The sequence below is a fragment of the Tyto alba genome, unplaced genomic scaffold (genome assembly GCF_018691265.1).
Source record: "Tyto alba isolate M040663 unplaced genomic scaffold, T.alba_DEE_v4.0 Super-Scaffold_2, whole genome shotgun sequence".
In the NCBI taxonomy this organism is placed as follows: domain Eukaryota; kingdom Metazoa; phylum Chordata; class Aves; order Strigiformes; family Tytonidae; genus Tyto; species Tyto alba.
Genome location: NW_024881282.1, coordinates 34,740,270 through 34,874,009, shown reverse-complemented (window position 1 = coordinate 34,874,009; position 133,740 = coordinate 34,740,270). Strand labels below are relative to the sequence as shown.

At 48.6% G+C, this 133,740-nt stretch overlaps 4 protein-coding genes across 16 annotated transcripts in view; 2 read left to right on the top strand and 2 right to left on the bottom strand.

Moving 5' to 3' along the window:
• The window catches only part of TOB2 (transducer of ERBB2, 2), a 9,105-nt gene extending 3,117 nt beyond the window's left edge, over positions 1–5,988 (top strand). For both annotated transcript variants that reach the window (XM_032996845.2, XM_042792904.1), the window contains exon 2: positions 1,534–5,988. In XM_032996845.2, coding sequence (XP_032852736.1) covers positions 1,620–2,642 — 1,023 coding nt within the window. In that variant the 5' untranslated portion in view covers positions 1,534–1,619 and the 3' untranslated portion in view covers positions 2,643–5,988. The remainder of the gene's footprint in view (positions 1–1,533) is intronic.
• Positions 5,989–30,185: 24,197 nt separating this feature from the next.
• On the bottom strand, positions 30,186–48,030 carry TEF (TEF transcription factor, PAR bZIP family member). 3 transcript variants are annotated; one of them, XM_032996846.2, is made up of 5 exons: positions 47,701–48,030; positions 36,600–36,926; positions 34,885–35,105; positions 34,000–34,211; positions 30,186–32,078 (listed from the first exon to the last, which is right to left on the bottom strand). In XM_032996846.2, the coding sequence occupies exons 1-5, from the start codon at positions 47,801–47,803 to the stop codon at positions 32,057–32,059; spliced, it is 885 nt and encodes a 294-aa protein (XP_032852737.1). In that variant the 5' UTR covers positions 47,804–48,030; the 3' UTR covers positions 30,186–32,056. The 3 variants fall into 3 exon arrangements, with proteins under 3 accessions (XP_032852737.1, XP_032852739.2, XP_042648066.1); XM_032996848.2 differs by lacking the exon at positions 47,701–48,030 and adding an exon at positions 42,703–43,071; XM_042792132.1 differs by lacking the exons at positions 30,186–32,078; positions 47,701–48,030 and adding an exon at positions 42,703–43,073 and having other exon boundaries at positions 32,098–34,211.
• Positions 48,031–56,546: 8,516 nt separating this feature from the next.
• ZC3H7B (zinc finger CCCH-type containing 7B) lies at positions 56,547–106,939 on the bottom strand. 8 transcript variants are annotated; one of them, XM_032996761.2, is made up of 23 exons: positions 106,603–106,939; positions 100,127–100,187; positions 98,179–98,212; positions 97,600–97,797; positions 96,567–96,725; positions 93,086–93,166; positions 91,496–91,555; positions 90,045–90,087; positions 85,720–85,979; positions 84,470–84,818; positions 83,396–83,508; positions 82,351–82,513; positions 82,103–82,264; positions 81,040–81,245; positions 76,997–77,097; positions 76,305–76,486; positions 72,468–72,553; positions 66,951–67,084; positions 65,580–65,685; positions 64,050–64,158; positions 62,195–62,328; positions 61,230–61,393; positions 56,547–60,445 (listed from the first exon to the last, which is right to left on the bottom strand). In XM_032996761.2, exons 2-23 carry the CDS (start codon positions 100,177–100,179, stop codon positions 60,253–60,255), a joined length of 3,090 nt encoding a protein of 1,029 aa, XP_032852652.2. In that variant the 5' UTR covers positions 100,180–100,187; positions 106,603–106,939; the 3' UTR covers positions 56,547–60,252. The 8 variants fall into 8 exon arrangements, with proteins under 8 accessions (XP_032852652.2, XP_032852653.2, XP_032852654.2 ...); XM_032996762.2 differs by having other exon boundaries at positions 91,496–91,552; XM_032996763.2 differs by lacking the exon at positions 106,603–106,939 and having other exon boundaries at positions 83,399–83,508.
• Positions 106,940–110,630: 3,691 nt separating this feature from the next.
• RANGAP1 (Ran GTPase activating protein 1) lies at positions 110,631–133,487 on the top strand. 3 transcript variants are annotated; one of them, XM_032996874.2, is made up of 17 exons: positions 110,631–110,789; positions 111,600–111,637; positions 113,230–113,367; positions 114,628–114,755; positions 115,623–115,682; positions 116,345–116,524; positions 117,796–117,930; positions 119,102–119,260; positions 119,450–119,563; positions 121,062–121,161; positions 121,880–121,964; positions 122,359–122,509; positions 123,006–123,119; positions 123,449–123,551; positions 125,316–125,404; positions 127,300–127,421; positions 132,553–133,487. In XM_032996874.2, the coding sequence occupies exons 3-17, from the start codon at positions 113,256–113,258 to the stop codon at positions 132,620–132,622; spliced, it is 1,722 nt and encodes a 573-aa protein (XP_032852765.1). In that variant the 5' UTR covers positions 110,631–110,789; positions 111,600–111,637; positions 113,230–113,255; the 3' UTR covers positions 132,623–133,487. The 3 variants fall into 3 exon arrangements, with proteins under 3 accessions (XP_032852765.1, XP_042649064.1, XP_032852767.1); XM_042793130.1 differs by having other exon boundaries at positions 110,631–110,794; XM_032996876.2 differs by lacking the exon at positions 111,600–111,637.
• Positions 133,488–133,740: the final 253 nt, after the last annotated feature.

Below are 133,740 nucleotides of genomic sequence, written 5' to 3'. Positions count from 1 at the left end.
CTGCTTCTGGTTACCATCATCCTGAAGCCAAGACTATCTGAACTCAGTCTAGTACAGAAAAAGCATAGAATCCTCACCCCCCTTTTTTTGTAATAAACCCTCAAAATACTCGAGGGTTTCTTTAAAAATTATTTAATCCTTCTTGTCCATGAAACTAGACCAAACAAACCAGTCTGGTAAGTTTTTACTTCCTCCTGACCTAGGCCAGTGTGGATACCTGGTTGTGCTGCTGGGATTCCCGGTTTTTCAGGGGAATGCTGACACTGTATGCTTGTGCTCCATCCCCACCCCCAAATAATTGGCACAAGTCATAAACATTGGCTTGAGTGCTGCGTGAGAGCATCCCTGAAGCCCATTTTAGGAAGACAGTTGAACACGGTGTGTCTGTTTGAGCAAGGTGTTGAGGGCAGCTGAAGACAGAGCGGCCTCTGACTAAGCTGGCAATTAAAAACTGGATATTCTGCTTCCCCCTGGAGAGGCGTGTAGGCTACTGGAAGTGTGCTTCCTCCTAAAATATCTGTGGGATTTGTTTTCTTTGGATGGGTGACAGAGCACGGTGCTGGGGGTTTTTTGTACCCAGACGAACATTGTTCGCAAATCTGTATATAATGGGAGAGCTGAGTGTTGTGGTTTTGCATTGTGCTTTTCTGGGTTCTCTCCGTTTCAGAAACTTTTCTCACGAGGAAGGGAAGGAGGATTACTTCAGTCTTTGGCAAGCAATCCCAGTTTTTTTGTTAAATAGGTACCTGATCCTGGAAGAGCTCATCTTCCCTCTGCGCAGGGATAAGCGATGTGAGCTGCGTTGGACAGGCTCTTGGCCACGCGTGTGTGTCCTGGCCCCCCCCCCCCCCCCCCCCGACAACTGCATTAAATTGGGATTTTAGGCTTGTAGCTAGGCAGAGCCCTCCTCTATGTACGATAGGCGCCTGCCACTCAAGGGTAAGCACAGGCTGGCAGCCGGCGCCTCGGCGCCCGCCCTCGCTCCCTCTCGGCCCTTCCGCGCTTGTGCCAGCAGGACGCAGCGCCCGGCCCGACCCCCCGGCCTCCCGGAGGAGCGGCTGGCCCTGCCGCCCTGAGCACCAGCGGGTCCCTGCACGAGCTGCTGAGCGAGTCACGAGGCTGTTGGTGCTCCGGGGAGGCTGGTGCAGGTGAGCCGTGCTGGAAGCAGCTGAGTGCCGGGGCAGGGAGAGGCGTGTTAGATGTGCTGATACAGCTCTGCCAGAGCGGACGGCTGGCCTGCGGGGTTTCAGCAGCGGTACTTGGCAACGCGGGGAGTACGACGTGCGTCCCTGGGTGCAGGTAGTAGCTACACCCTCGTTTCTTCTGTAGGGGAGCAGGGAGACTCCTCCCTGCCGGCATCTCCCTGATTTGAGGGCCAGTAGGTTGGGGGTGATGCTCCCAGAGAGCATCGCCGCTTGGTGAGCGTTTGCGCCAACTGCTTCTGTTCATGAAAAAGAGCGGCTGTTTTATCTCAACAGCTGGAGAGTTGTTGTGTTCTCTCGTCTTCATCCGTCCTTTTCTCTCTTTCCCTAGGTCTGTCTGGAGCCAAATCTTGTCTATGTGCGTGTCATTTTGTCTCTTTTAATACACTGCCCTGACTTGCTTGCTGCGAAGGGAGTATGCATCTGGAGATCAAAGTTGCTCTTAACTTCATCATCTCATACCTGTACAACAAGCTTCCTCGGAGGCGGGCAGACCTGTTCGGTGAGGAGCTAGAGCGCCTGCTGAAGAAGAAATATGAGGGTCACTGGTACCCGGAGAAGCCTCTGAAGGGATCTGGCTATCGCTGTGTTCATATAGGGGAGACGGTGGATCCGGTGGTGGAGCTGGCGGCCAAGCGGAGCGGGCTGGCCGTGGAGGATGTGCGCGCCAATGTGCCGGAAGAGCTGAGTGTCTGGATCGATCCTTTTGAGGTTTCCTACCAGATCGGCGAGAAGGGCTCGGTTAAGGTCCTCTACCTGGATGACAGCGAGGGCTGCAGCGCCGTGGAGCTGGACAAAGAAATCAAGAGCAGCTTCAACCCCGACGCCCAGGTATTTGTCCCCATTGGCAGCCAGGACAACTCGCTGTCCAACTCTCCGTCCCCCTCCTTCGGCCAGTCACCCAGCCCCACCTTCATCCCTCGCTCTGCCCAGCCTATCACTTTCACCACTGCCACCTTTGCTGCCACAAAGTTCGGCTCTACCAAGATGAAGAAGGGCGGAGGGGGCGGAGGAGGGGGCGGCGGAGCAGGGGCTGGGCAGCAGCCCAGGATGGTCAGGTCCCCCACCACCAACCTGCTGAAGCACAAGGGCCTCTCCCTGTCTATGCACTCTCTGAACTTCGTCGGGAGCGCTGGGAGCCAAGCCCCGCAGTCGCAGCTCTCCCCCAACGCCAAGGAGTTCGTTTACAGCGGCGGCTCGCCAGGAGCCAGCAGTCTCTTCTTCGACGGTGTTGCCACCGAGAGCCAGGCCAGCAGCATCCCGCCGACGTCGCAGTTCAACACCGGCACGGGCGGTACCTTCGATATGGCTCAGGTCTTTGGTGGCAGCACCAACAGCCTCTTCTTGGAGAAGTCTCCCTTCGTGGAAGGACTCAGCTACAACCTGAATGCCATGCAGTATCCCAGCCAGTCGTTCCAGCCTGTCGTCCTGGCCAACTGAACCCGAGGAAGGAGAGTATTTTGGGGCAGGGAGGGAGGGGGTGGGGGAAACAAGAACAAAAACAAAAAAGAGGGAGAGAAAAGAAAAATAGAAATATACAGAAAATATTCAAATCTTATAAATATAGCTTCTTGGGAAAAGAGAGAGCCCAGTGTTGTTGCGCTGTGCTGGCAACGCTCCTGAAGCACTGACTTGTTTTTTAACTCAGTCCCTGTGCTTTTTTCCTACTCACTTTTTTACTCCTTAAATGAGTCTTGGGATTTTGTCAGTTTGTGTTTTTCCCCCTTCCCCCCCCAGCCCAGGACTGGTGCAACCATAGGTCACGATGCTCCCGATTCCCTGCACCCACCCACCTGCCCCCCGCCCGCCCAGCGTTGGACACGGGGTCCTTCCACCTGGGTGTAGGGACGTCGTCTTCGTACCACCTGGCTGGAGGCTGGAGGAGGGCCGGGGAGAGGATGAGTCAGTGTCGGTGGAGATACACACACTGGTGTTGCGTCCTAGCCAGAAATGGGTGGGTGAGCTTTGCTTTTTTTTTCCTGTTACGGCTCTGCGTGTAGACGGAGAGCATCTACTGTGCCCACGGGCGTAGACCGTTGTACTGTTGTTGCTCCAGCCCGCGCTGGCGTCAGCTGTTCTGTCTGTGTGCTGAAAAGCACCAACGCTCTTCTCCTTGAGCGCTCAGGGAGGGCAGAGCGTTACTGTGAAATGGCTTCGTCCTGCTCCCAGCCGCGACTGCAGGAGGGACAGCGCTTTGGACTGAGTGACTCTGGTTATTGCCCCCCCCCCCCCCCCTCCCGCGCGCGAGCGAGTGAGGGGGCCTTTCCGCGCCCCCTCGGGCCGGGCGACGGCCCTGGGGTGTAGAAACGCCACCCGCCCGTCCCTGCTCTCAGGTCGGAGTTTTCATTCCCTGCTGTGAATTCATCTTCTCGTCTCTGAGAGGGAATTCCTTCCTTTTCAGTTGGCGAGGCAGCACTACTTTTCAGGAAGAGAAAGGGCTATGTTGTTGAAGCTGCTCTCTTGAGTGGTAGCATAAGGATTTGTGCTTTCAGCCAGGTACCCACCTGACTCAATCCCCTCCCCTGCCCTCCTGGAGGAGCAGGAGGAGGTGGCTCATCTGGTGCGGAAGGGAAGCGCCTCGCGTGAGCTCGTCGTTCCAGCCGGATCACGTCAGCAGGGACGGCGGGAGGCTCGGGGCGGAGCGGGGACGGGCGCTCAGGAGCCGGGCAGCTGTCCCGGCGTGTGTCTGTACGGTGCCTCCCCCCCCCCCCCCCCCCCAACAGGGCTGGGATCAGGGAATGCGCCCGCAGCTTTCCCCAGGACGACGTGCTGCAGTCGGGCTTCTCAGCTAGGTTGCTTTTATGTCAGGGACTCCAAAACCCACCTTCAGGGGAAGCTGAAGGAAGACTGCTTCTTGCCCAGGCGGGGTGGAGGGCTCTGTAGGTGGGAAGGAGGCCTCCTCGGAGGCTGCTGTGGAAGTACAGAAACGTGCAAAGAGGAGAGAGATGGAGATGATGAGACTCCAGTCTTTGAAGTTCTCAGTTTAAAAGAAAAATAAGCTTTCTGCTGCCTTCCAAACTTGAGGTTTGGTTTTCTTTTAATGATGTCTCTGGAGCACCCTCGGAAAACCCACTTCTCCTGTACCTGTTGAACCAACGCTCTTCCAAGACATCCCTGTTTCAGGGGAGATGGGCTCGAGCCCGTGCTTTTCCCTCTCCCTTCCCTCGAGCCGAGAGGAAGGCGCTCTGGCCCTCTTGTAGTTGTGTTGCCAATGAGCCTTTGCAGAGGTGACGGGCTGTCCCGAGGGGGCTGCCGCAGCCCGGAGCTCTTTAAGGAGAGTTTCCAGCGCGCCTTCCCCCTCGCTGGGTGCCTGGGGGAGGCACGGTCCCGACCTCGCGCCGGGGCCCGAGCGGGCTGCTCGCCGTCAGGCTGTGACCCACGAGGAGCGCGGAGCCCAGCTAGCTTCCCCCAAACCAGTGCCCGCAGCCTCGACCCTGCAGGTTTCCAGGCTGGGACGAATCGATGAGGAATGGCCGAGCTGTTGGGTTTCCTTTTTTTTTTTTTTTTAAAAAAAAAAAAAAAAAAATTTTTCCAAACCCTCCACTTCACGGACGTTACCACTGCCGCCACCCCGTCCTTCTCCCCGGGAGCGTGCTGCTGAGTGCTGGACCGAGGGGTGCTGAGCCCCTGATGGTGGGACCCGGTCCAGCTGTGTGTGTGTGTGTGTGTGTGTGTCCCCACCACATCTGGCCAAGCCACCCGCCGCTGCCGTGGGACAGCGTGCTCCCCTCCGGCACGGGGAGCGGGGGGAGAGGTGGCGATGCCCCCCCCCGGCCACCCGCTTATGTGTGTGAAGCTTTGATGCCGCTTTGCCCTGCCACACGTATTATACCTGCTTTAAAAACAGTGGTATGAGTGGAAGGAGGAAAAGAGGAGGGACCAACCTCTGTATCTTAAAAGGAAAAAAGCGTGCTTCAGAAACGTTCCTCCAGCGTCAGGCAGCAATGGAAACTAACGGCCTTTTCGGGTCTTTTCTAGTCTTGGATGTAGGCGTTCAGCTTCAATTTTATTTTTTAAAAACCTGCACTAATTTACCTGGTTTCTTAGGAAGAGAAGAGAGAAATTTTTTTTTTTAACTTTTATTTTTTATGGGTTTGTGTTCTTTTTGTTGATGTCTGTTTGTATTGAATAATTTGCTACATTTGTAAAATGTAAGAGGTATATATAATATATGTATATTTCTAACGTAAAAAAAAAAAAAAAAACAAACTAATTTTTTTCTTTTCGAGATTTTTTCTTAAAAAGAGGAGAGAAAAAAAAATATTTTTTCAGGAAAAAAACTTTAAAAAAAAAAAGAAGCGGTGAAGATTCCTTTCTCCCCACTCAGCCTCCCTCCTTTCCCTCCCGCCCCTCTCCGAGGAGTGAATCGACAGTTGCCTTGTGGGAGAGAATGAGTGGAAGAGGACAGAAGCCTGCATGTCTCCCAGCGGCGGGTTTCCGTGTGTGCTCTGCTTGGGTTTCTTTCCGAGAAGGGGGCTGCTGAGAGGGGGAACCAGGGGGTTGCTGTTTTGTTTTGTTTTGTTTTTCTTTTTGTTTGTTTTTTTTTTTTTTTTCCTTTTTTTTTTTTTTTTTTTCTTTAGCGAAGGAGGAATACAATCAGAGTTTTGTATTCAGAATGTTGTGCAATATTTTGGAACGGGACATTGGTGTGTCTAGAGATTTAGTTAAAAACAAACAAACAAACAAACAAAAAAAAAAAGAAAAAAAAAAAAAAGGTTGATCAAATCTGTACAGTTTCTATTGTTCCAGATTTTTTTAAGTTTGTATTAAAAGCATGATATAATAACCGGGTGTGGTGTGGTGCGCGCTCGGCGGGGGCAGCACGCCTCCGCTGTGCCCGTCCTGGAGCGTTGGCGGGAGGAATATCTGCCCCGGGCTCGGGCCGTCTCCCTGGCCCCTCGCGCTGCCCGCAATAGCGGCGGCGGGGGGCTCGGCCTCCCCTGGTCCTGCCGTGAGTCAGCTCCCCGGAGAGCGGGGGCGCGGAGCTGGCTCCCCTCCCGGGGGGACGGGGTGGGGAGGGGGGAGCGAGACGCTTCGGCGCGGGGCCCTTCAGTCACTCAGCACGGTTCCTAAAATACCTGGTTTCAGCGGCAGCTCGCCAGGGCCATCGTTTCACCCCCCCGGCCGGGCTGGGATCTGTCTGGTGTCATTGCGCTTCCCAGGCTCTGGTTTCTGCAGTTCAGGGGTCGGTTTCTCTCACCCGCCGTGCCAACCCCTTGGGGTTTATCCTGGGGGTCCTTGCCAAGCCCAGGAAGCCCTGAGGTGCGTGTGCAGGCTGCGCCCTCCCTCCTGCGACCGTTCATCCGAGGCGACTTCTACCGGGGCGAGCTTGAGGCTGGATGTGAGAACAAGCACTGATGCTGGGGGTCTTGACGTCGTTTCCCTTCCTAACCTCTCGCTGCTCAGCTCTAATCAGGATTTCTCTCGGAGGGAGCTGCTCCTTTTTGCCAAGACTGGCCCCTCGGTGCTGAGGAAGATGCTGAAACGTCTGTTCCCCCCCCACCCCACGTGCCGGGCGGCTGCGTGCCCCAGCTCCCCCAGCCCCACCGCCTTAAGAAGCTGTTGGAGGGAGCCGCTCTGAACATCCTCGAGGAAACCCAAGGTGGAGCTGGTGCTGGCTACCAGCTGCCGCTAGCATCCTCAGCCCCTCTAGCCCAAATTTGTTCCTGGAAGAGCTCGGGTCTGCTCTGCCCTTGGCTTTGCAAGCCCCGGGAGCTGGGCCGCTGCTCGCGCCTGCTGCATGCCGCGTGACTGTCACTGTGCTAAGCAACAAAACTATTTTTTCCCCTTTGTGTCTCAAACCCCTTGTAATCATTTATCTAAAGCACGCGCAAACTCTTGCCCTTAGACACGTTTCTGGAAATGGAAAACGGAGGGCGAGCATGTGCCTCCCTGATCCTTGCCCTGCATTTGCTCGGCTGTGACGCGGGGAGGCGGGGAGCCTTTCCCTTTTTGGGCACAGGTACGCCGAGCCGTGGGGCCTGGGGTTAGTTTACAGCCGAAAGCTGCGTGGCCTGGGCAGGGATTAGGGAGCAGGCTTAGCATAGCCTCGTTCCTCCTGAGGTATTTTCCCCTGTGCTGTCTCAGGGAGCCCGAAGGGTGTGGGGAGGTGAAACACCCGCCTGAAAGCCGCGGGCAGGGACAGGGGCCTGCCCTCCCTCGGCCTTCAGAGAGGCCGGCGCGGGGTGGTGCCCGGGCGTGGGAGTATTTGCCAGGCGTTTGGGCAGTGACCGAGTCAGTCCCCAGCAAGGGTGCTGCCCCAAGGCACGGCAACAGGATGGGACCTGCCTCCCGAAGCTCCGAGGGGCGTGGGGGGGGGGTGTTGTTTAGACACTGGTCACAGGGGACTCCGTTATTAAGAAGGAAACTTGCAACTGGAGTCACGGAGCAGGCGGGCTCCCACCTGAGAAAGGAGGAGACAGTTTGGGTAGAAAATGCCACGCTTCAGCCTTGGGCTTTTCAGTCTGCGACAGCAGCAGTTTCTGACACGCGTCGGGCTGTTCCGCTGGAGGGAGGGGGCTGGCAGCCGGAGGAAAGCCTTACGCAAGCAGGAGAAGCCGCCTGTAAGGCAGCCGTGCCCTGGACTCTGTTTTAAATACAGGCCCAGCAAAACAGCCCGAGTTCGCTCCGGCAAGAGAGCGTCTCCCTCTGCCCCAGAGCCTCCCGGAGATTTGGGATTCTTGGGCTTGAACAAGACGCGGTGCAGGCGGGTGCCTCCCCGTGCCTCGGCGCTTGCCGACGTGCCGGGACCGGGAGGTGGAAAAACACCCGCTGGTGGGGGGGGGGGGGGGGGGGGGGGGGGCCGGGACCCGCCGAGTCCTTGGCGTCCCCGAGGAACGCTCCTGCCAACGCCACCTGCTCCCCGCTCACGTGGCCCGGCGGGCGCGAGGGGCCAGGCTGACGCCACGGTGGGTCGGGGACGGCCAGGTCTTTCCACCCCACGTGCGTCCTCCACCGGAGCGCGGGCACGGGCCGAGAGGCAGGCTGCGCCCAAGGTTAGCCACCTCCCAAACCTTGTGGTTTTTCCTTCGGTTTCCGTGGCCGGGCTCCAATTCAAACACGGCCGGGAACACGCTCGCCCCAGCCCTCGCAGAGCTGTTCCACCGTCCCCCCCTGCCGCTGCCTGCGTTGTCACCTCCAGAAACCTGGCCTGCTTTTTTTTATAAAGCTGCTGAAGAGCGAAGCTTTCAGCCCCCCCCCCCCCCCCATCCCAGGGTGACCCTGGTGAAGGCCAAGCCCCGGCGGGCACACACGGTGCTTTTGAGTTGTACCGGTCAGTGAAGGGTCAGTTTGCTTAATGGCCAATTTGTGTGTGGCCATTGCCAGTGGCAAAAGTGACTCCAGCAGGGTAAGTGCGTGTGCCGGGGGGGAAGGACACGTGATTTTTTTTTTTTTTCCCCCCCCCCAAGAAGCCCTCAGAGGCGCAGCAGCGGGTTGGGAAAACGAGATTTCTGTGAAGAAGGTTCAGGGTCAAATTTTGCCGCTTTACCTTGAGGAGGGGCAGGGAATGGTGCAGGTGGAGGCGTGGGGGAACTCGCTCCTTCTTCACCAAGCACCGAGGAGGCGAGTGTGGTCCCCGTGTTATTCTGCAGTTGCTGAGACCTAGCTGAGATGGTTTTTTTTTGCTTATTTTTCTTGGCCTCGTGCAGCCTGCCATGCTGCCGGCACAGCCTGACTGCTGAAGGAAGCAGATCCCCGGGAGGGAGCGTGTCCCTCCCACTCGGCCAGGGTGTTTCCACCAAGGACAAAGTTTTCCTTCCAGTGAATCAGCCAGAAACTGCTCGCAGAAGGTGCAGCCGGGGCTTTCATCAGGGAAGAAAAAAAAAAAAAAAAAGCCAAACCCAAAATGACCCACACAAGGTGATGCGTGGGGAGGGCAATGGGCGAGGTTGCTGCAGCAGGAAACGCTTCTTTCGTGGGCTTCAGTTGCAGAACTCGGCAAATTCACGCAAGGGCCAAGCCCAGCTCCCCTTGCAACAGGCGCTTTTGCATTTTCTGCTCTTCCCGCAGTCAGGTTCGGCGTCCCCACGTGCTGCTCCAGGCTCCCGCAGAGGCCCAAGTGATGGTGCAGCGGGCCCTGGGTGCCTTTCCGAATTCTACCGCGGTCGCCCTTCCGCCGCAGCCGGGAGGACGCACCGGCGTCCCCCCGCGGAGCCTGTTGATGCACATGGGCACGCAGAAAAACCAAAGGGGGTTGGGGGGGGGGAACCGAAGAGACCTCATCTGCCGGGGGAGCGCCGGGGCGTGCATCCTTGGCGGGGCACAGACCGGCAGCACGGCGGCGAGCACGAGGGAAAAGAGCAGCAGAAGCGTCTGGAAGACCACGAATGTGAGCCAGGGAAGGACCGAGGAGCAGAGGGAAGGAGGACAGCACCCCGGGGACATCCGAGGTGTTTACACACAGGTGCCAACGTCACAGGGAGGCTGGAACTCCCCTCGTGCCCTTCACCCCCCCTCCCCGGTGAAACCGTGCGTGATCCTGGTGACCCGGTGTGGGTGGCAGCTGCGTGGGCCTCCTCCCCATCCCCGCCCGGCTCCCTGCTTGTCGCGCTCTCACTGCAGGATCATCCTCCGACTCTCCCTCCGGGCCGGTCCTGACTGCGGTGTTTGCCCCTCTGGGGACACAGCAAAGTTCTTGAAGGGCACCGGGGAGTCACAGCTCCACAGACGTGGAGGCGCCGAGGCTTGGGGAGGGGCTGTGCCTTCCCCACGCCCGTGGGGAGCACGAGCGCCGGGGCCGGCCCCCCACCGCTCTCTCCTGCTGCCCCACACTGATCCTGCCGCTGGGAAAGGTGATGATGGAGAAGGATGGGATGGAGACATGCTGGGGGACGACAGCTTATCCCTCGTAGCCACACCGTTGCCAGCCGTCCACCGAGGAAGGGAAGGGGCTTGGCGAACCCAGACGAAAACCGGATCCGACAAAATAAACCCAGAAAGGGCGCAGGTGGGCTGTGATGCGCCGAGGCAGAGGTGCCGAGGAGAGCAGCCTCGCTGCCTAAGCAGTTGCTGTTGAGCAGGGCACTGAACGGTACAACCGACAGCCTAAGTGCTAACACGTCAGCGCTGGCAACCACAAGCTGCTGATTTTTTGGAAACATAAGCAAAGAAACTTTCTTATATTCCAGACTGTAAATCACAGCACAGATCAAGTCTATAAAACCACACAAGAGGGACTTCACTTGTTCCTTCAAACTAGAAACTGGGCCGTTGAGACTAACTGGTCGATACAAAGCCAGCTAAGAAAGATTATTTTATTCTGGTAAGACTTTATTTTTAATCTTGGTGTTATTCTCTTCTCCAAAGGCACCGTGATCCTTGAGAAATATTATTTTCTTCCACGGAGATACTTGTTTTGGGAGTTTTTTGACCAGCCAGCACACATAAGTAGAAACCTTCCCAAAGTTAATGGTTACAGAGGTGATAGCGGGGACTACAGTAGCTCCATAGCAAGCAGAGAATAACACAGCATCTAACCAGCATGTTCGCCATCAAGGTCATATTAGATCAGCATTTATTGCAGGAGAAAGCCACTGACCACATCTCTCTGTCATACAGATATTCAGCACACAGACCACATCACAGCTGAGGAGATTTCCCGACTTTATATTTTTAAGGAAAAACTCCAGGCTTTTAAGGCGTGCACCTTAAAACACTACAAAAAGACCTGAGTCCATCCAACCCTGGCCCCAGTGTTTTATATCGTGGGGTGACCAAAGCACCGACTCCTCTGAGCGCACAGAATAACAGCGAAGAGCTGCTGTGGGCACTCGTGGGGCTTCCAGCCGCACCCGATTGATCTCTGCCCCCCACCACTGAGCTTCCATGGAAAGCGGGATGAACCGGTTGAACGAGATCACCTGAGGACCACAGCAGTAATCTGCAAAGCAACGACTAGGAAGCGGAGGCCCGTGTTGGTAACTGTGTGCTGACCCTCCCCTTGCCTGGCCAGTAGAGCTTCATAGTCCAGAACCGGTTGGGGCTGGACATCTGACTTCAACATACCCGGTGCCCTGCAAAGTTGCACAAGTGTCTTCCCCAAAGAACCCCACTGGAGAAGCCCGTGTCGCCTCAGTGGTGTGGCAAAGCTTCCTGCAAATGGCTGAAGATGCCTTTTGGCTCCCACAGCCTGGGAGGTAAAAGGGGGGAGGCCGGGGCTTTGTCGCTCTGTTTGCCTGGTGGAAAAAAACCCCCTGGTTTCATCCAGTGAGGCTTGTTGACCTTGACGGAATTGGGTACAGGGAGCTGGCTGTGATCTCACAAAAAACCCCACCACCTCCCCAGGTACAACTCAGTTGAAGAAGATAGGATTAGCAAGAGCACCCCCATTTGCTTCACTGTCTTTAGTTTTGTTCCCTTCTCCCTGTGAGGTCTGCAGACATAAAAGGGTTCTTCATCGCGGGCTGTGCTGCTGCCCTGCCAGCTGAATGCACAGAGAGCTCTTCCTCTCCTCCCGTGCCTGGTGAGGTTGTAGGTCTCCCTCTCCTTCACCTGAAGATATGGGGGAATTAGTAACTGCTGCTGCTGGGGAGAGTCACGTTTCCTCCTGGAGGTACTTGTCCCTTGGCAGGATCTTACTCATCTTGTGGTAGCAGTGGCTGGCTTTCCAGGCTCTGCCACCGGCAAAGCAGGCTGCAGGGTCACGGCTCTCCACCTCGCAGCCACCCAAAAGCCTCCTGCCCAGGGGCACAGCCAGGCTCGCCCCTGCCTGGAGCCCCCCCTGCCAAAGCATCGCCTTGTGCTGGGTGAATTCCGGCCTCTTCACACCTTGCCAAGCAAAGCTGGTTGGACCTCGGGGAGCTAAATGCTCGGGCTGGCCCGCAGCTGAATTTGTCTGCTCCTCCTTGCGGATGCTCTTTGCCAAATAGACTAGAAAAGAAGGTGAACAAATGCAACTGCATCTCTATAATGTTTTTCGTTACACGCACCTGCTGCCAGAGGCTATAGGAAGACCCCAAGAGTGCGGAAGGGTTTCCCAACACTCCGGCTATGATGCCAGCTAATGCCACCATGGGTGCCGCTATTCCCTAGGTGGGAGCTCATCCACCTGGAGAGCTTGGGCAGCTGGAGCCTTCTCCTCTCCCCCGCCTCCCTGTCTTCCTTGCTCCAGGGGATTTTTCTCCCTAAATGCCGATCCTGGGAGCAAACAGCAGCAGGGTGCAAGGGAGAGCTCTGCCACCAGTGAGCAGCCGTGTCTCTCCCCACAGTACCTTTGCCTCCGGCTGGGCCCATCCCACCCCGTGCCATTCGCCTGTGATCGGCTGAATCCCTTGTCTCCCCCTCCACAACTCCTCCTGGTCTTCTCCACTTCTCCCACACTCTCTGCCTGTCTGGCGAGGGCTGCCCTCCATGCGGCGAAACAGCGTTTGCAAAAATATCCGCGTGGCACGCAGCGGCGGGAGCTCATGGCTGCATCGTAGCGCGGGATGGGGGGGGCTTCAAGCACAGCGAGAGCGCTGGCTGCACACTTGGGGTGTCTTGGAGCAGTTGGCTTGGCTGGCAGAGGAGTCCTAGCTCTGTTAGCGCTGCTGCAATAGCCCAATTAATAGTTCAGGTGTTGCCACAGTCTTTGGCTACAGCCCAGGAGCTAATGACAGAGCAGGTGGCAGATGCGAGGGTTGCAGAAGCGTGGCTGGAGATGAGGGGAGCTCATTCCAAAGAGCCTGTCGAGGCCAGTCTCTGCTGACCAGCTGGGATGGTGGGTTTTGCAAGGTGGATTCTTGCTTTGTAGACATCTCCAAAACACCCTTCGGCCTTTGAAGGATGCTGCAGCTGCGTTTGGCTCTGCCACTCCTCCCAGGATGTCCAAAATTATCTTGGGATTACTGGAGTGATCATACCCATGGCCGCTGGTTTACAGCAGGAGGAAAACTCGTTAAACCCCAGAGGTGTTTAATCAGAAGCAAAGTGGCAACGGGGCATTGACACACCATGCGTGTTGATGCAATATGATGATAGAGGGGCATAAATGTCATTGTCTGATGAAAGATGGGTTTGTCTTACCAAATTCTTGTGCTGCATGTCTACCGCAAATGGCCTGAGGCACCTGGGGACTACTGATCCCAAAGGAAAGCTATGGAGGGAGGCTGGGATGGCAGAGAAGGAAGGCTGAAGGGTGGCAGTGGCAACTAGAAGTGTATGGGCAGCGCCGCAAAGAACGTGCGCCTTGACACGCACCAAGAGCTTGAGGAGATTTTTCCTAGCAGGTTGAAGAACTGGTTAAAAAGAGGCTTAGAGCTATGACCAAAGAAGCTGTTGATGCAGTTTGACTCCCGCTGTGCTTACAGAAGCAGGAGTTTGTATATTCTTTGTAGGCAAACAGGATTATGTCAAGCTACCTAATGCCATCGTTCACTTCGCTTACTAATGGAAACACTGAGTACAGGCTAATTGCTCAAGCCAAAAGGGAGGCAGGTTTTTGTGATCACCACGCTGTGTTATCTAGGAGCACAAACTGCTCCTGCAGTGCTCCGTATAAAGCAGGAGTACGGCTGCAGCTCCGCTTGCTTCCACCCACCGAGGACTCAGGATAAAGGGACCCTCTGAACCTTTCCTGTCGCAAGCCCTTGTCATTGCCGTCCTTCCCCAGGGCCTGCTTCTGCTCTTTGTGCTCAGTCTCAGAGGTGACTTCAGTCAAAGCACTGCAGCCCTTGGGTGTCAGCTCCTACGCGGGCTGTGAAGAAAAGGGTCCAAAAGGTCTGCTCTTGGGTCTGTGTCCACTGTGTTGATGCTTTTTTCCCCCAACGGCTCCAAAAACGCCTTCAAGACCGCCTACTGTTGCTGAAATGCAGCCCCATCGTGAAAGAAGCTGTGTGACAGTGGGTGTCGGGGCAGCCATTTTGTACTAATAACAATAATTTTGTACTAATACCGTGTCACAGTAGAGAAGACAGAAATGACTAATTAAAATGTTGGGGAGATAGTCAAGTCATGAGAGCATTACTCAAGTGCAATTTAGCTGGGAAGCTGCAATTCACAGCTCTGCTATTTAAAAAATACCGTAAGACTTAATTCACCAGACATCGTCGTCAAGGTATCAGGTTATCATCCCACCCGAAAGCAGCTCCAGGCTACCCACCACCAGCCCGGACAGCGGTTCAGAGCCATCCGCAGGGCATGGCCCTGGCTCTCAAAGTGCTCAGTGACATTTCCAGCAACCGTAATTTTTCTGGCCTAATACCAAGCAGGTCCAAGATGTCTCAGCTTGCAAGCAGGCTCCTAGCTCAGTGTGGCCTTGCTCAACATCAGGGTAACACTATCATCAATAGGAAGCAGGATCCCAAAACGCTACCGTTCCTCACGTAAACACTTCTGCATGTCCTTTGGCAACGGTTGCTCTCTGTCCTGAGCCCCCTCTTGATCCTCTAATGTAGAAGACGACGAAGAAACTACTTCATAGAGAAGGGACAGACCTGAGGGAACAGCTTGGTACGTGTTAGCTGGGGGTCAGGCCAGGCTCAAAGTGGACTCGACGTAGTTGCTGTGTCCCATCACTGCAGCGAAGGTCCCACAAGGTGTGCAGGGGACCGTGGCACATGGACTTCAGGCAGCGGAGAGATGACAGGCAATAAACATCAGCCTCTACGGGCCTGATGTAGGTTAGCGGGAGAGCTGATGCACGAAGCACGTGTTTTAGCAGCTACGATCCCTCCCCTGCTGTGTCAGGCCCTGCTTTTACAGCTGTAGCAACAAGTAGCGGAGGTCTAGTGTAGTGGGGCTGTGTAGGAGGAGGGCTTAGCTGAGAGAAGTTTGAGCTGCAGATGGGCTTGGAGCCCACGGTCTCTGGTAGAAATGGTGTTTGGGGCTGTAATATGGTTTGTAGGAGTTAGAGGGCTCTTTTATTGACAGCTCCGGCACTGCTTTGGCTGGTGGCCACCACTGGCTGGTGAACGAAGCGGGAGAGAGATGAGGCGGTGGGGGGAGAGGGAAAAGGACAAAGAAAGGGGACAGAGCAAAAGAAATGTGAAGATCAAGTTCTAACCAAGACAAAAATTAAGCGTAGAAAGCAAGGGAGATGGAAGGAAGGGAAATCAAGGAGTATCACAGGGGGTGAGATGGAAGAGAGACAGCAGCCCTCCGACAGGCCAGAAAAGGGAGGCAGGAAGGAGCTGGCTGTGGAGGGGACAACAGCTCCCATACCTGGCACATTCCTCTCCTGCTGTTGCCATCTTGGAAAAGATGAGCCCGGCTTTCTCTGGAAATGCTTAATGAGCAATTAGCACAAATACCTTCCCCTGATACCTTCTGTGATGTGTTGAAGCTCAATGACGCGTGTTACAGGAGAGAAAAGTGATCTCGTTTGGGCTGAAGGAGGCATCGCACCCCTATGGAAAGACCCTCCCTGAGAGGAGAACGTGGGGCCAGGCCTGTGCGAGGGGCAGCAGAAGTGGCCAGGCTGTGGGGAAGGGCTGTTTCGGTCCCAGGGGGCCCGGTCCAAAGGAAGGGAACGTTGTGGACACATCCTGGCAGCTCGGTGCCCTGCAACCAGTGAGAGAGGCCCTGCGCTTTCGCTGCCCCAGCTCGGGAGATCGCAGGCGCTTCCTCTGCTCTGAGCCAGAGAAAATCGCTTTTGCAAGGAAACACAGCTGAGATCTTCCATCTAGCTGGCCTGCACATGGTCCCCCCTGCAAAACTCCGCTCTGCTCTGTCAGCTCCTCACGCTGACTGCCAATGCAGACGTCACTCACCGGTGATAACTCCTTTTCCGTATGCTAGAAATGCCCGGTCTTGCCTCAGCTTGGCCAACAGCAACTCCTCAAACCTCCTGCCAGGGCACGAGGCGAAGGGCTGGCGGTTGTTACTAGCTCTCCTCAGCGGGGCAGGGCTGGGGAGGCCGTGGCGAGGCTCAGCCTAAGCACGGTGTGAGACCAGGACCCCAGTCGGTGCCAGCGGGACACAGGGGGAGAAACGAGCTTCCCTGAGCCTGGAAGCAGGTCTGGCTAAGTGATGTGGAGCCAGGAAGGACATACACTGGCACTTACTCATTGCTCTGGGGTGTCAGTCCTAATGGAAAACAGCAGGGAGTAGTTGGAATACGCCGTCAATATTTACTAGCTAAGACGTCCATTTCCCCAACAGTTGTTAAAAGTCTGTAGCCGCCTGAAGCTTCAGGGTTGGACTCCGGCTCATGCTCCAGCACCAGGAGAACCCAAGCACCATCCCAGCACCGCCCCAGCGGCTCCAGGTCGTGCCTCCTGTGCAGCGGGGTGGCTGCACGGCTGCCAAAACCGGTCCCAGGCTGCCAAACCCCCAGGCGACAACACAGTCACCTCCCGTGGAGCACAGTTGGTTTGCGGTTATCGAAATAGCTCCGCCTTGTTTGAGACTGGGATGAGCTGCACTGTCCTCCCCACCAAGGCCGGGGGGGGGGGGGGGGGGGGGGACGACTGTTGAGAAATGCCAGGGTTTCCCTTTGCTCCGGGAGAAGCTGACCAGGTATCAGCTTTTCTTTCAGCGGCCGGCTCGCCGCCGCGTGTGAACTCCGGGGTCCGACTGCGCTTTCCTTCTCAGCCTGCGCAGCACAGGCACGTGGCTAGCGCTCCGAAGACACACTTTAAATAACCGCACCACAATGACTCATGCCTTACCCAAGGCAGTCTGGCTGCTGGCGTCTAAAGCATGAAAGCCGGTGATCTTTGGAAGGAGAGAGGATCCTACAGCGAGCAGACATATGGCTCAGTTCCTGGCCAGAAGGTGGGAGGGGTGGAAGCGTTTCTAGAGGGGGGAGGCTGAGGCTCGCAGATGCGGAGCAGAGGCCTCCCTGCCACTGCCCAGCTCTCTCCTCCCGACCTGCTGCCACATGCGCTTGAAACTTCCCCCAGTCAGCAGTTTTTGGCACTCGGGGCGGCTCAGGGAGGTAGGGAAAAGTCATGTGGGAGCAGCGCCGGAGCCCAGCGCGGCTGACACGGGGACGTGGAGCGCTCTTTTGCCCTTTGCAGCGTTTGGCCTGTAGCACCGAGGAGGCAGACAAGGATAGGCAGTCCTGACGGCTCCGATGGACCTTCACCTTTCCGTCAGGCACTTGAATCGTCCTCCATTTCCCCAGCCCTCATGGGTCCCAGCACTGCCCTGCTCCTTCTCAATCTTCCCCCATTCACTCAGCCCCCTTCTCACGCCAGTTCCTCTCAGCCCTGTCCCTCCCTGCACCGCCTGTCCCTCCCCTCCTTCCCCAGACCCACACTCCCACACCTCCTGCTCTCCCCTTCCCAGTTTCTAATCCTCCCTGGGGAACTGCTCTGCAACCCCCTGTCCTCCATTTCCCAGTGTCACCTCCGCACTCCTCCTCCTCTACCACCTGCAGCCACATCTTCCCCTCTGGCAAAGTCACCCCTCGGGACCTTTTACTGTGGCCTTTTCCCCAGCCCTGCCCACAGCCCCCGACCTCTTCCCACAGCCGTTTGCCCCAGAGGCACCGCAGTGACTCGGCAGCTCCTGCCTGCTTTGTGCCAGCAGCCCATACCGAGATGCCAGCCTTCACCTTCGGGCTGCACCCCACTCTTCCTCACCTCCTCCCCAGCCCATGGCTGCGGCTGGGTTGCCCCTGCCAGCCACACGAGCTGTTTTCCCCAGCCTGGAGGCTGTTTCCAGGGCCCGGGTTCCCAGGAGCTGCTCATCAGCGTTGGCAGAGCAGCATAAATGTCATGTCTCTGCCTGCTCCCAGCCCGAAGCGATGCCTGCGTGTCTCCCATTATGTAAGAGAGTGTGTACGGGAGCTGGGAGTCCTCGGGCTCACTTACGTACTGTGAATGACAGCTGCAAAAATTAGATGGGGACTATTTTTAAACCTCCCCCCCCCCTCCCTCCTTCCCTCCTGCCCTCCCTCCCTCCCTTCCCTCCTTCTCCAGCTCTTCCCCGCAGCCCCAGCCAGTCTGTGTGGATGCCCAGACCCTACCCCACGGGGGCAACTGGTACTGCTGCGCTGTGCCAAACTGGTCCTGAGCAAGGCTTTGTACTGCCACAGAGGCACACGCAGCACCGGGCTGGTGATACCTGATGGACATGTCCTCTTCCAGCCCTCCTTGCCCATCAACAGTCCCCTGACATCCTCTCCTTCACCTCTCATGGCCCTGCTTGCCAGCAGGACCTGCCATGCCCCTTTCTTCCCCCCAGTCTCTCCCTGTAACTTTAGAAAGGTCATTCCCTCCTCCTTGAGCTGCAGGGTTATCGCAATTCCTCGGAGCAGAGCGGAAGGGATCCCAAGGGGGGAAAAAAACCCCTACCTTCTCCTGCAGAAACCTGATACCCCAGCACCACCCTGTTCCTCAGAGCAAGGGCAAGGGACAGATGGTCCGGAGCGGGGGACTGTGTAACGTCTCATCTCCCACTGAAAGCTGCTGGCACGGGGACTGGCAGGGGAGAGGCAAGGTGGGTGAGGAGCCGGCTAAGAGAGAGAGGGAGACAGTGTCGGTCACAGGGAAAGGAGAGTTGTCAAAACCAGTAGTGTTTGCCCCAGAATGCTGTAAGACAGCCGCCCCTCAAGCTGGAGTGATGGAAGAAGACAGGCAGTGGGTGGGTGCTGCCTGTGTGCTGCCACTGTGGCTCTGAATAAAGACATTCAGCTCAAGGATATGCCCATCAAAGAATTGTCTGGAGAGACCAACAAATATGAGGTACCATTTTATTTGGCATTGTAGATGCTGCTCTAAACATCCCACCTCAGGAAGGATGGAGCTGACCTGCAGCAGGTACAGAGCAGGATTTTGAACAGCCATTGTGAGTATGCAGCTTGTTTAATCTGAAACAGGAGAGGCTGAGCGGGCACAGAATCCATGCATCATAAAAACATGCTATGGCAAAAGTCTAAATCGTTCTCCTAGAAGCTCATCTAGATCACAAATATATTTAGACTTAAAATTAGAAAGAGGTTCCTAGCCAGCCATGGCATAAACTGCGACAGCCTGTCAGGCTGGAAGGTGGGCAGGAGAAGCCTAATTTGGTAAGAGATCCAGCCAGCTGGTAGTCACTGCAAGGCAGGAGAGGAGGGAGCCTGGTAAGAGCCATACACGTCTGAAATAAAGCTTGCAGTCACGTCCCTAAGGTGGTCCCCAGAGGGACTGGTGCAGTGCTGAAACCTCAGTGCGTTGCATCCTCTTTAGGTTACATGTTATTAACCTGCTTCGGGGTCCTCGTGGATCTTTCAAGAGGCAAGGAAGAGGTCACCTCTTTTCCTTCTGAGTTTTGAGGAAATTCTTTGACTTCCTTCATCTCTGTAACCTCTCTGTCCAGGGCTAGCCACAGGGGTGGGGTGAGGCAGGGAGGAGGAATGGGGCCGCTCCTGCTGCTTTGGGTGTGCTGCTTTGCCTTGCTCACAGACTCAAGACAAAGCCAGCTCTAAGGCCAGAAGGGCATTTCCCTCAGGCTTGGTGCGCGGGGGCAACCTGGGGAGCTTGAGCTGGTGCTCACTGCAGGAAGCAGTGCCCTTCTGGGACTCCTTGGCTGCATTTTCCCTGTTGCAAGAGCCGGGGGGATGCTAGAGACATCCTTGCTCTCCCCCACTTGCTCCCTCTGCTGTCTTCTTATCTTTAGCCTTGTGTGGAGCTTCACCACGGGGAGTGTGAGGGTGTCTTCAGGCTGAGGTGGTCAGGATGTTCCCTGGGTGGTCCCTATGTGTCCCGACTCAGGCTCTACGCTACGGCGTGTGCAGGTCGGAAGGCCAGGAGTCAGAAGTCCCAGGTGTGGGCACGGAGCCCGCGTTATCACATTACCACGACAAGATCTTCAGCCTTGTGACCCAACGCGCCAGCTATTTTTGCCTGCTCCGAGTCCCCCTCAGTTGCCGGGGGGCGGCTGAGCAGAGCCCCGGGCAGGAGCTGAAGTGGGAGCCCTGGTTCAGGCTGCGGTGGGCTCAGCTCGGGAGGCTGAGCGCGGCCGCCAGCGGGCCCCTCAGCACCGGCGGGTCTGGGCCTCCCGCTCCCGCCGCGGCCCTCAGAGGCCCGGGGCCGGCGCGCGCGGCCGCAGCGCCACCTGGCGGCGGCCGCCGGAAGGGCGCGGCCCAACCGCCATTTGCGGCGTGGCGGGGGGCTGAGGGGGGAAGCGGGGCTCCCTCGGTGGCGGCTGGCCGGGGGGCTGAGGGGGAAAGCGGGGCTCCCTCGGTGGCGGCTGGCCGGGGGGCTGAGGGGGGCAGCGGGGCTCCCTCGGTGGCGGCTGGCCGGGGGGCTGAGGGGGGCAGCGGGGCTCCCTCGGTGGCGGCTGGCCGGGGGGCTGAGGGGGGCAGCGGGGCTCCCTCGGTGGCGGCTGGCCGGGGGGCTGAGGGGGGCAGCGGGGCTCCCTCGGTGGCGGCTGGCCGGGGGGCTGAGGGGGGCAGCGGGGCTCCCTCGGTGGCGGCTGGCCGGGGGGCTGAGGGGGGAAGCGGGGCTCCCTCGGTGGCGGCTGGCCGGGGGGCTGAGGGGGGAAGCGGGGCTCCCTCGGTGGCGGCTGGCCGGGGGAAGGGAGCGGGGTGCGCTCCGTGGCGGCTGGCCGAGCTGCACGGTCGGCGCGGTGGTGCCTGCGCCAGCTTCCCGCCGGCGTTTCCTCAGGGCTGGGCAAAGGGGAAGGGTCTGAAACGCCTCCCTTGCCCCACGAGCAGCCCTGGCTGCAGCACGGACGTACCTTGAAGCCTCAGGGTGCCTCAAGGTACCTCAAGGTGCCTCAGGGTGCCTCAGGGTGCCAGTGGCGCCGGGCAAAGGGGAGCGACCGACGTGCCCCTCTGTGAGCTGAGTGCAGCGAGCGAACACACAACCGTGCGGTGGCTGCGTGGGCAGGAGAGGTGGCTCCCAGCTGTTGCAGCCACCGCTTTGCACCGAGCCCAGGGGTGCATCGATCCCCCGGGGACTCAAAGGCAGCGTAAATGCAAAACACTTTTTCCTTCGAAAACATCAAGGACTGCAGACGGCCAAACGAGCACCCCCGTGTCATGGGCACCCGGCCAGGCATCTGCTCCCCAGACACTGGAGCGGTCAAGCTCTGTGCCTTGGCCGCCCTCCCGGGCACTGCAGAAATCCCTCCTCTCACAGGCAGCAGCACCCAGGGGCTCTCCCTAGGCCTAGGCTCTGATGGAGACCTGCTTTCTGCCCATGTGTGAAGCTGCTTCCCCCCCTCAAATGGTAGCACACCACAACATGATATTCATCCCTTCTCAGGGCTGAGAAGGCTCATCAGGCCTCAGTATTTTAAAGAGTAGTGAGATCTCCTTGTGGTGAAGCTACTTGTAGATCACACATGCTCGGCTCTGGAAACGTCCCTGATCTCACAGATTCTGACGGGGCTTGTCGTGCACAAGACACTGAGCATACGTGACAGCTCCTAGCTGCCGAGAAGGGATGTGCAGCAAGTCCCCAAACCTCATGTCCCGCAGTAGGCCTGCAGTCTTGTAGCTTGGTGAAGCCGGGCTTCAGGATGAGGATTTGTAAATGGCACCTTTTCCTGGATTGCAGCAGTGTCCCAAGCAGGAGCAGACCACTGGAGCACCCATTGCTTGCTGGACTGAGGAAGTACGTGAATCTAGGAGACTGTGAGGAGGATACTTCTCAGATTATGTATTTTACATTTATACAGAGCATATAAAGCCTTAGGAGCAAACAAGCAGCCAGCAGGATGAAATTAATGCTTTGGCTGACTGATGACGAAACCTGAAGCTGGCTGAAGCAGCTGCTGTTTGGGAGCCACAGGCAACCTTCTCAAGCACAAGTGGGTTGAGAAGCACTGCGGTATGGGATGCACCTGCAGCACAACGTCTGGAGCAGGGCAGTGCAGGTGCACGGCCTATTGCCACCACAAAACACGCACAAGGATCTGGCTCAAAGGCATGCTGCGCCAGGGCTCAACCAGGGCTGCGGTGGTAAGCCTGCTCTTGCAAGCTGGAAGCAAATTTCAGGATTAAAGCAAGCATTCAAGAGCCAGTTTTGACCATGAACTTGTGATCAAGCACAAAAGGGAAAATGTAGTTGAACTCACCTCTCGCCGTGTCTGGAATACTGCTGGAACCTTCCCTCTTTACTCTACTCTGCCTAGCTACCTCCCAACCCAGCCTCTTCTGCCTCCTCCCCTTTCCAGAGGGGAGGAAGATGTGTCCCATGTCTTCCTTTTGCCTTAATTACCTTAAACTGCCAACTTCTGGCTTGACTCCCTCAGGGTCCAGTTTGCTTCTGGGTTCTTTCCACTGCCCTCTCACTCCTCAGAAGCCTTTTCAGATCTCACACGGAGCACTGATCTCCCTTCCCACCTTCCCTCCCAGCATGAGAGGATGGACATCTGGGGCAGGTCAGAAGACAGCCTCTTATTCCAAGACCTCTACACAACTGCATCTCTAGCCCCGCTGTGTCACCACGCTCCCAAGGCAGGAGAGGGGCTCCAGTGTCATACTGCAGGCAGAGGCTATGCTGGCTGGTGGGTCTGGTATATACACAGGGTCTCCAGCAATGTTTCGCCCACATTCATGAGCTGGGACTCCCACCCTGTTGCAGGTCGTGCTACTTCCCCAGGCACACAGTAGGCTGCCTCCCAGCTTTGCACATCAGCAGAGAAAGTGTTAGCCTGCTCTTCAGTCACCTCCATTCCTTCTTGCTTCAACAGTCACACAGGGCTATGATGGTATGGGATGCCTGAAGGGGAACTCAGGGGCAAGTGGAAGTTGAAACCACTTTTGCAACCTGGTCACCCCACAGATTTAGCCTCTCAGAGCCCAACAGTCTCCCCAGCTCTAAGAGAATTGTATCTAAGACACACAAAATATTTTCTCAATGGCCACATCTAGCCAACAACCACAACCACCAGCAAGCAAAAACCCAGAAGAGCTTGCTGGATGCAGCTTTCACATCTCCCAGCTAAGGCATTCCAGTTCCCACTAAAGCGTACTACAAACCAAACAGGAGCCAGATCTTTTCCCCACTCCTTTGTGGATCTGGTGTATCCAGGAGGAGAAAAAATGAGTACAAATGCATCTGAAGTCCCCAGACCAGCAGATTCCCCCCAACAAAGGAGATGAACTTCTGCGCTGCTACCAGTGCCATCAACAACAGGGAAAAGATACCAAGTATCCTCCCCTGACTCTATGTTAAGGCCAGGTAACACCAGAAGGATACATCCAACACATCCTTGTACCCACTCAGTTTTTACTGCAATTCCTCGTTTTGGCCATGTCAAGTCCTACGCCTTCAGTACATGGTACAGGTCAGGCCCCTCCCTCTAAATAAGTTGTTTTTTAGCTTTTATACACAAATTGCCTGGGTCACTAATCATGCCATGGCTCTGGAAAGATAGCCAGAGAAAAAACAACTATTTGACACAATTTATTCCTTTTGCAAAACCATATGAATTTATTTCCTAATCCGCTATGGTAGGTGGCAGGTAGTCATCTTCATACATATGTTTCAAAATTATACTGCTGAATGACCACATGAGTTCCCATCACAGTCTTCACAGACTTCTAATGCCTAAACTAGATATCTCTTCCTCAAATGTCAGGAAATGGCCATCGAGTGTCTGTGTAGATGAAAGCCTACCTGCAGAGTTGGATCAGAAATCCCATCTTCCCCCCTTTCTCCTGTTTAGAATTTCATTTCCTTCGTACTACCCCCCCATCACTAACCATACAAAATACCTTTTACAAAAGCAGAGAACCAAACTCTACCTTACTGCAGTCTCCAGAGAAACTAAAGTACCAGTGATCTTATTTTCCTTGAGAGCATGATTCTCAGGTAGAAATATCAGGGACTGTAAGAGGCCAAGGGAAGTGAACACATTGTTTTCTGGAAGCTGTCCTTTCCAGTCAGAATCAGAGAATGTATCGAAGACATACACTTCTTACCAGGGTGATCTTCACCTAACAGCCCTTGAAAAAAACAACAAAAAAATCCCAAATCAGACAACCAAGATTTAAGTCAAAAAATGGAAAGGAATGGAGAAAGCTGTCCTTAGGGTCAAAACTTATTTACTCTAGACTCTGCTTCTTCCCATGAAAGAAAGAAAACGAAATTCTGATTATTTTTTCTGGTTGTTGTCAGCCCCAAAGCAATAGACGAAGCGAGGTCCGAGTGTCTGCAGCTGACTACTAGTTTTCAGGATTTGTCCCCCTACCTGAAAGGGCTCAATCTAGAGTCACTACAGGAGAAATGTAAAATCTTGCAAAATTTTTGAAATCAATTAATCCAGAAAATAGAAGTGGGGAATTGTATACCTGTTACCAGCACACCTAACAGTTAACACATGAGAAATGAACAGCAAGAACCTAAACTTAAAAGGTGATCAGCTGCTTTAGCATCTACAAACTTCAGTGAAAATCACAGGTGTAATGATAGCAGTTGAGGTGTACAGCACACAGTATGCTATCTAGAGAACAAAATTACTGGATCTCAGCATAGTGGAATATACATTTTATTTATTAAAAAGGAAGGGTACTAACAGAATTTAATACAGTCAAAATTTTACATTTTAAACAAAAGCTTCTTTTTTCTTAAAAACCAGTTACGAGCAGAGAGGTGAGAGGATTTAAACTACTCACAAATCCAAGCTGAAGACTTTGAGAATTCAAATCTGTGGTTTATACATTTAAAAAAGTGTAATAAATGGAAATATAAAATACCAACTCTGCAACAGTGAAATGCCCTTTCCTCATTAGATTGCTGTTTAAGCACCCTTATTTTCACCCATCAGCTGCCAGGAGTGTGTAGGTTTATGTACAAAATAAGCAATTTGGGACAAAAGATTAATATATAAATTAAAACCATTTATGGCAATACAGTTTTACCCAGCCACTTTACAATCTTTAGCATCTCTTTCATTTCTATAGAATCTTTCAGTCAGGATGATCTCAAATGCACTTGGTGGACTGCTTCAAAAAGCAGCCAAATTTACAGGAATTATATAGACAACCTCAAGGAGTAGACATCCAAGAGATTAAACAATACACAGTTAAAACTAAGATCAGATTTATATCTTATATAAATACTGTGCAGATTTATCATCTATCCCACTGAATGAACGGGACAGATCAGTGTCACATCTGAAGCCCAAAAAATACTTTTATCCAAGAGGCAACAGAATTTCAGGCCAAATATAGCAGATAGGAGTTCCCTCAAACTATTTAGTTAAAAACTGTATCTCTTGAAAAAGCTTAACAGGAACATAGTTTCCTGAATAACTTGCACATATGCTTAGTTGTTTCATAGCTATTTTACAGCCTAGAGACACTGAGAGGGGAGGAAAAAAGAAGAGAGGAGAAAAAAAAAAAAAAAAAAAGAGATGCTTCCATCTCTACCCACTACAAAAGACATTGTGGCTTTGTCATTTATGGAACACTGCAGACGCAGCTGTTACCAGGGAAGAGACTGCTCCAGTACAGCATTAAAGACAAAGAAGTTATGTTATGGCTGGAGAAAGTGTCATCACAGGCTAATCTCTTTAGATGAAGTCTGATGGATCAACCTCACCTCCTCCTCAAAACCCAAGTGTTCGTATTTCCTAGCAGACTGCTCATGATTCTCACTCCACTGTTTTGTTTTCTTTCTTTTAACACAAGATAGAAAAGGTCATGAAAGCTGATGAAAGTTCCAGCTGTGCAGCATCCAGTGAACACATACTCAGCAAAACCTCAAGTCATTAATCACTTTCTCTCTCTCCACACCACAACAGGATACCTGCGTCATCTATGTACAGAATAGAACTAATAAAGATGTAGGCTGTCTAGGTTACAAACGAGCATCAGTAACAGTCACTCACTGTTTCATTGCAACTTGCTGCAGTGGCTGAAGGGTGGAGACAGATCTGTTTGAGCCAAGAGTGAATAGTTTAAAAACCAAAACAAACAAAACACCCCAACAAACAAACAAAAAAAAACACTTTAGTTTTCCTCAATCACTAAGCTTTACAAATAATTTAATATTGCCAGTTTCGAAATGCTACTCACAAGCAACAAATCAACTGTCCAGCTAATGGGATGGGAAGAGCACAATTATGAATGTTATCTGTAACTACTGTTAAAGAAAGACTGGAAGAGAATAAATTCCCTCAAATTCTCAGTTTCTCTGCTTAAGTAGCTCATTATTTTTAAAACATTTTTTGTTGATAGAAAGCATCACAACTAGACTAGAATTCCACAACATCAATCTTTGTTTTGATTTCTGTAGTTCTCTAGGAAAAAAATAATCCCAAATCAAGCTACATGAAGCATTAACAATATTCAGATATTACAATGGAAGCACTTATTTATTACCTCATAGAACAGATTAGTTTTAAAAGTGTATTTACATGTTCTAAGTAATACAAAATACAGTATTCCAATAATCATGTTAATCACCATATTTCAGACAACTTCACATAAAAGTGCAGAGGATGCATCCATCCATGATCCTGGCCAGTAGCAAGCAGTCACCTGCAGCGTGACAGATGAGAGCTGCTATTGTGCCCCCTCGGGAAAACAAATCCACCATACCTTCTCACTGAGACATAGCTGCAGTTCTAAGAAAACATTCAGGCAGGTACACAAGCAAAGTTTGTTGAGACCCACAGACCAAAATCACATGCCTTAATTTACTAGACATATGTGAAGTACATTTTATTGTTTTATTTTTTTTTGTTTTGTTTTTTTGTGTTTTTTTTTGTTTTGTTTTTTGTTTTTTACAGATGTTGTACAGCAAAGGGCTTCTGCTCATGCCTTAGTTGGGAAAATGAAGTAACAAGGATATTGGCTATGTAACAGGCACCCAAATTACACTTAATATCAACAGCCTTATAACTACAACTGATCATGTGTTAAGGACACAATTCTGCATCTGACTGCCTGGGCAGAGCTTCACGTTCAAGAACAGATCCTGTGAAGTCCACATGGTTCTCTACAGATACACGGCTCATCCCATACAGAAATGACAGCAGAATTGTGGCCTTAAAATATTGGGGCCTCAGATAGTAATTTCCTTATGACACAGCACTATCAGTTCACATCAGCAGGTCAAGTCCCAGTGCGACAGCACACTTAAAGCAACAGCTATTTTTTCATGCTTTTCTGCAGTAACTCTCCTCCCTATCTGTATATTCCTTTCACTTTCTTCTGGACTGTGGAAATGATATCAAGAAAAGGAGATTCCCAAAATCTAAACAAGTACATATCTTTTGTATGATGCTAAACTGAGGGGATCCAAATTGTCCTAAAATTGTAAACAGTGAAGCTTCAGTTTTAGCAATCTGGCTGAGGTTAGACTCTTGCATTACTCTTCCCTGCTGCTCTTTATTCTCCTTGCCAAGTATCTGTATGTTTATCTCTACATGCATCTTCCTCACAGGATTCTTGTTCTCCTGTAGCTGCTTGAACTTTAAGAAGTTTGCATTCCAAAAGTGACTCACTAGGGGATACCACACTATCAAACTAACAAATCACATTCTATATGATAAATTTGCATTATGAATTAAATCATTGTAATTTCTCAATTAGTGTTATGTTAGCATCTCCACAGAAGTTTAGTTAACCCTATTGTTTCTACCTTTCTCCCAGTCTTTCATTGTGAGTTCATCTATCTTCACCATGTTACAGTGGCAGATATACAGATCAGAGTAATTATCTGAAAATCTAGAAAGCCAGCCAGTGACTTGTAGTGCTGCAAAAGCAAAACACTAGCATTAACAAATGATTTTGCTGTCTATGGTTGCCAAAAATATGGTATTTATGCATCAAGACAAATTTGCATTTCTCATCTTGTGCTTAGCAGCTAAAACTGTATGAGTGAACAAAAGCCTATCTGGATTTTATAAAGGTCTGAAATACCTCCACTCTCACTAAATATAAAGGCATCTGCTCACAAGGAACAAAGCCCTGTTACGCTGAGGAGGCTTACAAGGCTGAAACAGCAATATTCTCTTCTGTACAAGTCCATTACTTCTGCTCTCTACACAAAAATATTTTTCCACACAAGTGGTTTTACTACAGTATTCCCAAAGCTGCTGGCCTTCCACTGCACCTCCCAACTTGAAATTAATTTGGTACAAGCAGTAGCAGTCTTGCAGATAACACTGAAAGTGATTTCTACAGCTAGAACACCTTGGGCTTTCAACTAGCACAGAAGGGAAATGGAGAATTGTCAGAAAAGACATAATGTTACTAGAACTGCAAAAAGCCACGTACTTTTTAAAAAACATCTCTTCTCCCAGTGCAAATTTATAGTACACTACTTTTTCACCTGTCCATGCAGGGCACAAAAAAAAAAAAAAAGGCAGAATTCAGACTGAGTATCAGAACTATCACTAACTGTGTAAATGAACAAGTGATAGGACCAGTTTACCAATATGACATCTGCAATCTGAGATACATCCACCTGATTCCCACACAGAATGTTGCAGAGTAAAGGAAAGACACCCATGACCAGTGCCTGCTAAAACTTTACAATCTCCATGTGAGAGTAAAGACTTTTTCCTGTGGGAGTTAATGAGATCTTTGTTACTGACTTCAATGGGAGCAGATCTTGGCAACAGGTGAAAGATTAAGCTTCTAGGGAATTTTTAAATACAAAACAGCAATATTTTAAAGAGATATAACTATGTGTAGAATAGCAGACCATGTATGAAAGCAATACTGCATTAAATGTAGCACATCATTTATTCATAGTCTGTTTGTTCTGTAGAATAAGACAACACTCATCGGCCACAGATCTCATCAACAGTTTATATATTTTTATAGTCTGTACTGTGAAACGGCCACTTGGAGTCAATCCACTTCCTAATGAATGTACAGCCACGTCAAACTGCTCCCTTTACTGGCAATCCCTGCAGTGATGCTGAAAGGTGCACTCCCTTTATTCTCCCCCCTTGGAGATGGTCCCTTTAGGGCTGGAATGGGGTACATTGGCATCAGGCACACTTATGGCCTCTACAGAGCATGTTCCAAGGCTAGAGAACTTCAGACTCTGACAGTGTCAATTCAGCATCTTTTAATGTTCAGATTGAGCTAAAAGAATATTGGTCTTCTTATGACCACTATGAAAATGTACCCAAGTTATCACTTACAGAGAGGATTGTCATCCTAGTCAAAGAAACAAGAATATATAGTTAATAGATCTGACAGGAGCAGAGCTCTGAAGCAGTAAGCTTAACTTCCTGAGACTGCAAAAACTGAGAAAGGAATTCAGCATTGCACATAATTTTTTGTCTGGCAATACCTACACTCCTTTAAATAGTTACTACCTTCTCATGTAAAGATGTTGCTTCTTAACAAAAAAAAATCCTCCAGCTACAAAAGTTAAGCTGCACTCACCCTAAAGTGCAACTTTCCAGTTTTGCAACCCGTAGACACATGAATCACAGAATCTGCAAATTTGCACTGTCCTACAAGGAAGCACAAGAGTTTGCTAACAGTCTTCTCTAAAAGAAAGATCTAACGAACATTCACTGTTAGTTTCCATTGTGTAAGCTTTTAATACAACAGAAAAAGCTAATAGAATTGCACATACTAATCTCACCGAGTATTTTGCTGTTAAAATAGCATGACATAATGCAAAACCAAATCCTGTATACAATACGTAAGTATTTTAAAAATTTTCCTAAAGCAGTAAGACAGCAAGACCCAAATGAAAGACTAGCAACTCCTTACCCAGTCACAATACTATTTATCTTTGTGATTTAAACAGGAAGCATGACTTCCAAGAACAGCCGTTCAAAGGCTACTGAAAATTTAGAAATGCTAAATGCAAAAGGAGTTCACAGAATCACAGAATGGTTTGGGTTGGAAGGGACCTTAAAGATCATCTAGTCCCACCCCCCCTGCCACGAGCAGGGCCCCCTTCCCCCAGCCCAGGGGGCTCCCAGCCCCATCCAGCCTGGCCTTGAACCCTTCCAGGGAGGGGGCAGCCACAGCTGCTCTGGGCACCCTGGGCCAGCGCCTCACCACCCTCACAGTGAAGAATGGAGTTGCTACATTTATGTGCTGTCAGGATTGTTTGTTTTGTCTTGAGGTGTTGTTTTTTTTTTTGTTTTGTTTTTTTTTTTTTTTTCTTGGCTTTTTTTTTTTTTTTTCTTTTAAATTAATTGTTTGGCCTTTATCACCAAAATAAAAAACAAAAAACAGTACATACCAAAAAATATCAGTCCAAATCAGCAACACTTGATACAGATATATGCTGACATTTCAGCAACATGGAGCTAAACTATTAATCTGTTTGAAGAGAGTACCCCAAGATTATCTCAGAGCTTTAGAATCCTAAATTATAATAGTACACTTCTATGTATAAGTTTTTTCTGGTTACAAAAGTAAAAGCACTTGCTCGACTTCAGAACATGGTCCATTAAAAATAATAGGTCAATAACTGCATTTAAAGTATATGCTCTTAACAAAGGTTATGCCTTCAAAAAACTGGTTATGAATTCTGGGGTTTGAGATTTTTATTATTTTTTTAAAATTAAGTTACAACATTAACTGCTTCTTTAGACCTTTTTCTCTTTGCCTTTCTGCTCTGAAATTAGGGGTGGAATTTCTTCAGTAAATGCAAAGTCAAAATACTTGTTCAACATTATAGTGTTGAGCTTTGCTGGTAACTAGTTGTGCCTCAATTTCAGCACTTGTGCTTCTGAAAGCTTTCAAGATTATTTTTCTTGAGGTGTATGCTGTTTATCAATCTCCAGGCACTCCTCCACACACTCCTGTCTTCGAAATTCCATTTTGGCTACAAGCACAGTCCTGTACTACCTTCCCAGAAATTAAGTACTCTTCTTCCCACACAAATTTAGCTCGTAAGCTTCCTTAATGTAAGAGCAGATTCTTGTTATGCTGATGAAACTCTTACAAAAGGAACTTCCACCTACTTCCTCCATCTTCTACACACAATAACATCCCCGCAATCTGTCCAAGCTTTCATCTACTCTCCCACACCAGCACAAGGGTCTTGATGCTTAAGCTGCCTGTTTTAACTGTAGGAAATCATTGGCTGCTTCTGTTAATCTGTTTTATAAAACTAAGTACTCTTTTACCACCACAGTTCTAATGCAGTCAAAAGACAGAAAATTGTAATATGGCAGCGAATAGCCATTGTTTTGCTGAAGCAAATACTCATTTGGTAGTTTCAGACTGCCAAAAGACATGGGGATCAGCAGCTCAGACTAGCACCTTTTCCATGATTGCTAAATCATTAACAGAAGAATAGATCTTGTTTCAGCAAGACACCATAAAAGAAAGTGAGCCTCATAAAAGAAACAAAAGAGAAGGCAGGTTATAGCAGTGGTTGCTTTCCTGTTCCACAGCTACAAAGTGTTTTACTATTACGTGGGTCATTTGATAGAGGTTTATTACTACTCTTTGTATGGCACACTGTGGTGCTTTCTGGATTGTTAAAATACATCTGCTGTACTTTTCTGCACTGGAAATCTCACACATCACAGACTGCTGTTTTTCTAGTGTCTTTAATTCTGCACTCACAGTACTCCACAAGATGCCACACTGTACCAGAAGTGAGCTGCAGTATTAAATAAAATTAATTCTACTGCAGGGAAAAGAGCCTTAAAATATAGCAGTTCTTAATATATACATTTTCATTTAAAACTCCCTATCTTCTTCCGCTCAAGTGCCAAAACAAAGAGTCACTATTCACACAGGCTGTCAACAGACTTTGAGACATGAACTTTGAGTGTCTTGACAAAACCCCAATAAGTAAGCTTATTGTAGTTCATAGTTACAGTGAGAAAGACAGATAAGAAAGCCATATACAGAATTAAGGAGACTTTGCACTTTTCATCATGCCCAGCCCTGGGTAGTTCAGATGGGGTACTTGCAGGCAAGCAGGCAGGCAGGGTCATCGTCAGTTGTTTGTGTTGGGACACCTCACAGATTTCACTGCTCACTCTGAAGACTGGCGATTCATGTGTGCTTTTTAGTTTCTTTGTTTTTAAAAGTCTTTAAAGTTGCATCACTCGGAATCAGATAAGTCACTTTAAACAAAGCAAAGTGTTAAGTGTGACAATTTATTTATAACATACTTCCCACCATCACCACCACACACCACCCTGTGAAAAAAAACCCCTGCTGAAAGGTTGACAATTTTTTAGTATGTTTGAAAGAAATTAGACCAACACTGCATCAAGAGCCACTCTAGTCAAATTAAGTGTGTAACAGAGGGGGATATAGTTCAAAGAATACATTTAGTTTAAGTGTTCTGAATTAGCCTGCTTCTCCACTTCCTTAAGAAGTCACCACACAGTTGATCTAAACTCATACCAATTTTCACATTATGTTTAAAAGACAAGCTAGGCAAGAAGTCTTTAGTATAGAAAAGAAACGCCAACGCTGATTTAATATACTTTTCAGATTTCAATAGGGGAACTGGAAACTAGCCTAAACATCTTCTATCCCACATTTACTCCCTAATATAAATATTAGCCCAGGAAGTGTAGCCTAAGAGTTCTGACACAGGCACTAACTTAAGTTAGCTTCTCTTGTTAAGAGGACTTCTAGACATTCTTTCTGTAAAAGCTTCTGGTTCTTGCAGTTGTAGGTCATGTAGAAGGTCCCAACATCACACACAACATATTTTTTCTTTTAACACCACATACTGTTGAAGCAGCTCTTGGTGCTGAGAATGGATTACTTCCAAGAGGGCAAGTCTTGTGTGCTAATTTTGTAACAGGAAACATACTGGAGAGAGAACCAGCAGGCATGGAGAGACCAGATATGCTGCTACACAGGAGACAGTGAGGTAAACTGTTCGTGTTTAGAGTGGGTGTAGCTTGTTCCATAGAGTGTTCATGAGGCAAAGGACCAAAACGCTTTTTCAAGCTCTTGTATAACAGGTAAGGTACAGTAAAGTAACAGTGGCTTGTTTGCTTCTTAAAAAAACAAAACAAAACACCTTCTTCCAAAGCATAAGGTACTGGCAATTCCTTAACAGATGGAACTCGAGGTTCAGCCTAATGAGCCAGACCTCCTCTTCTAAATCTCACTCCTCAGCTAAGCGTAATATGCTGCTTTACCAGCAGCAGTTCAAGAGGGAAGTCCCTCCAAGGAAAAAAAGAGGGGTGGTGGTAGAAATACAGCCTAAAACTCACAAGAAATTATTTTGTCCATAACTGTAAAGTGAGAGATACCCTGCTGTTCTCTCCTTGGTTTCTGGAAGTTATCCAGAATTAGAACCTACCGAGATGTTTGAGCAGTATTTTAATCAACACTGCACTGACTCTGGTCTGCATAACACTTTTGCACTAACCTCAGGATACCTCAGTTCTACCAGAGATTGAATATTTTCATGTCTTCCTGTCCTAAAGGTTCCCCTATTCCTTTTCAACAGGAACAGAGTTCTATACAGCAGGTACTTTCTAGTGACTCTGAATGGGAGAAGAAACAATTTCACGATGCTGCCCAGCAACATCTACTTGTATCTTAAAATTATGTTTTACAATTTGACTGGGGGGTGGGGTGGGGGGGGTGGGCAGGGTGGAGAGGGAGGAAAGAGCAGGAGTTTAAAAAAGAAAAAAAAAAAAAAGCAAGGAAAGGCTCCTAGGCTCTTTCTCCACTCAAAATGGAGATTAGAACAGACAGCAAAAGCCCTGTCCAGTCAGGAGAGATCCACATCTATTCCTCCAGACAGGTGAATCTGTTCTATTGTACAACATCAGAAAATGCTCTATCAGTGTTACAAAGTTGTAAATCTGGACACTGATATTTTGAGCAACACAATGATCAGGAAAAGGCCTGAACAAGTTGTGCCAATAGAAACAGGGTTCGGGGGTTTTTTGTGTGTAGATGCAAAATGGCAAAGCCTCCACAAACTTTATTTCTGGGAGTCTCTACAGAAGGCAGAGGAGTCTAAGAGGCTAAAAAACAAGGATCCCTAAGAAGGAAAAGGGGTGTGCTTACAAGGGTCCGTATCTGGTCTCGTATTTAGAAACAATATTCTTGCATCGTCCCACTTCCTTGCGCAGCTCTGCAACCTCCGTCCTCAGGGCCGTATTCTCTTTCTCAAGAAAGGCTGCCCGAATTGTGATCTGATTCTCCTTTAATCGCCGAGCATCACGGGAACGCTTTGCTGCCACATTGTTCTTCTTTCGCCTTGTCCAGTATTTTTCATCCTGTAGCAAGAAAGCAAACAAAAAAAAACACCACACAAAAACCAAAAGATGCTAACCTGACAACTATATCAAATAGACACCTCTTTATTGTATAATGACATTCACACTGACTGATGTATTGAAGAATCTCCTTCATTGGTTTGCAGGGCTCTGACACCAAAATGCAGGCAAGACTACTGTAAGATTTCATCTTTACAGGAGTCTTGTTTTACGATAAACCAAGTACACTGCTAGAACGAGGGAGATTAAGAGACTTGACTGCTAAGAAGCTGTCCAACCAAAATGCTCTCTTTACTTAGTTTCAATTCAAGAATGAACTTCCACAAAAAACCAACCTGTTCTGTTGTCTGGGCTGCCTAAAGCTAGAGCAGATATAATGCTGGGCAAATATAGACAATGGCTTCAAAAGTGCAGTTGATGAGGATGTGACTTGATAGTTCTACTTCTAATTTCCATGTATAGCATGGTAAGTTGCTCCTGGCCAGTAATTATCTCATGATTCCAAAGCAGCAAAACATCAAGAACAGCAGTTGACTTGCCAATTTTATTCTTGGCAGTGCCTCTGCCCCATCATACAGGTATAGCACATTAGCTTTACATGTCAAAATGTTTGGGCAAAGAGTCAGAAACATTGATCAAGGCCTAGAGAATGTTGCAGTAATAAATCTGTTACCTTTTGCTCGTCTGGGACAAAAACCTTCTTGGCTTTTTTAATCATTGGTTGTGGTTTCAGGTCCTCTTCAGTAAACTTGTGCTTGCGAGGATTGAAGAGCTCACCACCAGGCACACTGGACAGCACTAAATCAGCAGGGTCAGGATTAAAATTCACCTCAACTTCTACGCAGTCAGGATCAATGGGGCTAGGAGTATTTCTCTCATTTTGTGGTGGGGACTCTGGCAACAACAGGAGAAGTTACAATACATTCAGCAGGATGAAGAGAATTAAATAAGAAGCCAATTTGGGTATCGCTATTCATTGACCTACAGTGGGCAGTATTTACTAGTATTATCTGGTATTTCCCTAAGGTGTGCTTGGTGCTGTACAACTGCTGGTAGAGAGAGAAGCTACAGAGTCCAGTTTGTAATACAAACTCTAGGAACATATGCCAGACTAACAGACATGAGCAGATAGATGAGGCACAAGAGTCAATACTTCCTCAGCAAAAACAACATGCTTTGTGCACTTAAGAAGTGCCTTCCACAGCCATAAGAAGTAAGAGACTTGTATCAGCCTAAGTTTTGTGCCATCGAAAGCCTTACAGAAACAAGCCTGCCCAAAGACACTGGTCCCTGGGTCTGTCAAAAGGTCAGACAATTGTATTTCCAAACAAAGGACTAAATAGAAGTAGGTTGGTTACAAATGCAACAGTATTCTACTTCTTCGCCACATGGAAACAAATGTCCCAACAGATTGTCTGACACTGATAGTGTGCATATGAATTTCGTCATATTTATCTATTGTTTACAAACTTCATACACATGCATTGCAAATGTCAGTGCAATCCGAAATCATGATCAAAGAGTAAGTTTTTTCATATACCACCTAGAAAAAAGCCACACCCTATGTCTCACTGAAGGAATTCCACATTTCGTCTTTCTCTCACAGATTCATGGAAGAGGCCCTGGACAAAATGTTTTCTGTAAAGTCTGTTCATAAAATAGCATTATGAAAATGTAGTGGCTATCATGTTTAAACTCCAAACCTAGGGCAAAATGAGTTGCTAAATTCCTTAATAGAGAAGATCTCCAAACTACAAATGAAGAGTAGAAGTTTCCTAGTACCACTTAAGTATAGTTTTGTTTCTTTGTTCCTCCATTCCCACTTCAAAGCACCACAGAACATCAAACTGCATCATTAACACACCTTTTCTGAGTGTCTGTTCTCGCATTTCACAGGCTAGAATGAAAAGATTGCCTCATTGGTTTTCTATTAAGCATTGTTATTTGAGGTACATTAAGTTATCATAAGTTCACCCACGCAGACCAAGCCGCCAAGGTAGCACAAATGACTTGTCGCAAACTATCAAATCTGTTGTAAAATGACCTGAGAAACTATTTTCTCACCATGTCCAGCTTCTTTCTAGATTAGCAATACCAAGAAAGCAAAAAACTTTATGCTGGTGTTTCAGCTCTTCTAACTTCAAAAGAGAAACAGACTGCACACTAAGGGACACTCACTCATTTTTTCCAGGAGGGAGAGAGGGGAAGAAGAGGCAGCATCTTCATGAATTGATACATGGACTAAGGCTCCACACTGAGCATGTTTGTGCTGCTTAACCTGCGGCAGCTAACACTGACAGGTTAGCATGTCTCCTCTTTGATCTAAAGAGGCACCTTTTAATACAAGAACAACAAAAGTCCCTCAGAGCCCCATATTATTCCATCTACCTGTGCTGGAGGCTGCTTCAGATTGCTGGTAAACTGCAGTGGAAGAGGATGATGCAGGAGAACCAGTGGAAGCACTGGCAGACTCCTTTCCTTCCAGCTCAGCCACAGGCAAGAGTGGATTCTGGTTCAAATCCAGGTGAGTGGGGCTGGAAGGAATTCCATTCTCCAGCAGGAACTCATCCAGATCCATGTACTCCAGGTGGAAAGACTCGCCATCGTAAGGAATAGTTTTGTCCCAAATGGGTGGCATAAGGGAAGCCGAGACTGCCATAGTGCTGGCAGCTGCTGCCTCATCTTCCTCAAGCTTTATCTTCTCCTTCTCTTTATCTGAAAGATACAAGTAGGTCACTGTACAAGCTGCAACACAGGAGAGACTCAAGGTTTAAGAGTCTAACAAAATCCCCATGAAAGGAAATTCAGTAAGCTGTATTTCTGCCTCACGACATGATCTGAAAAAATCAGATGTTGAAAGGCAACATTCATACATTCACATGTAACTCAGTATGGAATGCTCTGGCTCCCTGTGATGGCTGGACCACAGACATCTGAGTAGCCTTGAAGACCGGCATCTTTGCTGGGACAACTTACCAAAGTGTGATGAAATACTGCATCTAGCTTATTATTAACTACTCACTGCAAAATAGCCTGATTTTCACAAGCTCATCTTGGAAGACAGCAAAAGTGAGTAGGATTACATGGGAAGCCGCTAAGAAAACTCCGCGGAAGCAGAGTAGTTTATTCCATGCACAAAGAAAGAAGGTGCAGAAGAATAAATCTGGATACAAACAAGAAAGGAATATGGGTTTTCAGATTACATTTGAAAATTAGTCAAAAGGTCCACAGGACACCAGAGACCTGGATGTCTATTGTTCAGTATTTTAGAAGCATTTATTCCTGAAATGACTCAGCACGTCCACACAAAGCAATAGCTCCAAATGCTGTTCACTATAGATAGCTCAGAGTACCTACATACAATTTTCACTCTTTGGGGAGATGTCTAATAAGGCATACTCCCACACCCCACCCCCAAGCCACAAAAGACGGATGAAATTTTCTCCATTTACTGTGCTACATTGCACATATTACAGAAAAATGGCTGTTTCTACGTTCCCCATAGCTACTGAATCTTAACAATTGTCTGGGACAGAATCCAAGTAGAAAACTCAAGTTATAGAATAATTACATAATTTAAGAGATAAAAATAAGCTGGCAGAAAAGAAAAAAAAAAAAAAATCCAAGTCATTTTCCTGATCCAGTTCTCCTTGTAGCCATGCAGTTCTACCAGCACTGAAAGAGGCATTGCAGAAGCAGTGCTAGCACTGCCAGCACTGAGCCAGCACTGCTGTCAAAAGGGACAGTCACCCATACCAACCGCAAATTGGGTCTTTACCATGGAACCTGACAAATACTCAGTTCAGTGGAACAGAGTCTCCAGGGACATACACTGGACCAGTTTGGATCTCCAGTATTCACACAGGTTAGCCCAACAAAATGCACAAGTCTTTGGCATTAGGGTTTTATAGACTGCCTACAGTATGCTAAAGGAGTATTTTTCTTTATTGGGGGTGGGAGTGGGGGTGAAACTCTGCTCTAAATCAGAAAAGCCTATTTATATAAAACCTATTCTGATAGAACTGGCATTCCTTCCACTGTTGCCTTAGCTGGTGTGGAACTGAGACTGAAAGAGCTTTTTATGGCTTAAAGAACAGTGCTGCCATACAAAGTAAATTATATTTTTAATCTACCATATTCTAAACCTCATACACAAAAGAAGATACCGATTTTAAAATAAACAGCTGAGAAAACATTCACCAGCCACTGACTTGAGACTAAGAGCAAGCGCCTAAAGAACATGTTAAATTCAGATCAGTGGCTCTTGGACCTGAGCTTTGTTAACATCATCTCACAGCTTTTTGCCTTCCCCCTTGCCACTTCACACTGCTGCCTCTGAACTACCATCTCCCAAATCCTATCCCTGATATAAACTCCTTTTTTCAGAGTTTTGCAACTTTCCCACCCTTTGCTTGGGCAAAGCAAATGTGCATGTTAACAGTGATGATCCAAACAACCTGAACGTTTCTAAACAGCTCCTACTTGAAGCTAGTCAACAGCATCTACTCTATTTCACATATAAGGATGATTTCACTTACTACTGAAGCACACCTCACCAAATGTGAACCACCATTTTGCATCCAATTTGTGAATGAGGGATTGTGTATTTCCCCAAGGTTTGCATAGTGCCTGGCACAACCAAACCCAATTCACATTGGGGGTTGTGGATGATATCTTAGTGAAGCCATCACCAAAACAATGCAAGTGACAATAGTGAATTTCTGGTGAATCACTTTATTTTATAATCAACATGGTAAAACCCTTGTGAATGTTGAGTCAAAATGTCAACTAAAAAGGAAAAAAAAAAAAAGTAATTCCTTGCTCTTGAAAACAACAGTATCCCATTATAAATTATGCCAGTTTTAATGTAGCCAGCAGTGCTTTTGTTTTGCAACATCTAATGCAACACCTCCAACAGAAGAAAAAAAACAAGTGATTTGTAGACTAAATATGAGGCTTAAAAATATTTTTCAGAAGGTATATGCCAGAAAGACTATACCACTGCTGTATGTGGATCTTCTCAGATCTTTTAATGCCTATTAGATGTGATAGACCCTGCTGTACTTCAACAACCTGAAAAGACTGTGGTCCCTCAAACCTCCTCTTGCTATTGTCCCTGGTTCTCACCAGATTAGATCCTTCCCTCACATGAGAAAACCATCTGAAATTTTTTCCACAGTTTTGCTACAAGTTGACAACCGGCAAGCACTGGGCCCCCAGTACTGTGTTTAGCTACCTTGTCCCTCTCTCTCCACCCTCACGTCGAACAGCAATATCTGAAACAAATTAAAATAGCAGAAGTTAACATGTATATTAGGTGCCCATGTACTTCAAACATGATACATAAAAAGATAAAACTGTTGTATGAACATTTTTGCATTGACATTTTCCCACTGGCTTTCTTTCAATTCATTTAATCTTTATTTCTGCTGCACAACATCCTGCTGGGTGCACAATATCTAATGAAACACTAATTAACTTCTTGCATCTTGAGGGGGAAGCTTCTGCTGGCTCCAGCACAGAGACCTGAAACATTAATTCTCTTAAGATATTTATAGTGTAAACAGGTATTACCTGACAGCAGAGCTGCAGTATCCTAAGAGGCTCCATATGCAGTGATTCAAGGTCACCCTGATAAATCTGGACTGTACTTCTGCAGCTGATAGCTCATGTCTGATTTAGCCCCCTCATTCTGCCACTGTGACCTATTAACTAGGCTGTACATCTGCTGTTAACAGAGGGGTCACTAGTTTATGCTAAGTAATTTAGGCAGAGCATTCCAGTTCTTGAACTGTTGGAAATACTGCTGTTTTAGCCAAAGGCAGCATCTTGGAAAGAGCCTAATTCCACATCCTGGTGTTTCCTCAAAAAAAACCCAACAAACCAACCAAATCCAGACCAAAATACATTTTGGCCACAACTGTCAAGTGCTATCTCAGCCACAGACAGAAGAAACACTTTTTTGACAAGGTTCCCTTCGTTCATCGAAAAATACTGTCAGATTATACTGAAAACACTACACAGACTAAGGCTGATCGCTCCATAAATCTTTAGTCCCACTTGTGACAATGGAACAAGACAGGTTATAGGATTCTGTATTCCTGATGCCCATTACTGTGATGTTTGTTGAGGCATTCCTCCTGCCACAACAGCACACAACTGGTGATTAAGGCATCCTTTGGAGACCATGCAGCAGCTCGTTATTAATACGAGAGACCTACACTCCTGCTCCAGAATATGAATTCTCTTCCCCTACCCCACAGGACTTTTTATGCAAAGATTATTATTTTCATTTATTTAATCCCTACAATGTACACGACAACAACATACAGCAAGGCTGGTCAGATATACTTGGTATACCGCAGGGCATTCAAGATGATGGCATTCAGTTGGAACTGGATGTCCTCTGTTGCTCAGAAGGATTAGAAAGCCTGCTTGCTTACTGGGTAGTCAAATTACCTACGGCAGTTGGAAAACCCACAGGTAGCTTGTGGAGACTATAAATGGACACTGCAGCTAGCTGATACCATTTATCACAGAATAAGACAGAAAACTGTGCTTTTGTCAACAGGCATTCCAAACAAAAGGCACAGGGTCTTTTCCTCAGAAAGCTTGCCAAAAACACACCACTGTATTAAGTAAATTAGTAATTACTTAGCATTTCTGTTGTGTCACTATACTGTAAAGGAACAGAAAATAAACAAGGATCTTCTGAAGTCAGTTCATTCAATTTCACTGACAAGTCTTTTGTAAAATTAGGAGTAACTACCTCCTAATACAGAAGACTTTCTTTTGTCTTGCAAATATGCAGACAAGAACAGCATCAGAGATCAAAATAAACAGAAAGCAACAAGTTCCACAAGGTGTGGAGTGAAACAGTACAAGGTAGAATAAGGAAATCTATGGAGAAGTTTTAAGAATGAGAACAATCTGAACTTCATCACAGCATGAATGAAGAGGGGTAATCAAGAGGCAATGGACTCCCTAGCAAGCTTTGGAGAATCAAGCTGAACACCTTCCCTAGCTAGAATGGGATCATCTAGTAAAAGTGTCAAATGTTTCTAATCTTAGAAAAATGCACTACCTCAAAATCATATTAATTCAAAAATTTTATATCTTCATAGGCCAGATCACATGATTCTGGACAAGAAAACCACTCCTAAGACAAAGTTGCCATATCCCAGTCAGCTACCATCACAGTTTCCACACATGAACTTAAATTGCTCCTGCTACATTTTCATATTTAAAAATGACTGGGTGCAGAAATACCTTAAGAAATCCCATAGCACTGTAGACTCAAGATTCTATACTGCAGCATCCTGCACCATAGCAACATAACCAAAACCTTTATGGGAGGCTTTTTTTTTTTTTTTTAACAGAAAAAGAGAAAAAATTTGCCAGAATCACAAGATGGATACATTTACGCAGTATTGTGCAATGTTAGACATAAAAAGTAAATGGATCTCAACTAGAATCCTCACTGGGAATAATCTTGCCAACCTTGCTTGCACTGTGGTCTACCCTGGATATTGTCTGATGTTCCAAAAATTAGTATCGACCTCAGAATTCCTAAACGTGAGGACTTATTTTATTATATACCAGTACACCAGGCATTACAGCAGTGCAGATAAACCCAAGCCTTCCTCAAAACCAAACTGATATTCAGAAAGGCAAAAATACTACCAGGTGAAATAAAATGTGGGTTAAAAAAAAAAAAAAAGGTGTGCCATCAGCAATGAAGACTATAAGCACCAGCACTGTTATTTGCACAGCTGCTGTCTGCATAATCGGTGGGAGAGAGACAGCTCCAGCCCATACAGGGTTGCATGTGCAGGCTGGCAGTCATACCCTTACGGATTATCACTGAACCTAATCTGAAGAGATTCGCTGTTTATACGTATCATCGTACAACTTTTCAGCAATTAAGGTCGAGGAAGACTCAAAACCTTTCCACTGCCGCTCCCAACTATGCGCCTAAAGGTAGGGGAAGCTTCTGACAGCCAAGGGAATAAAACCCGCGTGTCGCGTCCTGACTCCTATCCACCCTTCGTATCTGAAGCATTTTATTTTGCCCAGCGCGGGCACCTCAATACACCCGAAAGGTCGATGGCAGCAGCTGAATTTTCCAGTCGCACCGGCCCGCCGGGGAGCCCCAGCCCTCCGAGGCGGGGAGCCGGCCCGGCTCCAGGCCCGCGGGCCCGGCGGCCGCCCGTGCTGCCGGCACCCAGCGCAGCCGGAGCCGGCCGGGCCGTACCGGGGGGGGCGGGTGTCAGGCCCGGCCGTGCGGCCGCAAACCCCCCCCCCCCGCCCGCCAGTCCCACCGTGACCCGGCGGGTCCCGCCCTCCGAGGGACGGGGCGGGCAGACGGCGGGGGGGGGGGAGGGGTGTGTGTGAGGGAGCGGGGGGGGCTGAGGGAGGGGAGGGGGGGGGGGGGAGAAGGTGGAGGGTGCCGCGCGTTCCCGCCGTCCCCACGCGCGCTCCCCGCGCTCACCCAGGCGCGCCTCCCGCGGCGGGTTCTCCATCAGCTTCTTCAGCACCAGAGGGAAGGCGCCCGCCAGGCCCCGCTGCTCCTGCTGCGCGGCGGCCCCCGCGCTCCCCCCGGCTGCAGTGGGCTCCGCTCCTCCCGCCGCCGCCGCCGCCGCCGCCGCCGCCGCCTCCTGGTGCGCGGCGCGGCCGGGCATGCTCCCCGCGAGCCGGCGGGCGGGCGGGCTGTCAACGGTCGCCAGCGGCCGCAGCGCCCCGGCGCGAAGGCTGCGGCAGCTCCACCGGGAGACCCTCCGCGCTGGGACCGAGGGAGCACGGGGACGGCGCGGGGGACAAGCCGACCGCGCGTGCGCAGCCGGCTGACGCCGCGCGCGTGCTGCAGTATTCATGAGCGCCGCGGGCACCGCCCGGCCGCGCGGGGGCGGCCCGCCCCGCCCCCCGCCTTCCCCGCCTCGCGGATTGGCCCGCGCCGCTCCGGGAGGGGGAGGGGCGGTGCCGAGCGGCCGGGCCCCCGCCCTCCCCTCGCCGCCGCCGCCGGCGCGGGCACGCGCCCACCGCCCGCCGGGGCACGTGCATGGGCGGGCCCCAGCGGCTCGTTAGCGTGCCGTGCCCCGCCCACTCTCCCCCCTCCCGCTCCACGCGCACCTCCTCCAGGCGTTGCGTCACCGCCAGCTGCTCGTGAAGGCGGGGGGGGGGGGGGGGGGGATGAAGGAAGCGCGCGTGGGCGGCGGAGGAGCAGCAGCGCCTGCCGCGGGGCGCGCGCTCGCCACTCGCCTCCTGGAAGAAGGGGGGGGGGGGGGGGGCAGCCTCTGCGCCTGCGCGGGTGGCCCTCACCCGCTGCTCCCTCAGGCGGCCGCTCGCGGCTGAGCGGGCCGCGCAGCCGGGCCGGGCCGGGCCGGGCCGGGCCGTGCCGTGCCGTGCGAACGAGCCCCATTTTGAGCCACAGGCTGCTCCCTGCTGCCTCAGTCCCGGCTCCGGCCCGCCGAGACTCGGCCGGAGGGTGGAGGGGCCTGGGCTGTGGAGGCCGTGTAACCGCGGCGGCCGGCGCGGGGCCAGGCGGGAGCCCGCCGCCTCCCGAGCCGCCGCCGGTGCCAGCGCTCTAGCCGGTCCTTAAATATCCTCGTTCGGGATCCCGAGATCACCTTCCCCACGTGACCTGGATTTAATCTCCCTCCGTCCTACATCACGCCAGCAGCAGCCGCAGCGCCGTGCCCGATCTCCCATTAGCAGGGAGAAGGGCTCCGCTGCGGCTGCTGGCGTGGCTGGGCTGCTGGAGAGGGGGAGTCTCTCCCAAGTTTTCATGATCACAAGCAATCCTTGTGATTCGCCAACCACCCCCCCTGTTCCAGCAACAGGAATGTCGTGCTGGGATTTAAGCTTCTGATCACACAAAGGGAGCAAATGTTGCCAAGTTCATCCCCAAGAGCAGAGGCGGATACCGAGGAGCTTCTCCTGCAGAATGAATAAGCTCGCAGAAGTGACAGACACTACAGCCACAGGCTTCTCCCGTCAGCAGTTGCTGCCTCTTGCCGCAGAAGGGCCGGCCGCAGCCAACCTACCGCATAGAGCTGCGAGCGGGGAGAGGAAAGGGTGCACAGCCTCCCTGGGATGGCCCCATCCGCACCCAACAGAGCCACAGGTGCCAGGGCCGAGATGTCCTCAATTTCACCTGACCCTTGCTCCTAAACCCTGACGGTCTTTGTGACATAAAATCAGGTCTGAAATCCTCCCCGCACGCCCCAGAAAAAGGAACGGATTGGAAGTGATGTGGGGGTAGGTGCTTTCCCCCGTTGCCGTGCTGCGACGAGGACCAGGGGATGTCTCCATCCAACCTGGGCAGACAGGGATCTGCCCTACCCGCCAGCTACTTCTCTTGCGTAGGCTGGGAGGCTGAATGTGCTGCCTCCTTCAAAGGGGACAGAGGTAGGACTCCTGACGCAACTCCACACGAGCTTGGAAAGGGCCACCTTGTTAATACAGGCTGGAACAGCATGGGTTAATGCACCGTTTATCAAGGCTGATAAATTCAGCTGCAGGAAGCAGAACACAGCACAGGTCATGCTCCGCTGCCCAGCACACTCCATGGCTGCCACTCGCCCTCCACAGACTCCTTGTCTTGCCAAGCTCAGCTGGCAGAGGGAAAAAGCACTTGTGTGAAAGGGAGATGGCACTTCCCATGGGGCAATGAAACTCAGATGTTGGACCACACATGACAGAGAGGTGGCACACACAGCTCAGCAAGGGGCAGCGGGGCAAAAGCATCGCTGTGAGCCAGGAAAACAGGCAAGTGGTAGGCAGTAGACAGAGAACACAACCTAGTGAGGTCGGGAAGGTGCAGCTTCTCCGAACAGGGTGAGGGGCTGCAGCCAAAGCAGGGCAGGCTGCAGGCTTTCTGTTCAGTTACAGCTCTCATGGTCGCTTTGTTCCATTGTTGTTGATGCTGGAGGCCCCTGGGGATGACACTGTGTCTCAGCACTGTACAGCGCTCCTTCAAGGAACAGGCTTTGCGCGCATCCCCCCTGCAGATCTCAATGGCAACTGCTTTGCTGGGTAACATGAATGGAGGCTATTAAAACCACTCAGCAGTCTTTACTCCAGGGCTTTTCCCTTTAGATCAACCATATTCTTCCTCCAGTACATTTTCACCCCTGCTCCACTGTGCTAAGGTTTGTTCTGCACCACCACTGGGTTGAGACTTCGTTCAGAAAGGGTTTAGCCTGCACAGTGTTAGCTGCTCAGCCTGAAGGCAGGACGAGGGAGCTCCTGGGGAGCACTCCTGTAGGTTCCCTCTCGCATCACCCTGCTCGGGCATCAGCTTTGCCCTGCCAGCTAGGAGGGAGGCTGCTCTGAGAGCTTTTCCTCACCGCCTCTGGGGATTAGGGGCTCGAGCCACTGCCAGCAGAAAGTGGGCACTGCACCATCACCTGTACCTTCTTGGTTAAGCTGGGATCCGGCTGGAATTTTACAATTTCTCTTTTGCTCTGCAGCTGAGAAGGAAGAGAAGAGGACAATGAGATGTGAGAAGAGGAATGCAGCGGCCTTGGCTGTTACTGCCAGGAGTCTTGTCAGGGCCAGATGATGCAGAGCAGCCCAGCTCTGATGCAGCAGGGAGGCAAGCGAGAAACAGCCCAGCGCTAGGCACGGGGCGAGGGGGACACGTACAGCAAACCCCACTGGGAGGTTTGAATAGCAGAACACATTTTAGACAGAGGCCTGAGACCCAGCAAATCCAGATGAGTGGTATGTAAGTATGGAGACCCAGGAGGAGAGAACTGAGCTCTGTGGGAGGAGGGCCGTGACGGGAACACGGGCCTGGGGAGGGAGGCGGCATAATAAGGACAATTGTAAGGGTTACGGGAGGCGATGCTGAGAGGCAGGGTGGTCCTGAGGTCGAGGAAGAAAGCTGCCACAAAACAGCACCCTCAGCTGCCAAATAAGCCACACTGAGTAAAGACTGAATTATTCCCTCTGGAAATCATTGATCTCCCCTCTACCCCTGACTCCAACTCTTGCCGAACAGATAAATCTTGCCAGCGCTCCTCCCTTGGATTAATTCAATCCACTTGGCTGTGGAGACCAGAGATCCCAGAGAGGCAGCCAAACTTCAGCTTAGCCACAGCAAGGCTCTGCACCACATGAGCCTCCCTTGGCCGTTACTGCCTCCTCCCAGCCGGGTCCGCTTTCTACCTGGGTATCAGTCAGCTCGGAAAACATGCCCTGGTCCCCACGCACAGCTTTGTACTGTGAGATATGCAAACACACTCATCAGCGGGCAAAGCCTCAGCAAAGGAGAGAGCCGGCTCACAGGTGGCAGCAGCAGAGCAATGTGACAAAATGAGCCCCTTAAGGGCTACGGCAGCTCCCCTTGCCCTATTCCCCTTTCCCACAGGTAGCTGTGTGGGTGCCACAGGGCTCACAGTATTCCAGGAGGTGTAGGCTGCTGCCTTTCCTGCCACAAATGCTTTACTGCTGCAGCAGCAGCCTTTTCTCCAACTGATCCCAGAGCACGAGCAGGACCCCACTCCACACAGTGGCTTTTCTGCTCCCACCCCCTGGATCACGCTGCCCCTCAAGACTGCAGAGCTGCCTGCGCGTCCTGGTAGCAACTCCCTCCAGAAGAGCGAGCTCAGTGCATGTTTGTTTCTGTGAGTTTGACTCACTCGTGCCTAGACATGAGCTTGTTGAGCCGAGGTGTTCCCACACACCTCCCCAGCACTCGGCAGCAAACATTAGAACACACAACCAAAAAGCAGGTTGCCAGGGGCATGTGGCATCCTATCCAAAACCAGAGTCCCCCAGCTGCGCGATGGGCACCTGGAGCACGCCCAGCAATAGAGAAGCGATCAGTCCAGCAAGAGTGAAAGGTTCAGCACAGCAGAAGCCCACACTAAATAACCTCCTTGGTCCTTTCAATTTGTTTTCTAGGATGCTGCACCGAGAGCAGGAAAGCCTAGGAGTACAGAAGTGCTCTTGCAAAGAAAACACATTTGCTGTGTTCCCTACCCCAGCCTTCCACTGATAAACAGCTGCAGCATCAAACACAAAGCTTGCATGGAGTCATCCTGTCCCACACACGGGCCAGGCTCCCCGGACAGTCTGTGCCTGGGAAGAGGCAACGTCTGGAGGCTCAGCAGTTACTAACCATGGGACAACCTGGATGGCAATCCTGGAGGTTGCTCCTGTGTAAGCATGGAGATTTGTCTCCAAGCCTTCTCTGTGCACAAAGCTTTGAGGGTTTCCAAGAAGTAGCTGAGCAGAGATTAAAAGGATCAGGAGCTCAGCACCCTTGACTGATTTTGTAATCAATCCATTGACGCTGTTTTTCCTCCTAGCTGCACAACACACTCGGTGCCAGAAGTCCCCGTCTAACTTGAACACTTGGGGGAAATGCACCCTTGAAGGGCTTGCAGCAAACAGGATCTTCTGCCCCCTTCTCACCTTGCAACTTCAGGAGGGGAAGGAGAAATCAATCCAGAAACCCCAGCACGTGTTCCCTCATTCCTACCTGTCATCTTGTTGGTCCAGGGTAAGGAGTACTCCAGCAGGGACTTCAGGACTTCTGGAAAGTCCAGGGCAGCGGGGCCCCCGGGGCTGTTGCAGCTTGACATGTCCTGTGCTGGGTCTGCGCTAGCACGGCTAAGGGAGGGCCAGGTGCCTGGCTGCCAACACTACACCCCACTCGCCTGGGCGTTGTGAGAAGGGCTCAGAGGCTCCCGGAGCGGGCTTGCCAAACTACTCCAGCTGAGAAAAAAAAAAAACAGGACGAAGGAAAGCAGCCTGGCAGAGATGCAGTTTGCCTGGCTGTCTTCACCTCCCCCTCTCCCACTCTGAAGTGGCCAATTGTGGAAATAGCTTGCAGCCTCGCAGGGCTGGGCCGGGCGGCTGGCCAGCGTGGTCTTACAGGGCCTCTCCCAGCCAATCCGGCAGCAAAGAACTGGGCCAGTTATCTAACTTTGCAAAGGCAGCACCCTTTTCCTTCCCAAGGTGTTATAACAAATAGACATGTGGAGGGAAAAAAGGGAAATCAAGCCCACGCTGTCAGGGGTACACACATCAGCTGCAAACGCAACAGCAAAGGGATCCTCTGAGGGGCTCGGGGGGGGCTCTGGGGAGGCTGTGAGGAGCTCTGAGCTGTGCAGGCTGCCCTGTGGAGATACACACGCCGTCTGCATCTGCCTGCTAACTTCCCAGCTCTCTGAGATGCAGACAGCGACAGTACTTGTATATGATGCAACACTTAACTGCGTGTCCCTCCTAAGTCAGTATTGATAACGGCGTAAGGCATCTTTCTTTTCAAGTGTGCATCATCCCCAAAATGCAGAATTTCTCTTCATAAGTGACAGAGTTTTATCAGAAAGCTGACAGACTCCTCTCAGAGCAGTGATGTAAGGTGAGAGAGTTCATGCACCCTGCAGATACTCTGATAACAGCTGGTTAAGTAAGATTTTGAGCATGCAAAGCCCCTCCTCTCCTGTTAGTGGTTTTTAGCGTGGAGGGATGGGTTGGAGACAGGAGGATAAAGGTCTGATCTTCTTTATCAGGATCTGGCTTGGGAAGGAGCATTTTATACATGCCGGGGTCTTCTCTTTTGCTGGGTGTGATAATTAGAACAAAATTGCCTTTATTTCTCAGTTTGCTCCTGTCCATTTTGCCAGGCTCAGCCGTACAGCGCCAGTGTGAGTCAATAGGAACCAGGTATTCCTACACTGCTCTGTGAGCCCCAGCTATCGGGGACAGCCCAGCAAAACCACGCATGGCTCTCAGCATGGAAGTGGCCTGAGGGGAGGTCACTAGGACTTTTCTTGTGCCTAAAGTGAAGCATTTCACTGGCCCAGCATTTAGAGTCTTAAAGTGATAGGGTTTTGCTCACTCCTGATAGCATGGTATTTGGTCCTGTAAGGAAATGCATTTGATTTAACTGAATAGAAACCAAAAAGAAAGAATTACCTAGCCAAGTTGGGTGTTTGGGATTTTCAGATTGTCTGGGAAAGTTTCTTGATCTAAATCCCAATCTAATCAGGCTCAGAAATCACACATTAGATGCTTTGGTAGAATTCTTAATTATGGTACAACTACCTATATTACAACCTCTTGGGATTTTCCTTGTGGTTTTCTCCCTCCCATTCCCCAGAGAGAATGTAAGAAAACAGCCTGTGATAACCATCAGTGGTGAAGCCATTCGGGGAGACTAGTCCTCTAGAAACCCTCCACCCACCCAAACCCGGAGCCAGCAGACAGACCCTGCAGACAGTCAGTGCGTTCTGGCAGCTGGGAGCAAGAGAAACCATCACATCTCTCCCTCCCGGAGCACAGCCTGCCAGCTGGGAGGTCCATGTCCTTTCCTGAAATCTTCTGGTCCATTCTGGCTGGTCAAAGCAAGCAGACGTGGGTCCCTCCATCCTGACAGGCATCACAAACGTTTGGGAGAGCTACCGTCATGTATGCCTACCTCTGCTTCTCACCAAGGTAAAGGATGGCCAGGTAAAGTGACCAGGAGCTTGGTAGTTGTTCAGTGCCACATGCAGCTGGGCCTCCTGGATTTGCCCCAGGCTCAAACTTGTCCTGAAAGCTGGACAAATATCTGACCGCATGGCTGGAGGGACCCAAGGACTTCACAGCAGCTGCTGCAGCAGTTGACTGGCATTTATGGCTTCCGAAAATGAAGTTAATTGGGAGGAAATTAATAGACTCATAGAATGGTTTGAGTTGGAAAGGACCTTAAAGATCATCTAAATTGTCACTTAGCATTTTGAATTATTAGCCTGCAATAGACATCTATAAGTTTTTGTCTAGAGACCTGAGAGAGCAGACCTCAGCTTGTGTTTGCCACATTCACAAAATCTCCTGCCAACACTGTGTGTCCTTCTTGATTCGTAATCCCTGAAAAATGAGCTCCCACCTAGCAGAAGAGCTTGGGTAACATCACCAGCAGGATGCATCAACACTGCCCTGAGTTTGAGCCCCCGGGCAGCAGAAACTGTACTATGGAGGAGAGTCATAGCAGTGGGGAATGTCCGTCTGCCCTTGCATCCCCACCACGGAGAGCACTCGAGCTGCTTTAGTGGAGGCAGTTGAAATGTTGGCTCTGGAAATCTGCAGGCATGGCCACAGACTGCATCATTTGTGCTGGCTGCACTGTTATCAGATCAGATCATTATTTATTATTATTGTAATCCCATGGTAGTGGAGGTCTCAGCATCGCCGCTCCATCACTCAGAAGCCCAGTCAGCCCTTAACGGCGCATTTTCTCACAGATCCAACCAGCCGTGGTCAACTTACGCTGGCCCTAAGTGGATGGCACGCAGAAGGAGGCAGCTAACATGACAGAGGGCCAGACTCCAGGAACACCAATTTAAACAGCAGAGGCCAGGGCTACCTTCAGTGTCTTCTCTGTAGGTCTCCCAGTGCAGTCACCCACACCGCCCAGCAGTGCTGGCTGGGGCCCTCGGCCCATTTGCCCGAGGAGCGTGTTCGGCAGTGCCACGACTGCATGCAGTCCCGAGGGGAGGAGTGGGGGTCCTCCAACACTTGCCTCGGTCCACACTCTCCCTCCTTTTAGCTTTTAATTCCAAAGAATTGCCTTTTTTTTTTTTTTTTTTTTTTTTTTTTAAGCACAACCAAATTCTTGTCCTTTGCTTCCCTGCTCCCTGCCCCCTGCCCCCTTTGCTTCTTTGCAGTGCTCAGATACTTCAGTTGGTACCAGAGCATATAAATGTCTCTTTTAAAACCCCTAACTCTACTCCTGTCTTTAGAGGGATCTCTCTACAGAGGTCTGCCATCAGCCCCAAAGCACACCAGGAACTGCAGAGCACCGCTGCTCAGGTGTTATCGGTAGGCACAGCCTCCCCAGCAGTTTGAGACCCTGAAGAATTGTTTTGGGCGTTCAGACCTCTGATACAACCCTGTTCACTACAAGGAGCTGGGTGAGGGGGCTCTCTGTGCCTCTCTCCGAGTTGCCATCTTTCCCTCAGCCCCAGGAGTGCTCCTTCAGCTCCCTCACACGGCCACACCTGCGGTGCTTGGGGAGCTGCCTTTCCACCGCCTCCCCTCCTGCCGGTGTCTTACAGGCACCCTCAGACCCAAAACAAGAGATGGTGATACACCTGTGTGCCTCCTGAGTCAGAAACTCCTGCAGATTGTTGCTGTGGGTCTTGGACTTGGTGGTGGCACCTGGCTGCGCACTGATTTCTGAGGCCACCAGTACAGAAGGGAACAAAAGCACAGCTCGTGGCGACCCCACCAGCACCAGTGACTTTTGGCCAGAGAAACGTATTATTGCTTATTATTGCTAATGGCTGTTACCTCAGCTTCCTCCAATTAAATGAAACCTTGGCTTGATAATCTCATGGAATGTGTCTTCTTAGAAAATAAACCCCATTTTTGTCTGATTTCCTAAGGACGCAAAGCTTACTCAACAGTATTATCTATCCACCCACCCACTACCTACCATTCCCTCCCTAGAACATGCTACCCACTTTGGCAAAGGGATATTTAATTATATTTTTCTATTTGAAAGATAAGCTAGTAAGATGTCATGATTTGAGCTCAGAGGGCAACTGAGCACCGGACATAAGAAGAAGAGAGTTGAATTAATGCCTCCTTAGGGAGAAAACCTGCTGTTATTTGTTCTGTTTGATCTGGGGCATGTGCTTTGGCAGTGACACCCCAAAGCCCGTGCAGCCCCTGGCAGGCAACAGTGAGGGGACTTTGTGGTGACAGACCAGGTAGGTTACTCCCCTGACATGTATCTGGAAATAATGACAAAAATCTGTAGAAACCTCTAGAAGCTTTACAAAACCTGCCGCTCTCGAAGCAGCTTTTTTCAGTCACCCAAGACCGTTCCCATTGGCAGCACAGCCATTATTTGGAAATTTCCCTATCTCCTCACACAAGATGTCTTCTGCTGCAGGTCCCACAGATCGAGCCTACTCCTCATGGTCTGTGTGGAGGCTCCAGGACCGCCCGTGGGGTTTGGGTCTTGCACCAAACCCAGCTTGGTAAGCCGTTTCCTCTTTCTTCTTTTATCCAAGCAAACCCTTTGCCAGAGGTCAGTCGCTGACTCTTTGCAAGACATCCGTAATTCTTTTTGTTCTTGTACTAGTTCCTAGGACGAAAGCAAACTCTACCGACAACTCCCAGATTTAACTATTTATTTGCGTAGTGCGTTGGGCTTGATAGGGAATTTTCTCCACCTTGGCATGGACCGGCAGGCTGAGTTTCACTGTGGCCTTTGTTGGAAGGAGGCTTGCCCCACATCCCAGCACCTTGACGTTTACAGGGTTTGAGATGCTGCTGCTAGTGGTGACAGACATCTGCGGAGCTGCAAGGCCACCCAGAACGGCGGCAGCAGCAGGGAGGGCTGTGGCCGGATCAGGGGTGTCTGCATCCGCAGCAGATTGCTTTGAAAGAAAAGGAGGTGGGAGAAGGAGCAACAAAGCCAGCGGGGGAGGGTGGGCACCTGAGGGAGGCAGAAGTGGGACTGGGGCTCTGCGTTGGCTAAAGACCCTGCCTGGGGCCTGAAACACGGGTGTGCGACCCTTTAGGTACTTTCGATGGTAGCAACGTGGGGCACAGACACACGCAGGCTTGATGAGGCCTTGCACGGAGGATAAGTGCAAGCCTGAAGGGGCTGCCCCTTCCCTGGGCAGGGTGCTGCATGTATACGTGTGCCTATGTATGTCTACGTGTGCGCCCATCTCCCTGTGCAGAGGAGCAGTGCCAGGATCCCCCAAGCGAGCGGGGCAGTTCGGTGGAAGGAACCGCCTGCACCTCCCGCCTGAGGCAAAAGGATTTCTAAAACCTAATTCCCCCAAATGAGTGCCAAAAAGCTAATGAGCTTTGCTTCCCCACCTCCCCGCCAAGACGTCTCCCCCTTCTTGAGGTGCTCACGTGGCAGCTGGGCTCACCGCAGCTCTGCTCCTCTGCACGTGGCCTTCCCTTGTGAGGTGCCATTTGCCGGAAAACTGGGTGCTAGTCAGGGAGAAAATGTGAAGAAGGCTCTTGGGATCATCAGAAGTTGTGCTGCCCTGGGTAGGAAGGACACCTAGAGCTGCCTTTGTGCATCTCCCTGCTCTGGAAACGCTCTGGGAGCCTGGGCAGAGCTGGCTTTCGGAGCTCTCTGAACAAGCCTTGGCAGGAAGCAGAGCCCAAGAGGTGCCAAGAGCAGCAATAAACCTAGGCGTTTAAAGCAGGATGGGGAAATCCAAGGACAGCAATTGCTGGGCCTCTGCCAGGGTCCTTGGGAGACTGTTGGGTGGGACAGCAAGGAAGACAGACGCTCCTCCGGCCACTTCCTTCTCAAAACAGAGAGGCTGGTTGTAAGGGCCTCAGCTGTCCCTTGGCCATCCCTTCCCAGGCTCACTCACATCTCCTGGGATCCTGCAGCACCATGGCCCAAGAGGTCGGAGCCCGATGGATGGATACGGGAGTCAGCTGAGCCCGGGGAAGGCACGTGGGCTGAAAGATGACAACCCGTCCTGAGGAGCCTGGGCCGTTTGGCTCCCACTGATCCCCAAAAGCCAAGATCCGAATGGTCTCGGAGAGGAGAAGATCCAGCCTGCTGAGAGCTTCTTCTGAGACACTGCTTCTGCATCGAATCCCCACCGCAGCTCCCAGGGGCAACATCCAGCCGTCTCGCAGTTATCCTCAAGCCTTTTGGCTGAGGAAAACTGGAGCCATCTCCTCCCGTGGAAGCAGGACCTTCCTTTTCTGCCTCTGAGCTTTGCTGGGGTACAGACGAGGGAGCATGCCTTGGTATTCAATTCATAGAAACTATGCAGCTCTTCGTCCTTCCCGGCCGTCTGCCTGCAGGGCCCCAGCACTGCCGAAAACCCACAGCTAAGGCCAACAGAGGAAATCCACAGAGAACAAGGGAAATACAGCAAAGAGCGCCTCCAGCGCCGAGTATTTTTCCGGTTCCAAGCAAGCCAAATCTGGCATCTGGGTTTAGAGATTTCCATCCCAGGCCTGGGTAAATGTAATTTTGGGGAGGATTAATCCAGATGGTAACAAATAACTCTATTTCCTGGGACTCTCTGCTATGTCTGTGCCTCTCAAGGCTCTCAGGGAAAAGTAGGAGTTTTCTGGGACGCTGCCATCCATAAATTAAACTGCAGAGAGGAGCACCCCTGAAAGGGGCAATCTTGGGAGCTGCTGGGGCCAGGCCCGTTGCAGTGGGGAAGGAGTCAACTGGAGCTGTCATCTCCTCATCTGATCCCTGACCTCCTCCTTGCTGCATCTGCTTTCAGGAAACACCACCCCTGCCCTGGGGACGCCGGGACCTGCTGCTCCTTCCTGGAGAGGGAACAGTAGAGAAGCGGGAGACGACAATCCAGCTGCAGAGGGAAAGAGGTTATTGGGAATGGATGGACCCCGTCCCCTCCCATCCTGGGGAAAAAGGGGCAAGGTTGGATGAGACGCGACGCAGAGCTCCCGAGCAGTGCCCACAGCTTTGCAGGAAGCCCCAGGAGCTCTCTGTCCATGGCACCTCTGTCCAGAGCCACCCCACAGGCACCGAACCACGTCTGCTCAGCACCTTCCTCTGCCCCCCACCGAACGGCTGGCTGCTGCAGCTGGTGCTCCTGCAGCCCCTGCTCCTCCACTTCCCTCCCACAGGTCACTCCCATCCAGCCCTCCTCTGCTACTTAGCGCCTCGCTTTCTGCCCAATGTTTCCCCACCCCCTGCAAGTACCCTACAGTGTTCCCTCCTGCCTGCCCTCCACCCCAGCCAGTGACCAGCACACCTCCCCAGCTTGCAGCTCCTGCAGGGCAGGAACTCTCTGCTGCTCTCCGTGCACAGGACACGACGCAACACAGCCCCGTTCTTGGTTGCAATGGCTGCGGCAAACACAATTAAGAGTGATGACAGCTTTGCATCACCTGCTGTCACTGCCCAGAACTGTTTCCCTACCGTGTGGGCAGGCAGACTCAGACACTGAATTTCTTAGGAATCCCATCTGCAGCTTACATCCTCTGCAAGAAGACAAACTCCCTCTGCCAGGCTGCTGTGTGATGGCATTAGAACTCTTTAGTACGAAGCCTTCCTCCCACATCTCAGGGGTCTCTACCCCTCCTCCTCTCAATCCTCCACTGGACCTGGAGCCTTCTTGGTTGACTTGGGCCTCGGCCCGCTCACCTTAAAGTCTGCTGAAGTTCCTAGGAGGACATGAATACTGAAGTCACCACTCCTTTCCCTGCCTCTCCAAAACACAAGTTTATTTTCTTCAATGAAAGGAGAGCGAAGAGAGGTTTACAGCTGGAGGCTCAAACCTGCAAGGAAAACACTGTAATTTTTCTCCTCGTGCTTTGTCTGCCTCTCAGTTTGTCAGTTCTGGTCCCCATTGTGCTGAAAAAGCTACACTCACTCTTGCCAGCATGGCCTCAAAAATCTGTGGAGGGTAAAACGAATGTCTCACATTGTATCTACTCAATAGATGCACCTTAGAACTGCACTGGTCTCCTCATTCCCTCCGCGCTACCAACTTGTATTCAGGCCTCTCCTCCTATGACCAGGACATGAGTCCTTGCGTCTGTATCCAGGCCCATCGGGGAGATGTGTCACAAACCTCATCTCCTCAGGTCTCACTGGAGGAGACCTTCTGGTCACTCTACCAGTTCACAGAGCGGGAGCAGGGTGTCTCCACGGGACTTCCTTCCCTTTGCCGCGTCTCCAGTTTTGGCTTTATCAAGAATCCCAGTTTAATTTCTATCACGATGGATTTGAAAAATAAAGAAAACGGTTTTATTAATAAATGTTTTCACAGTGACCTCTTCCCTCAGGTGTGATCTTCACCACACAGCGTCCTCTGCAGGGGGAAACCTGCACAGATGCTTCTCGTGGCCCAAGCTGCATGCGGCTGGGTGCGTGGGGCTGAGGGCATTTTCCCTGGCAGCGGGCACGCTGGCAGGCTAAAGAACTGGCTGACCCAGTTGAACAGAGCAGCCTACACAGCAGAGCAACTTCTAGGTGAAGGTGATTATGAGACCTGATTACTGGAAGTTTCAAAACACAGGTTACCCAAACACCTGAAACTATGTGTTAATGCAGAGCACATGGATTCTTGGTGTTTGGGGGAAAGAAAAAAAAAAAAAAAAAAAATCAATCTTAAATACACCTAAAGTTCACCAGAACTGTGTGTCTGATGAAGAGCTGCAGAATCTGTTAATACACACACAGGCAATCTTCCACTCAGCAAGAAGAGCAGTAGATCATACTTGAAGATGGGAGAAAGCAAAAGCGATCCAATGCTTGAAGTGCTCCCTTTGCTCCCCTCCTTACAGCAGGGAAACCTGAAACCAAGATAAAAAGTCTTTGCGGGTTATTTGAAAAATGCAAACACACACTGGATCAGGAGAGGGTTTAAAGTGCACACTTTTATTTTCTATTACAAAGGCTAAAAGAAGCAAGTTTGTTGTTTGTTTTTTTTTTTTATTTAAGAACAAAAACAAAAATGTTGTTAAAACATCTACATTATTATCCTGATACTAGACCTTATGAAAGATACTAAGTTCTTTTTTAATAGTAAAGCGTGGTATTCTTAAATTATATTAATACAAAGACATATTAAAGGACTCGAAATCATTACTACCCAGCTCAGAACTGCAGCATCCCCTTGCTATCTTTTCCTTTCACTTGCTGAAGCCCAGCCATTTGTGACATACAGTTTCATACAAGCTAAGTAGGGTATTTTTTGTTTTTCCACTTCCCCCTGGAAAGGTCAGGTTAACTCCAACCCCAGCAGCACTTAAATCCCTGCCCCTACCAAAGGATTTGGTAAAAGATTTTCACTAAGTCCTTCAGCATTTAACAAGCTGATCTAAATCAAAGTCCCTGCTCTGTGTGAGTGTGTGTGGTGATTTTACAGGATATGAGATTCTGTTCTAATGTTATAAAATTAAAATATCACTTCTTTTGTTAATAACCTTCAGATTTGGTTCTGTGCTGCAAAATTTTCTTTTTTCCCTCACGTGACTGATGAGAGAGTTATCACCAAATCTTGTGAATGCACCACTAAAGCAGCCCTACAGCTTGTGGTTGATCTGTTGTAGAGCCGTGAGCGCCGAGCCGGTCTGCTGAGAGTACATAACATGATGAAGACAACCCTCTTGGCTTGACAAAGCCAGCCTGGGAAGTCAAGTGTGAAGCTTCCTGCCTTTCACAATGTCCCTTTAAATAATATAAGCAAAGCCTTATCATTAGAACTTTACTCGCTAGTTAGCAGTATAATTCTCTTTCAGTGAGACGGGACTGCGCGGACATCCTAGGGGGTTTCAAAACTGTGAACAGGGGAACCTGTCCCATCTCAAAATGTATACCTATCTATATAAAACCCTCCCCTCTTTGATATTTCCCTTTCCCTAACCCAAATACAAGTCTTCATATTTAAACTGGAGATGCTGCGTTTCCTGGCCCGAGTCCTTTTCCTTTACCCTCATTTAAAAGATTCCTTCGATACCACACACATATAATATTATATAGAGCGATATATTTAATACCTGTGTATATATGCTTCACGGGAGGGGTCACATATATACACACTAAAACAAGTCTGGTGACAAAGGACTGCAACACCACAGACCAGGTTATCATATCGGGGAAAACAAGAAGAGGTTCTTGACGCAGCCCCTGGGACTGCGGGCCTCCCTCGCCTCGCGCACGCTCGCCCCCTCCCCGCCTCGGCCCCAGCCCAAACCTCCGAAGCCCCGCCAGGCAGCTCGGATCTCATTGCAGAGATGGGGAGAGGGGACAGCGACCCACTCTGTAACCTCAACGAGTTATCGGATGAGAAATCACGGTGCAGCGAACGCTAGAGTCACACTAGAGATGCAGATTTGTTTTAAAAATAAAAACGCATTCCAACGTTCCCTCTTCCAGATTCGCTTCCTCGGCGCCTCCGCCCGAGAAGAGCAGAACGAGGTGACGCGGGAGCTGATGCCTGCCCCCTCCCCTGACTGACTCTCTGTTTATAAAATGGACCAGTCAAGCACAAGGAGCACCAGGAGAAGGTACGATCCAGACAGCTACGGCGAAGGGCAGAGGAGAAAATGCAGCACCCGACCACTCAAAACGAGCCATGCGTCGGTCACTCTCTCACCCCACAGCACTACGGATCCTTCTCCAGCCCCACACGTGGGCAGAGATGGAAATAACCACTCCCCCCCGCTCTTCTCCCACTAAACCACCTCCGTATCATCAGATGTTAAGGTCCTGGCCCGTAACCAACCCCAGCGGAGCTGATGCACCTGCCTGGAGGCTGGTTTAGTAAGGTGCCAGCTGTCCCCACAGCATCTCCTGCGTTTCCACATCTCCTGTATTTCCACATCCCATCGCTCTTGAAGCAGGGAACCCCAATGATGTGGGAGGAGGGTGGGAAAAGGGGGACCCAGCAATGCCAAAGCGCCGAGCGGTTCACGGCTAGGCTGTATTTATTTACCACGGATACAGCCCTGCCAGCGCCAAGAGCTCTGAGCTTGCTGTCCTGGGAGACTCTGGATGAAACAGGCATCCCCCTACAAGGGCTGGGAGGGAGACGTATTTGTGTCTGAGTGGATGGTGCCATCCGGGCACGCAGAACTGCAGAGGCAGCTGGACTGCAGAAGAGAGGAGGAGAGGGAAGCTCAGGACAGGACACACCGTTCACAGGATGAGACAGCCAGAAAGGACAAGGCTGGCACACGGGGCAGTACTGCCTCGCCCCGCTGCCACCGTAAAAGCCACAAATCCTGGCCCAGAGCCCAGCATCGTGGTGCACGTCAGGCGGGACAGGAGCAGGCGCGCGGCTGGGCCCCGCTCCCCCCAGCACGGTCCCTGCCCCGGGGCGCAGCCCACCCGCCCTGGGCACCCACAAGCTCCCGGCTCCGAGGAGGAGGGGGCCGGGCCTCTGGTGCTGGGAAGCGCCCTTCCAGCTGGGTTCCCATCAGCAAAGCACTACCCGTGCTGCTCCGCTGTGACCTTTTAAACGGGTCCCGACCCAGTTCCGGCCGCGCAGGGAAAACCGCAGCTCTGAAGAGCCAGTAACACCCGCCTTTTGAAGAACAAGAAGGGAACCCCATTACCTCCCGCCCTCTCTTCAGGACACCAGGCAACACAGAAACACAGGCTCCCTTTTGGTTACAGCCTTCCTCCTGCCTGGCACTGCCGCGTGGACTACAGTGACACGGCGCGTGTCACAGTCTCCACTGCACCTTCTAGATGGCTTCAGTCTTACTTGCGGCAGTCACACCAGCCGAAAAAAAAAAACCCAGCCCAAACTACCCACCCTGAATACCTGTCGCACACTGAGAAAGGCATCTAATCATCAGTCACCGACTTGCTTTCTGGGTACAGTCAGCTGAAACAGTCTGAAGTCACCTACAGTCCAGCTCCTGCTGCTGCGAGCAGTTTTATTACTTTGCTGCTTTTAGATGCACTCTTTACACCGGACGGCTGTTACCCTCCTCAGCACCAGCTGATGTCTCAGGGCAACAGAGACAGCAGGAGCTTAAGCACTGATGTTTTAAGCCAGATCTAGTGGTTTTCCTTCTTTTGCACCTCAATTCCTAACTCTTCTGGTGCTGAACTCCCAGGAGAGCAGGATGGCTGCAGCAGTGTTAAGCGGGGCTTGCTCTGCAGCACTGAGAAAAGGAGCACATGAACTTCACGGTCACCCTTTCACCAGATACCTGGCCCTTTGTCCTCCAGACCTCTGCAGCCGCATCTGAATTGAAGGGCAGGAGAATGACCCAAGAAGAAATTCTCCAATTTGCAGCCCAGTACAGACTGGATTCCTTCCTTTGAAGGACAGTGAAAACAAAAAGATGGCGAGGAAGGAGAATTTGGGGGGAAAGAAGAGAGAGAAGACAGATCACAAACTCAGTGAGCATGGCGTTCGCTGCCCAAGGAGAATCAAATTCACGATTTCATTCACCACTAATAAATCATCGTCTCATAATCTTAAAACGAAAGAAAAGAAAAAGTTCTCTTTGCGAGACAGATCTCGCTCCCCCTGCTACTGCCACTCTCGGAAAACCCGCCCCGTGTTTCTCCAGCTGACAGGCTCCCCACCCCCCCCACCCCTTACTATACGCCATCCCGCAATAGGAAGTTGTATTTCCCGAAGTCGTCATCCCTGGGGCAGAGCAGCATGTCCTTGCGGGCTTTGGCCAGTTTCTGTTTCAGCACCTCCCTCCGGTCTAGCCACTCCGTCAGCTCGTCCTGGCCGTGGGCATAGCGACACTCCTCTCCTTCGGGGCAGGCCTTGCTCTTCTGGAACCTGCCGGCACAAGGAGCGCAGTCAGGAGGGCACCCCCAGGACGGGGTTTTGAGCTCCCCGTCTGGGCTACTCGCTATGGGCCCACTGAAACATGCTGCAAATTCTCTTTCCTAAGGGCAGAGTGATTCTCCTACAAAGCCACGCGTAGCTGGGGAAGGCAGCACGGAGGCCGGACACGGAAACAGAGCAGCCAACAGAGCAACGTCTATGAGGGGATTTGGTCAACGGAACGGAACAATGTGAACTGGAAACGGGCCAGGATAAGGAGAAACCACCACACGAGAGAGGAAATGCCAGGTTAATAGTCACGAGAGACAGAGCCTTCTCTCTAACCAAAATGTCATTTCTAACCATCACAAGCCGTCTGAAGCCCCCTCAAGGCGCTGATTCAGAGGGTGTGAGACATTAAAACCATTTAATAAAGCACCTGGGATTCCCCCACGCGTTGGGCCAAGCAGACTGTTCAGCAGCCTGAGAGCTGCAAGCGTCCTGGCTATGGAGGGCACAGGCGCAGACACGAAGCTCGCTCTCCTGACCTAGAGACACGTGCTCGGGGATGTATTTTTACTGCTCAGTAGTGCGACTGAGCACCTCTGGGATCCAACAGCAGCTTCCTCAGCACCCAAACCTGTCAGCTCATCCCACTACCCCTCCAAGCAGAAGCCCCTGGGGACTCTGTGAGAGCAGGAGGTGGTGGTGGAGGACGAGGAGGGATGATGGAGGTCCTGGGCCTGCTGCCCTGTCCCTGCAGCAGCGGCACAGGAGGCAGATGAGAGAACGGTACCTTTCGCAGAGCCGGAATTCGCCCATGGGGAAGCGGTAGCTCCAGCAGCTGGAGTCACTGTCTGAGGTGAACACCTTCTCCTTGTGCTTCTCCGACTGGATGTGCTGCTGCCATTGCTTCTTGCTGTTGCTGTTCTTCCCACAGAGCCAGCAGTGGTAGCCCATCTAACCGGTGCAGACAGGGCAAAGGGCCAGTCAGTGTGTTAACAGTCCCACCCACCCGCCTTTCCCTGGGGGGGCACGGCCTCTCCCCCCTCTCCTCCCAGAGCGTCCTGGAAGCTCCACTCCGTGTACGACCACCCGCACATCCCTGCCGTGTCACCTTTAGCGCCTTGTGCTGCCACTGAGGGGGAGCAGAGGAGATGCTCTGTTGGAGCCTACCGACGGCTCCCGCGGGCTCAGAGAACAGGGCAGCTCAGGTCACTGCTGTGGCCCCCCTGCCCCTGCCGACGGCCCAGGGCGGGTCTGACTGCAAAGCCCCCCGGGCGCGTGGGCAACGCAGGACCCTTCAGGAGCACCAACCCTTCCAGCAGCCACCACCCCTGGGCTCAGGAGACACATCTGCCTCTAGTTTTCCCAGGCCTCTGCGCTGCAGACCCAGCTCTTCAACAGGCCAGCAATGGCTTTGCTGGCTTTCTCAAGAGCCGGCAGGAACTCTGGGGAGAGGCTGAGCCCACACAAAAGGGAACCTCAGGTGGACTCCTACTGACTCGAGGATTAACAGAAAAGCCACTGCAGAGCCTTGCTGACCCCAGGTCAATCCCTTCCCGCCTCATCTGTGCTGCCCTTGCTGCGCTGCTCCCAAGCTGCCCATTTAACCCTACATTAGCACGGGCTCTGCCCCACAAGAGCAACACAGTCCCAGCTAGCTCACACCTAGAGCACAGGAGAGGGGCAGGCTGTCAGCACGGAGGAGGAGGAGGAGGAGGAGGAGGAGGGCTGAAGGACAAGAGATCAGCTGATTACCATGATGTCAGCGTAGTCGGTGGGCATCTGGATCTGTTTCTCCCCTTCTCGTGAGGTGAGCGGTGTCCCCTCTCCAGGCTTCCCAGGATTGTGTTTCTTTAGCCACATGTCGTAGGTCTGCTGCATATCTAGTACTGCACAAAGGCGACCCGTGAAGTCACTCAGGCAACCTCCCACACCACGCACAAACAACGGGCGAATGCTGGGGGGGGGGCAGCCCTACCCACCCCCTCCTGCGCAGCAGCTCCTGCCGTCAGACTGAAGGGCTGCGCTCAGGAGGCCTGATGTCCCCTCCCCAGGCTCGAGGCCTGAGGTGAGGAACCGAACTCACATCACACCACCCGGTGTCTTCTGTGAGTCCAGGGGAAACCGTGACAGCGGTTACACAAAGCATTCAGGGAGGAGGGAAAGCGCTCCATGGACTTCACCCCCACAGGGTGATTCTCCATCAGGCCTGATCCTGCTTGACCTCAGCAGACATCTGGCTCCAGACAGGGACCTAAGGCAGAGGCTGGATTCAGATGTGTCCCTTCCCTCAAAGCTAGGCTTCATCCTCGGCACTTGAGAGGGAGGAGAGCCCTTAAGCAAGCTGGCCACAGGAAGCACGGGGGAGGAAGACGTAATGACAGCCTGCCCCAAGTTCAAAACCTGTCCAGAGGACTGCAGTCAATGTCTCTTAGAGTTCTTGGTTTAAAACCCACTCAGCGTACTAGTGGGTAGGGAAATTTTGGGTGGAAGCTTTTACTGCATGTCTGCCTTGCCAAGATCAGCTCCTGAGCGAGGCTGTGGAAACATAAATGTTTGCAGACACCCATGTGATGCTCTAAGTGCAATGCGTTAGTGATTTACTTCTCACTAAATGGGTAATTGAGGAACTCAAAGCAATTGGGGATAATGAATGCAAATTCCCCCAAACTGAAACAACGTTGTTGTTTGAAGATTCACCTTCGTGCTTGAGCAAACACACCCAAACTGGTCTGATCTGCTTTAAAGGCCTCAGCAACGAAGTTATGTGAACTGTAACAAATAACAGTGTTTGGCCCAGCAGAAAGCAAGCTCCTCCATCCAAGCATAAAGACCGAACAAACTCGGGGCAGGCCTGAAACCCTTCAAGCTTTCCAGCATCTCCCAACAGAGCTAGGTGAGCACCTGGACAACTGTGCCTTGCAAGCAGAGTCTTTTTTCCCAGCCTGATGTTGGTCTGAATAAACAAGGATTGCTGACAGAGAGCTGGCTGGCCAGGACATCAGCAACCCCGCAGCTATCCCCCAAAACGTAAACTGGGAGCCTGCAAAATTAATTCCAGACAAGCTCCTCCACAAAGGCACCACCCAACGATGTTCTCATTCAGCATCTCAAATCCGCCCCTTTAATGCAATGCCATGAGCGGGGAGTGCCACAGCCCAGGAGCAAGGGATACGGGCAGAAACAGGCAAGAAAGCCAAGGCAGATACAAGACAGACTAGAAAGATACAGGAGCAGCGACGGGTCGGAATCGGTGCTTTAGCAGAGCTCCATATGGAGCCAGGCCTGGGGCAGTACAGGCAACTGGAGGGACAGCACAGGGTGGATTCAAAGAGCTGCAGAAAGGGAGGGCAGCGATGGAGCGATGCAAGATATGGGACCAATGTGCACGAGTCCCAGAGCGAGGAACTCAAGATATAAATGCACATTTAAGAAAAAAGCAGCTCTAAATTACTGTTGATGGACCTGCCCCATAATCCCACCAAAACTCAGGGTACCACCTCTGTCCAGCTCCACCTCTGCTGTCAAGACCTTAACAGACCCTGCATCCACTGCCCAAATGTCCTCTTCCCTCTCCCCAAACTCTCTGGCTCACGTTTCCCCCACTCACTTTTATTTTCCTTCATGAAGGTCCACATGTCTCTCTCCTCAGGGCTGTGGGCGAAGGAGCAGTTGCCCACATACTGGCATTTCCTGCCATTTTGTGCATGGATACACAACTGTTAAAAAACAGAGAGCAAAATTTAGCATCTGCACAAACAATCCTTGCTAGAGGGGAAAGTGGGTTCAAAGAACCAGCCATGGCATTAAATTGCACACAGGAGAGGTCGCACACAGGACACTTCATCCGTCATTAGCTCATGCTTCTCTTCCTCAAGCTCCTGATGACACCAAGGGCGAGTTTTCCCTACGAACACGCAGGCAGCTCAGTTCAGCACCTGGCCTCTCTCCTGCTGCCATTTCCATAGGTGACCAGGTGCAGGTACGCTTAGTGCTGGCCCTGGGTGAGACAGCAGGGAGCAACCTGGATCAACCCAACAGTGTCTCCTGCTGGTCAAGCTGCTGGTCCTCAGAGGTGACTCATTCCCCAGCCATCTCCAAGTGGGTGAAGAGTGGCCTTACAGGTTGCTTCGACTACACTAGCACGCATGCAACTTTACCTCACAGCTACCAACAGCATCATTGCCAGAGAAAATGAGAAGCTTTCCAAGCATCATATTTACTGATCCTCCCTTCTCCCCCCAGTCCTGTCACCAGAGGAGGACAGCAGTGTGGAGACCAGCTGGCCCACATAAACTGGGAAGAAGCGACAACGCTGTTCCTCTCTGGCTGAGGTTAGGTGGGAGCTCAGGCAACGCACACACTCGTGTGGCAACCTGCTTTGCTGCACGATCTGCGACTCACCTGCTGGCCTCATCTCCTACTGCAGCAGCTGTAAATAACTCCTGCTCCCCTCACCAGCTTCCAGCAACTGGCCTGCAACTGGACAGCTCTCAAGGCCTCGCGTGTGGCCTTGCACCTGCCCATGGAGTAAGGGGCAGCAGACCCCCCAGAGTAGGGGGAAAGGAGCTTTCTCCTTTCAGGGAGAAAGGAAAGGAGAAGGAGAGAGAAACTCTCCATCGCCATATTCAGGCCTGGGGTTAGAGGTTGAGTATCTGTCGTTTTCTTCACAGCACGTGGCTTTTCAGCTGAGTTTTTAGTTTTGCTTTCAAAACACATCTCATGAGCAAGTTTCACAATCTACAGCAGCACAGCCACAGCTAAAGCAGGGATAGGCTTCTCCAAAGCGCTCCGTCTCGCCTCTCACCCACATTGAGAAACCCTGACCTAAGGGGAGACTTAAATCTCATTCCCAAACCCTGTGCCAGCTACTTCTTGAGATGGTGACTGCACGAACTGCGACGTCAGAAACTTGCATACGTGCACAGAGTAGTTTAAACAGGTGCTGCTCCTTTTTCTGCTCCATCCTGTTGCTGGATGTGTTTGAGACCTTGCTGCCATCAGTCTGTCCTTGCCTCCCACCTCAGCCAACACGTGCCTGCCTCCCTGCCAGGCCTGCAAGGGAGGAGCCCTCAAAGCACTGCACCATGGTGGGAGGGAAGGGGAAGGGGCACCTGGCCGTGCCAGGCATGGGCCTTACATCATATTGCTGTGGGAAGTTGCGGATGGAAGGCAGTGGTCGGACAGACACCCACTTCTTCTTTGCTTTGGACATCACCAGCAGGACGCGACGTTCCTTCGTCCAGCTGAAGAAGAGAGAATAAATCAAGAGAGGCAAAAGAAAGAGCAGAACAAGGTTTTGTTCTCCTCAGAGACCCTTAAATATTGAGACATGACCAGATCCTTCAGTCCAGCTTGTCCCTGCGCTATCCAGCTGCTCTTAAACATGCACATCTGTGACAGAGAAGCCACAAGAACAGTGTTCAGGAGGATTTCTCCCTGTACTTATCATGTATTTCCTGGGATATCTCTTCTCATAAAGACACAAGAGTCTCTCCCAAGTCCCATATGGCATCACCATGGATTATACCAAACAAATGCATTCCACTCTTCGGCACAGTCAATTCTTGTGCAATCAGATCCATGAAAAACACTTGAGAATATTTTCTGTTTGAAAGGTGCAGTAGAAATGCAAGTCATTACAAGCACTGTCTTATGAACAGGTGCCAGGACGTATTAATTCTCCTGCAGCACCAGTGAGTGATCACCAGGAGATACCCTGGGCAAAACCCCCAGCTCTATTCAGCAGCTGCATGAAGAGATGTTATCCTTCCCCTTCTGGGAAGTGATCCTCACCTGCTCACTTCCTCCAGCAACTGCTGCTTCTGTCTCTTTTTCATCAAAGGTCTTACATTTGCAAGAGGATGCTGGACTATGCCTTTGCGGCTTGTGTTACGGGAAGTCCTATGAACCCTTCCACCCTGTCCTGCCAGGTTGCTTGGGTGAGAGGTGCCACAGTTTCCACATTGGAAAGTCACCTAATGGTGACCTCCCAGCTGACATTCCTCTTCCATCACACCGAACATCCTCACAGGCCCTCGGGAGCCAGGAGGTGCAAACAGACAAGACGTGTAAGAGAAGAGCAACCAAAGCAATGCCAAGGAAACTAATGTAAAAAGCAGCAGAATACCTTGAATCATTGCTAATAGCGACCTGACAGACATTTGCAAACAGATGGGAGTGTAGACAAATGCAGAGGAGAACCATCTTAGTGACCTCGCTAAGAAGAAATTATAGCATCTGGGAAAAAAGGGAATTGTGGGAGCTGGACTGCACACACCAGGAATAACAATCTGCACAGTGCTGTCAGCAAATACAAACAGTAAAGAAGTGAGCTGGAAACTGGAAAACAGCTAGTCTGCAATGCTTGCTATAGTGACAAACACCCCGAGCAGTGAGAGGCTGCTAAGAAACCTTACAGCCTCTTCTGAAGAGGCCAGATGAAGCCCTGGTGAAGGCTTCTTACCTTCCCTGAGGAGGGGTGAGGGAAAGAGAAGGTTGCGTTGCTCACCAGTGGCGGGCTTTGGCACTACAGTACTTGAGGTCTTTATCTGGCTCCACCAGCTGCCCATTCCTCCAGCACTGGCCACACACGAATTTCATCTGGAGGTCAAAGGTGCTTGATGTGGGAGCCCGGGGAGAAGCCTGGAGAAGAGAACCACAACTTCAAGCAAACAGAGCCAAAACGCAACCCCCAAAGTGCCACAGAGACACTGGCAGCTTCCCACATGCCCATGTGCCAGCAACGAGCCAGATTAAATCAGACACAGCCCAGCCCTCCTTTGCCAGTGATGGTTGGTGGCCTGTTGAGATACCAGACGGGAGCAAAACCACCACTTGCTTCAGCACGATTTCCTGGGCTTGGATGTCTGGACAGAAGCACAGCCAGCCTGGCAGCTTCAAGCACTGGCCAGGCCTGGCTGCGAAACCCCTGCAGCCTATCTCCACGTACAGACAAGTTCTGTGAGACCTGCCCCAGTGCTTAATCCCCACTTCCCCTCAGGTAAGTCCCCCTTCCCACCCAGGGAGAGAGCTCAGTCGCACAGCAGAGAGAGCCCCCTCGGGAGGGGGCCTGGCTGCGTCACCGCGCAGGACCCACCGCGCCCGCTTTTGGACCAAGAGGCTCGTGTCACGTCCAGCATTTGACACACTGAAGTCAGAGCCGGGTCCTCTTGTTAATACCCTTCAAAGTCATTTCTGGGCAGGTTTACTTTGCACCAGGCCTCACTTCACCACGATCTCTGGACAGAGGTACAACTGTCAGGGTACATATTTCATATCCTCCCATGCACTTCACTTCACTGGCCTTCTACCCGTCTCCATGAGAAGGCTCTTTCCTTTGGGATTATGACTAAGATTGTGGAGGGAGGAAAAAATGGAGCCGGTCTCCCTGTCACCACTGCCTCACATTTTCTGAGCTCACCTCTGAAAAGCCATTTACACTCTACCACCACAGGAAGGCACGAGGCTGGCGTCTCTGGTTCCTTTCCAAACCAAAGAGCACAGAGGTCCCGTACCAGTACAATGGCTCTCTGACTGCCAACCACCTAAGCGGCCCATCCCCGCGGCCGTGCCTTGACTTCTAACCCTGAGCATCTAAGAAGGAGCAGGCTGCTGCCAGGCACTGATGAACAGAAGCCTGGACCCTACGCGCATCCCCCCCCAGCCGCGAGCACAGGTGGTGCAGGACCAAAGCACCTCCCAGGAAACCCCACGTAAGCTATCGACTACCCCTCTGAATCCTCCAGACCCCGTCTTTCGGAGAAGCAGAGCTGATACACACTGGGTCCTCCATCGCTGTGAAAAGCTGACCAGAGAGCTGACCTTTGCCTGCGCCGACTACGAGAGGCCATCGCCGCTCTGGATGTCCCAGCAAAAGGACCCTTCCAGAGAACCATCCTCTCTCTTGAAAAGCAGCGGCGGTGCTGGCCTACTCGCCAGCAGGACAGACTTTCTGGTGGCATCCAGCATGTGACTCGGTCATCTGTCAGCTTTTACCGGTGCTGGTGACCACCAAGAACACATCAAAGCGTCCGGCTGCAGGGCGAGCAGGGTTCTGGGATATCACAGAAGGCAGTAAGGTGCCTCCCTCTCAGACGTCTGGCCTTTGAACAGGAGTTTTAATCTCCAAAGGAAATGACACCACAGCTCGCCACTGACCGCCCCAACCTACAGGCCTAAGGTAACAAAAAGGCACCGCTGGCATCTTCCTTTTCATCGCCCCGCTGCTATCTGCCATATAACCCTCCAGGCGACAGATGTCTCGGCACAGACAGGAAGCTTGGCTCAAATCTACTAACCCAGCAAAAAGAAAAATCGAGTGGCTCCAGGAGGCACAACAGATCAGAGATAAAGAAAATGCTTCTTGGGTAATTGTGGTGATCTGGGCTGCTTTTTCCACAAATTTTTAACCAAAAGAAGTCCCGTGCATTTCTTCATCAGTCATGCAAACTGCTGGTCAATCCAGTGGGCATGTATGCTCCCAGGGGATTAGAAGCCAAGCGAAAAATCAAAGCTGCTGCTGTTACTGCTACATGACTGTATTTGTAAAGGCAAGACACATACCTGGCAGGCTGCTGATAACCAACAGTGTGGAAATTAGTATCACATGAGGCTCTAGGAGATGAAGCCAGGCAAAAGTGCCTCGGGCTGTGGCACCACCCCTTGCTATGAAGCCAGACAATATAGTGTTAGCTATGCGCCATGGCAACTAAATAAATAAACGTCTTTGGCACGACAGCTCTCCACTTCAGGCTTTGCAGAAAGCAACAGCCCCAGCATGGCTACTCGTGTCTCTCAAATTCTGGAACCCCTCTCAGGGCTACTGAAATGCTCTCTGGAGGAGCCCTGTGCCTCGGGGGACTACATGAGGAGCCCAGGTTACTCCGACACCTAAATGAGTGAGCTGTAGTTAGGTGCAAGTACCCCTTATTACTTTCCTTTCCTCTCCATGCTTAAATTGCGAATTCTGAGGCCAGTTTTTATGGGGATTCTGCAGCTCATTAGCAGAGCAAAAACAGAATGGCTCTCGAAAACCAGAAAAAAAGAGGGTTAAAACCCCTTAATTTTCAGGGATGCGATGGGAGGACACCCAGCTACCTGCAACAGTCCCTCCTGCTGACTGCCTCTTCAATCTGCAGCCACTGGGTTTACTCCTACAGCAACCCTCTACTGGACCAAATTTGTGGGGCCAAGTGCGAGATCCCTGACCGCTGTTTAGCAAGCAGTGTATCTTCATCTTCCACTTCTTGCTAGGCCTCCTGACCTGCATTGTCACAGCTGCTGGGTCCCTGTACGCTGCCTGCCTCTTTCCTCCACAACTGGATAGCCCCAGCCACTAACGGAGTCCAACTGGCAGCTGTGATGAAACTGCAGCAAAATCCCCGGGAGTGACTTTGCTTCCGCTGACCAGAGGGCGCTGGGGTGAGCCTGGATCACACAGGATGGTGGGAAGGAGGGGTCTGCTTTTACAGCACTCCTGGGAAGTTTGTCTTTGCCAGGCAGCCAACTTCGAAAGCTGGAAGGACGCTGAGAAAACTGTGAGTCACATTAGCCTGCTTGGATGGGAGAAAATAATGGCAAAAGTAAACATCTCTCAACAGATATGTTAGTTCTGCCCCCAGGGTCTTCGGCAGCAAGCCAGTGTCTCATCCCAGAGCACAGCCCTCTGGCTGAGTACGTGCTGATGCCGAAGCCCCAGTTTGCTATTGCAAACACATGCGTCTGACCAGCTTGACTCTGTCTCCCTGCACAGTGCCAGTGCCAGGCTACCAATCTAGACAGACAGCCAATGGTGCTGGTGGTAGGCACTTTCTGACTGTACCAACAAGGCTGCTGCTTCACCTCTACACAAACTGATGCCCCGGAAGGTTGGAGGGTACAGCCCAGCTCTGTGACAGGCATTTCTGGGGCACAACCAGACTTTGTCATTGGCCATCAGCCCTAACACTGCCCACAGAGCCCAGAAACTGTAGCTCTCTGCCCATCCCCTGACAGCTGATGCAGCTGTGAAATACACTGGTATTTCTTTTCCTGATCCTCTGCCCCCTGCAAGCCCCAACAGCCAGAAACGAAACCCTCGCTCAGCATCCAGATCCCACGTGCTTCAGAGGACATGCTCTGACCATGCCCGCTGAACAACTTGTTCTTCCAGCAGCAGCACCTCCAGACAAAGGTGAATGTGAAACTGCAAGGCTTACAGGAAAACGGCTGCCCATCTGTCTTTTTTTTATCCCCAGATTATGCACAGAGAATGACAAGACAGAGCTTTCTGGAAAACACAGGCAGATCCACAGCAGGCAGGACAGAACCAGCCACTAGACCTCACCCTCCATGGGGCAGGGATTGCTGATATAAATCCAACTACTGTCACAAACTGCTGCAAATTCACACTTAGTTTCCTCCACTGTGGAGATGCAGGCAGCTGCCTCTGTCCCCACACTGGGTAGAAAGAGATCATAGCCAGCTCTCTCCGCAGGGACCATTCAGATCATCCAAGCTCATTTGTCATATAATAAAGGCTGTAGAAGCTTGTCCTCTCAGCTAACTGAGAGGGTAGAACAAGCTGACTTAAGCAAGTCAGACAGCTTGGGGATCTAGAGACCTTGGTTACTCTGGACTGCTGCTTCCCATTCCTCTCCCCCAGTCATTTCAGACCACAACTGGAGAACAGGCTGCACAGGTATGTTGATGAGCATCTCCTCAAAGATAATTCCATCTCATGCAGCATAACCAGTATATAGGTAGACACAGCACCCATTGCAAGCATCGGTGCAGTCACCTGCATCTTTCCTGTTGGGCTAACCCATGGCCATCAGACCTGCTTTCTCCCCTGCATCAGTGTCCCACAGCCTTCAGAACACTACTGCTGGCCCATAAGCTAGCAAAAAAAAAGCTGCTATGCACCATGTGTGACTCAGATCCCTTTCCTATAAAACACCTCCTCCACAGGGTGCTCACAAGATGCACTCAGTGCTGGTCTCTGCAGAGGGACTCCTAGGTGAGAGGTCCCAAACAAAAGTCAAGCACCCTTGCTCTGACAGTAAAGCAGAGGCCAAGGGGTGGTAAGCTCGGGCCTCCACAAGGGGAAAGCAAGCTGTCAAGTGGGAACAAAAAAGATTCACAATACTTTCCCCACCATTTTTCCGGGGAGAGAATCGCTCCTATGCCTGAGAGCTTGCTAGGAGGCATGAAGTTTCTCATCTCATCAGATGTATCTTCTGAAAGTAATTAAAGAACAAAAAACTCCCTGTTCTAATGGCAAAACTGCTTTAGTTCAACCTCAGGGTTCAGCTCAGCATCTTCCTCACTGGGTGGGCTCTGCTCCTACACTACAGAACAAACCCTTGGGGAAAAAAAAGGGTAAGGCAGTGCCAGCCCTAGCCAACAGGCTGGAAGAAAGCAAACAAAAAGGTGCCCTTTGCTTATAACACACCCCTCCAGAGAAAGCTCTTGGCAGTGCTGGAGGGTGCAGTCAGAGGCACCTTCTCCCACACCGAGAGTGATGGCACAACGCGAGGCAAAGCTCACAGCCTCCTGGCAAAGCACCACTAAGATCTCTGCCCAGCCTCAACAGCACCTGAGCTGCAAGTTCCACCCACTCCTGCATTCAGAGCAGTCCTGTGGGTCATGAGTCACTTCTTAAAGAGTCCTTCAAACTGCTGTATTGTCCCTTGGCCACTAAAGGGCAGCAGGACACCTTTGGTCCCGGCTCTGTGTGGCCACAGTCCCAGAAGTCTCCCAATTTTACTAGCAAAGTGTCCCAGGAAGCATTACTTTCTGTGTGTTGCCCTCCCTGATCTGGAGGCTTCACCCCACCACTGAACAGAGCAGGTAACAATGCTGCAAAACAGGGCATAAAGCTCACTGCTAGCACTGCAACCAGGAAAGCTCTCAGCTGTCCTCCTCCTCAGTGGCCAGCCTGGTCTGCCTGGGACCTGTCAGGCTCAGCAGTGGGAGGAAAACAGAGAAAGTGCTGGAACATCTGGGAGCAAAACTAGGCTGCAAGCCCTAGATGCACCTTACTCACCATGCTGTTGGCTGGTTTGCTAGCATGTGCCTCCATCTGTTGCCAGTATTTCTTCGATTCCTGCACGATATCTTCATGGGTCATCCCTGGGAACAAAGGGAGACAGGACTGAGCTACCCTGCTTTGGCCAAGAGAAGAGAGAGAGGGAGGGAGGGAGGGGTTGCAGGACTTCTTATGTTGGGGCTTAGTAACCTCTGGGTGGCTGACAGCTCCCAACAGTCTCACTGGTGATGTCAGGTCATGGTTTGTGAGGGAACCCACCACAGAACATGTTTAAGCACAGGCTGAGGAAGCTCCTCTCTCCACACAAGCCAAACGAAAGGGGAAGTTTGGTCTTTTGGGCTCACTCAGATCTTGCATTCAGCTCAGGCTGTCTGCAAAGGACCCAGATGCTGCCTCCAAGATGATGACTCTTCACTAGGGGTCAAGAACTTGACCAAGGCTGTCCCCCAACATTCTGTCAAAAGATCCTACCCCAGGCCCTGAAGACAATGCTTTGTTACTGTTGATCTACTGTATATTGGAGTTTTTGCTACTAGATTGGAAGACCACATCTAGCATCCCCAAGACCCAAGAAATCTCACCTAATTCCTGCTGGGATTAATTAGCCTGTTATATATTTCAAATTATAGGGGCTGCCCACCAATCAGTAGGTGAAGAGGAAAGGTGAAATTCAACACAAACACTAAGCACAACCAAGGTAGCAAGGAAAGGCCAACAGTGCAAAACTAACCAAAGGACAGCTGCTTGTATGTAACCAGCAAGGAAAGATCTGCAAGGTTTCAGGAATCAGAAACGCAACATCAGATAACATGAAAAAGGGTTCGTCAGACCTTATCTAAGGAATTAGCTCCTGATCAACTCAAGTGGGGAGGGAACAGCCTTTGCCAGCACCAATCAGCTATACGGGCGCTATGATTCTCAGAGCACTAAACAAGCCAAAGTATGTAAAAGTAGGAACTGTCTGGTCAATGTGAGGACTCTTGTTAAAAAAAAAGCCATGTTATTTAAGTGCTATAAAGACCCGAGGTAGCTGCCAAAACAAACTGAAGTAAGTAGCTTACAACAGCCAGTTGACTGCAACAAGTGGAGTGCTGAGGATGGCCTTGACGGAGCACCCCCAGCACAGAGAGGCTGCAAAACTGCTTGCTTTGCTTTTGCTTACAGCTTTTATTATTGAAGTGAGGTGTTCCTCAGGCATGTCACAGGGGCATGATCTTTGATCTGGGAGCCAGCATGTTCCAGAACTTTAGGGCCAGCAAACACAAGTTTTCATCTCAGCTTAGGCCGTGTGTAACTTGGGTAAGTCACAGCATTCCTGACCTCAGTTTCCCCATCTGTGATTTCAGCTGTCCAGGTCTCTGCCAGGCAACAATACTGCTGTTTGTACAGGGCTTGGACAGGATGAAAAGCATTCAGGGAACTTTACCATTCTTCGGGAACATTTGCTCGGGTCTCCAAAATGGTAGCTGCTGCATAGCTGGTACTACTCCCAGATCAGAGCTGTTTATGGATTTTCTCCTTCTTAAAACATCAATCCCAGAAAGAAGAAACTGTGCAGAGTTAGAAAATCTGCAACTCCCTTTTCAGTGTCCAAGTATTCCAGGGCTGGACACAATGCTGATCTGTACTTTGAGGACAAAAACTATAAAGCTGGGAAAACCACAGCAAAAAGTTAATGTGCTGCACTGGACCTGGCAGAGAAAGGGCCAAAGCAGCTCTCATCTTCTCCATTTTACACACCTGCAATGTGATTCCTGGGGTGCAGAACCAACGGGAGAAGCATATACAGCTCTTGACAGAAGACTGAATTTCAAATGAAGTTCTCAGCAAGTGACTGCCTTCTTCCAGTCCCAGAAATCTGAACTAACTCAGCAATATGGTCTAGAAATGTGGTGGTTGGTAAAAAACCCCTTCCCAAATATGAAAGGATATCTTCCAATATACCAGCTATCTAAAGCATGAACTGTCCCAAAAAGATGATCTGGGAACCAAAAGGCCCATATATTGATTACTTAGAACATTTTAGCATCTTTTGCATCATTAGTGAGCACAGACTCTGTGGTTTCCACTGATGGAAGACGATAGCGAGATAGGTCTGCGAAAAGCCACAGTGAACAAGAAAACAGTCTTGCTTGTCCACATTTTCAGATCCTGGGAATCTTTACTCCACTAATACAATTGTTTTCCCCATGAACAAAGCCACAAGCTCTGTAAAAGCTCAAATGGCTGTGAAATGCAACACCCCACTGATTTCAAATGCAAGCTGCTATGAATGATGCTCCCTTCCTATTCTTGCCGAGCAAACAATGCCCAAATCAAACACTCTGCTCCAAAGCTAAAGCATTCCCAGAGAGTGGCAACAACTACCTTTCAGCTGTTTCCATAACAAGGGCTACACTTAAGAGAGGTAATAAACTACCACTCCAGGCAGGCAAACTCACAAGGAAAGCAGACTTATATATACAGCCCTGCAGAAAAAAACCCACAAAGATGATGGCTCTCCCACTGTTGGAAAAGACGGAAATAAGCACAAGGCTTACTGACCATCTCTGCAGCTAAACTCATGGCTTGTTTCATCTCCTCAGCTTCCCCTTTGGAAATCACCTCTTCGAGTAAAGGAGGCAAAAAGCAAAAATCAATCTAACAATTTCTTCTACAGGCTACAGAGGAAGGAATAGGGAGGGAGATGAGGAGGGAGCAAAGAAACTTTTTCTAAAGAAAAAAAAAAAAAACAACAACAAAAAAAACAATCATGGGGTGGGGAAAAGAGCAAGATGCTTGAGTGCCCAGCATACCATGGGCAGTAACATAAGCATGTAGGGCAGCAACGGTGACCTATGGCTCACAGGCAGCATGATGTCTTAGAAACTCTGATGGTGTATTTTTTTAATTTCCTATGGCCACAAGTAAGTGACGCCAAACAGCGTTTGCCACAGTGTGCTGCTTGTTCACCACTGTCCCTCATGAGCCAAGCCAAAGCCAAGGACTGCACTGAAAAACAGTGACGGGTGCTTGAACAATAAATTAGAAAGGTTGCCCCCAACTACAACAAAGAATGGTGAGAAACATCCACAACATATTTAATCTCTGAAGTATTCCCATTACCAGGCTGGATCTTGCACTAAGCAAGACCCTGTAGTGAAAAAAGATGTAGGTAGCATTGTGGGTGGGCCACCATCTACTCGGTTAACAGGAGAGCAGCAAGAGAAACCCTCCAATGTGTCAGAGACAGAGAGAGAGAGAGAGAGAGGACTGAAAGTGTCAGATGTGGCAGTGTCATCATATGAGTGACCTGAATATAATTTATGCAACAGAGTCTTCAGAGGCATGTCATCAAAGCCTTTCTGGGAAACACCAAGTATCTTGCAATTTCCCACTTGGTGAATTTGTTTAGAGAAACTGGAGATGCACAGCCTTCCTTTATATAACTGCTTTGTCACCTGTGCATGCTGCCATTCTCACTGCACCAGAGGCTTGCTCAGGGGCCCTATTGCTCATTAGGGTCTTGCACAGGATTTAAGCACCAAAACACCTCTGGGGATTCAGCCCTACCTAATCTAATAATCATTTCAACTTATGCAGCTGGTCCCAAGGGAAAGGCTTCCTGGTCTGCAAATTACAGGAGCGCATGTAAAGGAACAAGGGCCAAACCATCTCAGAGAACACCTTGGCCCTCTCTTCTGTGTCCCCGAGGAGACAGAGTAAGTACATGCACAAGTGAGAGACAACTTGTCAGTACTCCCAAATCACCCCCCTCTCAACTGGCCCTGAGTACACACTGGAGGAAACTTGGGTGTATGCATCACCAGTCCTGCACCAACTCAACACACTCACCTGAATACTGCTGCAGCAGCCAGACCTTGAGCTCGATGAAACTGTGAGCGAAGTGGCAGCTGTCCTCGCGCAGGCAGCCATAACGCACCTCGTGTCGGCACACGTCAAACTGGAAGTGCTCCTGGAGCTGGCGGATCTTGGAGTATTTCAGGGAGGTGGAACGCACAATGTGGACCAGACACCTGCAGCCAGGCCAGAGAAACACGAAGCACCAGCTCTGCTTAAATTCAGAGATCAGACACATTTCAAAATATGTAGCAAAGTTACCAACTCCTCTGGCTCAGCAAGTCCCTAAGTCTCAGGTTGCCAGGAACCAGAAGGGGTTGTATTACTGTGTACTTGACATGTTTCTTATACTTGTTTTCCTAAACATTCATTACCAGCCAGTCAGAGGCAGGATCCTGAGCTAGAGGATCTCTGGTTTGACCTTTATGTAAAGGCCAAACTGAAAGGCAAATTAAGTCAATGAAAAACTTAAGCTGACTCCAAAGGGCTTTGCTGATGCCTGAAACCCCTCAGCACCAGAAGCAAACACACACAGGGTGAAGCAGACAGCGCTATTTATTGTGCTTTGAGCTGCTCTATGATTGGAACCCATAGGGAGGAAAGAAAGAAAGAGACCAAGGCCCTGGAGTTAAACTGGCTGGACTTGTGAGAGATTGCTCCCATCAGCACAAAAAATGTTCACTCACTTGTTGTCATGGAAACTGTGTTTGGCAGAAAGGTTGGAGCAAACAGATGGTGTGTCCTTGGTCCCTTTGCTGATAATCCGGGGTTTGCTGTCAAAGCAAATCTGAGAAGAGAAGAATTAGCATGCTGGGAAAATCTTAGAGAGTAGTGAACCAAAGCCACTTCACTTGGAAGGGGAAGAAGAACCAGAGCCAGCCTATTCTAATGTTCAAAGTTAGGAGAAGCCTGGTGAAAACTTTGTGGTAGGGCTTTAAAATAAGCAAGCGAATTTTTAGAAAAGCTTCTGGACAACATTTTTTGGCTTATTCTCAATAGTACTTTCCATAGTGGTTGGAAAAATTTTGGTCAGAGCCACATATTCTTTCCCAGTTAGCCAACGGAGCGAGAACAAGGGGGAAACAGCGGGGAGAAATAAAAGAACAGCGAGTCCACAGCAAAGAACATGTCCCTTTACATGTACCACTGCCAGTGTGGGGAACTCTCTGCTGCAGAGCATCAAGATGGTATGAGCCAATCTTTAACTGACTGATGCAGTGGCTCAGCACAGACATCAAGTGGGAATTTGTTGCATTACGGGGTTCTGATTTCTAAAGTAGCTTGGGCTAAATTACAATTCAAAGCAGCACCTCAAGACAGACGAAGAGACAGGTGACCCCATGAGGCTTTGTGTACCTGGCTCAGCTGCAGGGCTGAGGAGGAAAACTACCCCTCCTTTCTCCTACACAGCTGGGAGCAGGGCACTGGCTTGGACGTATAGGATCATTTAGATTGGAAAAGACCTTTAACTTTCCCCCATCATACATATTGCTGTCCAGGTAGTTACCTTAGAATAGTCTAGGGCTGCTACAAGGGAATTCCCCAGTCTCCAGAAGAAACCAAAATGCTCCTGGAAATGCCTGAGAAGAGTCCTGGGGAGCTACTGAGCGTGGACCTGCCTCCAACAGGAAGAAAACTCTTCAGGTAATGGCCTAGAAGTTGTGTGTGACCTCTACCCAAGACTTCAGCTGTTTCCAGGGAAGGTGAAAACAGTCCTGGAGCTGTCTGAGAGAGGTCCTGGGGAGCTACAGGGCATTGACCTGCCTCCATCATGGACAAAACGCCTTGGCTAGCAACCTTAGAGCAGTCTGGGACTGCTACCTGAGAACTTATCCACCCCAGAGGAGGCAAAAATAGTCCTGGAGATGCCTGGGAGGAGTGCTGGGCAGCTACCTGGCATGGACCCAAGTCCTACATGAAGAAAACTTCTCAGGTAACTGCCAAGGAGAAGTTTGCGGCTGCTACCCAGGATATTCATCCATCTCTAGGGAAGGTGAAAGCACTCCCAACTGTAAACCTAACACTGCCAAGTCCACCACTAAACCATATCCTTAAGCACCACATCTAAGTATCTCCAGAGATGGTGATTCAACCACTTCCCTGGACAGCCTGTTCCAATGCTTGACAACCTTTTCAGTGAAGAAATTTTTCCTAAAATCCAATCTAAACCTCCACTGGCACAACTTGAGGCCATTTATTCTTGTCCTATCACTTGTTACTTGGGAGAAGCGACTGACACCCACCTTGCTACAACCACCTTTCAGGTAGTTGTAGAGGGCAATAAGGTCTCCCCTGAGCCTCCTTTTCTTACCCCACTTCCCTCAGCTGCTCCTCATAAGACTTGTGCTCTAGACCCTTCACCAGCTTCACTGCCCTTTTTGACATACTCCAGCACCTCAATGTCTTTCTTGTAGTGAGGGGCCCAAAACTGAGCACAGTATTCGAGGTGAGGCCTCACCAGTGCCCAGTACAGGGGGATGATCGCTTCCCTAGCCCTGCTGGCCACACTATTTCTGATATAAGCCAGGGGCTATTGGCCTTCTTGGCCAACTGGGCACACTGCTGGCTCACATTCAGCTGGCTGTTAACCAACACCCGTGGGTCCTTTTCTGCCAGGCAGCTTTCCAGACACTCTTCCCCAGGCCTGTAGCTTCGCATGGGGTTGTTGTGACCCAAGTGCAGGACCCGGCACTCAGCCTCGTTGAACCTCACACAACTGGCCTCAGCCCATTGATCCAGCCTGTCCAGATCCCTCTGCAGAGCCTTCCCACCCTCAACCGGATCAACACTCCCACCCAACTTGGTGTCATCTGCAAACTTACTGAGGGTGCACTTGATCCCCTCATCCTGATCACTGATAAAGACATTAAACAGAACTAGCCCCAACACTGAGCCCTGGGCAACACCACTTGTGACTGGCCACCACCTGGATTTAACTCCATCCACCACCACTCTTTGGGCCCAGCCATCCAGCCAGGTTTTTACCCAGCGAAGAGTACACCTCTCCAAGCCATGAGCAGCCACCTTCTTCAGGAGAAGCTGGGGGAAACAGTGTCAAAGGCTTTACTAAAGTTTAGGTAGACAACATCCACAGCCCTTCCCTCATCCACCAAGCAGGCCACTTTGTCATAGAAGGGCACCAGGCTAGTCAAGCAGGACCCGCCTTTCATAAACCCATGCTGACTGGACCTGGTCCCTTGCTTCTCCCATACATGCTGCTTGATGGCACTCAACATGATCTGCTCCGTAACCTCCCCCAGCACCGAGGTCAGACTGACAGGCATATAGTTCCCCAGATCCTCCTTCCAGCCCTTCCTGTAGATGGGCATCACATTTGCTAACCTCCGGTCAACTGGGACCTCCCCAGTTAGCCAGGGCTGCTGATAAATGACGGAAAGTGGCTTGGAGGAAGCACTTCCACCCGCTCCCTCAGTACCCCGGGGTGGATCCCACCCAGCCCCATAGACTGTGTGTGCCAAAGTGGTGTAGCAGGTCGCTAACCATTGCCCCCTGGATAACGGAGGCTTCACTCTGCTTCCCATCCCTGTCTTCCAGCTCAGGGGGCTGGGTATCCCGAGAACTACTGGTCTTACTATTAAAGACTGAAGCAAAGAAGACATTAAATATCTCAGCCTTCTCTTCATCCTTTGTCACTGTGTTTCCCCCCACATCCAATAAAGGATGGAGAATCTCCTTAGCCCTCATTTTGTTGCTAATGTATCTATAGGAACATATTTATTGTCTTTTACAGCAGTAGCCAGATTAAGTTCTAGTTGGGCCTTCTAATTTTCTCCCTGCATAACCTCATGACACCCCTGTTGTCCTCCTAAGTTGCCTGCCCCTTCTTCCAAAGGCCATTAACTCTCCTTTTTTTCCCTGAGTGCCAGCCACAGCTCTCTCTTCAGACAGGCCAGTTGTTTTCCCCACCAGCTTATCTTCCGGCACATGGTGATGGCCTGTTCCTGCACCTTTAAGATTTCCTTCTTGAATAATGTCCAGCCTTTCTGGACAACTCTGCCCTTCAGGACTGCCTCCCAAGGGACTCTGCCAACCATTCTCTTAAACAGGACAAAGTCTGCCCTCTGGAAGTCCAAGGTGGCAATTTCTTACTTCTCCAGGAATCAAAACTCTATCATTTCATGATTGTTGTGTCCAAGACGGTCTCCAACCATCACTTCACCCACAAGTCCTTCTCTGTTTGCAAACAACAGGTCCAGCGGGACACCTTCCCTAGTTGGCTCGCTCACCAGCTGTGTCAGGAAGTTATCTTCCACACACTCCAGGAACCTCCTAGACTGTTTCCTCTCCCTGGTATTGTATTTCCAGTACACATCTGGTAAGTTGAAGTCCTCCACAAGATCAATGGCTAGTGATTGTAAGACTTCTCCCAGAATATTTCATCTGCCTCTTCATCCTGGTTGGGTGGTCTGTTACAGACTCCCATCACGATATCCACCTTGTTGGCCTTCCCCAATTCCACACACAATCAACCCTATCGTCACCATCATTAAGCACTAGACAGTCAAAACATTCCCTAACTTACAGGGCTACCCCACCGCCTCTCCTTCCTTGCCTATCCCTTCTGAGGAGTATACAGGCATCCATTACAGCACTCCAGTTGTGTCAGTCATTCTACCATGCTTCCATGATGGCAGCTATCAACATATCAATGGTCCAGATATATACTGAGATGATGAAGGGTGCACGTTCCCTCCCGCCAGCTCTGTACCTCACAGAGAAAGGTGAAGATGCCCTGATGTTCCTTGAGGAGCTTGGCAATGGTGAGGCTGCTCTGCTTGATCCCACCTAACGGGTCAAAGAGGAGGTCACGGTTGAGGGTCCCCTTCCTCTCCTCCGTCCACACGTCGATCTCTTCCTGGTGGTACGCGAAGGTGCAGTTATCCCCGTACTTACAGTCCTGCTTGTTAAGCATATCTACAAAGCAACAAACAGCACACACCACCACACAGGGAGGGCGGCCCAGTCAGAAACTAAAACTCTCTCTCGTCTCCTCCCACTGCCCACACCTCACAAGGAGCTGAAAGCAAGAAAACACAGAGTTAAAGAAAAAAGACAAGACATCTCCCCCCAAGTTTGTCTATATCAAGACCTTCAGGAAAGTTAATGCAAACTACGGAATGATGACAATCTCAAATAATACTGCCTGTTGTGGAACCCACCTCAAAATGGAGGCCTGCTTTAATTCAGCATCTGGCCAAGAACAGATCACAATTTAACCACAACTTTTAAAGCCAATCCAGATTAAGTTCTCTTAGCCACCCAGCACTAAGGAGCCCTGTTATCTCGGCTCTTGCAATCTCCCCACTTCATTAGGCACTTTGTAACGACACTACCCTGGGGACCAGTCCAGTCACATTGCCTGCACATACAGGGATGGGCTGGAGGAAAGGAGCAGGCAGAAGGAGCTTTTCCCTAGGCAGAACCACAGCCCTTCCACGGGGTCACTGGGTGGAGTGGGACTAATGCAGGCTCACGCACAGGAGGCAGGTTCTCATCAAAGCCCGTGTCAGCAGGGCACCTCTGAGCTCTTGGCTGTACACAGCATTTCACTATGCCTTTGCAACTCTTCTGCTCCACCACTTTAAAAGCTGCCTGCTCTCCACAGCATGGGTGCTCATTGCCTTTCACTGTACTGAGCCTCCTGGTCCATGGGCTACTGATGGGACAGGAAGACCTCAAAGACAGCAGGTGATATGAACTAGAAGTCCCCTCCCAACATATGTACAGCCCCCTTCCCAGCCACTGACAGTCCTATCCCCCCTCCAGATCACCTTTGCACAGGTAATAGGATCCTACAAAGTTGGTTTTGGTTGGGCGAGGACGGATCCTCTTCCAGGTCTTGTCTTCTGAGTTCTTTAGCCTGCCCAGCAGGATGTCCCGCTTGCACTTGTGCTCCAAGCCTTCCCGATAGGTGTAATCGCCAGCCTTCGGTCCTGAAGGAGAGAATAATCCCATCAGCCTGGGGAAAGGCAAACCCCAGCCTGGGCCAGCGCTCTGGGTGGCAGAGCAAACACATCACCTGTTTTGGGGTAGCAAATATGACACGCTTGTTTGAAGACGTGAGTAGATGCCAAGGGGTTCTTCACCAGCAGGGCTGTGTTGGGCATGACTGGTTCCGGCTGGGACAGCAGGTGCTCGGTGACCTTGGGCACAGCTGGGTGACTCACTCCACCATGGCTGACCTGAGCAAAACCACACGTACCTCCTTTCTCAGCTCCGCAACCACACGGGTAAGAAACCTCTCTAAGCCCTTGCCCCATTCCAGTCTCTCAAAAACCCTCCTCATTTCCTCCCATCAAAATGTTCCTATTTGAAACTGCATTTCCAAAAGAGCTGTACGCAACCTCTTCAAAAATAGCAAACAGCGTGGTATATTCACTTCAAAGACAGGCCTCTTTCTCTCGTGGTAGGGGACCTCAGTTTTCTATCATGAGCCACAGAACAAAATGCCCCACTCACTCCTTCCCATTCCTTCCTTCATGACCAACTCTGTATTTGAAGACTCTCCAATCAACCCTTATCCCAACCTGGGAAAAAAACAAACCATTTATCAGTGAGTCTTCAGGGAGCACACTAATCTGAGGACAGAGGCTTGGATCTGACTGAGGTAACAAAGATAGGATGATGCCAGGAACTTAAGAATAATTCTTGTTCCAAGCTTGCTAACCAGAGATAATTATCCCCTTTTCTTCCAAGACTGGAAACATGGGACAGGGGCGGGACAGTGTATCTGGAAAAGTCTCCTGACAAGGGCAGGGAGGAGCAAAGAACCTCCTTAGTTTTAAGACAAAGCTGGCTTACTCTGCCTCATGCTTCAGTGTTACATGGCTGTCAGACATAGTGGAACACAGGTCTCCACGATTCCCTGTTGAGCCTACAACCTAGGTCACACCATGTTTACCCTAGCAATATGAACAGTTGCAGACAAAAATGAAGATGAAACAAATGTCCTCCTACTGACACTGGGGAAATCTTTACATGTCTTGCCACAACATGGGAGGCATCACTCACTGGGGCGGGTTAAGAAGAGGGGCCCAAATTACCTACATCACCCAAGTCACTACTACCTTGGTTCCAGAGCACCTTGGGACATCAGCACGGGGGAGCGGCTCACTCACCACGGGGGATGGTTTTTGGCTGCCAGGTGGGTGTCGCAGTTCCTGAGGGCTACTTTCTTCTGAGCAAAAAAAGGGGGAAAAAGTCCCACAAAACAAAAACAATCATTTCACTTTCAGAGGCAGTTCTGATCACAGAGAGACAAGCAAATGCTTACTAAACCCATTTGCTTTATTTATTTCATAACATTTTAATACTTTTTTCCCAAACCACCTGTCTAAGTCTTTGAAAAACTCCAGAAAAGGCTTTATTGTTCCCCAAACTCTACTGAACCCAACGGTATGTTGCTTACCACTGGCATTCCCAAGGTGGCAGCTCCAAGGTAGCCCAACGCTAGGTGAATCTGACTGTTGAGTGCTTACTGGACAATCTCTGCTCTTCTCAAAATACTTTTGTTGCCATACAGGGGACAAGCTGGCCAAGAAGCCTGCCTTTCCTCCTGGGACAGGACGGGACCTATTCTTTGCCCACTATCCTCCACAACTTTGTTCCTTGTGAGGTGACAGTGCAGTGCCCCATTCAACAGGACACTCACTGCCCTGAAACCAGAGATGGAAGTGACCCACCTTGGCCTTTACCGTTCTGCCCAGCGCAATAAGATCCTATATCATCTAAAAGAGTCACGAGAATTTTTCTCATTTGGTCCGAAATGTCAGAGTCATTGGGGAGGGTGGAGGAATCATATCATAGCCTAGGAAATTCTGCCAAGGGAGGTGTCCTAGACACCAAGCGAGGTTTAAATCTCATTGCTCATCATTATACACCTTTTTGTTCCTTTCTCCTCTGACATTTCACACCATGCACGTACTGGTTATCTGGGATTACACACACCTATAGCCTTTCTCATTACTCCTGAGCTAGACCTATTCAGCTGCTCTGTCCAAGACATTCTATATTTGTACTCCCATTCTGCAGCACTGGCAGACAGAGCTGTATGACAGATGTCCACAGCGTTGAATGAAATCATTTTGGCATGCATTCACCGGTAAAGCACCACAAAATGCCATCAGCCCCACACCTACCAATGGCAAAGGAATCCAAGGCATCCAGCGACCCTCTGTTTGTCCCAAAGGAGTCCAGGGCATCAAGCCGTGAGTCTGTGTAAGGGAGCAGATCCAGGGAATCCAGCGAATCTAAGGTGGAGCCACCACTTCCACCTGGCGGGGCCTCAAAGGCATCCAGGACAGAGGAGGAGGAGAGCTGCTTGGTGGGATCCATCACCAGGCCGAAGGAGGCAGGTGGCAGCGGGGTGGAGACAGGGATGCTGGCTGTCACGACTGGTGGCAGCAGCGGAGTTCCCCCGGGAAACACAGGGATCAGCTGGGGCATCTCTGTTGGCAGGTTGGTAGGAATGGTGCCCTGGACCAGAGACTTTGGGGAATCAGGAAGGAGGAGGATAAACAGCACATTAGGGACAAGGAGCAGAGAAGGAGTGAACACAGAGAGCAACAGGCTCCCACTCGAGCGTGTGCTGTATTATCTGAAGCAAAAGGACACCTGACAGTTCCATCTGCCTGCAGACTTCCCACAGACCTTCCAATCTACCTACACCACATACAGTCTGAACCGAGGTCCCTGAGGAGGTGTTGGGCTACCTGAGCTCATCAGTCAGCACTGGGCATTTAAACCAACTCAGGCTGAGAAACAAGGCAGCTGAATACACAGAGCAGCATGGTCAGTGTAATGACCACTATTTGTGACACCTCTCATCAGAGCTTTTTCACTCGAGAGGAATCCTGCATGAATATGATTATATTGCTTCCAGACCCAACCTGGCTTGCATAACATCAGCAACACTGGAAACTAAAACCCAACATAAGCATGAATACAGATTGTCTCTACAGCTCCCAGACCTGTTCAAAGATCTTAGACTGAATGCAGCCTGCACAAAGTACAAGGAGATTAGAAGATTCTCACTGTATAAAATACATCCATCATTCCTGCTACAGCACAGGCATTTTTATCCTCAGGCCTGCTTCAGCTCCAAGGACAGCAAGGGCCAGGGGGAAGGTGATGGAGGGGAAAGGCTATCTTGGATACCTTTAGAGGGGCAGCTTCACGAAGTTGCACACAGCAAAGCAGGCTTGAAGGCAAGCTCTTTAGATACTCACAAGCCAGTTACAGAAATAAAGGAAGGAATTTATGAGTTTTGCCAGAGGAAGAGCTAGGAGGAAAGAGTGACAGAAAGAGAGAAAGGCAGCATGCATATCCAAACACTCCAAGGACCTGTTTGGAACAAGAAGCAAGGGACCCATGCAGCGCCCACTCTTACTAGAGGGTATGGTGACCCTTCGGCAAGGGAGTCCAGGAGGGAATCCAGTTCTTCCCCAATGATGTCCCCATCTGTGAAGTCCTCCACGCTCTCAGGCACTGGCAGGGACACGCAGTCTGGAGATGGGAGCAAGCTGGCAGCAGGGAGCGAGGTCGGCAAGCCCTTTGCATCTGAGTCAGAGGGCAAAGGGGCCAGCTCCTCGCTCACAGGGATGGAGGTTGCCACAGGAGCTTGGAGGCACTGCAGGTCCATAGAGCAGTCTGTGATGAGGGAGAAACAGAGCCAGTCAGCCAGGAGAGCCTCTTGCAGGGGCAAGCAGAGCACAGCCTGGCAAAACCAATATTGTACAACTCCATCAAATCACAAACAACAATTATGCCAATTTTCTGGGAGGAGGGGCTCTGGTCTGAAGAGTTCTTGCCCTTTGATCTTTGTTCCCAGTCTCCAGTGGCTCACCAATAGCTGAAATATGCTCTAAGGGCCAGTGCCCACACTGACTGGCAGGATTTAGCAAGCCTGTACAGTAACCAGGAACAACACAAACCCTGTGGCTGAGCAGTTCCTGAATTCACTGTGGCCAGGACTAAAGGCCAGGGGCACATAATCCAATTTCTGTATAACCCACTACCTGGTGTTCTCTTTAATGCTCCTCACTAATGCATCTGGCTGAGATCACTGCCTGCTCTACTTCTTGGAGCTTCGATATCACAGACAAAAGATGGCTTACTTGCACACCCTCTCTAAAACCTCAGGCATCCTAAATGGCAGAAGATAAAAACCACAAGGCCCTGCTGGGAAGAGAGTCAGATATTGGATGCTCAGATCAGGGTTGTACTAACAATGTGCCCCCCAAAAATCCCATCAGACTCACTCAGCTGTCCTTACCCAAGTAAATTCCCTGCTCTTAAGTGTTTCCTGGTGTCTGCAGGTGTGAGGCTGCTGCCCGTGCTCCCCCTCAGCACCTCAGCAGCAAACATCCCCTCAGGAACTTGTGTGAGCCAGGGTTGGGGCAGAAGAGAGGCAGCGATTTTTCCTAAGGCTTCCCTGCCTCTCCAGTACGTTACTGAAACAGTAAGATGTTCCCATCATGCAATATAAACCTCTGTTAAGTGAAGTTAAGGTTACAAGCACATATTCTTCACAGAAGAGCATTTTATTCTAAAAAAAAAAAAAAGGTTAAAAAAAACCCATTTAAATGTTAGAAATTCAGAAAATGCAGCGTTACATTTGCAGTTCTCAAACCAAGCACCCAAACTACCTTAATTCTGCCCCTGTGCAGATGTCCTGGAATAAAAGAAAAGAAGTAAGACAAAGATGCTACTTTCTCCATCCACATAGCAGTGGCTGCACTGTAGTTACAAGTAGGCTATAAGCAAGGCAAAGCTTGGAAGGGGAGACAATAGCTTTTATTAGAAAGACTGATAAGAATGGGAAAGAAACTAGACAAGCTTCCAAGACACATATCTTGATCCAGCAAGAAATGCTGCATCCTGTCTGTACAAGCTCTGCTCACTCAGCCCCCATGAGAACTCAGCCATTCCTTTCTAGCTGGGACTGGGCGAATGAGCCATGCTGCTATCCTCTACGCTGCATGTTTATGGACCGAGGACTGTGTTGGTGCCCTTCTTAAAGAGCTCAGCAAATCAGCAACTCCTGCAAGCCCTCAAGTCCTCAACAAATTAACAGCAGAGATGACACACACATTGAGGCCCCTTTGTCTCTAACCCCACCAGGAGCACACCACCACCTTCTGCAACCCTTCCTCTGGCATTTGCTGAGTGGTCCACATGGATGGACCACAGCCGAGGTCACTGTGCAAGGCACTGGAGGCTGAGCTGTGATGAAAGGCAGGGAAAGCAGGGGGAAGCAGCAAGGGACAGACTCAGGTCCCTCTCCACAACCTCATGCGTGTGATCAAAGGCAAGCGCATGTTGTACCTTATGGGATCCAACACAGGTATTCAGGGCTGCAGCTGGACACATTCCCCACAGGCAGTGGCTCAAAGGAAGGCTGTAAATGTCCTTAGTTTTGCAGGTCCCCCTCAGATCAGGCTTGGCTCCAACCCCATGCCCCCTTTGCAATGATTTCTCTCAGCTCATCTCCTTTTGGCACGGGCCCCTCAGCTGCACCTGGGAGTCAGCCATCCAACTTCCCTTGGTGCTGGCCTCATCACTGGTAGCTTGGCCAGATTTCCCTCAGTACAAAAGGACGGCTTGTGCCTTCCCATTTTTCAGATGTTTAGATCTGGAGTACTGTCAAGATCCCTCCAGGGGCCAACAAGAAGTTCAGGACAAGCTGGAAGGGCTGGGACACGTGCAGGGGGGAGCAGAAGGGTTCACAATGACAGGGCCCCAAAAGATCCAGAAGTTCAGACCTTCTCTGAGGAATGAAAGAGGCCCTCCAGTTTCCACGCAGACTGGGAAGCAGAGCAAAGAGGCCCTCACACATCCTACTTGGCCCCAAACCCTGAAAAGCTGAACACATGACCAAAAGACAGAGAACAATGTGGGAACCCCCACAGTTCAGTGCATGTGAAGGGAGAGAAGAGCAGGGACCAACAGGTTCCACTACTTGCAAGGGGCAGAGGGGAGATGTCTGCTCCCCTCTCCCTGACCACCCAAACCCTGTCATTCCTTCAGCCACTTCCTTCTGTTCCCCTCTGTCCAATCGTTTCCCCTATCCCCCCTTTCCCATTCCTTCTTTCCTCAGGACATCCCATCTGCTGACCTTACTCACCAGCCACCACACCCACATCTCATGTGCTTTCCTTCCAGAAAGCTCATGCACCTCCTGCAATCACCTAGTATTTGCTTCATCTTAAAAAAAATAAAACAGCCTTCTTTGAGGAGTGCATCACAGGCACACACCTGCCTCCCTCTGATTTCTGCCACTGTCATGACACTAAGCCCCATGTATTATTATTATAAACTCAGTGAGGGTCTTGTCCAACCACTCCCCCAAACCAAGTCTCTCATGCCATGCCCCACACCTGGTAGCTTCTCTGGACATACACCTGCCTGTCCCAGAGGGGCAAGTACAGTGCTTTTAAAAGCCCCTGTTTCTAGCTCTGTTTCCCAAAACAGCAGTGGTTCCCTAGTGCATTAGATGGCCAAAGGCCATACTGAGCCAGATCTGAGCCCTGATCCGTGCAGGGCAGGGCTGCATTAACCAGATGAGTTCAAGCAAAACATGGGGGAAGGGGCTTCAGGAGTTTGCATCTTAGAAACAAAATAAAACAATAACAACAAAAAAACCCCACCTTGCTAAAAAAGCTTTGAAACTCTCAAGGTACCCAGCATGCTCAGCCCTCCTGGTGGCACATCACTCTCAGGGCAATGGGATAGCATGTAATTTCAGTGCTTTTGAAAAGATTTCCTAGCAGTAAACATTCTCTCTGTCTGAACTGCAGCAAAGATAGTATGCTGCTCTTACACCAAATGCTGATGAGATAAAGAGCTTACTGGATGCAGTCAATCTTTACTCTGCAGTAGGAGTCCGGTGCATTTTAGCACAGCAAGACAACATGAAAAACTCTCCATAATTCGCAGAACTGGGTCTAATGATTGCACGTAGCATTCTGAACTGGCATTCAACAGAGAACTAACATGTTTTCCAAAGTACCCTAATAATGAAATTAGTTTCTTTCTATAAAAAGAGCAATTGCTACTTGCAGTGGTAAGTCTTCACACTTACCTTCACACACACAGCTACCTTTCAAAGAAACAAAGACTGATGTGCTCAGAGGCACGAGTTCAATGCTCCAGCACACAACAAAGGGCAAAGCATGTAGCGAGCCTTTCTACAGGGGCAGAGTTAAGGTCACTTGTTTCCCAGCATGAGAAAAGCAACCCTGTAGCCCTTCTTCTGCTCCTTCTGGGTGCCTAACCCTGAACATGGCTCTCCCTGGGTCCCTCCCAACTCCCTTTGTTTTCATTTCCTCCGCCTCAATGTCTCGGAGGACCATACGCACTCAAAGCACAAACAGCAACCTACAACCTTAACTTCACTTTATCAGGACTGTTTTGGCCAGGAGCAGAGTTTCTGAAGCTTTGCCAAGCCCAGCTTTAAGAAAGCACAACTGCAGAGAGCTGTGTACCTCAGCAGACCCTTCTAATTTCCCAGATGTGTCTCTCACTGGGCCCTGACAATAAGCTTTTCTGCAGGAAAAAACACTCCTGCTTCCCACCATCTTTTCCTTCTCCTAGTTACCAAAGCCGGGAGCTCACAGAAGAGACACAAATGAAGATGATGAACCTCTCAGGCCTGCCAGCCTGGTTAGATACCTTACCGAAGCCACAAAAATCAGAGGAGACAGATGTCTTTACCTGTTTCGATGTCATCTATCGAACCCAATCCATTGGAAGTGGTCTGCAAAGAGGGTGTAAGAAAGGGGGAAGAAAAATATCACTAGAAATTAATCATTAAATAGATATTCACACTTCACAGATAAGACTCTTTACTACTCCTAAATTCATCTGGCCCTTTCTTTTGTTTTATGGCCTCTTTCAGTCCAAGAGCAGTAAACCCAACAAACTTTAAGAGGTCATTAATCCAAAGAGCCTATCATATTTTACCTCCAGCAGTGGACAAACCCTGCTGCTGCAAAAGAATACCAGCCCTGCACAATATCCAACCATGTGAGCAAATCTGTACATAGAATAGGATTCTTCAGATGTGGATGAGAACGCTGTGTCCCAAGTCTCAGGACACATCAATCAGTCAGCCCCATGCACTGTGAGATCTGATTAGCCTGATCTTACACAACGTTCCTTTTCTTAGTTCGCATATTTTGCAATCTACCAACCACAAACTTTTACAGCAAACTCAAAACAGGAAAACGTTTCCGCCAAGACAACTGCTGACTTGGAGCTCCAGGAAAGGAATAAAATGAGCCCATATTTTACAGAAACATAAACAAAGGTAAGCACATGTGCCTTCAGCTTAAGCTTAAAAAGGCACAAGGTAAAGCATTTCTCTTGAGATGCTGCATCTACTGCAATAGTTTTTGCAACTTCTAGTTTTTGCATTATTTCCATTTCTTGCAAAAGGGAAGATTTTAAAATTAAAAACTAGGCACAATTATTAAAGAAAGCTGGCTGGCTTTCCTAGAAAGATGTGAAGGCAAGTCACTGAACAGTGCAAGGTAAACTAATTCTTTAGTACCCATCTTGTACAAAATGACAATTTTTATGGTTTTATAGTTTATTTGCTTTAAGGAGTAGCGTGAAGTACCAAATAGCCTGTAAAAACATCAAGCATTTGGAGGTTTTTTTGCTCAGTGGTAGAACAAGGAAATCAGCAATTTCTTGTATTTTAGCTTAGTATTTGTACAGTGCCCTGCCCAAGCTGGATCTCCCAGGTGACTGGACAATACAAAGACCATATAAACTTTGTAGATACCTCGCTCAGTACATTGCATGATTTAATTTTGTATGTTTCTTCAGCAGTTGCACTTTCTGACTTTTACTTAGCATTGCCCTAGCTATGTAAAAACTTGAAAACTAAAACTTATTTAAAATACAAGAGAAAGCAAACATTCACAATAACTAAGAAAAATAACCACCTTCAGTCATCTAATTACTGACATCAAAAACGTTCTCAGTAGAAATATTTTCAAATACATTTATATCATTGGCAATATTCCTTAAAAGAGGAAAACACTAATTAATACATTTAAACCCTAAAAGACAGTTATAAATTTGCATGTAAATAAAACTGTGAAGCATTCTAGTAGCACAATCCATGAACAATAACAACCACAGGATGCAAACTCTACCTGGTTTGACAAATTGATTGATGTGCCATTACTGAGTAGCGAAAATGTTTCCAACTCCTGCTGCAAGGAAGAGACAGGTCTTAGAACAGAGACAGCCCATGAATGCTCATAAACTGGGTAAAGCTGAGTTACAATACAGTATTATTAATTAAATAAAAGCCACCCCAAAACGTATACCACTGTGACACAAGGGTACAGCTTTCTGAACACTGAAAGGGCCATATATTTGTTTTGGACACCTCAGTGCAAAACACCCAATGTCCAACACACAATCAGGAAGGAAAAAACTTCCCTGAGGAACAGAAGTTTTTGTCTTTTCATTAAGAAATTACTACTTCGGGAAGGCATTACAGGACTGGAATGAAAGCTGGAAGTCAACACAAGAGACAGCAGGGTGTTATCAAAATACCGACCACTAAATTTCAAATAATAAAAAGCATTTTGGAGTTTTTCATTTCTATTTTTCTAACATACAGGTGGTTTAAGCCCATCACAGCTGAGTAACATGACAGCAGCAAAAAGGTGGCAAGGCCAGTGAGCAGCTACAAAAAGTATTTCTGCGTAAAACTTCCCTTTCTTTGAGGCAGAATCATTTTGGACTGTTGAGAGCTGCTACAATGTCAAGGGTTTTTTTGGGGTAGGCCAATCACTTGTGAGAACAGTCAGGGAAAGGACTAAGATGCTACAGCCAAATTTACCCCAAAAGCTCTCTTCAAACTGGATTCCCACCAATCACTTCACCTGCAGAGGTGCCCCCCTGGAGATGGAACATGCTGGCTGTCTAACACAGCACTGCGCATGGCGCTGAGGATGCAAATGCAAACAGAAGCCTCAACTAATGTTCCCTACTCCCGAAAACGCATCCTGGGATTTCACATCACCACAGCAGCTTTATCCAAGAGTGCTGGCAGTGGCCTAACGCCCTCTAGCCCAACCCCACGGTATACATTTAAACGTCAACAGTACTCCAGTTACTGCAGCACTTTCTTGTAGAGCCAGGTTACAGATCCAGCCACTGGTGTCAATTGGACCCACCACCCACTTTTTGCTGCCTTCCTTCCTAGCATCTGACCAGATGTGTACCTGTTGTTCTCACCAAGTTCAGGCCCTTCCCCAGCCACAAAGAAGGTGTATGCCTAGATACATGAAGGGCAAGAACCCTTCATGACCCACTGCACTACAAAACCAGCCATGTCTTCAAAGCAGCAAAGGACCCCAGCCTTCTCATCCCCTAACAGGGAAAGGACTGTGATGCAAAATCTCCTTTGAGATCAGGCCACGTGTCCCTCTCCTCCAAAAAACACAGGTTCCCAGTGCATCCGAGGCCTCTCCAGCAGCACCAGCCTGGCTCTGCCTGGCTTAGCTGGGGACTCAGGAAACTTCCTGGCAGTAGACACAGAGCAGCAATGGGGTTAGAAATGGAACAAGGCAAAGTGAGTCAGAGGGTCAGGACAAGGAGGGTAGCCAGCAGCCTGCTAGAGGGGTTAGAGGGTAGTATATGTGTGTCTACAGCTGCAGAGCAGCACCTACTTTTGCAAGAGTAAATCTGAAAGAGCCAAAAGAGAGCCTCTAGGAAAAAAGAAGTCATACCTGAGGTCTTTTGTATGCTTTTCGAACCCTCAGTCCCAGCTTCTGGGCAAGCTCCTGTCCCAGTTGCGTGACGCTTTCATCCTGGGGACAAAACCATTGGCAGGACACTTTCAGTCTTGCCATTGTGGCACACACAATGAAATAAACAGGAATGCAGTTATCTGCACTGGGCTGCGCCAAGAAGCCTCACATGGAGACAGCAGCAGGGGGACAACTGCCAGAGCAGCCCTAGGAGAGTCCGTGCAGACCTGAGGGCTCTTGTCTTTCAGTCCTGCTGAGATACTGAGGTTACACCAAGAGCTCTCCCTTACACTCTTCCAATGCTGCAGAAAATCAGAATCAAATGTCCACTTCCAAGAAAGGATGCGCTCTCCAAAAGCAGGATTCATGAGTCCTGCTAGCAAGATGGCTGGAAGGGCTGCCAAGGCTGGCTGCTGGGGGGCTGATACAGCTTCCACAGGGTCCCCACATCTGGGAAGAAGCCTGCATGCCTTCCCCTTTTGCCAGCAGTTAATAATCAGTTTTGATATACAGACAGTATTCACTAGCCTGTTTTGCTTGGTTTTTTGTTTTTAAAGCTGAAACCAAGTCTCAGTTTCCAACTTACTAGCTACAAGGCATTTTCATAGTCTTTGGCTCTGAGTAAACTGCCTCAGATTAGTCAAGCAATCCTTCCGCTTTCCCTGCTGTGTGCCACTTACCATCCTCCCTGCTCACTGTCCATACCCACTCATACACCGCCGTGGCCCATGCTCCACTCCCTCAATCCATCCTCTCCAGTTCTGCCTGGACTAACAACCTGCCACAACCTTCTTCACTTATTTATCACTAGCAACTCTTTTCTTCTCTGCTTTCCTCTCCTTGTTTACAAAAATATTGGAATACTTTTAGATTCTTCAAAGAAGAAGAAAATATCTGCCCAACCTACTGTGACATTTCTCCTTAAGGTCCCAAGGTCTCCTCCCTGTCTCCAGCCCTGAAGCTTGCTCTCTTCTCTATTTGCTATACTGGTCTTTCCAACCTCCTTCTCCCTGCAGGTTCATTCTTTCCCTCTCAACCCCTCACTAGCCTCTGCTTCTTCCAGTTCACAGTATCAGTAACTTTTCCCTTCAATTTGGAGTGCCACTTTTGACTGTACGTGTTCCCCGACACCCTCAACACTGGTCTTGTCACCATCTTCTCTGAACTCAGTGAAGACAAAAATCATTCTTGTCCATTTCCTCTTCTCTCCTCCTCTGACACCCCTTCAGGACGTACCTTCTTCTGAAACTGTCCCCGTACCCTCCAGAAACCTCTTCTTGGTCAAATCTCATGGTCTCTGCTCCGTCCTCACTCTCTTCCACTTCTCAGATCTTTCTAGCACCAAACAAGTCTTCACTGCTCTGTTTGCCTTTGCTGACTCTGCCTTTCCAAACACTCCCTCAGATGTCTTCCAAAGTCTGACATTCTCTTGCTCCCTGTGGAAAACTCACCAGAAAGACCTCTGATGTAATTTCTTTTCATTGATCCCATACTCATATCTACCAGGTTTACCCTATCCAACCCCACATGCCAATGTAACTCTGAGATGTCTTATCAGATTCCTGGACAAGATGAAGAATGTATTTCTCTGTAGACTGTCTCCACTTCTCAATAACACATAGTTAATAATTGTCCTTTTTGTCAGCAGGCCTGAGGTTTGGGGGTGAGGAGTTATTTGCTCTTTGCCATCCCTCAACATTTTCCTTTAGCTTTCCCTTCCCTCAGCTAAATGACACTCTCAGGTGCTTACCTCTGCCTAAATGACAGGATGCTCAATAAAGGACATGCAATATGCTCTCCTCCAACACCCTAAAAAAGCCCCATGCTGTATCAAAAAAAACATACCAGAGAAGCACCAACTTCACTATGCCAGAAACCTTTGTAAACTAGCAGCACTGAGTATCTGCACCCAGAAACAAGTCAACTCTGCTAGACAGAGTCAACTGAGTGGCAGATCCTTCATCACCGGAAGTTTTAATACATGCTCTTATTTGACCACAATAAAGTTCTCACCTGTTACAGCAATGCAAGCTGGAAGTACCCGTGTGCTCCAGAGATGTAATGGAAACAAGAGAGGATGGATAGCATGACTTGCCTTTGATACAGAGAAGGCTTATGATTTCCGTTAATCGGGTAATAAAGCGATGGGCTATGTTAATTTACAAGATCGAATTGTTTAGAATAGGGAATGCAGATCACTTGATATGGAGTTTGTAAGGCTGAATTTACCTGCCACAGACAAGTCTGATAAAGTGTTTGTAGACCACGGTGATTGTAATGATGACAATGGGAGATATGTAAACATAAACCAGGTTGGATGGGGCTTTGAGCAACCTGATCCAGTGGAAGGTGTCCCTGCCCATGGCAGTCAGGTTGGAACTAGATGATCTTTAAGGTCCTTTCCAACCCAAACCATTCTATGATATCATTAAAAAATAAATTCAATTAAGTGGCTCGACTGCAGTGTGAAATATAGCCAGATATGGCTTTACATGAACACATGTATTCGATGGTTTTACTTATAAAAGGGTTTCTTTAAAAAACGGTTCTTTCGAAGTCCTCTAACATGATACCTTTAATATGTGTTTCTCGGCCTGTTCTGCTAAGTAAAAGAAACTAGAATTTACAAGCTATACAGAAGGAATAACTAACTGCTAACAAGGCTGTCAAAGATTGATTCTGTAACACTACTAATAAAGGAAAGTTAACTTCTCCTGCTGAAGTAGATGCATTTTTCTTCTTATAACATTACTGGGATGGATCAGAACCAAATTTAGCAAAGACCACCAGTGATCCCTTGAATTTATCTAATCACGGTCTGGTTTCCCGTTCAATATATGGCTTAAAAGGACACTCAACAAAAGCACTGTCAGGAAAATATCTATGGCCTAATATATGCAGATAGTCATCTGAATGCAAAAATTTACGTACCCGTGAACATAAAAATAGCTATGACATGTGATGTCAAGGACACCTTTCCATGTCCCTCAAGAAATAAAAAGCTTTATCAGCTTGCTTAGCAATCAGTAAGTAAACCATGAGACATTTTACCTCAAACAGGAAAAGTATACATTTTCCTTCCAGTGTTTCAGCTCCCATTTGTCCCATACTCCTAGTCACTCCCATTAGACATATAAAATCAGCTAATTAAAACAATCTCATGGTCTTAGTTCACATTTTGTTAGGATAGGGTCTTGCTCTTCACAAATAGACCACCAAACCCGCTATCACTAAGTGGTGTCTCTGGCTGGCACTATCTATAGAAGGTGACTTGGACTGAAAAAAACATGGGAGGTCAAACATCTCCAAGTCAGAGAGACAGTAGTTCTGGGCAGAAGCATGTTCCCAAGAACAGCCAAGCTTCCTCATCCACTATCCCCTGGCCTCACACTAAGCATGTTGCGGAGGAGGAAGGTGGTGAGCCACAAAAATCGAGATGAGCTGTATGTCAAAAACTTACATGTGGGAGGGACAGCAAGCATCGGCTATTGCACTCATATGCTTCCTTGTGTCTTCCAAGTTCATTTAAGGAGCGGGCTTTCCGGAAGAGTGCTCGGATGTTCTCCTTATCAAGACTTAAAGCCTTCTCACTGTCTTCCAGTGCCTTCTCATACAACCCCTGCATGGAAGAGACCACCTTGAGTCAGCTGAGGCACAGCAGACTAACCTCTCCTTCCGTGTGAATGTAGACGCCTTATCTCTCAGCAGAAAATAGGAATAAAGAAGGCAGTTGGAAATACACACATTACCTCATACATAGACCAGCGTACAACACATAAAACCTACCGTAATAGAACATTTTGTTAAGTCTTGTAAAACTCAAAGCACTTCAGAGTCAGTGAATGACAGAATTAAGGCTGCTTGAACAACCTTATCTTGTCTCCTCCTCTACCTTGGGCATGTTACATTTGACAGTCTTTAATTATGTGACTGCTTACTAATTTTTTTGTGGGACTCCACCTCATTATGAACAAGATGGACCTGCTCTGGGGTTGTCCCATAAAGGAAAGCTGTTAGATTCCTTAGGAAAGTGGAAGCACGCAGCCTTTTAGAGCCTGAGTATTTCAGAATCCTTTTCTATGTGTGTGCTGAAAGTTCTGCCAAGACCTAAAGCTTTCTCACTGTGTTCCAGTGCCTCACTTGAGGAGGCAGGAGCCTCCAGAGCAATATTCAAACAATATTCCAGAGAAATACTCAGTCAGTTCTGGAAGGCACTGGATTGTACTAACTCTTCACCAACATGGACCAGAACTGCACTGTCAATACCTTAGGCCTGGCACCCTCTCCTTCACACCCTTCCTCTGGTCTTGCAAGACACAGTGTGACAGTAGGGAGATATGAGAGTTTTCTGTGTGTCACCATCTCCTCCAGTGTTGGAACAGGGAGTGGACAAAACCAACTGAAAACCCTCTTGACTTCTCTACCAATTGCATGGCACTGCAACCATGATGTCCTCCCTGGCCCTTGGGGGGATGACTTGGGAAGGCACTCACCATGGCAAAGTAGCAGGCAGCTCGGTTGACATGCAGCTTGCACAGGAGTTCCGTCGGGATGGTCACCTCGTCAGAGGCTGCGTAATCTGCCACGTTTAGCCCTTCTACATACTGTACCAGCGAAAGCTTGAAATCCTTCTCTCGAAACAAATCATTGCCCTCTGCAAACAGGTTTCTCACCAGCTTCTGCAAAAAGGCCTGGGCAGCAGGGAGAGAGCAAATAGACTTAAGTGGATATTCAGAAACAGGAGAGATTTCCCAATTTCCCATTCCTTTCTGTATGTTTTAGCAAACTTCCTGCCCTCTAAGATTCTCCTGCCTCCCCACCCTCCTGTAAAACACCAGTCTCTTGACAGAAGAGAATAATCCAGTCAAATCTCCTTTCTTCTTGAACACTCAAGCGACTTCTCCTTTCCCTGAAAGTTGACACTGTCAGAACCTTACAACTTTAAGTTACAGACAGACTGTGACAGACCATCCCATGCTCTCCACTTTTGGTATGTTAACTAATGGCTGTGCAACAGAACAAATCTTGCTAACCAGAGGGTTCCCAACTTCAGAAAACAGACTCTTCATTACCTCATAATCTTCTTGGCTTAGGGGTAACGTGGACCTGAAAAAAAAGAAGATAAAATGCTCATGAAACAGGCATCTAAGCAAACAAGGGCTTCTGTCTGTTGAAGAAATCATCTTTCTGGTCCTGTGTTGATGATCTCAGTGATTTACTGAAGATTTTATCACTTCAAAGGCAGCTGGGACAAAGAGAACACAATTAGGAAACATAATGCTCAGTGATGGCCACAGCAGTGTCAAGAATTTGGTCAGGTCCCAAAGGGATTTGAGACTAGAGGAATATTATTCTCAGCTGTTTTCTGCACATACATGATCCTTTGTAACGTGCCTTCAGACAGCCACCTAAAAAAACCCATCTTTGAGAAAGTCCCAGGAGAGACTGTCATGGAGAATACAAGCGTATTTTAAGTGCATCTGGCTCTAATAAGAAGCACCAGACCAGCACTTCAAGACCTCCTCAAATCCTCTGTGAGACCAAAGACATACAGTGATAAATGCAATCACTTTCTTCATTAACTTAGTCGCATGCCTTTAGGCCTACACCACAAAAGGAAGGGAGAAAACAATGAAGGTTCCAGAGGCCATTTAGCTCCAGTCCTCTTGGCTGCCAGGCCCTGCCACAAAACTGGCAGTGCCTATGTGGATAACACCTCCCCCACAACAGCACTGAGACTCTGGAGAATGGTTCCGTTCTTCAAATTGGACCATCCAAGTCATCCAGGCTTGGTCTGCATGTATTTATTTTTTCTGTTCTGGAAGAATAGGTTCTAGAGAAATCCTTAGCAGCTTTCATAGTCCTCCTCACCTTTGAAAAGCAACACTATATACATGATCTTATTAGTCAGAGAATAAACTTTTTTTAGATTTCATCTAATCTAATCATCATCTGCTCCTTATAATTAACTACAGGAAATGCCATGGCTCTGTAAGAAACATTAACTCTGCTTACAAAATTGGAGTACCCATCTTCCACATCAAAACAAGCCAACAAATGACAGTGTCCCCGGTTCAGAGTTCAATATACACTCCACACGCATGAACAACACCCTGTATTTCTAAATTATTTCCTTTCCAGGAATCTTACATGTTTTACAAATGTTACCAAAATAAACCTCACAATTACTTATCTGAAACTGGGTTATTAGCCACATATAGTCTCAGAGTGGGGAAAAAATCACTGCCATGCCACAGGATATAAATATAAAACATGGAAGATTTGGCTTTTTTTCCTACGTAGATGCACAGATTACAGCCATAGTAACTGCAGGGCTCAAAGCAGACCTTAAAAAAACCCTAAACCAATCTGATTATCATCTTGCTACTTCCTTGCTCACCGTGGAACCTGGACCTGCGTCTGAGGCCTTTGTTAACTCAAACCTTGGAGCGAAAAAACACTATTTTACTTTATAAGGAAGTACTTGGACTTATAACCACCTCAAGCTCTAGAAGGCCACATGATATTCACAGAAGAGTGACCGAAGGCACCTACCAGGTTGGCAACTGTAAAAGAGCCCAGGTCAACTATTTCTCCTATAGGCACCATAGGGGGTACCTGGAAAGTCATTTACCTTGCTTTCCTCACCTACAAAATAGAGACACTATCTCCCTTTCTAAGAACAGTGGGATAACCTTGCTGAGAGAGCACTTTGAGATCTTCACACTGAAGATGAAGTAGAATGTCCAAGTACTATTAGCATTTTGTTGACTATAAAGATCATCCTGGAACTGCAGTGGAAGGCAAAACCCAAGGAAATTAAAATGTAGAATTTCAAGTTTAGAGAGCTGGCAGGACAAGAAGCACCCTAAAGAAGCACAGTGAAAATCCTCAGGGTCAATATCTCTTTCCCATGCAGCAGACCCAAAGAGGTGAATAGGAAGAACTCCGTTCCTGCAATTCTCGATACGAAGACAACCACCTCCAAAGCCACAACAAACAATGAGGTTGTCCACTTACTGGATGAACTGAAGTCCTTTCTCTATTTCTTGTTTTCTCTTCTGTCTCTCCATTATAGTTGCTGCAGAGGAAGAAGAGAAAGAAACAACACAAAATGAGTCATTTTAGGTCTTGCTGGCACAGTATTTTGTGTGCGCCTGAATTTACTACTAACAAAATGTTCCAGACCAGATGCCCAGAACACTAAAATCCATGAATTACCCACACTGCAGATACAGAACTGCAAGCAGCTCACTATCAAGTATCTGGTTTTTCTCACATGCCACTGTTAGGATACATGGGCAAAGAAGAATTACTTAAATTTCAGCTCGCTACTTAGGCTGCCAGTAAATAAAGCAACGGAAACCAACTGCTATCATGACTGCCTTCTAGGAAAGGAAAAAAAAAAACAGAACAAAACAACAAACCAAACAAAAATCAACATTTCCCCTGCACTGGCAGTCATTTTAAGAATCTGTGTTGGGACTCTCCCATGATAAGCAATTCTGACCACTGTTTATCTGGGCCAGACTTCAACTGGCTTACCGCACAGCATATAAAACAAGTAATCTATGTGAGGTGTATGGAGGCAAATCACAAAGAGATGAGAAGGAAGGAGATGTAACTGCTTGTTGTGGTCCACATAAAAGGGCAGCGATGAATCTAGGCAATGGGAATTTTGTGCTGAAAATCATCAGGTTCCTTTGAAGAGGGAACAGGGCCCCATCCTGAAGTGTTTTAAATTTGGGTGTGCAGTGCCTGAGGGAAGGCTCAAGGGTCTTATCCCCACTTAGTTGGGGACACAAATGAGCACAGTAACTTGTCTGGATTAGACCAAATCCAGTCTGGATCTATGCAAGCACAGACAAATAAGTAGTATGATGGAGCCATTTTGGAGTAATGTCCCTTTTCTCAACTAAAATGGGCTTGAATCACACTGTTAAGATACATGAGCTTCATTCCCCGAAGCTGGGAAGCAAATCTTGGAATGGCTACTCCCTGACCTCTCCCCAAGGTACACAGGTCTGCCACACAAGAGAAGAATAAAAAAGGGGACAAGAGATGGCACTTTGTAGCAAAAGAGAGTTGCTGGTGACAGCGAATTTCCCAACCTTGCCATCAACCAGCTGTGATCATGAACAGTGATCAGCATTTGAGGGATGGTACTGAGATGAGATGAGATGAGATGAGATGAGATGATGAGATGAGGATGAGATGAGATGGAGCTGAAGACACCATGTCCTCCCAGCCTGTGATCACCTCTGAAGAGATCATGAGAAAAACAAAAGCCATTTCTCTAACTGTACACTACAACATCTTGGAGAGCATTATTGCCCAGCTCCCTTTTACATCAAGACCATCCCTATCATTCTAAGATATTTTACAGTATCTATGGCACATTCAGTCTGAACAGGGTGAAGGGACCTTTAAGGTACATGAAAATTAATCCTGACAACTCAGCAAGCCCTTATTGATTGTGCGTTTTGCCATGCAAAATGTAGAAAAATTGATACCTGCCCTTTACCAAGAAGAAGAGTTGGGTAAAGGGGGAGAGACAGGAGCAAGAGAAACACCAGAAAGAAGTGGAAACAGAAGGAAGCAAGAGCTTGAAAGTGACACTGTGCAGTTTGTAAGTCATCAGACATTAAATACGAGAGCAATCTGGTCTGAGCAGCAGGTAGATTTTAAGCAGCTGCATTTGGAACTGGATGGGCAACACAGTAAGAAAGGGAAAGCCAAGAGACAAGGTGAGCAATGATCGGCATGTCTACAAAGGCTTTTAACAGAACCAATGGAGAACAAATGCTTTTAACAGGGGTGATAGAGAAGAGCTGGTAGACTTCAGTACACCACCAACAGAAGGCCTGGAATGATTTATAAATAGCTTGCATAATGAGCAATCAGGAAGAAAGAAGGATATTTAACAAGGAGACTGTGAGGTTAATATGATCACTAACACTACAGACACACAGGCTTGAGGGGTAGAAAAAGAGACAGAGGCAATTCATCTGATATTTCTCCTTGTATGAAATTCTGTAAAGACAGAATTACAAGAAAACAGACATGGTGAAGAGAAGCAGTAAGAACCATTTCCACATAGACAGCAGTGAAGGCCACGAAAGAGGACAGAGCAATCCCAGAGCAGTGCAGAACAGCAAGGGTCATCAGAGACAAGGGTGGGGAAAGAGCCACCACAGGAAATTAAAGAGATAAACTGGGGAGGGGAATGAGACACAACACACATGACAAAAGAGTCAAGTGGACTCTCACAAAGTCTCACAAGGGCTCATGGGGGAAAGCACAGGGAGGAAGGAGGAATTTCTAGCTGTTTGGTCCTCAAGTGCACTAACAGGCTTGAAATGCCCCAAACAGCTTCACCTTGGACCCACACCCACACACCCTCTGCCCATGGTCCAGGAGCTCCATTTCAGCTCAGGTCCAGGCATCCTGTCTTATCTGAGCTGTACTGTAGATGGACCTCTCCTCAATCCTATCTCTTGCACAAACCTTGGACCGACACCGAAGGCAGCTTGTCTCCAGTCCTGTCTCTGGCACCATCTCCTACTGCTGGATTTGCTGGGTGGACCCTGGACCCAATTCACCACCTCATCTTCTTTGGGACTGTTGATGGACCTCTGCTATCAGCATCTCGTTCTGTCTGTGCTGTTCAGATATGGTGGGACTGTACCCTAGTTAGGACACTGCTGGTGGCTGTCATCACCTTTGGCTCCTAGCTTGTCCTCCCTGAAGGAGCAGCCCTGCTCTTGCTTCTCCCTACCATGGCTCATGTGACAGAGAACAAAAGTCAAGGAAGTGAAGCAGCAGCCCATGGATCTGATGAAAAAGGAGATTATTGGCAACAGTGGGGAGAACAGTTGAACACTGACTGGTCATCACAAAGTCAGTGGCTGCACTCCAAAAATGCTGTGGCACACCTTCACAATTGTGTATATCCTCAAAACAGATTATCACCTTGAAAAGCTTCTGATAAGCACAGCCTACATCAACCTCTGCTTCTGAGCTCAGCTTTTAACACACTACTGCATGGACTGAAGAAGAGATCAGTACCTGTTCTCATGGCAGCCCGGGCCTCCCTGCTAAAACATCCTACACAGTAGGATGCTGGTGTGTTACAAGAACTGGTTACTGTTGCTTGCCCACACTGAAGGGCATTCAAACACTAATGACCAAAAGCTGGAGTGGAGTCAAAGGACTACACAGAAAGGCTCCAGAATGTCTCCTTCCTAGAGTTATCCAACTCCTCTCGCATTATACAGCTCCCCTTCTGTTTTTATTCTCCTCACCACCACTGCCACCATATCCATCATGCGTACCTCCATCCTTGCTTCATGTGGATGGCTGACAAACCAACTGCATCTCTGCAAGTCCCACAACAGCCAGCTACAGTCTTGATCCTTGTTACAAAACCCTTATTAAAAAAAAAAAAAAAAACCTCTGTGCCCTGCATACTGTTTACACTCTGTAGTCCTACCCCCATCTACCACAATGAACGTTCTCCAACGCAAGACCCTCCACTGCCTTCTTTAGACATAAACCTTCCAGACTGTTGCTCCCTGATACGGCCCCACATTCCTCTCTCCTTGCAAGTGGGTGACCAGCTTCCTCTGCTGAAGTTCCATCACGCCTTTAGGCTTATGTCATGACTTTGCACGTAAGACTCATCTTCTTATGGCAACACCTCAAAACACACGCCACATGCTGCTGCCCTAACAACTTCTTTCACATCTCTTGGGAACAACCACCTTTCCTTTTCAATCTGACTCCAGACCAGCACCCTCCTCCATGCATGGCAGACCTCTCCCCTCTCCATCCTGCCCCACCACTGACGAAGGCTACCATTCAGGCTCCTCCATTTGCTCCTCACACCTCCTCTCCTGCCACCTCCCAGGAAAACTCAGTCGCTTCTGTCTCCTTTTGTCATTCCAGCCTCTTCAGCGTATCTCATTCGACTGGACCAAGGTGCACACTTGTTATGCTGGCAAACCCAACACACAGCAAGCTACCCATACATGCAACACTTCAGTTCTCCTGCACACCATACCACGGCTGATGCATAATTAATTATAAGCACAGAGCCTGTTTAGTTTTTGTTTTCTTGGTCTTTTAAATATTTTTAGAAACACAGCGGAAAACATTTCATGAAGCAGTGTGCCTAAGAGTCCTTTTCCTCTCCCCCCACCAAATCTGTCTGTCCAGACTTGTCTGATCAAATCACCAGCAGAATTCGAATCCAGAGTATTTATATCCCTGCTACAAAGCTCTTATCCTTTCAGCCCAGAGATGTTTATCCCCTCTGGTCCAGCATCTAGAGAGGACTTTATTCACAGTTTGTCAATGAGTTACAAACTATTTGCCAGACAGAAATAAAAAGCTTCAGACAGGAAAAATGGTTTTCTTGCCTTCATAAGGAAGCATGAGCTAGTAAACAGGGTGACTCAGTCACAAACTGGGTAGATATACCCTACGTGACACTACAAGATGAACAGATAGACCTTAATTTACCTTATCAAGGCCCTGGGTGTTATTCCCAACCCTGCCAGAGCTGAATTTGGTCAAAGTTTTTCATACTATATTTCTGGGATGGCAATGAGTTCACACTTGACCGACTTCCAGGCTTTGACTGTAACATTTCAGCCAGAAATAAGTGCACCAAGACGTAAGTGGCAGGTTGTAGAACTGAGACAGGAGTTCAGCCCCAGGCTGTGTGCGCTCTCCTCCAGGCAAAAGGCTCCAGGATGCGCTAGTAAGCAGCATGGAGTCTTTCACTGGCTGTAGTTTGGCCACCTCAGTGGTGTAGCAGAACAGGTAACCAGACTCATGTCAAACAGAGGACAAGCAGCACAGCCCGCTAGAAATATGGGCTCCTGCTCACTCCCATGGCTTCTTCCTGCCATGCCCCACTCCCCGGGTTGGAATGCTTCTCACATCTGAGAGTTTTCAGAGTCCCCATCACCATTCTGTGCCCACCGACTCTGACAATCTCTCCCTTCCATGCACTCTGAGGTACCTCCCTGCCCACTCTCCCACACCCTGGCACCCCACGAGTCCCACAGCACCACCGGGGTGGCTGTCATCAGGGTGCTGCCAGCTTCACCCAGCAACACCTCCAGTGAATGCAGGGTGAGGTGGAGACAACCCCCTTACCCCCAGATGAAAATAAAAGCAGTGACCATAAGTTTCCCCGTGAGGGAGACAAAGGTGGTGGCCAAAGCCTCGAGAGACTGCCCCGGCCCCCCATCACCCCATTTTCTGCTCTCTCCAGCCTTGTGATCCACATGTAACACCCCATGTACCGCAGGCCACCCTTCCTCCTGCCCCCGGCCCACCGGGCCCTGCCCGAGGGGCACTGCAGCGCCGCCCGGGGCATGAGGAGGGGGCAGCGGGGCACCTGCTCTTGGTTTTGTGCCCGCTCAGCTCTCCCTCTCCGTTTTAGAAATTAAAACCGGGGGCTGGTCCCCCCACGGGTGGAGCGGAAGCCCCGGCTCGCCTTCTCCTCCCAACCCCCAGCACTAGGCCGCCGATCCCCGGCCTTGCCTAGCCGCCGCCGCGGACAAAAACGCCACGCCGGCCGGCCGAGGCGGAGAGGGGCCGGCGGCGCCAGCCGCGCACCCCCCGCGGCTCGGCCGGGCGCCGGCACCCCGCCATTCCCGCCACCCCGGCCCTGCTGGGAGGGGTCTCCCGCGGCAGGAGATATCCAGGCTTCCCCGCGAAAAGAAAAACAAACCAAAACATACTCTTCCTCCTTCCCCACCCCATATCCGCTTAAATAAAAATCGCACATCTCCAGGAGTCTGGCAGTCCGCTTTAAGATTGAAAAAAAAAAAAAAACAAAAAAAAAAAACAAAAAAACAACAAACCTCCCCTGCCAACCGGAAACTGTCTAAAGCGTTAAAGAATTAAAAAAAAAAAAAAAAAAATCCCACAACCTTTCTAATTGATAAACTTTACAAGCCCCTACGGAAGGCGCATCTGAAAAGCTATTCCACAAACGCTTCTCTGCTGCTTTATGGGGTTTATACCAAACAAGAGGGGGAAACTGCAGCCTAAATACAGACCTGAACACAGCTCTCAAACCTACAAACAGGCACAAACGCAATTAATACTAAGTTTTTCACATAAACCCAGGGGCTTTTCCCCTAGCTATCCACTTTCACACTACTACCACATTTTTTCCAGGGGGTGGGATTAGGACCTCTGACAATTATTTTTTTGCAAACCCCACATTTTTGGCGGAAGAGGGGGTTAGCTTCAAAATCTCGCCCATATTATCTTTTTTTTTTTTTTTTTTGCAATTTGCAATTACACAACGTTTCATCCATGCACTTACTATCTGAAACCTTTACTTTCTAATGAAGCAACATCCAGATTTTCTTGTTTCTCAAGTCCACCCCTTTCTACATGCACAAACACACACACATATACAGAATTGGTTTAAGACAAAAATAATCCCCCCAAAATAATAATAAAGGACTCACCTCTCCTTGGGTTTCCCCCCCACACTATGTATAAACTTTCCTTGATAAATGGTATTATATTACTAGAGATATTATTAATGTATTATTACTAGAAGTAATAATAATAGTAAGTGCTATTTAATTATAGAAGGCAGCATTCTGTTTCTGGATCGGCTGCCCCTGCAGCTCCCTCCATGTGCCTCCTGATCTCTTTACTTTCATTTCCAGGTCTCGCTCGCTCGCTGCACCAGCAAGAGAAAATGCCTCCCTGCATATCCTCTGGGCCCTAGAGGCTACCGCTTTCCATTACAAAAATTCACAGATCTTTCCCTTGTGGTTGGTTTTGAAATTCTTTAAGGTGAATTAGGCTTTAAAAAAAAAAAAAAAAAAGATATATATATATATATAATGAAAGCACTTAAGCAGTTGAGGGTCGGTTCTTATTTTAATGCAACATTTTCCTTCTTCCTGGTTTCTTTGGTGATATATAAAATATAACCCAAAAGAAAGCAAAGCTGTCTCTGCAGAGTGATTACATGCATGTGAAGCGCAGCAATTAACTGAATTATCAGATACCCCCCACCCCCCACCCCCCCCCTGCCATGGGATTATCACATACGTGAAGGAGTGACCCTTTTGCCAACCCATATATGTTTGCTGGAAGGGGGCCAGAGCCATTGCTTATGGCAGAGCAATTATCTATACCAGCCAGACCTTACTTAATCTACCCTGCGCTACTGAAGGGATTCCCTGTAAATAAAGTCTTCTGAAAACATAAATATTTGGGTGTAAAGGAACACTTAGTGTCTGTATATACATAACATATTATTGTTATATTACTATATACAATTGGGTATTCTAGAATATATGTGCATTATTTATAATTTATATGCACATGCATATATATTTATATATCTATACATGAGTCTAGGCTCTTTTTTTGGAACCAGATTTCTGGCTTGTTTTCATCCCAAATCCCTCAATATTTCCAGAAAGTTGACTGAATCTCCACAGCTGCCCATGCCAGCAGAGCCCCAGGAACAGAGCTGCTGGTGGGAAGCAGGGCCCAGCAGCACACGTTAATTCTGTTGGGGGAAATGGTTGTGAAGACAGAGCTACACAGATACACAGACCACCTTAGACGGGGGGTTCATTCATCCCTGCCCAGCTGCACCACCATTAACTTCAAATAACCCTCTGAATGAGTTTTATGCTCGGCTCCCAATCCAGCCTCCCTGGTAGGATAGATTTTCCTCTCCTGAAAGGATTTTGTCTACCGTGAGATCATAATTTCCAGACTGACACTGGTTTAAATTGTCACCTCTTTTCCCATGTAATCAGTGACATGTTTACTTCTCAGTGTCTCACTTCTCTATTTACAGTGACCCAAAAAAGCGTCACTTTCTGCTTTGCAGCTAAGCAACTCTGACAAGATTCAGAGGCAGGTAGAAGGTATCATCTGAAGAGTACTAAACGTGTTTAATATTTAAAACATGTTGATCAGAAAAGGAAAGACTTTATTATATTGAGTAGGATTGGCTTCTGGCAGCTCTGTCAACACAATAAACTGATAATTTATGAAATATAGACTGTGAATTGTATAATGTACAATATGACACTGGAGAACACTGTCTTACACTCTTCACAATATTTTATCACAATGCACTTTTTTTAGATATTCTTTATGATCCAAAGATTGCTGTTATTCATAGATAAGACAAAGTTTATTTTTATTATCTCTTCAGCAGATTTGTTACCTCTTATTTTTAGGCAATGACACCATGACAATGAGTAGAGTCTAACCAAGCTGGGCCGCTGCTGTAGAAGCTGCTGTGCAAAATGTACATTAAATGACAATCCCTGTCGAGGGGTGGCTTTGGGCAGAAGAAGGGTGGAGCAGGCCTGGTGGGGGAAAGTAAACACAGGGAGACCTGACATGCCAGATCATACTGGGAGGGCAGAGTCACGGAGACATTAAGTATCAAATGAGTCACTGAGCCCAGGATGCCTCCAACCCTGCAGCACCTCTGAAAGGCAAGACATCACAGCTGGATGAAAAGGTCTTAGGAAGAGCTGAGGAGAAAGATGAACAAACCCAAAATCTACACACAATAAAGAGTTAAACTGGAATAAGCACTATTTTTTAATTCAAGAGCATTCATTTTTAAGACTGCATTTCAGAATTTAAGGGCATGTTATACTCCCCTCCAGGCCAATTTCCTTTGCCTGTAAGACTGAGAGGTGTCCAGCAAGGGTATGATCCAGCATACTCTCCACTCATAAAATAACGTCTTTCCTTAGTGGTTAACATGAATTTTTCACAATTTGCAAACACAGTTATAGAGATCTCATGTGTAGGTAGTCAGCAGAATCAAAACGCTGCCGATCCCTGCTACGAACTAGTTGCAGAGTCGTAAAAATTACTTTGATTTGTAAAGCTGTTCTTTTAGGGAGAATAAATCTGTGGATCTATGCTACAGTGGCACGCTACACCTTCAATCCAACATAGATCCATCCACAGTTAAAGACTATTCTCACCCCTCTGGCGCTGGTAATTAGCCAATAGTTGGGAGGACAACAGAGAAGGGAATCAGATGCATGGGATATGATCGTGTTTATTGCTAAAGAGTGTGAGGAACTAATAACAAGTGCCAAATGCCTTCCTTATATTTTCCAAGTCTGAGCTCCTTCTCAAGATCACACTAATTTATTCCCTCATCTGCTCTTTTTTTTTTTTTTTTTTCTGGCAGCTTTATGCTTCTCACATACAACCACAATCTAATCAGTGCCCCAGCTTAATTTTCTTCAGTTGCAAGAGAATCTCCTCTTATGAGTTAAATTTTGCTCAAGTTTTCCATCTGGTTGCTGTACCAGTTTATGGCTTTTATTCTTTAAACTGTCATGCTCCATAAAAAAACTTAATTGCTTTTTGTATTCCCCCAGAAGGAAGAAGGTCTACCATGCCCTTCAACCTCAATGCAGTCTCCCAGGTCACCCAGCGTTACCAGTTACTGACATTTTTTCCCTTGGGCCCATACGAGCATTTGATATTGTTTCTTAAAACCACATTTGAGACAATTGTGAGAGAATGAAAAATGCCTCTTACAACGTTTTGGGACCAAATGGCAGAATAAAGCCAGCCTATTGCTCTCCTCAGTACTGAGCTCATCAGGTATCTGCAGCTGCCACCTGAAATGGTACCTACGTCAGTGCCTGTAGGTTGCAATTTAGGAGAAGGGATTGGGTTAGGAAGACATGTGCCAACACACTGCAGTACCAAGCAGGTTTATGCAGAGCTCACCCTGTCCCATCAGGTGTACTTTTATTTCTATACTCGAGAAGAAAACGTCAATCACAATGTACACATGAAGCTGTAGAGCAATCCGATGTTTTTTGCATCCTTAAGCAGGAATGGCTGCACACTCTTGGATGAAACACTTTCCTTAGCCGACAGATTTGACAGTAACACATCGGCACAAAGATGAGATCTGCAGAGGCATTATCTAAACGTGGGTTCGCAGGAAACGGCACTCGTGTCTCATCTGTGGTATCCGGGAGGCCTGCACAGCAGCTCAGGGCTCCTCAGGCAACATCTCCCCTGAAGGCCTGTAGTGAACGGGGATCCGCCGCACGCCGCAGATCACACACACGGAGGCGCGGCTGCCGCGCCTCGCAGCCCGCGCTCTGGAGAGGTAGGAGCGGAAGTGACCGCTGCCAGGGACCAGGGCCAGCGTCACAGGGCCCCACCCGCGCCGCCGGACACGGGTGGGGAAGGGCCCTGCCCAGGCCCAGGCCCAGACCGCCTCCCCACGGGGTGGCTCCGCGCGAAGCATGCCGGCTAACACCGCCCCCCCCCCCCCCACTCCCGGGACTACACGTCCCGGCGTGCCCCGCGGCCGGCGCCACCGCGCGTGGGTGGGGCTACGGGAGCCGCGCGGTGGCGCCGGCCGGCTGCGGCACGCCGTGCCGTCAAGCACCCGGCGCGGGGGCGGGGAGCAGCCGCCCCCTGTTGACGTCACGACGCGCAGCCAATCCCGGAGGGAAGAGCAAAACTGCCGGCTTTCAAATCCTCCTCCTCCCCCGCCTTTTCCCCCCCTCCCCCCATCGTCCCCCCGGCGGCGGCGGCGGCGGCGGCGTGAGGGCTCGGGCCGGCGCCACTCGATCGCCTTCCCGCGGCGGCGCCGGGTCCCTCACGGCTCGGAGGCGAGGTGAGGTGAGGTGAGGTGAGGGAAGGGAACGGAAGGGAAGGGAAGGCGGCAGCCGCCGCCGCCGTTGGTGACCGGGGGAGGAAGGGGTGTGCGCGAGGTGAGGCGATCCAGCAGACTAACATCCCCCCCCGCGCCCAGCTACCGTCGCGGCGCCTCGCGCGCCTTTCCCACGCGGGGGCGAGGGTGACACACGCCCCACACGCCCCCCTCTCCCGTGGATGCGGGTCACGCGTGCCCTGCCACGGGAGTCGTGTGCTCCATCCATCCCCTTCCCTCCGCGCTCCCCAGGCGCCACGCGGCACGGCGCCGGCCGCCCGCGCGTGGGTCGGGAAGCGGGGGGAGAGGAAGGGGTGGGTAACGGCGCCGTTGCCCGGGGTGTGGGAGGGAATGCGTGTGTCGTGGGGTGTCACGGCGGCCGCCGCGGATTGCTGGTGTCGGCGTGGCCGGCGCTCGGCAGCTCCCTCGGGGGCCGAGAGGAGCCGGTGCTGGGGCCCGGCCGCGCCGGGGGGCTGCCCCGAGGGTGACCCCGAGGGTGACCCGGCGTTCCCCGGTGCTGGGCCCGCCCTTGGCGGGAGAGCAGAGCCGGCCCCTCCTTAGGAGGGCACAGGAGGTGGCCGGTGTGGTGTCTGTCGGCGTGGACAAAGTGTTGTAAGTAAAGCGTTCGGCTGAACTAAGTTTTCTGACCGTGGTGAAGCGTACAGCTTTGTACAGTCTTTAGGTGACAAGGAAGCCTCTCTTCGGGCGTTTCCAGATCTTGGTTTTAGTTGCCAAACATATTAACTCGTCAATTTCTTTTTTTTTTTTTTAAAGCTTGCCCTGCAGAAGAACTGGCGGTGTAAAGACCTCTGGTAGGTTGACAGTTGGGTGTGGTTGAAGTTAGCAGTAAAACACGCTTCAGGATGTGATGATGAAGTTGCATGTTGAAATTAGGAAGTAGCCTGTGTGAAAGGTGAAGAAAGTAAAAGGGGATTTAAGGGAAAGAGAAGCAAAGGGAATACACCTGTAGAGTGTAGAAGAGCATCGCAGTAGATCAGGACTTTTTTTTAAACAGTAGGGTGATAAGGTATTTAAAAGTAAAGTTAGTAATTGAACTAGGTGAACAGACTGACTTCTTTGGATCCTAACTTTTGTTCCTGTCTAGTAAAGCCTTCACGGGTTGGATGATGTCCTCTCTTTCTTCTTTCTCGGTGTTGGATTGGCAGAGGTTGGGAATGTCCATCAGTCTGGTGTCTGTGTAGCCTGGTAGGGGTGGAGTAAGTTATGCGAGCGCCTTTCTACTGGTAGCACCTACTTGAGAGGACAGTCGCCCTAGAAAAGTGATGCTGATCAACCTTGGGGCTGTTTTTTCCCCCCTGTGTCCAAAAGCAATGCTAAAGTTAACGAAAGCTGAAGAAAATCAATACACCAGGGAAGTTGAAGCCAAATACTTCACAGATAGGTATCAGAAGGAAAGGATGTATGTACAGCTTTTGTTTAGGGGGCGTTTTAAAACCATCATTGTTGAGCTCAAAGAGCTGCAAGAATGTGGGGCTACTTCTAAGTCAGACAAGAATGGAAGAGAACCAGTTTTCTGTTGTAGGAATGAACCTTCATCTCTTCTGACACTAGAAGTCTGTTTTATAAATCTGTTGCTTCAGTGCACTAGTTCTGCAGAGTCTTTTATCCCAGCAGAGGTGCTGGGATAAGAAGCATACTCCATTTGTCCTGCTGAATGAATGGAGGCCAGTTACTTCACACAGTGATTAATATTAATTAAATAATGGTATGCAGATGTTACTAGGCATGGCTAGCTTCAAACTTATGCCTCAAGGCACAATATTCGCTAAGTTCATCATCAGTGTAAGATCATCCTGTTTAATGTGTGTGATAAATCGGGGGAGGACATCCAAAAGGAAAGAGAATCCACAAACCTGACAGTTTTGTATGCAACACACATGATGTTTTCAGCAGCTCGGTGGTTCTAGAACTGTGCTGACAGGGGCACTACTGGGGATATCACTGAAAAGGAAAAACAGTTGTGTTCATTCTAGCTTGCTTTGGAGAACAGAGGAAATGTGCACTGTGTGTGATTAAATGATGGGGCTTGGGGAGAGGGAAATGTTACATTTTAATTGTAAAAGTGTTATGCAAAGAGTAATGTCTTAATGTGGCTTTAATCCATATTTTTAGCTACTGGTTATTTATGAAGTGTAACAATTCCATCAAAACCCAAGTCTTGTCAGTATTGGAAGAATCAACACTATCCGACTGGCTGGTTTTGGAGTATTAATCTAGCCTAGCTGTCATACGTGACCTATGGGGAAAGCACTAATGACACTGAAAACTCAGTTTGATATCTCAGGAACAAAAAAACCACATTGGTGTTCAAATAAATATGATTATTTATACACACTATGTATGTGTAGTTTGCTCTTTGTTGACAGTTTCTTTTAATTGACAGCTCTTAACCTTTGGAAAAGCAGGAAGATGGCATCGGAAGACATCGCTAAGCTTGCAGAGTCACTTGCCAAAACCAAAGTGGGTGGTGGACAGTTGAGCTTCAAAGGCCAGAGCCTTAAACTCAATACAGCTGAAGATGGTAAGAGAAAATACGCTTGTGTTTAGGAAGTGTCTCCCTGATATTCTAAAGTCTTGTGGCAAACCTCTTGCTAATCCTACATGGCCAAGTTCTCATTAGTTGTGATGGAAGGGTCTTTCAGCTACAGCTGCTTCTGATAGAGACATTTCCTTCCCTTCTTGTACCCTGCTTTGATGTGCTACACTGGCAGTGCTACAGCTGGCAGAATTGGGATTTGGCATTCTGGTGTGTGATTCTTGTTTTCTTGCTGTTCTCTCCAAGTGCTTTTGACAGTCACTGTGCGTTAGAAGTCAGTGCTCCTTTTCAAAAGCGTAAGCAAGTGCATGACAGTACTTGGAACAAGTAGATGCTTCAAAGACCTGCACAGAGGAATGGGCTGATATGTTAGTCTGCTGCAATAGTCCAGTTTCTTCCCAAATTCTGATCAATTGGTTAGACTACTCTTGTTTGTTTGTTTGTTTTTCTGGAATATCTGTTGCTGGTGTATGTGTGTTTCCTGATTAAAAATGCCTTGCAGTAGCTGCTAATGTAGTAAATATCTGGACAATATATATATACTTAGATCAACATTTCTGCCACACCAAGAAACAGCATGCTCTTCAGAGAGGTTATTTGCTATAGTGCATGCCTTTTTTACTGATTCCAAAGGTGATACTTTTTTATATGCCATTTTAGTAGTGCAAAGCCACTGAACTACGGGGAAGGGCTTTGGAGCTAGGGAATGATAACAAGTACCCATTGATAGGAGAGGGCGTGCAGCCTGCTCCTGTGTCTTGCATAGGATTACTCTAGAGTTAAATTGTTCCACCCTGACATATTTGCTTAAATGGGCATCTACTTTTGCCATTCAGTGGGAACTTCTTCCTGTTGATATGGCAACAGTTTCTATCAACTTTTAGCTTAGTCCTTGCATCTTTGTAGGCACATGCACTCTAAGATCTCCTAAACCATGTGCTGAATGGCCGAGGAATCATACTTTGGAGTAAGTAAGGAAACTTACTTTTGCAAATAGGAGGATGGCTATCAGAGACTAGAACTAGAAATATATGCTGAAAAAGCAGAGTGGGGAATGGAGAGTGCCCTTCCTAGAGACCTAACATTTTAGCTCTGTTTTCCATTGCTGTTTCAGGTTTCTTTCAGATAATGGTGCTCAGCTGTTTTTGCTAAGGGTAGAGTTGAGCAAGTATTGCTGCATCAGAGTGTTACTGTGGTACCTAGATGACTGTTAAAAGGCCAACAAGACTGTCTGTTTTTTTGCAGCTGAAGAGGTGATCAAGCAAATTGAAGAGTTTGATAGCCTGGAATCATTGCGGCTGGAAGGCAACACAGTGGGTGTGGAGGCAGCAAAGGTCATTGCCAAAGCCTTGGAGAAGAAATCAGAGCTCAAGGTGAGATCCTCAAGTGGGTAGTAGTGAAGGGGAAGAAGTAATGGAGGAATACTGAAGGCCTATCTGTGCTCTTCCTGCTGTAGCCTGCCTGGAGTTAACCCCAAGCTTGCTTGATTGTTCTTCCAGTAGGAAGAACAACTATATGAAAATGTCACGACTTGGGGACTTTGGGATAGTGAGAATACTTTCTGCATTCCTAATCGTTCCTGTTCAGAAGGCTTCCAGTCTTAAAGCTGGGAAGCTGTGCAAGGAAGAGCCTCTCTAAACAAAGGGCTGTGGTAACGAAACTTAAGTTCTAATGGAAAAGCTGGGTCGTCTTCTGGAGAATGATCAGATCTTCAGATAATGCCTGAATAGGGAAGAAATAACAGAGGAAATGCTCCGGGAGGTTTTTTTGTGCCCAGTCTGTTTCCCTACTACGGTTCTAGCCTAATGTTAGGAGGATGCTGCACTGCTAGAGGCGCTGTCTTTTGCAGGAGAGTATGAAACATTCACATTAACCAAGTGCGGCTTTTCAAGCAAGTCCAGATTGTTGAGCTCCATACCTTAGTAAAGCTGCATTCCTGATGTATCCTTCAGTTTCCTGCTGGTACTTTTCTCAGCAGAAAATTCCAGCTTGAATGCAAGCAAGGATTCTTATATAATGTTATTTACAATGTGCATTTCAGTGGCTTTATGTCTTTGCAAGTGAAGTAATTGTAACGTTAGTTCTCATAGCTCCTTGGTACAATTAAATGACAAGCCCAAGGGAAGGTGGACGGTATTAAGCTGTCCCCAATGATGTAATGCAGCTTGTATGTGTAAACCTCTGTACAACTGTGTCCTAAATATTTCTAATGGTTTCTATCTGTATGTTTCTTATTTTAGAGGTGTCATTGGAGTGACATGTTCACAGGAAGACTAAGGTCTGAGATCCCTCCTGCTTTAGTAAGTAAAAACTAGATCTGAGACTTCTGACTAATATAACTTCTTTTCTCACCTGTCATGCTTTTTGTGGGAGTGTGTTTTTTAGCATAGATCTGATCTTTCTGTATGCTGTTAACAGTAAGTGTCTTAGAATAGGTGAGTGATTCTCTTTTGCTCCTTCTGTACGAGGTGGAAAAGAGTTGATAAAAGGCCAAATGCAAGTCCATGCTAGTGAAGAAGCTTGTTGCTGGGGAAAGCATACTTGTCATCCAATAGATAGCACAGGAACTAAGCTTTCTAAAGAAAAGTATACAGCCATCTCTTCCAAGAGCATTACAGAGCTCCCTGCCTCATTGAGTCCTGTGGAGCAAGAATATGGTAAACCCAACAGAATGAAAATTTCTTTTAGCAGTGAAGAGGGGAAAACTCACTTTGTAAAATGCGTATTTGACCTAAAGGGATAGGATAACTTTTTGGTAACTGCCTTATGGTTATCTTTAGCTTAATTTGCACAACTTCTTCTCTGGCTTTAGCTGTAAAGTTTTATTTGGCCATGTAGCTTTGCTGAATGTCTTGAAATGGAAATTTTTTGCAGCACTACTGTCATGCCTAGCCACTGCAGTGATGCTGTCACTACAAGTCAATTCACTCCCTCCCTCCCACTGCCATCTGTTTCCTTACAGATCTCTTTGGGGGACGCACTCATCACGGCTGGAGCCCAGCTGGTAGAGCTGGACCTGAGTGACAATGCCTTTGGACCAGACGGTGTGCGTGGCTTTGAGGCACTGCTGAAGAGCCCCACGTGCTACACCCTACAGGAACTCAAGCTCAATAACTGTGGCATGGGCATTGGTGGTGGCAAGGTAGGGGTTGTCCTCTTTTTGGGAATGAGGTCAGAGCCAGGGCTTGGCTTCAGACTGCCCTACACGGAATCACAGAATGGTTGAGGTTAGAAAGGATCTTTGGTGATCACCTAGTTCAGCTCCCTTGTTCGAGGTAACTGGACCGGGTTGCTCAGGGCTGTGTCTAGTCAGGTTTTGAGTATCTCAAAGGATGGAGGCTTCACAGGCTCTCTGGATAGTATATCCCAGTGTTTAACCACCCTCACAGTGAAAGTGTTTTGTGTTTAAATGGAATTTTCTCTGCATTGGTTTGTGTGCATTTGTGTCTGGCTCTGCCACCTTTACACCACCTTCTCTCCCCATCCTGTTATACTGACTGTTCTTACAAGTGGATAAGATCTCCCCCAGAGCCTTCTCTTTTCCGTCCTTAATAATCCCAGCTCTCAGCACTCTCCCAGTATGTAAAATTCTCCAATTCCTTAATCATCCTTGGGACCTTTTTCTGGACTCACCCCAGTATGTCCATGTAGGAGCCTGGAATACAGAGTACTCGGAAGCATTTCACAGGGCTGAGTAGAAGAGAAGGATTACTTCCCTTGACCTGACAGTGCTTTTCTTCAGGTAGCCCAGTAGACTTTCTCTGCTGCAAGTGCATATTGCTAGCTCATAGTCAACTTCTCACCCCTCTAGGACTCCTAGGTTCTTCTCTGCCAAGCAGTTTTGTCCCCAGTTGACCCCCAGTTTGTGCTGGTACATGGGATTATTCCTCCCTACATGGAGGACTTCACATTTCCCTTTAAACTTAATGAGATTCATGTTGGCCACTTCTCCAGTCTCAAGATTCCTTCCCTCTACGTGCTTTCATGGATAAAATTCTGAAGTATGAAAAGCTCATCTGTTTTTCTGGGATAAGAAAACAGTTCTATCTTAAACATTAGATTCCATGTTAAGAGAGCTAGTAGCCTTAGATTTGAGAACAGTGTTACCAAGCCTAGCACTGAAGGGTGAAGCAGAAAACCGGTACTGACTGTCATTATCACTAAGACCCTATATGCTGCCTGTTTAAGAATCAGATGTTCTTAATGGGGTCAATGTGTTCTAGTGTTGCGAAATGATTGCTTCTTGCCTAGGATTGTAGCGTGCAATTATAGTAGCTACAGACAGTTTTATTGTATACCCAACTGTAGAAGCAGTGGTGACCGAAGGATTTCTTGAGCTGGATATACAAAACACATACGGATTCCTTCAGAATGAAATGCTGGGGTAGTATAAAGTACTTGTTTTATCTCTAGATATTGGCAGCTGCTCTGAAAGAGTGTCACAGGAAATCAAGTGCTCAGGGCAAGCCTCTTGCTTTGAAAATATTTGTGGCTGGTAGAAACCGTCTGGAGAATGATGGTGCCACTGCCCTGGCTGAAGCCTTTGGGGTAAGTACCAAACCAGAGCCTCCTGACAACAAACTGGAGCAAGGTGTGCTAATGTTAAAGATAACGGGGGCCAAGCTTGCCTCAGCTTGGAGACAGCGGCTGGTGGTTGGCTCACTAAAGTCATGATGTTGTTTGCTGCTGAAACTAGAGTCTTCAACAAGTGCAATTAGAATTGATGACTGAATGTTTCTGTGAGCTAAGTTTCCAAACACATGATGAGTGTTTGTGTAAAGTGGTTACTTTAGGGAGAAATAGGCATCTCCTGAGTAGATTAATAGTAGTCCTATTCCTTCTCCTCCCCCTGCTAATGGAGGTGATCTGGCACTGGGGTAGGTGTATCGGCTGACCTCTTGAGTGCTTCTCTGCCTAGTTCAATCATCTGGCAAAAGCAACCTAATGTTTTTGCTAGGATCATCCTGTGAGGTCTCTAAATGGTGCCTAGCTTTCTCTAGATGTCACTGGCCAACTTGGACTTTTGTTGGAGGAAGAGAATTCACTGTGGTTGAGGCCACATACTTTTGCTTTCCTTCCTCTGCTGCTACTAAAAGCAACTTCTGAATTATAATGCATATTTTCATGTGTATTAACAATGATACTGCAGGTTATAGGTGGTTCTTTTTTGTAACGAGCTGTCTGGATGTGATTTTGACTAATCAACAATCATGGCAAAAATTAGACTACTTAAACACTTCAGGGGCACATAACAAAATGATTCATGAGGAACTCAGGCTGAATGGCGCTACCAAAATGGGATTGGTTGGTTGCTCTGTTTTGTGACACGCTGTTTAGTCCATAAACATTTTCATCTGGGTTTGCTTCTGAAGTCAGAGCAAAATGTAGATCATAATTAAAATACTGTATCCAGTGATGTTGCTTGATCTATTTCAGGGTTATTAAACCGCAGGAAAAGAACTCTTGTTTTAAGGTATCCTAGAGCAGTCATGCTGGGAGGGTGCTACCTGTGACTGATCAGGGGGTTTATATTAATCTGACACTTGCCATGAACCTGCAATTTCACTTAGATTTGTGACATAATTGCTGGCAAATAGTTCTATGTAGAAGAGCTAATGGAGTTTGGAGGAAAACAATTTTAATCAAATCCTAGATTGGAACACTATACTCATGAGTTGAAGTATGTCTCCTAACAGCCTTTATCTGCATCCTTTCCCAGATCATTGGGACTCTAGAAGAGGTCCATATGCCACAGAATGGAATTAACCATCCTGGCATCACGGCACTGGCCCAGGCCTTTGCTATAAACCCACTGCTTAAGGTTATAAACTTGAATGACAACACCTTCACGGAGAAAGGAGCTGTGGCCATGGCAGAGGTGAGTTGTTCTATGCAGTTCCTTTGGGTTTGTCTTCTGCCTCCCAGACTCCTCGAGTATAGTTAGTGTTAGCACCTCTGGGTTGGTGGAGTCGCATGCCATGCTGCAGTAGGAAAGATGACCTTCCAGGACTGATAGGACATTCGTTTACTTGTGTGTCTGTACTTTCAAATTTGTGCTGTCTTGCAGACCCTGAAGGCGCTTCGGCAGATCGAAGTGATCAACTTTGGAGACTGCCTGGTGCGTTCAAAGGGTGCTGTTGCTATTGCTGATGCTGTTAAAGAAGGGCTTCATAAACTAAAGGTATTGTCTTCTTGCTGTTCAGCTTTGAATCTCTCTTGAAAATGCCTTGTTTCCAATTTCCTGGTTTTCTGTCCATTCTCCTAGCACTACTGATTAAAGTGGGAATCACTTCAGTGCAGGCTCTGTGCTCGCAACTTGAAAGCAATAAGCTGTATTGTAGATCAGCGACGTTGCCACATCCAGCTAAGGCTAATCTATGTGGAGGTGTACTAGTGATCTGTCTAGACTCCACTTGATGTTTTTTGAAGCTGTTGGTCCAACTCAGTAAGGGCTGTTCAAGAGGTCTGACAATGGAAGTATCTGCTTTTAGAACCTCTCAGAGGGTTGTGAGCAGGGACTAGGACGTTCCCCTTGATGAACAGTTTGTAATCTCTTCAGCATTTCAGAGTTCATACAGTTGATGTTTTTTCTTTGTTAGGGCATGTATCAAAGTTCCAAATACTTTTAGCTTTTTGGCAATACCACAGCCTGCTATGTCTGTATTTGCACAGGACTTGCATTTGACAACATTCAAGATAAGCCTAAGTGTAGTCAGTAATGCAAGTAAACTAGGATCTCTAGAAACACTTGCTGTGGGTCACAGTTGCACTGGAACAGATGCTGAACACATAATTCCTAATCTTGCAAGTTTACAGTCAAAGGCAAAAATTCAGCCGAGTCCTAATGTTTGTTTACATACATGAACCTGGTATAGAAAGAAGTAGGTGCTTTGTGGTGTGAGATTCCTTGCTCAGGCTTCTGCTGGTTCTATGGGAACTTATATCTGAATCTCCCAGGAAAACTTAAGTGAGGATTCTAAAGGGGGTGTAGAGATGAACAGCCAAAAGTTAAATCCTTTTTTCTAGAGCAGAATTGATTAAGGGAGGGTAGCATGAAGCAATCGTAGCTGATTCATTCTGTTCAAGGACTTCTTCCCTTTTGCTGTTAATATTAAATCTCTTCTCGGGAAAGGATTGATTGAGCACAGTGTGGAGTGGTGGGGGATGGTGCCTGGCTATTGAATAGCTTTAGTCTTATTAGTCTGTCCACACTGTTTCTCTGCTGGCTATGTTTATCAGAAGTAGTACCACTTGTAGTTTGTCTTTTGAAGGCCTTAACTTGCAACCTAAGTGTTCAAAAGCAAGCGTGCTGTTGTTTAATAGAGTAGCTACCCTTCTTCAGTGGGACTTACTGGTGTGTGAATTCTGGAATGTTCTCGTGATGATTAAGTGAAGCTTTCCAGCCAGCTGATTGCAAATGACTGAAATGTCTGATACCTTTTAGACCATCAGAATGGTCTGGTCTCTGTGGTTATTCTAGTAAAGTGGTTGCCTTCAGTAGTGCTGCTCTTAACAATAGTATGTTTCAAAATGCCTCTTTTAGGTATCCAAAGGAGGAGTAAGTGTCAGGTTTCATTTCTCTCTGAGATTCTTTCTAGAACTTTTGTGAGCACATGAAGCTTGTGGAGATGATAAATGTTAACAGAAATTCTGCAAACAAATATTCTTCTGCTGCTTAGGAACTGAATTTGTCCTTCTGCGAGATCAAACGAGATGCTGCTCTGACTGTTGCTGAAGCTATTGAAGATAAGGCAGAGTTGGAGAAGTTGGATCTCAACGGTATGTAAGTTTGCTGGATCACAGTATGTCTAGTCTGATCCCAAGGAGAAACCACAAACAAGGATGTTGACAGTACTACAAATGATAGTTTTGCAATTGTCAGCATTTAAAAAATGGTACTTCGAGCATAGCTGAACTTGGGTGACCTTGGGACAGGAAGCAGTTAGAGCCTGAAAATTCTCTTAAGCTGTGAACTCAGTTAATTGTTAAAATTAAGCAGTTTCAGTACATCTTGTAAGGTGGAAAGATTAAACTGATACCCGTACCTGTTTTCAGTAAAACTTTACAAATTGTTTGTTGTGATCTCAAATATTTCATACTTGCAGACACAACCATCTTTGTGCATCTCAGCAGAAGAGTGGGAGAACTTTGACCGGTGTTGACTTTTGCTGTTCATACGTTGGGTCACTGCATTTCACTGCCATGTGTCCTTGTTTTAGAATCACTGAGAACAAGAGCTGTTCATAGAACTAACAGGAAGTCTCTCAAAGACACTCTGACAAAGTAGGGGGTTTGTCTCCAACCACTGAGTCATGCTGCTGAAATTTAACAACTGTTTGATTCTGATAACTGAAGTCTGCATGGCTACCTCTGGGGTGTTGTACAGAAATGACTGATAACTGTTCAGTTTCAGAGCTGAGACAGAATGTACAGCTAAATCCTCGAGAACAAACCTTTGTGCCTCTGTTAAGCTACTCCCTTTCTTATATCAACCTAGGTAACTGTCTGGGAGAAGAGGGATGTGAGCAACTCCAGGAGATCCTTGAAGGCTTCAATATGGCATCTGTGTTGGGATCTTTGAGGTAGGCAGGGTACTAGAGTTTAAATCAGAAATTTTCTGACAATTTTCATTCACTTTAATTCACCTATCTGTTTTAAAATAAGAACTGTAACGTTGCGGATGGATGTTCATTTTAGTGTGGAGCACCACTAGCTGCTTCCATAAACAGGAGAAGCCTTGTGTCTCATTTTCGATGGACTTATCTTAGTCTTATTGATTGCATTCCTCATTCTTTGCTTGCCATTGTCACCTGGGTGACTGAAGCCTGAGTGTCCTCTTAGTCTGTTGTAGGTGGAGATGTGCTTCTTGCAGCAAGACTCGAGGAGAGGCTGCTTTTTTGTTCTTGAAAAACTGTTCTGAGTTCCAGTGCACAGGAATTGCAAGCGTGTAATTAACCTGTAACTCTCAAACCATAGTGATGATGAAGGGGAGGAGGAGGAGGATGAAGATGAAGAGGAAGAAGATGAAGAGGAGGAGGAAGAGGAGGAAGAACAACAGCAACAGCTGAAGGAGAGGGGACAGGGAGAACAGGAGTCACTGACTCCTAAGAAAATAATTGATTCACAGGTAAGCCTAATTCCAGGTGCATTCCTGTTTCCTCAGCTGGAGAAGAGTAAAGGAGAAAATGAGATCTGGAGTGAGTCTGAACTTGGAGTGCTGGCAGGAGTTCACATGCCTGTATGTGCTGGCACTGTAGTAACAGTCAGGGAGATAACATGCAGGAAATAAAGGAAGTGGATGACTTGGAAATATGTTTTGTTAAAGTGTGCATGTGCACACATGCATGGAGGGAAAGGCTAAGTAGCGATTGTAACACACATGAGTAGAAAAAGTGTTCCCATGTCCAGAAGATGGTGGGAACCTTGTACATTCAATGCCATGCAGTCATGCTAGCATATTTTGGCTCTTCCAACTCTGGGCTCATTCCAGTCTCAAATAGTTTTCAAATAGAACAAATCCTGACCTGGTGTACCTGTGTCCTGACGTGTCCTATGTGCCTTTGTTGCTGAACCAATTTATTTACTTCCAAGAGCCAACTTGAGATGGATTCTGCTTGTTTCAGGATTCAACTCCAGTGCCATCTCCTCCTGTGGACGTTGCCACATTCCTTGCTTTCCCGTCACCAGAGAAGCTTCTGCGACTGGGACCAAAGTGCTCTGTGCTGATAGCTCAGCAGGTAGGTGAGCTGGTGGTCTTCTGTGCTTGAATCTCTCTCAGAATAATTTAATTCCCAGAGGTGATAACTTACTCACGAGATCTAAATCTGCACCTTCTCCCCAGTGATCCCAAGGAATCTTACAGAAACAGATGATGTAGTTGATGCCTATATTGACACCAGAGCATCTGCACAGAGTAACTTTGTTTTAGTGTTGCTTATGCCTTGTGATGACCAAGGCAAAACTGATGTCAGTCAGCTGAAGGCTGTAATTTTTGTCACAACGCTAGCAGAGACCCATCTTCTGTAGCTGGTGAGCAGTGAACTGAATTTTTTTTCTTGTCTTTCAGACAGATACATGTGATGTAGAGAAAGTAGTTACAACTCTCCTAAGGATATCTTCGGTTTTCAAAGATGAAGTCCCAGTGAAAACAGCAGTGCATGAAACAACAGGTGACTGGGCCTTTCTTCACTTCATGAGGTCACCTGGTTGTGTGTGAAGGACACCAGTGTGATGCAGAGGAAGGCCCCTGTGGGCCAGGCTGTTGGACTCTTGTCCCTGGCAGCAGGAGATCCCAGAGTACCAAGCTGTGCCATGCTGTTGTGTGGAGTGAAAGTAGAGATTCATTCTGAACTTAGGTTATCTTGTGCTTCCAAAGCTTGATGATGAGTGTCTGTTGTAGTTGCTCTCTTAGTGGACCTGTGCTGCCCTTACTGCATCTCCTTGATGCTAGGCTGTCAATAGCCAGTAGCTCTGTGTTCCGAGGTCAGCTACTTTTTTAAGGCTGTTTAAATAGTATTTTGCAGGAAGTGGCCTCTCCAGTGTAGTATTAAGAGACTGTAAAGAGACACCTCTTAGTGTCTCTTCTTATCAGCCTAAAACATCTTTAATTTCTTCAGGGAGCAGAGATTTGCAGCATGTGACAAGGCACAGAAGCTAATGTACAGTTAAGAGACTGTTCTCACTGTATATCGTGGAGCAGTGATTTGGGTTAGGTCTGATTTTTGTGTGGACTAATAGTATCCCTTTGTGTTCTCACCTGGAAACAGGAATTTCCAAATGCTCCTAGGCATCTGATCAATGACTTTCAAATCCCCCAGCAGTACAGTTCTCCCATACATGAGCTATCTAACAATATTATGCAAAAGAACTGCATCGATTCTTTTTAAGATTACTTAGAATGATTTACTGAAAATAAATGTGCATTACCCTAGTTTCAAATTTCTTAGTTTGGAATACGTAGACATGGTGAAACTGCTAGCTGTTGTCTGTAAAACAGTGGTGTAATAGAATTCTCTGCAATTGGTTATGGGTACAACAGCCAAAAATAGTCAGCTGGCATCTCACTGAGCTAGTGCTGGCCTTGGCTCAAGCCCATTATGAATTGTCTCCAAGAAAAAAGGAAGCACAGGATATTCCTGTTGTCTGATGTGTGCTTGTGTATGTATTTATCTTAATAACTGTTCCTTACTACTGTTGCTGCTTAGGGAAAGGTAGAACCTGGCAATTACATTCCTTCCAGAAAAGTAAAGATGAGCTGACAGTGAGGTTCCTGGTTAACACCTGACACTTCTACAGCCACTCTAGTGGGTTCTGCCCATTCCAAGAAACCAGAAGGGTCAGAGGTCAAAATGTGTGTCTTTTCCTACCTTGTAGACATGAGAGGCTAAAGCACTTGTTTGCCCTTAGCTTGTGGCAGAATATTGGTCCTGAGGGAGACCAGAAAACAGCTGAACAAGTGTTCTCGTTCCTTGTGGTTTCAAATGAAAAGTGAATTCTTACCGGCCTTTAAAATGTCAAGGCTCTAACTCCTGTTGCTCTCCATCTGATCATATTTATATACAAGTATGCACAGAGCATGCATTTTTGTGGTACATAGGACTGAGGTCAAATTGGATCTGAAGCTTGGCAATGTAGTAATTTTTTTTTTTTGGTTGGGGTTTCTTGTGTGTGTTGGTTTGTCTGGTGGGTTTTTTTTGTCTGTTTTTTCCTATGTGTCAGGCCTTACACTTAAGGACTGGGTTTTAACTGACTCAGTGTTTCAGATACTATACCTAGTCCCTGTGGAAACAACTGGAATCTTAACAGATATTACTTTCCAAAACTCCTTTAACAGCTGATGTTCTGTGAGGTCCTGTATGATCAATCTCAATCTTAAAATCCATAGCAATGTCCTTTTTTGTGTTGCTTAATATGATGCATTTATTTCTTTTTAGATGCCTTGATGAGAAAAGCCTTCACTTCTGCCACGTTTAATTCAGATGCATTCATCACAAGCCTCTTGATCCACATGGGACTACTTAAGGTAAGGGAGCAGGAAAGAGTTAAGTTATGGGCTGTTTAGGCTGTTGAAGACCAGACTGGTGGGGTTTGGGGTAATTATGTTGCCATGGAAGCAGCTGGGTGCCTGTGCATGCCTGATGCCCAGGGACAATGGAAGTCTGCAGGTCCAGCAGAAATTGCAAATTGCAGGGTTGCATTATGATGAAGGTGGTGTCAGCTCTTTGTACCTCTTCTGTTTAATGTGCTCTGCATTCTCAGTCATCCCCTAAAGGTAGGGAGGGTCAGGCAAGGAAATAGTGCTGTTGCTGGACTATGGTGTGTATAAAAAGCTATGTCCAGGAATCTAATCTACAATATTAGTTAATGTGGTCCTTTAGGGTACCTCTTAGTAGCATGACTTAGAAACCATATACCCAACTACTCATGCTAGATCAGCAGTATTCAACTTCATGCTTTGGAGTATCTTTGCCAAATACTAGAGTCAAATATGTAGTTACATGAAATAAACTTTCTCTCAAGGAAGGATGGAGGGTCAGTAGGAAACACAGATTGCATTAGAATTAGCTTTACTTTCAGTGAGTTGACTGGGGAAAGGTCTGTCTGCAGACTTAAGCACCTTTGCCTACTTTTGCTACAAGGGTTAATGTTTCTTGCTGCCTCAATACCTATAAGCTGAGAATGGAAACTTGGAGCAAGACAGTTCTAAACCACGGAGTATCTGTAGTCTGTTATAGCAGCCTGCTCTTAATTAGGTTTATAGATTTCCTTCTGGTAATATCTAGCTTGGGGTACAGACAGCTGCTGACATGCTTGGATACATCTTAATTTCCTAAAAAACAGTTTAGCATTTCCTTGTGTACGTAGGACCAGTGCTGAGCTTTCCACTTCTCACAGTTCAGAAAGCCATCCCTGGTTCTGTTGTCCCTTAGAATGCTTGTTTCAGGGACTACCACCTACCTCTTATCCCATACAGAAAATGGCAAATATGCATGAGGCACAAGTCACAGACCTGTATTCTAGAAGAATGCTTTCAGACTAGGAAGTGGCATTGACAATAAAGCCCTTGAGGATCAGCCAGATGTTTTTTGTCCTCTGTAAGACAGAGAACTGTCGATGAATTTGGCATATGTGGACAGGGAGCAGTTTCCATAATTTTCTGTCCCACATAGCTGGAAGCACATGAACAACAGGTATTCTTAGTACCGTGAAATACAAGGTCATACATCCTGGAACACAGGTCCAGATCCTGCCTACAGAATGAAGGGCTTTAGCTGAGGTGGCAGTGGAGAAAGAAATTAAAACGATGTAAGAGTTGGGATGTGTAGGTTAGCATCACATTAAGAGCAGGAATAACTTAGGTATCATGTGAGCAGGGGAACAGCAATAAGGATGACTATTAGCTTGATCTTGTACATAATTGAGACACCAGTTCTGGGAACGCTACATCACATTTACAAGGAAACCTGCTGAAGAACTGGAGATGGTACAAAAACGAGCTAAAGAATAATACAAGAAAAAAAAATGTGTAATTAAGGCAACTGAATTCTTTATGAATTAAAGTGGGGTGAAATTGCTTGGGAGAAAACTGACACGGAGTCTCTGAGAATATTTGACTTTCACTTGCAAGTTCATTACTTCCTTTTCCACAGTGTTGCTGCTGTCAATGACTAGGCTCTAACTGAGAAGTACTAGAATGTTCTTGATGCTGCTTTATTTCATATGCTGGTGCTGGGAGGCTATGGAATTGGCTACCTTTGTCTTGAGTAATACTGCACTTAATCTAGTGAGCAGCTTTCTCTCCTACAGTGTATGGCAGCACTTCATTCAACAGAGAATTCACTGCCTCTGAACTAGAGTGGATTAGATAAAATAGTCATTGTCTGATGTCTGACTTCCTCCTTCTTGTCCTTTTCTCAGAGTGAAGATAAGATCAAAGCTGTCCCAAGCCTCTATGGTATTCTTATGACCTTGAACCATATGGTCCAGCAGGATTATTTCCCTAAATCTCTGGCCCCAGTTCTCTCAGCGTTTGTCACAAAGTGAGTATTGTACTTGTCATGCAGTCTTCTTCTGTGGGAGCTAATAATGAAACTGAGGGTTAATAACTACATGCAGGTTGCTGTGTTAAAGTCTACTAAATATCTGTACTGAAATTAGGGATTAATAGTTTGATGGGCCTCTACTTTTATCTTGCTTACTCCAGAATGCAAGGTCTTGATGTTAAAGAAGAAATGGTAGAAAGCTGGCTTTGCAGCTAACTGGCTCTGAAGCAGAGGCTGATGCCAGTCACAGAAGAGGTGTTTTGAGCTTAAGCAAACCAGCTGGGTTTCTAGTCACTGCTTGAGCGAACTATGAGTACCCTGGATCTAACTGCTGCTCCAAATCATCCTGAGTATGAGGGTCAGCAGAGCTCTACCTGAATTGTCATGCAAAACACAAAGACTGAATTTTTTCCTAAATGAAACTGTTGCTACTGTGACAGCAGCAAGGCTAGTGATTTTTTTTTTTTTTTTGAGAACTGAATTGGGAGCATAAGCGTTGAAGAAGTTGTTTCTACTGCCTACCTCTTTAATGTTGTTACTTCTAGTATAGGTATAGAATCAACGCCTGCCCCCACCAGCTTTTGTTTCTTTAATGTCTTAAAGCACAGATAGTGCAATAACAGTGGAAGCCATATCTCTTCTGAATTAAGTCATTGTGAACTTTAGCATTGATGTGATTTAGAAAAACGACTGCAAGTAGTCCTTTCCTCAAGAGAGCAAGGACTTCAGCAGTCAAGGGGAGAAACAGTCCAAAATTGTCACTTTAAGGAAAACCAGCAGAGGTCTGAAATCCATTTGGGAAGCAGTGGCTCTTTGGCTCAGCGTGGACACTGCGGCACATAGGGTGAAAGCAGCTTTTTAACAGGTTCCAGAACAAGGCTTAAGCCTTCCTGATTTTCTTGGTGTGGGGAATATGCCAAAGCTTGGGATCTTTTGCTGATGAAAGGTAGGGGCATCAAATACTTCTGGTCAGTAGGAAACGTGGGCAATAGGGATGCAGTCAAATATTGGAAGTCAGTCTTGTCAGTTCTGCTGGGATTGGAAGCAGGCCTGTTGTGATAGGGGAGAAGAATTTTTTCCAAGCATTGGTGTGGCTGAAGCTGTCCAAGCTGGTGTGTACCAGTGGTATGTGTCCAGCAACCAGCCGTGCTAAGGTCAGTTTTGGAAAGTAAAGCTACGTGACTAGTTTGTTTACAAGTGTGCAAATGCTAACCAGAAGCCCTTCTGGTGTGTCTTATTTTGGGCTGAAATAGAGTTAATATTCCTTTTCAGGGACTAGATGAGTGCTGTGTTTTGGATTTAGCTTTGGGTTTGGTATGGGAAAAATGCTGATAGCACACTGGTGTTTTCAGCTGCTACCGAGACTCCAAGGACTCCCCGACTCCCCATGTCCTGCCCGTGCGCAAGGGCACAGGGAGCAGGGAGGGAGCACGGCCACAGCACCTGACCCAAACTGGCCAGTGAAATATTCCATATCATGGAACGTCATGCTCACTGTATAGAGGAGGGGTGGTTGGGAAGGAGCTCTCTCTCTCTCTCTCGCTTCCAGGACTGTGACTGTAGGATCTTGGTATCTCGGGGTCACTGGCCGGGAACGGGCTGGGGATTGGTCAGCGGGTGGGGAGCAATTACGTTGTGCATTGCCTGTTTATATATTTCTTTTTGTTTTCCCCCTATCATTGTTATTGTTCTCATTTTATTGCCATTATTAAACTGTTCCTATCTCAGCCTGCGAGTCTCCCTTCACCCCTCTGATCCCCTCCCCCATTCCCAGGCGGGGAGGGGGAAGGGGGGGTGATGAGCTGCTGCATTGTGGTTGGCTGCCAACCAGGCCTGAACCACGACATGGTGGAACAGTTTGCCTCCTGTCTCCTCTCTTTGGCTTGGTTGGACTAAGAATTAGGCAGTTACGAGCCAATGACCATATGCTTTGCCAACTGAACAAATGTACCTCCAACTCAATCATTATAGGGTTAAGTAAGAAGTATCAGGACATGCCAAGTGAAGTTGTCGAGACAGATCACTGGATTTCTGCTGTTTCCTACACTGCCTGTGATCTTGCCTGTTGATCAAGCAGATACGTACAGTGTAACGATCCAATACCAGCCCTAAAATAAGAGGATGAAGAAAACGATGGCTGGCTTCATCAGGCACTAATTTATGCAGAGACCCAGCTTGGTCAAAACAAGTGCCACTTAGTGTCTATCAGCCGCGGTCCTCCAAACAGAGGATTTAAATCACTTGAAGCTGGGAATACAGAAAAGTGGACTTAGGTTCAGTGCATCTGACCCTTCTAATTGTTTGTCAGATTCCAGTGCCTAAAGTAGCCTCAAAACTCACCTTGACGTGTCCTCTTAAACAAATTTGCTCACAAAAGGCACTTGTCCCCCCCTTCTTGTATGTGTGTATGTAGGCCTCCCCCAGACTCCAGACCTGCAAAATACCAGTGAATGTTTTTCATCTGTAGATGACATTGTATGTGACAAAATAAGAGTAAAATTCCGGTCTTAATGAATTCATCAACAAAAATTCTATTGAATCCATAGCCAGCATTTCGCTACAATTACAAGAGGGGAAAGTCTCACGCTTTCAGTGTGAGACTATTCAAAGGTTCTGTAAAAGTTATGAGAGCACCAAGAGCCTCTCACAGTAGAAGGCAGATCTATCTGCTGCATTTGGCACGTAGGAGTGTGGATGCCAAACTTGCAGCGTCCCTGGTGCTATGAAATTCTTAAGCTGAAGCTTTCTCTGATTAGCAAACCCTTCTGTTGTGAGGTATGATGTTATCATAGGGAAACTTACGTCCTGTGCAGCATAATGAAGTCAACACTATATACAAGCAGTATACCTTTGTGTTTTATATATGTATTTCTTAAAATGCTTTCTGTAAGGGAACAAGAAGAACAACTATTAAATCCTTTACAGTTGCCTGGAGAGAACAATAACAGTTTAAGAACCACGAAGTACAGATAAAACAGCTTCTCAACCTACTCCTGTCTTTCCTTGGAATTCAGTCAGAACAAAATCACATCCTAACCTTAAATCAAACCTCTAACTGGTTAACCTAGTAACCTGCAGAGCTCATTTGGGCTCTTGTTTCTGCATCAAATCTACTTCCACACTGTCAAACCCGTGAGTCTTTTGTTTGCAGCAAACTGGTATGCATTTTTGTGATATTTTCTAGATTTTTCCTTTAGGATTGCAGCTAGCTGCTTTGGGCTTCTAGAACTGTGAAGTTCTTGTAGCTGCCTAGGCTAGGGCTCTGCTGCCTTTCACTGCAAGAGGCATACTTCTGGAGTAGTCATTTTTCTCCTTTTGTGTCAATTTGTGATGTCGTAGGTAGTGTTCTCCATTCAAAAATAATAACAAAATTATGGATACAGACTAAACAACATCCATCTGATGGTGCTATCAGTCCTTGTTTTCTTTTTTTGGACACGAGAGGGTGCTGTGAATCCACATGGGTTTTTTCCATAATTTTTTAGGCAGAAACTCTGGAAGTATGTGGATGGCTGCCTGCCCACTTGTGCCTTGCTGGAGGTGGTGGTGGTTTTTTTTTGTCAGGGCTGGGGGTGGGTTGTTTTGTTGTTGTTTTGTGGTGAGGGGGTTTGCTTCTCTTTGGATTGGATCATGTCACTGGCCTCTTTCAACAGTCTGTAGCACAGAGCAACAGGCAGTTTAACTTCACAGCAACTGAGTCTCTCAGTGTTAGAGGAGGCTTGGTGTTGGGAGCAGAGGCTGAGGGAGCTTGGCTGTGATCAACATCAGCCATTCAAGTTACTTCTATTTCCAAAAATGGGGAGCTACCTAGACAGAATCAGCCTGCTCACTGCAAACAGGGCTGGGTCTTCCAAAGATGACGACCGAAATACCTCACCCAGCCACTTTGAAGATAAACTGTAAGTTGTAATTGTGTCCTGTCTGTTCGGTGTGGGTCACTGAACAGCTTTTGGGGGAACAAAAGGGGTTAACCAGGATGTGCTTCTGTTAAACCACAGCAGACATGGAGCCCTATATGAAACAACCTCTGCAGCTGTTGCCCATGTACTATAAATCCAGAGATGAAATTTGCTTGCTCCTATCTAGATACTCCAGTATTTATTTCAGCTCACTCTTCTCAAATTGGGTAGACCTCACCACCATTAATTATTAAATGTTACTTTTGCTGTGGTGGGGCAGGAGAGGGGTAAAACTAATTATTTCCATTCTCAGAACAGTGGAAACATTAGATTAAAATTCTTTGGAGGAAGTTCCCTAATTAATGGATGCAGACTGTTAGTTTCAATAATGCTTAGAGAACAGTTAGCCTGTGGAAACAGAAATATATGTTGCTGAGAGCTGATGGGAATGTTAGAGAAATTTAGCCCCATGTTAACCCTTCTGTGACTGTATATTTCCATCATCTAGTTTTAAGGAGCAGGTTATTCTGTGTGAGGTAGAGCTTGCTATTGCAAACTCTGTGTCAGGCCCTTGCAGGTGATGCTCTGCAGGTTCTGCAGACTATTTATAAGGCACCCTGAAAGGTGACCTGGCAAAGCCAATCAGGTATTCTTGATCTCAGGGGTGAAGAAGGCAGGAGGCTAAGTTGCCTCTTCTAAAGACTTAAAAAGCCCTGAGGCCAAAGTCACCATCAGGCCATAGAGAGCAGGTGATTTGGTGAGAAAAGATTTGAGTATGAGCAGGCTTGTTTTGGGCTATTATAGGGCCTTAAACAGTGGATCTATATAGAAAATCTCATTGCCAGAAGGGAGGGAGGGAGGGAATGGGGCTTCCTCCCTCACTGGCTTTGTTCTGTCCAAGATGAGATACTGGGCTGCAGGGATCAGCGATCAGCTGCTGATTTTTGTACCCCTGGAAATAAATGTTCTGATTCTTGGTTGCTGTCTTCTTGACTTGGAGTCGGCGAAGGAGAGAGAGTTTTCCACAGCAAGCTCTGAATGGGAAGCAGTGATCCATGCAGCAGTGAGGGAATGGTTTCAGAAGAGATAACCGAGGGGAAAAGATGTAGGCTTTTGGGCATGCAAACCTACTGCGTTTGAAATTGAAGGAACAAATAAACACTAAGTCAGATACAAAGCAGTTCTTAAATTTAGCATTTTAAACCTCTCTCTCTCCCTTCTTCCCACAGACCAAACCGTGCTCTTGACTCCTGTTCATTTGCTCGCCACATGCTCTTACAAACCCTCCACCAGCTGTAAGAGACAAGAGATGTGCTGCTGTGCCCTTCCCTCCTCCTGGGACTGTCGTCAGCAGAGAACTCAGAGCTGCAGGGTGGGAGAGGATCTCAGAGCCCATACAGACATGCTCTTCTTTCTTCTTTTATTTTTCTTTTTGTGGTTTTTTTTTTTTTTTTTTGCTCTTTTTCCCCCTCCCTGTAGGAGGTCTGTCCTTTCTTCTGCTTTCTAAACTTGTACAAATCCTGCTGAATTTTTTTTTTTTTTTCCTTCTACTCATGAAGTGATTCCCTGGTCTGTAGGGCAGGTGCTTGTGCTAGAATAAATCAGTGCTGCTCTGAGCTCTGCATGAATTGAAGAGTTCTCCACTTTGGTCGCATTGGTGAGAGTGTGCCAAGAGTAACACCCGGGGGCCCAGAACTGCTCTCATCAGGATCAACTCAGTTGTGCATTTTGTTTTATTTTATTGGACTGTGACTCCTGCCTGATGATAGCATTCACCACTGTGCAGGAGGGAGGCTACGCTGCTGCTGCTGCTGCCCCTGCTTCTCCAGGCCAGGGGACTGCTTGACCCCCTTCTGCTGCTGCTGGGTCAGAGGGGCGAGTTGTGCTCCCCTTTCTTCTTTCAAGTCCATTTGTTGAAGGCAGTGTGTGGCTGATCTGTATTTGAAAATACTACTCCCCTGCTGCTGTGACTTGGAATATTCGTGTAGTGTGGCTGACCCTGGTGGCCACTGCTTAAGGGAGCAAGCATATGTTTATTGTAAATTTTTTTTGCCATTGCCTGTGTTGTTCCCTCTTCCTGCCCTTTCCCTATCCCTTTCCCTTCTCTTCCTAATTAAATAAGCTTGGTTTGGAAACGAATACAATCCATGAAATCCCTGTGGAATATGTGGTCCCTTTCTCCTCCCTTGGACAAAACACGGGGGGCTGTGTGCGCCGCTCACATGCTTGAAAGCTGAGCAGGTGTAGGAGCATGAAGAGTTCAGGCTCTGCTGATGGTTCTCAGGTAGAGCTGTGCTTCTTTCTTATGCTGAAGGAATAGCAGCAGATTCCCCAAAACCTCTGTATGGAGGCTTGTTCATGTGCCTACGTGTGTTTGTGTCACCTACCTGTACCACTCGTGAGCACACAAGCTCAGG

Bases quoted from the DNA above. Each gene is read 5' to 3' on its own strand.
- ZC3H7B (XM_032996761.2), bottom strand. From the start codon at position 100,179: ATGGAGAGACAGAAGAGAAAACAAGAAATAGAGAAAGGACTTCAGTTC. The intron at 96,726-97,599 runs GTGAGTGCCTTC...TCTTCCATGCAG, and splicing joins CTGCCTGCTACTTTGCCATG to GGGTTGTATGAGAAGGCACT. The intron at 62,329-64,049 runs GTGAGTGGGGGA...GCCTTTGTGCAG, and splicing joins CTTCATGAAGGAAAATAAAA to TACTAGATATGCAGCAGACC.
- TEF (XM_032996848.2), bottom strand. From the start codon at position 42,892: ATGCCCGGCCGCGCCGCGCACCAGGAGGCGGCGGCGGCGGCGGCGGCG. The intron at 35,106-36,599 runs GTAGATGGAATA...TGTTGTTGCCAG, and splicing joins TGAAGCAGCCTCCAGCACAG to AGTCCCCACCACAAAATGAG. The intron at 32,079-33,999 runs GTAAGCACACCC...CTTTGTTTAAAG, and splicing joins GAGACCAGATACGGACCCTT to TGACTTATCTGATTCCGAGT.
- RANGAP1 (XM_032996876.2), top strand. From the start codon at position 113,256: ATGGCATCGGAAGACATCGCTAAGCTTGCAGAGTCACTTGCCAAAACC. The intron at 114,756-115,622 runs GTGAGATCCTCA...TTCTTATTTTAG, and splicing joins AGAAGAAATCAGAGCTCAAG to AGGTGTCATTGGAGTGACAT. The intron at 119,564-121,061 runs GTATTGTCTTCT...TCTGCTGCTTAG, and splicing joins AAGGGCTTCATAAACTAAAG to GAACTGAATTTGTCCTTCTG.